At 39.7% G+C, this 144,179-nt stretch overlaps 2 protein-coding genes across 7 annotated transcripts; both read right to left on the reverse strand.

The window, feature by feature from the left end:
* Nucleotides 1–18,151: 18,151 nt before the first annotated feature.
* LOC101801434 (potassium voltage-gated channel subfamily A member 5) lies at nucleotides 18,152–59,843 on the reverse strand. Of its 4 annotated transcripts, none has more exons than XM_072042552.1 (4): nucleotides 56,187–59,843; nucleotides 37,754–37,817; nucleotides 31,654–31,784; nucleotides 28,488–29,226 (listed from the first exon to the last, which is right to left on the reverse strand). In XM_072042552.1, the coding sequence occupies exon 1, from the start codon at nucleotides 59,541–59,543 to the stop codon at nucleotides 57,696–57,698; it is 1,848 nt and encodes a 615-aa protein (XP_071898653.1). In that variant the 5' UTR covers nucleotides 59,544–59,843; the 3' UTR covers nucleotides 28,488–29,226; nucleotides 31,654–31,784; nucleotides 37,754–37,817; nucleotides 56,187–57,695. The 4 variants fall into 4 exon arrangements, with proteins under 4 accessions (XP_071898656.1, XP_071898653.1, XP_012948554.3 ...); XM_013093100.5 differs by having other exon boundaries at nucleotides 37,719–37,817; XM_072042555.1 differs by lacking the exons at nucleotides 28,488–29,226; nucleotides 31,654–31,784; nucleotides 37,754–37,817 and adding exons at nucleotides 18,152–19,336; nucleotides 19,980–20,034.
* Nucleotides 59,844–60,144: 301 nt separating this feature from the next.
* LOC101801566 (very long chain fatty acid elongase 4) lies at nucleotides 60,145–107,278 on the reverse strand. Of its 3 annotated transcripts, XM_038166797.2 has the most exons (11): nucleotides 106,997–107,278; nucleotides 77,357–78,052; nucleotides 76,909–77,014; nucleotides 75,229–75,294; nucleotides 73,387–73,574; nucleotides 72,304–72,384; nucleotides 71,328–71,384; nucleotides 69,766–69,880; nucleotides 68,912–69,039; nucleotides 68,605–68,824; nucleotides 60,145–67,561 (listed from the first exon to the last, which is right to left on the reverse strand). In XM_038166797.2, exons 4-11 carry the CDS (start codon nucleotides 75,284–75,286, stop codon nucleotides 67,497–67,499), a joined length of 912 nt encoding a protein of 303 aa, XP_038022725.1. In that variant the 5' UTR covers nucleotides 75,287–75,294; nucleotides 76,909–77,014; nucleotides 77,357–78,052; nucleotides 106,997–107,278; the 3' UTR covers nucleotides 60,145–67,496. The 3 variants fall into 3 exon arrangements, with proteins under 3 accessions (XP_038022725.1, XP_005012701.1, XP_027305722.1); XM_005012644.6 differs by lacking the exon at nucleotides 106,997–107,278 and having other exon boundaries at nucleotides 77,357–87,212; XM_027449921.3 differs by lacking the exons at nucleotides 68,605–68,824; nucleotides 77,357–78,052; nucleotides 106,997–107,278 and having other exon boundaries at nucleotides 76,909–77,331.
* Between the last annotated feature and the right edge of the window lie 36,901 nt (nucleotides 107,279–144,179).

Raw genomic sequence — 144,179 nt, forward strand, 5'->3', positions numbered from 1 at the left:
GAACTACTTCTCAGCTGTTGTAGGTTAGGGGGAGCTCAGTTTATATATACAGACAACTTATACAGACAGCTTCCAGTGAAGCACAAGGTGTGTGTGGGTTAGAAAAGAACAGTGTCTGAAGAAGGGAGCAGTTCCCCATGAATATCAGTTGTCATTCTTGCTTAGTAATTCTGAATTTCATGGTAGTTCTCATTCTTTCCTTAGAGTTAATCACAGAGACATCAAGGTGGAGAAACTTACCAGGAAACCATATGATTGCTCCTCTGGTGAGCAGCATGGCAAGTAAGTTTCACTTCTTGCCATAATACTAGTGGGGATTTGCTTGTTTCAATGAAAGCATTTCATCTGCCTCTGCAGGTTCTAATGATGGTGTATTTTAATTCCTATAAATAAGCAAAAAAGATTAAAATACTTTACTAGTGTAAAATATCAACTGTGAATCTATTTGCCCTCCCACATGTATGCAAGGCACTTAGCTGAATGTAGGTATCAGCATGTTTGTTCAAATCTGGTGTTCTTGTAGTTCAGACTTCTGTCTCTGACAATATCCAGAACTGAGTGGCCTGAGGGAAAAGGAAAAACTTTGAGGGAGAAAGAAATAGGCTATCATTCATCACTTGTCTTCTGGACACCTCACTATTAGGCTAACACTGATCTCTGCTAAGGAGAGAAATTGAAGCCTTTGATTTAATATACTGGGAGGGAATCTCCTTCATTTAATTTAGTTTGTATGCTGCAGTTTCTCCCTCTTGCTTCCTCCTAATTTCTTTTTCCTTTATCTTTTATGAAGGCAGAAGGTTTCTATTTTTCTATTTTTTTTTTTTTTATTTTTTTTTTTGCGTTCTCCGCTAGAAAGTTCCAAAGGCTGACACTATCCAAGAAAGCATGCATTACTCTGTTCTGAGCTTGTGGCTACATGTTAGGGCTCAAAGGGGGAACAGTTACATCAGTTACATTACATCACATGACAAATTGTAGTGATAGCCGAGCAGCATGATATGACATCTCATTCTTGGCCTCAGTGTTCTGGTTGAAGGCAAGTCTTTAGGTTTTGCTTCCTTATATATGTAGTAAACAAATCATAAAATCACAAAAACTTACCCTGGAGGTGGGACAGTAATTGTTTATTCAATTTTCTGTAAATGGGAAGGATCTGTGAAAATGGTGTGTATCATCTCACTTAGTCTAACAATATGATTCCTAATGAAACTGTAGTATGCCCTTACAACAAGCTGAGGTGGCTTCTAAGATGCTGTGGAAACAGTCTCTTCTAGGAGAGAAGTACACAATGGAAGATGCCAGGCAAAATCTAATTAGTTCTTCCCCTGGCTACAACACCTTCTTGCTGTCATGTTACAGGAATGCAAGTTAGCAGAAAAACATTGGGAATAAGTGACATGAGGGTTACATACATTTGAGAACCAGGTGTGGAGAGACAGTTGCTGGTATCTTCACTTTTTTGATTGCTAGAGCAGGGATATATTTGGGATAATCTTCCCTATGGAACACATTGTGTCTGGTCTTATTATGTTGAAAGGAAGAATTTATTTATCTCTTGCCTTCCTAATTTTTAATCACTTTTGATTACTTGTATATATTTTTAATTTATTTAAGGGTTGTATTATTGCAAAAATTCTCTTAGTTTTAGCTAAAATACATCACTTTATGCCATGTTCTCTTTTCCTGCTCTCTTTGTAATAATTTTTAATATTTTCCAAAAGTACTGAATGGAAAGTTTGTTGGAATTAGACCAGATGACTTAATACATTTTGACATAATTATCTAATATCCATATGATGTATATGCAAAATACAGGAATTTCAAAAAATTTGAATTTTACTGTCCTTTTACTCTGGCAATTTTATACAGGCTACAATTTAAGGGCTTCTCACTTAAACCAAAAATCCTCAAACATGCCTACCCCAACAACTTGAAATGCTTTATTTTACTGTTAGCAAAATTGCTAGGACTAATACTAGGAAAGTAGCAGTTGAAGGAATTAAAGAGCTTGAAGGACAAGTATTAATAGAAAAACATCTATATTAGGATCCTTTTTTCTGTTCTTCTTCATTGTCATAATAAAAAGGAACACATTTTAGTGATTAAAATATTAAAAAAAAAAATGTCCTTCTCAAACAAACTTATAAATGTTGATCAGTGCAGGGGAGATAAACCTACTATGTGGACAACAGAACTATGCCAGACTTGCATAATTTTATATACCAAGAGTCAATGTGCAATCTGAGCATTGAAGCTCTCATTTAACTTTATTTTAATATTTTTTTCCTTTGTATTTTATTCAGTGGTTCCTTCCCATACTTAGTTTCTGTAAATTTCTGTGACTAATCCATTTCTGAGCCGGTTCTTTTTGTAGATAAACCTAATTCCCTGGTTGAACAAGACTTTGAATCAATGGGGAACAATGCCATCTGAAAGCAGGCTGGAGAAAGTGATTCAAGTAACTAATTTACAATGGCAGAGAGGGATAGAATCACAGAACTGAAGGGGCAGGAAAAGACCTCGAAAGATCATTGGATCTAACCCCCCTGCCAAATCAGGTTCCTTAGAGCAGGCTGCACAGGCAGGCATCCAGAAAAGCCTTGAACATCACCAGAGAAGGAGACTCCACAACCTCCCTGGGCAACCTGTTCCAGTGCTCCTTCACCCTCACTGTGAAATTCTTTCGCATGTTGGTGTGGTACTCCCTGTGCTCTATCTTGTGGCCATTACCCCTTGTCCTGTCCCCACAAACCACTGAAAAGAGGTTGGCCAAATCCCTCTGTCCCCCACACCTCAGGTATTTATACACATTGATTAGATCCCCTCTCAGTCTTCTTTCCTCTGGGCTGAACAGACCCAGATCCCTCAGCCTTTCCTTGTAAGGAAGATGCTCCAGGTCCCGTATCATCTTTGTGGCCCTCTGGGCTCTCCGTTGGACTCTTTCCAGGAGATCCCTGTCTTTTTGTACCGGGGGAGCCCAGAACTGGACGCAGGACTCCAGGTGAGGCCTGACCAGGGTAGAGTAGAGGGGGAGGATCACCTCCCTTGACCTGCTGGCCACACTCCTTTTAATGCACGCCAGGATCCCATTGGCCCTCTTGGCCACAAGGGCACACTGCTGGCTCATGGTCAGCCTGTCATCCACCAGGACCCCAGGTCCTTCTCCTCAGCATTCCTCAACAGCAGGTCATCGCCTAGCCTGTACTGATACCTGTGGGTTTTCCTTCCCAGGTGCAGGACTCTACACTTGCTGTAATAAGCCTCATTTGGTTTCTTCCTACCCATCTCTCCAGCCTGTCCAGGTCTCGATGAATGGCAGCACAGCCTTCTGGCGCGTTAGCCACTCCTCCCAGCTTTGTTTCATCAGCGTACTTGCTGAGAGCAGCGTGTACTTGCTAATCATCTGCCCTTGATGATTCCCTCATCAAGGTTATTGATGAAGATGTTGAACAAGACTGGACTCAGCACCAACCCCTGGGGAACACTGCTAGTCACAGGTCTCCAGCCAGACTCTATGCCGCTGATCACCACCCTCTGAGCTTGGCCAGTCAGCCAGTTCTTAACCCACCTGACTGTCCACTTCTCTATCCCACACTTTCTCAGCTTTGCTATCAGGATGTCATGGGAGACAGTATCAAAAGCTTTGCTAAAGTCAGGGTAGATGACATCCACTGCTCTCCCCTCATCTACCCAGCTGGTGATGCCATCATAGAAGACATCATAGAAGGCATAGAGGTTGGTGGAGTACGACTTCCCCTTGGTGTGTCCATGCTGACTACTCCTAATAACCTTCTTATCTTCCAATTGCTTGGAGACGGCATCCAGAACAAGCTGTTCTAACACCTTTCCAGGGACAGAGGTGAGACTGACTGCCCCGTAGTTTCCCAGATCCTCCTTCTTGCCTTCCTTGAAGACCGGAGTGACATTGGCTATCCTCCAGTCTTCAGGCACCTCTCCTGTCCTCCAGGACCTTTCAAAGATGATAGAGAGCGGTTCGGCGATCACCTCTGCCAACTCCATTAGCACACATGGATGCATCCCATCAGGATCCATGTATTTGTGTGCGTTGAGCCCTCTCAGATGCTCTTGTCAACAAGGGGGGAGATCTCCACTTCCACTTCCCAGATTCTTTCTCCTCCCTCCAGGGTTGAGGAGTCCATTGCGGCCTAGCTAGTGGTCAACAGCCGTTAGATGTGTTGTTCCCATGGGTGGGGAGGATTGCTCTGCCCTTCCTGAGCGCGCCCTGCCCACGCAAACTGCTGCACTCTGCCCTGTTTGTCCACCCTGGTCACCGCTCTCCCTCGGGGCTGCCTTTGAATGCCAGGGTAGAGGGGGTGCTGCTGGCTCCGCCTGTGCCTCATCAGCCTCCCTCGAGAGGGCTGCCGGGCCCTGGCAGCAACCTCTGCTGCCTCAAGGGGCCTCAATGCTGGAAAAAAAGCCCTGCCAGTCCCGATCCCCCGCTCCACGGCAGAACATGTCTGCCCCAGAGCCAATTTCCTCAGCAAATGATCTCTTCCTGAGACAGTAATCTCTTCCTCCAAGACAGGGCAGTCTAGTATTACATAGAAACTTCCTTCAAAGAATTATAACCTGAAATCTGCTGAAAGCTTCAACTTCCTCCATTCAGATCTGTGCTCTGAAAGCCTTCTCCCACCACTAACCACTTGATGTTCAAATGTAACTTTGTATAATGCCACCATAGAGATTAAAAACATTCTGATTCAGAAGGGGTAGTTATAATCACTGGCATAGCTAAAGACCCAAAAACTCTTTTGCAAATGACAGCATCATGCCTTGACTGATGACATTCTGTGTAAACCTTGTTAAGTCTCATGCAGAAAAAAAATAATAATAAACTTTCAAGTGCTCTGCCAGGAACGCATCTGAGAAAACTAGCAGCCATTAAGATCAAATCCTCTGAGGCATTGGTTGACACTGCTTTGGGCAGTACCTGCTAAGCAAGCCTGCAACTCCATAGGCTTATGTTGCTGTTTTACCTTCTCACTTCTTGTGGTTTATTAGACTAAATACTAATCCAGTGTAAACTGAATTGACTCATGCATTTGACTGCAGCATTGTAACAAGATTTTCAAGAAAATGTAAGTTTGTTCTATTATGTTTTGTTTGTTCTGATTTGCAACAAATAAAACCTTAGATTTCATGCTATGCCCTTTGAGATGCTAGTTTTCTTTGGAATCTAAATTTAAACTAAAATCAGTCTCTAGTTCTACCAAGGACAAATATTTTTAAACTGCTGCCAGCCATGCCTTTTAGCCTGCTGTCTCCCTTTTATAATTATTGATGTTGGCATTATATCAGGAATAATTTTCTTGGTATATCAATAGATTTGTGTTTAATTCTACGTTTTACTTTCTGAATAAAAAACTGGTTTTATTCATGGCGTCAATTTCAGTGGACATTTTCAAACAGTACAATTAATTATACATGCATTTTAACAGCATTTTCTTTACTTTATCTCATTAAGAAAATCATACAGTCTTTCTCCACTAACCAGTTTCCAGAAAGGAGGAGATTAGTTACAACAGACTGCATCATGCTGAAAGATTGAATATGCCTGAGAATTGCTAGTCAGCCCCATAGCTTTTTAAAGTGAGGTCAAACCTGGATTAGAACCAGACACCTGGCTGTTCCTGGCTGATGCATGTTCTAAAAAGAAACTCTGTGATCTCAGCCTAGTTCCTAGTAGAAGCATTCCTCATCACATTCAACAAGCATAAGGAGAAAACAATCCTTTTCTTTCCACAGACCTATTCTGGTCATGGTCCCAGATTATGATTAGCTCACTTTGATATGTTAACCTCTGAGAATTTGGGGCAACAGCTGCATGAGCTATTAATTAAAAATATACACATCAGTATTATATTGAAATAAATGTGTAATCCCTACATCCACATTGTAGCTGTTCTCACCTATCTTTTACCTAGGTTGGGATAATGTTACATGCATGTAGTAAAACTCTTAGCACAGTCTTATCAGTGGGCTCAGGAGGATCTCACTGTACAGTAAAGTTCTGTCTGTGTAGGAAACTATACCATTCTCTGCCTCAAACACTGCCTCATATCCCTGTTGTATTTTCTGGTACAGATATGTTCCACACCCTTAGACAGAAGGTTACATCAAGATACTATGAATTACTGAATGCTTAAGAATATTGCTTTCCGAGTCTTCTTTTAATCTGAACATTTACTTTAAGGTGGGAATGGGTTGAGGTAAATGTCTCTGTTTTTGTCTCATGTGTTCATTCAGTTGTTCTACCATAGGCACTTTCAGGACATGAATTATTCACCAGATAAGATAAGAAGACTGAAGCTCAATAAAAACATGTTAAGTTTCCAGGTCCTATTCAGATGCTAAGATTAGCTTTCATCTTTCAGATAATACATATTCAAATTCATTAGCTAACCTATTATTTGACAGAGGAACTACAGGTCACATTAATGTTAATTTACTAAATCACTTTACTGAAACTCCACACCAGTCTTTGGCTTTCACCTCTCCAAAACATTAGCAGGCTATATCACATATCATTGGTCAGAATCAGAGACAAGTGACCACAGAGCAGCATGAAAGCTGATTTTAAGAAATGCAAGTCTCAATCAACTTAATTTCAAAGGCCCCTGAAACTTAGTTTTGCCATCACAGCACTAATCCACACTTGTCAGTTAGTGCAAGATGTATGCATCTGTATACTATACATTTCTTGAAGGTTGTGATGGCAGTGTTTCATCATATAACATACTGAAGAAACATAATCAGCTTTTGATGTTTCATCACAACACTACTTACTAACTCCTGACACTTCTCTGTATTAAAATCAGGAGAATTGTAACATGTAAAGAAGTTGTCTTCTTACCTTGTAAACTATAACCCTAACTTTCATGAAGTTCACATGGTCATATTCAAGACATAGGGAAACAGGAACAAACTTCTGTGACCATCAAAGCTTAAGCCCCCCAATTATTCCTGCTCATGTAGTGAAAAATCAGGAGGGGAGAAAAAAAAAAAAAAAAGTTTCTACTAAAATATAGCAGAAGGTTTGTTTTTGTTTTCCAGAAAGAAATGTTCATATTTCTGTCTAGTCAGTAGATGTTCAGGTGATGCCAGATTCCAAGTATTTGTAATTTTCTGTTTCTACGTTTGATGAGGAAAAGTCATCTCTTTCACCCTCTTCAGACTTTTCTATACATCTTTGTCAAGCTCCAGACACAGGAATTGTCTTTACCAAAGAAGGAACTATTCATTCAAGAGAGTTCCACATGCATATGGGCTTCCTTCCTTCTTATTTTACTGGGCTATGGACAGTTACTGCTTGTGGAAGAAAGCTGGGACCATTTCTTCACTGTAAATATGGCATGTTTAGCAGCAAATAATGTATACGCTGCTCTTGTTAAATAGCCCACGCTGTAAGCTGTGTTACTGCAATCATGTTGCTGCTTACAGATAAATTGCTGTCTTATTTAACTTTGCATACCTACATCAGCATAAGAACTACATTAACCTCACTGCTACTGAGATATCACAACAAGACATACAGTCTGTGGACCTCCAATCCCCAAATAAATTTAAACCCCTTAAAAGACATAGCTGGTAATGAGAAAACTCTCAACATGAAGAGCCTTTCAGAAACAAAAAGGTCATAACTAACCTGCACCACATCTGAAATATCTCTGTGTATAGTTTTGGCCTCCAAGCCGGCACTTGATCTTCCATTCATGGAACAATTACGTGAAACTTTACCTTCACTACCTTATGCTGCCTTAGCCTGACAAATTCTGACAACAAGGACATTACTAAGAAAGGCCCCCGTGTCCTCTCAGACTCATTGCCATGAATTCACTATTTTCTACCTACAATGACAACCAATTCTGAAAAGAGAAGAAAAAGTAAGTAGAGGTAAAATTCTTCCTTTGGTTCTTCCCTAACAGGTATCGACTCCCTTCTATTCACAAGGCAAATATGGAACTTTAAAAACCCTAACTTCTGGACAGTTTTCCATTTCTTAATACAAACTTGAATATACCTTGTGATTTTTAGTGGGTGTTAAAGGGGATCTTAACACCACAGTGTAAATTTTACATTGAGTGAGAACCTAATCACTAAGAAATAAAGATATATTAAAAAAAAAACAAAATCCACACTTGATAAACAAAGCAAAAACTAAAACAAAACTTTAAACTCATGCAAAACCTCTGGAAACACATGAAATTTTCACTCAAAAAAGTCTCCCTGTAAGGCCACTGGAAGTGTGATACTCTGCTTGCATACAATTACATCAAATATTATAAAAACATATTAATATATGTTATATGTATGTTATATATATATATACATTATATATGGTTTATGTTTAGCCCAGAGTTGACTGGTTTCACCAGATATAGTTTGTCAAAATAATTCACAAAGTTTTTCATCTCAAGTGCACAAAGGGAACAGAATAAGAATAAATCCCAGATAAGACTCTGCCTTCCTCATTCTGAAGTGAAGAACACATGGCACTGATGTATACTAAAACTTGCACGTAGTCTGGCAGAAGAAAAAGCATTGCTCTGACACAACATAACCCTTTGGAAACTGGGAACAGAACAAAAGGGGATGGATACAAAAAGGTTGTATAATAAAGAACAGTTAAAACAAGCTGTTAATTTTTATTTTATTTATTTATTTATTTATTTATTTGGAAAAGTGACAGGCAATCTGCCTGCAAGCTACTGATATATACAAAGACAAATAATTTTTACAGACTGTTTAAAATGATTTTTGATGAGTCTTCTCCCCCAGGGGAAGCACTTCACCCCATTTTGCTTTATTCCTCTAGCACATGGGACAGCATGCAAGATGAGGGAATGGTTCAGGTAATGCTCACATGATTTCAGTCTCATCTTTTTTTCTGTCTATAACAGGCAACCTCTCTTCATTCACATGATTAGCAAAATTCTGATAAAATGGTGACTACAGTTTTGTTTTGTTTTCATCCTGGAATACCAGGGTGACCTTGGGTATTGGGGCACTTCTTTTTGCACAGACAAATACAGACATCACTGGAAAAAGACTATTTGAAGCAAATGTACCTCTAGTGCTTGCCATTAACACTGTGCATTATGACTACATGACTGTAGGTGATAAACATTTTCCTTTTCTGAGGATTGGCATTCTTTGGCCTATTAATTAATACAATACAATCTAAAGAGCAAGTGTGTTCTTGAGTCTTGATGTTCCCAAGTCTCATACTACTGTTACATCCAACTAGAGGAAATAGTGGGTTTTGTTTTCTGCCTTAAATTGTTTCATTCATATGTCTGGCTTTCTCTACATACAGGACGGTCTTTTAAACATAAGCAAGGAAAAGCTTGAGCTATTCCTGTCATCACTTAACTTTTGCAGCTGAGGATTTAAAGGGGCCCAATGCCTGAAATTTATGTTCCAGCCCACCAAGATTTGCCATATCCAAGATCCAATAAAATTTATGGAGTGCCATATAAGGCATCCACTACTTTAGTCCAGAAACCATTTCTGCCATTCTCCCCTACAGCTAGGACAAACAGATACACCAAAGAGAAAGATCAAACTGCAAAGGTTTGGACAGAAACATCCTTATTACCTTTCTCAGAGAATCAGAGACAACAGGGCTGAAAGGTGCTGCAAGATACCATATAGACCATTCCTCAGCCCTGAAGTATTAACTATGCTCTCTTGATAGACCTTAGTCTATCCTCTTCTTAAAGAACTCTGCCAGCTGAGACCTCACTGTCCCCACATAATCTATTTCACGCTCTTCTTAATCTTACTATTTAATAAAATAAAATAAAATAAAATAAAATAAAATAAAATAAAATAAAATAAAATAAAATAAAATAAAATGGAATGGGAAGAGAAGGGAAGGGAAGGGAAGGGAAGGGAAGGGAAGGGAAGGGAAGGGAAGGGAAGGGAAGGGAAGGGAAGGGAAGGGAAGGGAAGGGAAGGGAAGGGAAGGGAAGGGAAGGGAAGGGAAGGGAAGGGAAGGGAAGGGAAGGGAAGGGAAGGGAAGGGAAGGGAAAAGGATTAGTAACCTGATTTCTAAATTGATTTTCTCTTTATAAAATTGCAGAGATGTTTAGGTGGGAAGGGACCTCTGGAATTCTATAGTCTAACCTTCTGCTCAGAACACGGCTAACTTGAAAGATAGATAAGATTGCTTAGGGCTTTGTCCAGTTGAACTTTAGCAGTTTCATCATGAGTATTCTTTTTCTCATATCTAGATGGAATTTGCTTGGCTATAACTTATATCTGTTGTCCCTTCTGTTGCTGGCCATCTCTGAGAAAGAAGAGTGAGAGCACAGGAAGTTTAGAGCACAGGAAGTTCTGCACTGACATGCGGAAGAACTTCTTCACGGTGAGGGTGACGGAGCATTGGAACTGGCTGCCTAGGGAGGTTGTGGAGTCTCCTTCTCTGGAGATATTCAAGGCCTGTCTGGACCCCTACCTGGGCAGCCTGCTCTGAGGAACCTGCTTTGGCAGGGGGGTTGGACCCGATGATCTTTCGAGGTCCCTTCCAACCCCTACAGTTCTGTGATTCAATGATTCTGTGAAATTCTCTTATCTGCAACCACCCAATATATAACTGGTGATAAAAATAATATCCTTCTTAGGTTTTTCTTCCTCTGGCTGAAAACAATCAGCTCCCTCATCCTGTCTTCATACATCATGAATGCTGGTGTTCCTTCATTGGTCTTCCTTCTACTCCCAGATGTTTACCAGCTTTCATCCCACTTATCAATATACCTCAAAACAATGTTATCCTCCTCTTTGCCTGACATCAAAACTCCCCTAATAATTCTCACCCCAAATGAAGCAAACATAGCTCTTTCAGTCATATCCAGAAAACATGTTTACTGAGCCTCCTTGTTGCTCACATGGGGACTTTCTCCAATGTATGCTCATGTTCCTCGACCTGGAAACAGAGTGTTCCAGACAAGATCATGTTTATCCTGAGTACAAAAGAAGGATTATTTCAAGGATATTTAATTCAACGTATTTATACATCCCAGAATAACTTCATTTTCTCCCCATTGTATTATGATTTTGCAATTTTGTGGTCAATTTGAACCCCAGTATAGCACTTTGGTCCTTTTCTACACAACTACTTTTTTTACCAGTCATCTTCCAGCTTGCATGTAGATTAAAATTGGCAACTATATGAGTTCAGGATGCATTTTCTTGCTGAATTGCATTCTGATTTTTCATCTTTTCTTCCAGACCTGTAAAGGTCACCTTGAATTACAATATGTCTCCCCAACTGCTTGCACCTCCTGTGCTGTCTCTGATTCTCTTGATTAAACTGACTCGTGACATCCATCCTAGCTTACTCAGCTGCACATCTCAGGGATGGAGTAGTCTTCTCATGAAAGAAGAGCCTGTATACAAATCTACAACCCTTCTTTTATACAAAATTCACTATGCAGTAGTGCAACAAAGAAATACTTTCAGTCACTACAGAACTGGGAACAGAATTTGAAACAAATGGCAGCATTTCCACTGGCATACTCACACTGACTTTGAGCATGACTTTTGTTGGTACTGCAATGTCACATAGACCAAAACATGCACTAGACCTGGTGATCTTCAGCAACGTTATAACTGACGTTATGTAAACAGTGTATTTTACAGATGCCATACTGGTTGGTGTGTTGGCACTTCAACTATTTATGTACACCTCTCACCATGATGCTTAATAACTTCTATTTAGTTCAGACATGAGTAGGACAGATCTGCATATCAGAAGGGACATCTGTATGAAATTTACCTTCATCCCTAAGACCGACAGGCTCTTCTTAGGTTCTTCAGAAGAAACAAACAAATAACAAAACAAACTTTTATTTCCAGGTAGAACTTATTTGGTATTGTTTTTCTTAAATAAACTATTTATTTTTAAATTTCTTCTTAAAGGCAAGTTTTCTAGCATTCTAGAGCCGTTAAAACTGCTATATGCATTGGAAAGTCACATAGCTGAAAATACAGACTTTTGACATCCAGTGGACTTTTAGGAAAAAGGAACAATTTGAATTTACATGGGCCAAAAATATCATCTTACTGTGGTCTAGTTCCAGGCTTATCTCTCTAAGGAGAGATCAAAGTATAAAAGTAAAATAAAGAGATACCTTTTCTGTTCCAGCTATTACTACTAGTCATCCATTGTACAAAAACTGTACATTTCACAACTGTTAAAAAATAATGAAACACACACAGAAAAATGTATATATACCAGAAATATGCCACCTTATTTGTGTACTCTTAGTCTGGTCTGATTGTCAGTTATTTTCTCTATACCCAGCTTGGGTATCTGAGAAAATGATGAGAAACTGCTTCAATTACCCGTCCTCCACATATCTTACATCTATATCATTGGGGAATGAAAATGCTCAGAATATACATTCCAGAAAATTTCCTATATTATGTGATAATGGTGCCTCTTACTAATTATTTCTATATCTTGTACCCACACAGATTTTCTTTGGGTGGCATCCACTGATTACTTAGACTCTTTCACAAAATAGGAGATGATGTCCACCATACTCTTCTTTTTGTCTGCCATTCTCATTGTATCCTCACAACTTTATCCCCATGTTTGCCCTAAATAATAAATATATATCCCCATGTTTACCCTAAATCAAGATATTAAGTTCTGTAGTTTCTCACACTATTTTGAGGTTAAGCTTATTAATGTTCAGAGTTTGGTGTTTTTCACCCTCACAAAGGAAATCGAATAAAAGATCTGATGTGTAGCTTTCACCAATAGTTGTTTCTGCGGACATCATTTGTGGGGCCCTGTCATCCCACTGAACTTAAATTAGGACCTTTCAGCAGCTTGTGATTCTACTTGAAAGAGAAAACAAAACAAAACAAAACCCAGAGCCACTGAGAGAATTTTCCCAAGTGAAACTTAACATTCAGAAAGCAAGAAAAGGTTATTTTTTAAAATAAAAGCTTCTATAAAATATAGCACTATAAACTGCTCCTCTGGAATTGAGACAAATTTAGAATAGATTCATCACTGAGAAGCAACTTCTCCTGGTATGCAAGTTATCAGCAACAAGCTTTTGAAGCTGTCTTCTCTAGACTCTATAGAGTAAACAGAATGGCATATATTTCACTGTATACGTGCTCTTGCATGGGAAAATCCAATTTAATCCTCGGAATTTAAACTCTCTGTGTTCTGTTCTTGGTCAGGCAGCTGCTTTTAGAAATAAAACTTGTCTTCTAGCAAGGCAAGGAGTGAACAGCATTGACTGCAAGTGATTAGAAGTAAAGCTTTTACTTCAAATACAGAATGCTTTGAGCTGCTTCAAACATCTGGCTTCTGGTTAATGGTACCCTGTGAGCAAAGGACAGTAGACAAGAGGGAAATGAATGAAACTGGAAATTGAATTATTTATCAGGGATCTAAATAGACCTCTCTTTGGCACACAGACTTCTTAAATTTTATAGGTTTTGAGTTTAAAGAATGTTATACATGATGGAACACAGCTACTGTGCCAGATCAACACAATGAGTTAAGAACTTTACACTTGCAGTATCCTTTTTCCACCTTCTAGTTCTCTGCTGGCTGTCAAACCAATGCACATTTCATGGTGCATAAAGCAAAGCACTAGAGAAAGAAAAGGGAAGCAGCCACTGAGGTCACTGATCCCACAGCTAATATAAGGGCAAATTTTGGTTTTGTCAGGTCAACTTTTCTTCATGTTATGATCAGCTCAGTCTCTTTGGGCTAGAATCTTCTCACATTAATCTGGTGTGCACTGAACTACCTAATGTGAAGACCAGCACTTAAACTTCTCTAAATGTGACAGATTTAAAAAAAAAAAAAAAAAAAAAAAAAAAAAAGAGAGAGAGAGAGAGAGAGAAAGCTTTTCCATTGGCCCTTACTTTGTGAATTTATTTGTGCTTACAGAGATTGACTTCAACTTTGTAATTTCACACTCATTTCATATCTATAAGCCATTAGATAAGTGCTAGGATGAGAGAACAATCTAAGTTTAGTTCCCTGTGAAAAATAAAATAAAATAAAATTTTATTTACTTAAACTTCTAAATGTGCAATGCAATGAGTAAATACAGAGCAATACAAAGAGATGAGACAGGGACACTTGGGGCTGGATGGGGTCCACCCAAGGGTACTGAGAGAACTGGCAGAGGAGCTGGCCAAGCCACTATCCATCATTTATCAGCAGTCCTGGCTATCGGGGGAGGTCCCAGTTGACTGGCGGCTAGCAAACGTGATGCCCATCTACAAGAAGGGCTGGAGGGCAGACCCGGGGAACTACAGACCTGTTAGTTTGACCTCAGTACCAGGGAAGCTCATGGAGCAGATCCTCTTGAGAGTCATCACGCAGCACTTGCAGGGCAAGCAGGCGATCAGGCCCAGTCAGCATGGGTTTATGAAAGGCAGGTCCTGCTTGATGAACCTGATCTCCTTCTATGACAAAGTGACACGCTGGATGGATGAGGGAAAGGCTGTGGATGTGGTCTACCTTGACTTCGGCAAGGCTTTTGACTCCGTCTCCCACAGCATTCTCCTCAAGAAACTGGCTGCTCCTGGCTTGGACTGGCGCACGCTTCGTTGGGTTAGAAACTGGCTGGATAGCCGGGCCCAAAGAGTCGTGGTAAATGGAGTCAAGTCCAGTTGGAGGCCAGTCACTAGTGGCGTCCCCCAGGGCTCAGTGCTGGGGCCGGTTCTCTTTAATATCTTCATTGATGATCTGGACGAGGGCATTGAGTGCACCCTCAGTAAGTTTGCAGATGACACCAAGTTAGGTGCGTGTGTCGATCTGCTCGAGGGTAGGAAGGCTCTGCAGGAGGATCTGGATAGGCTACACCGATGGGCTGAGGTCAACGGCATGAAGTTCAACAAGGCCAAGTGCCGGGTCCTCCACCTGGGGTGCAATAACCCCAAGCAGAGATACAGGCTGGGAGATGAGTGGTTGGAGAGCTGCCAGGCAGAGAAGGACCTGGGAGTGATGGTTGATAGTCGGCTGAATATGAGCCAGCAGTGTGCTCAGGTGGTCAAGAAGGCCAACAGCATCCTGGCTTGCATGAGAAACAGTGTGACTAGCAGGGCTAGGGAGGTGATCGTCCCCCTGTACTCGGCTCTGGTGAGGCCGCACCTCGAGTACTGTGTTCAGTTTTGGGCCCCTCGCTACAAGAAGGACATCGAGGTGCTTGAGCGGGTCCAGAGAAGGGCGACGAAGCTGGTGAGGGGCCTGGAGAACAAGTCCTACGAGGAGCGGCTGAGGGAGCTGAGCTTGTTCAGCCTGGAGAAGGGGAGGCTCAGGGGCGACCTTATTGCTCTCTACAGATACCTTGAAGGAGGCTGTAGCGAGGTGGGGGTTGGTCTATTCTCCCACGTGCCTGGTGACAGGATGAGGGGGAATGGGCTTAAGTTGCTCCAGGGGAGTTTTAGGTTGGATGTTAGGAAGAACTTCTTTACCGAAAGGGTTGTTAGACAGTGGAACAGGCTGCCCAGGAAAGTGGTGGAGTCATCATCCCTGGAAGTCTTTAAAAGACGTTTAGATGTAGAGCTTAGGGATATGGTTTAGTGGGGACTGTTAGCGTTAGGTCAGAGGTTGGACTCGATGATCTTGAGGTCTCTTCCAACCTAGAAATTCTGTGATTATGTGGACCAAAAAAGAATAATATATTTTTCCCTCCATTTTTAAGAAGAAAGGATAAATAACTACAATCAAAAATTAAAAAAAAAAATAAAAAAAATAAATATTTTGGAGGACATTAAGAAGGAATTTATTTGTTAGGGTAGAAAATCTTACCTAATTTCCTAATTTACTAAAGCTTCACATGCTAGGGTTTTGGGAAGGAAGGAGCTTCTGCAGATAGTAGTGTCTGCATAAATATTGTTCAGTACCAGAACACTGTCCTGGTGGCAGACAGTTCTTATCTTAGCCTACATAAGAGAATGAGATGCAATCACATTGTTTTATCTCATGTATGGATGATAAGGGCATTTCTGTTGCTTATTTTGTGATCAAGATTCTTCTGACCTGTAAGAGCTTAATATAAGCTTTGTTATCTATTGCAAATGGATCAATGCCACGTATAGGAAATTGAATTATTTCCCTTAGTTATGTTCTGTAGTATCTGAAATATCAAAAAAGATTTCAAATACTGCATTATCCTGCATTAAGCTTTCTGTGAATATGCAAGGGCTGTAGTATTAGGCTGAAGCATAGCAGATCTGTTAGCTCAGTAGGGCTGGTAATTTTTAATCCTATTCATTAGTCTTAATTTTACCACAAGTCTGAGCTCTTTTATATTTTTCTCTATATATTATTACATAGACAAACACACTTTGAAATATGGGATGTTTATGCACGCTAATTTAGGGTATCTGGGAAGTTGTACCACTGGAAGGGAACGACGTTATTCCCAGAACAGAAATTAGAAATATGAGATTTCTCTCCTCACAGATTATTCTTCGTATTTCCACATCACTCCAGCAGAGAGAAAGATTGGCACATTCAGCGCAGGACCTGTTTTCCTTATGGTTCCCAAGAAATTGCTGGAGGCTCTTTGAGACTACAAGGACAGAGGAAAGACTACAAACAGGCTTACAGGGATCTTGTATATGAATGACAGAGAGCTGACCACACACATCAGACCAGATCATCTTCCATGGTAGAATCAATGCAGATATTTTCTACTCTCAGTTTCTGTCTTGATTATCACTGTAGTTTTCTCAGACTTCAGTTTCCTGGCAAATGAGAGATGTCTCATGCAATTTTAAACATAAGAAGACCTGGGAGAAAAAATCAGAACAACTTTCTGCTGGATAACATGATTTGGACAAACAGAGAAGTTTCATCCAATATAAGAGCAAAATTTTGTTTCATTTTGTTATCTGATTTCTGTAACACTTGATACAAATAATTTTGTTTAAGTGTAAGCATAACTTCATTCACATTCTGTTAAAGACACTGCATCTCATTTCAGTTATGGCAAAAATTGCTAGTTTACAAAACATTTCAGTTTGAGCTTTCACTTATACTTGCTTTTCATCAAGTATTTTTCTTCTGTTATAAATTTTGGACAAAAGCAAAAAATATCAAAATATGAGAAGTGAAAATTTCCCAAGTGACAGAAAATGTGTCTGTATATAAAAGATTTTTATGCTGCAATGCACAGCAGGAGAAAGAAGAAATTCTTCCTGTGACAGTCTGTGCTGTAAATCACAAATGCTGTGGTGTGTCTCTGTTGTGGTTTAACCCAGCATGCAGCTAAGTACCACACAATTGTTTGCTTTGTGTATTTTTGCTCCCCCTGTCCCAAACCCCAGTGGGATGAAGGAGAGAATTGGGACCAAAAAAAAAATAAAAGCTCGTGGGTTGAGATAAAGACAGTTTAATAAGACAGTAAAATGAAAGGAAAATAGTAAAATAATAAAATAAAAATGCAATAATGTTAGCAATTATAATAATAATAATAGAACATGCAAAGCAAGTGATGCACAATGCAATTGCTCACCACCTGCTCACAGATGCCCAGTCAGACCCCGAGCAGTGGCATTCCCCTCAGCCAACTTCCCCCACATTTGTTGTTCAGCATGATGCCATATGGTATGGGATATCCCTTTGATCAGCTGTTCTGACTGTCTGCTCCCAGATTCTTGTGTACCCCCAGATTCCTCAATGGCAGGGCAGCATGCAAAACTGAAAATGCCTTGACCCTGCATAAGTACTGCTCAACAACAACTAAAACATCCATATGTTATCAACATTATTCTCATCCTAAATCTGAAACGCAGCATCATACCATCTACTTGGAGGAAAATTACATGTTTCCCAGCTAAAACAAGGACAGCCTGGCTGAAGCAGCCATGCCTCAACTAAGCTCCTCTGTGCTGGCCACTCCAACTCCCTGTGCCACTGCTTCTCTGCACTGCCCTCTCCCTCTGGGTCTTTCCCCATCAGGCCAGGGTCCCAGCATTGGGCTCACAAGGTCCCCAAGTGCCTCCCCCAACACCTTGCCTGAGGCAGGGTTCCTGCACCCACCCAACCCAGGACCAGAATGAAGCTGGAATCTATATACTATTTCTAGACTCACTTAAAAAGTGAATACTTTGTAATGTGGCCCTTGAGTGAAGCTGTTTATTTGCAATTTCATTCAGGAAGAATCATGAAAAAAATTCTGTGAATAGCATGGCTGCTTGAGACAAAAGTTTTACAGAAACTTCCTGCACATGGTATGGTTTTTGTTTTGAGATATTATCAGCAGAGTCTAGTTCAGAGATACTAATATCACTTGAATTCAGGTACTTTACTGAGGAAAGGAAAAGTCTGATGAAATCAGTCTACCTTGTGAAAGAAAGATAATATTGTCAGCATTAATTGTCAACATAGTCCACTGTGATAAATCTCAGCGTTGTACATGCAGCTCTCTGTTAGATCTTGTTGGCTTTTTTCTCATTTTAATTTTACCCTGAAAGTAAAAATTACAAAAGCCAGGAGGCTACTATTGCAGATGAATGGAATACAAGACAGAGTGCACTAGCTAGATAAAGTATAATTAAATATTTACCAACACCTATGTGAGGCCTTTAAGTAGGCAGATCCTGTGAATGTTACAGCTCAACTTCTGACTACTCATTGACACAAGGTAATGTTTGAAATAAGTAACAGGTAGTTTCACTGAAAATATGCAAGCTAATGAATGGACAGTTCTGGGTTTTTCTTTGTGTTTACATAAAGACCCACAAAGTTCTTTGTAGGTCAGTAGTTCTTTGTAGGACACAGGCTTTGTGCCCAAGAGAGGTGTTGAGGAGACTGGTTTTGAAAACCCAGTTGCTACAAATTTTCCTACCTTCCACTTCTCTTGCATGCATTTTTTCAGTGACCATATTTGCAGTGTAAAGCAGTGAGACCATGAGATTTAGAGCATCTCATGAAAGAGGCGATGACTACGACGGCATGGTTGGAAATTAATTTGAAATAGCTTTATGCTACAGAAAACAGTGAATTTCTACAGTGTTTGGAATAGCAGTCTTAAACCACAGGATTGAATAAAGTACAAACAAACAAAACAAACAAACAAACAAACAGACATCCAGTGTGATTTTCACATCACCCCATTTCTACATAAATCTTGGGAGGTTCAAACTGGTCATTAAGTGTTTCACCGAGATCAAATGTAGCCCTAGAGCATGTAACCCAAACTGTTGATTGAAATTCCACCCATGGCGGTTTTCAAGACATGGGTAGAGGCAGCTGACACAGATGTGATCTAGCATTGACAGGAGTCGTGTTTTGCAGCTGAAATCCAGACCTCCAGAGGACCTTCCCAAACAAAAAGTATGTGATTCTATGAGACTTAGACATCAACTTTAATACAACTATTCTACACCTTTGGTGTCAATTACAGGAAAAAGTAAGGCTGACTCAACAGTCTGCTTGTTGTCTTTTAAGACAGCCACAAGCCCACGCTATTTTTATGCTAGCAAGCTGAGAGAATGGATTTCATTGGCTTTATACCAGTATCTATTGCTCATATAACAAAACAAATGTTGCTTATTTTTAAAATTGACAGTTTGGGTGCTTGACCATTCTCTATGAGAGAAACCTATGATTCAGTGTGGTTCACTGGGCTGAAATTTGGGGATTTCAATTACTTTTTAAAGTTATTTGCTATTACTTTCTACCCCAGTTTACAACCTTCTATAAACCCATTTTCTCCAAGGCTTTCTATCTTCTTTATACTTTATCGTATCTTTTATTAGCTAATTTTAGAGCAACCTTTCTGTTCAGGAATTCAGTGCATCCATTTGCAAAACTGGATCCTTCTACCTTTATTTCTTGCTACTACACAGAGAAAAAAGGAAGTGTTATACAGCCTGAAAATAGCTTAAATTTAGCCAAAGTTTCTTCAAGATAGACCTGCCATGTCTTTGTGTCCAAGGGGATAACAAGAGAATATTCTTACCTCATTCCACCTGATTCACTTCCTTGTCAGCTATCCCAACTTCTTGGCCTTCAGTCTTAAAGGGAAAGAAATCTATTATTATCCCATCCATACTCTTTCATGCCTTTCTGCTTTACATGCTTATTTAGACTATGGTCCAAAAGAAAATGACTTTTTAAAGACTTTCTCTTTTTCCCACCCTGAACTATGCGAAAACGGTAATAAAAATGATTGATTTCTAAACTAGACAACCTCAAGTAAATCCTTTTAGGCCTGAGCTTAATTTTTGGAGGGTGGGTCAAGAGATAATTAGCTAGATTTTATGCTTGGAATCTCTTCATGTCATGAGTAAGGAAGGTTGCAAGGAGGAACTTTTAATCCTACTTGCACCGATGCAAATCTGGAGAATGGCAATTCTCATTGTGGAGTTCTACACCACATACACCACTATAACAGAGTAAGTGTTCATAAAAGTGGAAGACAAGATATTTGTCTTACCAACAATTTATATGGACAGAGTAAAAGAAGTCAGAATTTTAGCTAAGTGTTACATTTACTCACCTATACTAACCTGGATTGCTAGTTGTTAAAACTAGCATTAACTGTTGTCCTTTCTTTCCCTTTCTCTTTTTTTCCCATAAGCTCTTGTTCATATTCCAAATAGAAACCTATTAGATGATTAGCAGTAAGTGACAGAAACTGCCTTTATTTAAATGTAGTGGAGTGCATCTTGGTGCATTAAAATCTTTTAGACTTTAAAAAGCTGAACATTTAAATAATTTTGCTATTAAAATTTTCTTTTCCAACATGCCAAACCTGGTTTAACAAAACCTCATTTAAAGTCAGGAAAAGTATGCTCAGCTATAAACAGTTGGACTCATTATCTTTAGGGTTGTTTTTATTTTAAAGGTTTTCAGCAGAAGCTTTATTTGTGAAGATTTCTAAAGGACACTACCCTGTGAGTGGCGGTTTCACAGAGCACTCTGAAAAAAAAATACATGGAAAAAAAAATGTCCCTTGATGTTTAAAGATTTTTTATTCTTTCCTCTATGCATAATACCAAGTACATGCAGGGAGTAGACTACTTTCATCTCACACTTGTGAAATATGAAGGGGATGGAAAAAATCAAGCAAAGGCTAAGCAACCCAGAAGCTCCCCCGCATGGGGTGCTGAGCCCGGGAATTCTCTACTGCCACAGCCTGGCAGTGCCAGGGAGGCCCAGGTATGCACATTAGAAGAAGACATGGCATTGCAGGGGCTCTAATGAGAGTTTTGTTTCTAGTATACCTTTCTCATAATGCACCATTGCACAAAACCAATTATTTCTGTAATCAGGAAAGGGCTTGCTCTTACACTTTATTTGACTTTCACCCTGAACTTAAAAAGAAAAGGAGGAGTTGAAAAAAAACTCACAGCATATCAGGATAATTAATTATGGTAAACTGTAATTAATAAAATATTGTTCTGGTTTCTTGTATGAGAATTCTTCACTGTCAGATGGAATTTTTTCTCACAGTCTTCTTTGTGACTCTCTGATTAGTCATTTATATGGATATCTCATCTCCAAACTCTTGCAGAGAACTGTAAACCTTGAAGGAGCTTCTATTTGTAACTTGATAGCTATGATATGGGCCTGCCCACCTAAGTCTTGTAAGTCTCCTTCTGTTGCTGATACACACAAATTATAAAATCTCAAAGACCTTTCCAAATTGCTACAATAACTCTCCTCCTGCACAGCTGCCTGAAATTCTATGTTAAAAAATCATTATAACCTCCAGCTCTACATAAAGCTGTATCACAGAAGCATGTGAAGAAAAACAGATTTTAAGTACTCATGCAAAAGTAAATGAAAGATAACTGGTAATTTGGTCAGCTTTCTACTCTGCACCTTAGGAGACTGCTCTCTTCAAAATGTCATTTTGCATTTCTTTTTTCAGTGAGTGATATTGTTTAAGAAAATCTCAATTGCTGGTTACCTTTCTGAGAGGTCTATAACCTCTGTGAAGCTGAAGAATAACTCTAATCCATTTATAAAATAAAACTTAGCTATGTATAAGTAGTGCTGAAGCTACTACTACTCCTTCAGCCCTGAAAAGCTATTTAGCTTATTCTTCATTCCCTGATCCTTCTCTTCTAGAAGTCTCACCAGAGCTTCCGAGTCACTGTTCAAGCTGCAAACCTTCCCCATGGCACAAGAGCAACTCCTCTGCTGTGCTTCCTAAGCAAGAGGGGAGGTTCACACACCATTAACTATGGGCATACACACCTGGTTCAAGAGAGGGAGATGCAGCTGCAGCTAACTTCCATGCTGTCATGTATTCCAGTGATGTGTGGGAATAGGGCAGGCCCCTGGGTTACCAGAAGGAAATGAATTCCTCCATCTCATAGCCCCCTTTTCCTTCCCAAAAAACTACTTCAAGCTTTACCTAATGTGGAAAGAAAAGAAGGGCCCTAGACTCAGCCAGGATTTAACACGGTTCAATGAGATATGTAGTGCCTCTTCCCCTGGACAGCAGAGAAAGGAATAAGGGGTTGCTCTCACCAGAGGGCCCCTTTGCAGCAACACTCATCCTTCTGCTGCCAAAGAGTCCCAGAATTTGCCAGTCACACACAACAAAGCTCCTATATCGTCACATGCCTCACAATCCATTAATACTTTAATTAATTATTAATACATTAATAATACATTAATTAATTATTAATACATTGATACAAATCTCAGTGACTGAAAGACTAGGGTCAGCTATAACTTGAAAGGTATTTTTAAACCTGGAAGCATATGAGTAAGAGCTCCTTTGTTCTGATTTTATGGATGAAATATGTTCAGGGGCTGGATGAGATGAGACTATACACCAACCTGAAAGAGAAATAAGATGTTCACTGCAGAACTGAACCTGTTAACCTCTGCAGTGACCTCATCTAACACCAAATATTCCCCTCCCCCAGTCTTCCTCATGTTAAATAACTGGGGCATCCTTCAGGAGCCAGGTTTGCTGCTTTACCTATGAGGAATGCAGGGAGAGGGGGAGCAGTGAGTGAAAAGAGACTGGCACGAGAAGAGTAGCTCTTGCTGCAAAGAAAGGCTCTCCAGCTGGGGCTGTGTAGGAGGAAGCAGAGATTCTACCAGCAACCAGAAAGGTGGAGGGTTTGTCGTGATTTTTATTTTTTTTGTTTAATGCGAGCTAATTTTATTCTTCTATGACCCCTTTCTCATGTAGAGCTCTCAAAGATAAGAGTTTATTGTACTGCAGAGCATTCTAAAGACAGGTTTCCATATTGGGCAGACAGGGGCTTTGTCAAAAATCTCAAACATTTTAAATCAACAACACCCCATCCAAAAGTACCCCCACCCTGTCATTAACAAAACTTGCTGGTCATTACTGGATTTCTCATCCTAAGAGGACTCCTAATGTCCTATTTTTGACCTACAGGGTTAGAAAGTGTGTGTGTGCAGGCATAAGAGACAGAGAAATGACAGCTGAGATCCTTTCAGAATTGTGGAATTCCAAGATGGTTTAAGTGTGTGGGTGAGGGGCAGAAAGCATGAAAAAAAAAACAAAACAAAACAAAACACATCAAGCTCCTTATGCTTCTTGCCCATCCTCAGTTTATCTATGCTCATTGAACAGAGATGAGAGCAGATCTGCATTAGTATTTTCTGTCTGCATCTGCTGTACCCAGGCAAAAATGCCTCGAGGCCTGCCCCAACTGTCCTTCCCCCACAGTGCTGTTAATGTACTGACAGGCACTGTTTTGTCCTAGTAATTTGTTTACACATTTCCACTACATCTTATTTTCTGCATGTCTGTGCTCTAATTTTATTTACCAGCTTTTCAACCCCAAAGGTAAAAAAAAATAAAAGGAGATACCAAGAACAAAAAAAGAAATGGCAGGAAACTCATGTCTTTGTTCTTCTCACATGGACAGTAACACTCTCTTTCCATAGCTGCCCTTGCCACCACATGACAAATCGCACCTCTGTACTCTTCTGAGTGTTCCCTCAGTCCTGTCTGTTTTTTCCAACTGGGCAGTACAAAGTAAAGGGATTTGTGGAGTGACAGTTAATTCAGATAATTGTGTTTTCCTGCTGTCTGTTTATTGGAGATGCCAGTGCGCTGAGGGCAGAGGATCCCACGTGCACATGTATGCCTTATGTAGTGCACTGCATGCCTGCAGCTGCCCTTCTCTCATCCCATCTGTTGGAGATGGATGTTGATTTCGCTCATCTTGCCTCCTAAAAAATCAGCAGTAATAATGAATGAGCTCAGTGTTCAGTGGAATGTTGGCAGATTTATCTGGGCACATTAAGTGCATGTGCTATGCAAGGTTTCTGTGCTGCAAAAACACAATCAAATCTGTGGATCTGAATCCCATGATTAAACATCCCATGGTAGTTAGGTCTTTGCATCACTGTCACCTCTGTGGATTTCAATCTATCACTTTTCCTCTCACCAAGAGACCTTTCTGTTGTGTTTCCTGTCTACCTTGAATTTTTTTTACTGTAATTGTCAGCTCAAAGACTAGGCTCAGAGCTGAGAGCTTGTTAGGCAATGTCAAAGGACTTTTTAGATTTTTTTTTTTCTTTTTTGTCATGAACAAGGTTAGTTTTTTGAAACCTTCTATAAAGGGTTATTGTGTTGTTGTCAAATGTTAATTCATATTCACATTTTCCCTGACAATTTCTAAGCAAAGTCCCTTTTTCAGGTCAAAGATATTTTCTTTTCATCTTAGTCGAATTTTTATTGTAAATTAAAAGCTGAGTATGAAATGACAGCTTTTTAAACCTTGAAAATATTTGCCATCTTAGCTTTTCATCCCAGCCCAAAGTGTAAATAATTCTGAAAACCTCCTAAGAACAGTACAGAAGAGTAATACCAATTCAGCTACCTATGTGCTGTAATTGTGGAATGCAGCATCACAGGCTTTCAAGTCTGCTACGGAAATATCTATTCACCTAGAAGTATAACTCCTACTAGTGCAGCCCACATGACTATAACTCTTCAAACTGTTCCCACTTTCTTGCTATCCTCTGCTTGAACCCCCTTACTATTTTCTTCCTTATACAAGAACTTCTCTACTAAAGCAAACCAAAATTTACTCTTCCCATGGAAGGTACTTAAGGAGGAATGGTAGAAGCAGAATTCATCCTCTTAGCCTCAGTCAAATGTTAGGGACATCTTGAAATAAAGGTTCCACACTATGGTAACTGATTCTTTTTCAAGTTTTCTGTTTAGTTTGTTATTTGTTAGTTTTACCATAACATGAATTAGATGTAAAGTCCTGTGTTTTGTTGTGGTTTTGTTTTATTTTGTTTTACTGCACATATATAACAATGCTATGCATTTGTCAGAATTCTGCAAAAAAATAGCAGTAAAGAAATTGTAAAAGTCTTATCTTTGGATTGTGAGAACAGGGAGCAGTGGACACTGTAAACAGTGACTGTGTTGGTAGCATTTTTTTCAGAAGAATCAAGTAAGAAAAGGAATGAAGAGAAAGTCTGTTGCCTTTCAAAGTAATCAAAGTAATTCATGAAGAAAACAAGTCCCTCCAGGAAGTCAAAACTCACTTTCCATCCTCTAATAATGATGAAGAGCAGTTAGAAATAAATTAACAAACACGCTTTTTGGCAAATATGTCTTATATGAAATGTGACAAATGAAGGCAGATGTCCTATAACTAGTAATCCTGATTGCGAGTCCCACTTCTTTGTTTAAAAGATTATATCTTGTTACTGACTGGAGACATCTATATATGCATACTATATCTCCCAGATGTAAGAAGAGTCAACTGTCATTCTGGGGTAAAATGGAGAAAATATTAATGCAGTCCTGAGGACAAAGACTTCAGGGTGTTGGTTGATGAGAAGCTCAACAAGAGCCAGCAATGTGTACTCACAGCCCAGAAAGCCAAATGTATCATGGGCTGCATCAAAAGCATGGCCAGCAGGGTGAGGGAGGTGATTCTCTCTCTCTACCCTGCTCTCGTGAGACCCCACCATGCGTGCCGTGTTCAGCTCTTGGATCCCCAACCTGAGAAAGACACAGACCTGTTGAAATGAGTACAGAAGAGGGCAACAAGGATGACCAGAAGACTGGAATGTGTCTCCTATGAAAACAGGCTGAGAGAGTTTGGGTTTTTCTGAGAATACAAGTCTAGAGAATACAAGTCTCCAGGAAGACCTTATAGTGTCCTTCCAGTATGCAAAGAGGGTCTACAGGAAAGCTGGGGAGGGACCCTTTGTCCAGGAGTATAGCGATGGGACAAGGAGTAATGTTTTTAAACAAAAAGGGGTAGATTTATAGTAGATATTGGGAAGAAATTCTTTACTCTGGAGGTCGTGAGTCACTGGAGCAGGTTGTTCAGAAGAGTTGTGGATGCCCCATCCCTGGAAGTGTTCCAGGCCAGGTTTGATGTGGCTTTTGAGCAACTTGATCTAGTGGGAGATGCTCCTTCCCATGGCAGTGGTATTGAAACTAGATTAACTTGAAGGTCCTTTCCAACCCACACCGTTCTATGAGTCTGTGATTCTATAATGCTATGATCATGACCAATGTCATTTCTTACGGTCCTCAGACATCTCACTGGAAGTCTCATTGCCTTTTTCCACTTACAAATATCCCACAAAGTAACAAGATTGAATTGATTCATACTTCATTGTATTTAAATTGTACACTTTTCATTGTGTATGATTTTAAATCTGAAACACAGGCTTGGCATACAGAATTAAATATACAAGAATGAGAAATGTCTTTTCCTCTTTGACTGCTTTGTAAATTACTATATTTGATGGAACAAGGATATGTTCACAACCCACTGAAACTATCAGAAAATTTTGCATCAACTTCCCTAAATTCAGGAGTCCAAAAGGAATATTATGGCAGCAAAATCTACTCTTGTATAACGGCCTCAAGTTCCTCCTGCCAATGCACATCTTCTAACAAATATGCCAAAAAAAGCTGAATCTTCTCAAAGCGGAAAAGACATTGGAGGTTTTCATGTCCTTGCTCTGAATTATTTTAATATCTATGAATGCTCATAGCCCATAGAACTTTGATAAGTTCACTCTGAAATCAGTCTATTTTCAAACACTCAAAACTATCCATAAAAAAGATTAATTCTGCCTCCACATGTGCATATGTGTAGTCTGTTCATGTCAGCTAGGGATACACTTAAGCACATAATCAAGCACCTCACTAGATCTGCTCACTACAAAAAATAAATAAATAAATAAATAAATAAATAAATAAATAAATAAAAGAATAGAATAGAATAGAAAATGTAGTTGAAAAGCAGTTGAACATCCACATGACAAGGGTGGAAGCCCACCACTTAGAGGCCTGAGGTTTGCATCAACCTACAAGCTCCCCAAGCCAAATTACTCTTTTCTTGCTTGCTTGCTTTTTTTTTTCTTCTTCTTCTTTTCTTTTTTCCCTGTTTCTAAAGAGGATACAAAGAACAGCTTCTTTTAAAAGGATGTGGTTCATATAAATCAGTTTCAGATAAATGCAGCTGAGCTTTCAGGTCCTCAATGGGTATAAACCAGAAGAGCTCCAGTAATGTAAAAGAAATTAGGCTAGTTTATGCCAGATTAGAATCTGCCTGGATTAGACTCCAAAATGGCAGAGACAGGTCTCATAGCATTCAGTTCAAAAAGTAGCACAGGAAAGTAGTGTTTTCACACAAACTCCTCAAGCCTTCTCTTTTGAATTTAACTTCAAATGGTGGAGCAAAGCAACTTGCTTCCCTTGGGTCTGCTGTTTTTGTGCTCATCAGGCTCATTCAATGAACAATTTTCACCAGAAAATGTAGTTTTTGTCTATTCTCTGCCTCAGAATTAGGGCCCATGGGCAAGTCAGCAAGATGCAGATTCTCACAGACATTTTAGATGCTGTCCTCAAATTAGTACTTCAGTTAACTTTCAGAAAATGCCACATGGTTGGATTTCACCTAATATACTTGCTCTCACAAAATAAATAAATAAATAAATAAATAAATAAATAAATAAAAGTCTCTGTTATCCCAGGCCAGTGGCAGATCTCTTGAACTACATTCCTTCTTAAATAACACAATGACTGGGAGCTTTGAAAGGTTATGCTAGCAGTCCTTAGAAACGTGCATATTCTGTGACAAAGGACATATTGCAGACATTTATTAATCCCTGAGCTGAAGTGACATAGAAGTTACTTGTAGCCTGATGAAACGTGTAACACCCAACTGACTCACATGGCTAATACCAGTTCTAAACTTAGCCGTAGTCAGAATTGTAATTAAGAGCATATACATTTAGGGAATAGAATAATCTACTATTCAAGTCCAAACAGCCTTGTGAAGCATTACTGCTAAACTGAATTTACCACTGACTGGTAATTTTTTCACCATCCCAAATCCTATGTCAGAAGATGTTCAGGCTGTTACAGATAGATACATATTAGGCTGTAGATAAAAATAATGATATAGATTTAGATATTTATGACTATAAAACATTATTCTTTTAAAAACTTATATCTGTTATACACATGTGATGTGGATCTGCTGAAGGGGGAAATAAATAATTTTATTGAGTTATAGCCAGGAAAAAAGGCATAAAGAATACAGGTAATGCACATTTTTCAAATAGCAATATAAACATAAACAGAAAAACGTTCAAGTTAGAGTCACATGAAAGATTAGGCTAATCTTCAGATGCATTTTAGACTTGTATGTACAGCAGTTTTATGTTAAAAGTTGAAATACAAACTCCAGACATGCAACGTATCTCAAGATTACAAAATAAATAAAGATGAATGCAAATAAGAACCAACACTTGAATCTTCTTCCAGAACAATGAGAAAATTTGATATGTTAGAAACATTGTAAAAGTTACCCAAAGTATAAGAACTTATTTACAAAAGAGAAAGCACAGAGCCCCAGTGGTTTGGGGGATAAAAAAGAGACATTAATTTATTTCCAAACAAAATCTCAGGTAGTTAGGTCTTCTTGTGCCTGGGAGTGAATTCAAAAGTTTTGAATTTTTATTGCACTCTGAACACTCCTTTTGTAGTACTAAACAATTCCTCTATGAAAGAAACCTCCAAGAAGAACAGGCTTTCAACAGTTTGAAAGAAGAAATCCATCTCAATGAGAGTGCATGCTTCATGGGGATATCACAGTTATTTGTCCAGGTGAAAGTTTTTTCAGCTATTTCTGCTAACCAAAGATGATTAGAGAACAAGGAATAAATATGTTTGGTTTCAGTCGCTGCAACAGTATCTTCCCAATAGTCAGTATCTGCAAGAGGAAAGCAACCACACTTAGGTAATGCAAAAAACTATAGAAAGTATCAAGATAAAATCATTAGGCTCTACACTGCATACAGAATAATGGCTTAGATTCAAGTGAAAAATGCACCATTATTTCACTTTTCTTTCAGAGGTGCTATTATTAACTGAGTTTCACTAAGCATCATCAGTGGTTTTCCTGCTGGAAAGGTTTCCTTCATCAATTTTATGCATAATGAAACATCCTAGAGGAAAACAGTATTGCTTCCCCTATTACTGTTCTTGCAAATTAGATTTTTATGGAGGGCTTTATTCTCTTCAGAAAAATAGGTCAGCTCCCCTGCAGTAATATACACGGTACAAGGCCTACCTATCTGCTTGCAATGAATACAGTAAATGTAACAACCCCTTCATGCTGGGCATTTTGACATGCAACTAATTCCAACTGGTAAAATGACTATTTCCAACGGACAGATTTCCCCTGACCTCAGAGTTGAATAGAGGCCTAAATACTTAAACCCTTTTCTAATTCCAATCTCCCACTCTGAAAATATAGGCCAAAAATATCCCCTTCCAAGAGATTAGTCCTGGAACTTTATTGGACTTAAAGTTACATTCAAACAAACAATGTCCTAAGAAAAACGGTGGCTACTGAATAGTAAACAAAATGTATTCCAAAGGCATCACATCATGATTACAATGACTTCAATTTTTCTATAACTTCTAAAATAAATGTATTTTCTTTATGTATTGGAAAATAAAAAGACATGATACATAAGAACAAGTTAAATAAATGGAAATATAAAGAATATATTAAATAGATGGAAATAAAAATATAAAATAACTGTTTGCTTAAAACCAGTATAAAAAGAAACAGAACATATATTCCAAAATAGCTTCCTAGGCAGACTCTGTAAGACAAAACATAGGGAAAAAAAAAGAAAATTAAAAAAAAAAAATTAAAAAAAAATAAATAAAAAGGATTAATCAAAGTAGTTTCAATTACAGGAACTGAAGAATTTCTTTTAAACTGGGTCTGAGAGGGAGTAAGAACTGCTCTGACCACAAACGTATACCTCAGCCATAATACTTTACAAACACATGCCTGACTTAAATCATGTGTCTTTAGATTGGTCATGATTTAACAACACCTTTTTTTCAATATGTGTGCAGATACTTCACTCCTTCAGGCAGCCTGAAAGGACAAGTAGGAGGGAGAACCCTACAAACATTTGTCATCCACATTCTGAGAGCTGCAGCACAGGGACCACACTGTCACCTTGCTGCTTGTCAGAGAAGGTTGCCCTGTCACTTGTTTTCATGTTCCTCAGTTGTGACTTAACATGCAAAAAGCCACATGAAATCCATTTGAAAATTTTTGAACTGAATCCATATGAAGTAAAATAAACACTTCTTCCTATCCCCGAATACAAAAGACATGGCTTCTTCCAAAAGAGATGTCTGTGTGTTAATCTGCAGTGAAAACAGTGTCAGAGATGGTACCCTTTGAAGTTAAAGGAGAGTTTCCTGCTGCCGTTATGATGCCCAGATTCCTGACTGAGTTGAGAAATAACATGGTAATAGGCTTCCTAAGCTTCAAATAGCTCTCTGTAGATCACTCTCTTGCTCCATTGATCGTAGGAGGCATCAAGGTGACTGAGTTAGATGTTTTACTCAAATACTTCAAACAGCTGAACTGAAAACAGTGGTTCCCTATGAGGGCTCCTAATTCTGTTGTGAGTAATTCTCTCAGCATGAAGTTCAGCCAGGACAGGGTGGTAGATTTGAGTAGAAAAATAGGGAATGACATCTCAAACTTAAATACCTGATTTTTCCTCTGCTCTTTCTACTTTATTTTTTTTCTCTCTACTGAATTGTGTTAGCTTGAATCAAAGTTGATTTTTTTTGTCAGCTTTCTTAGTATTTTTGTACTTTTCTTCTTTCTTTCCTGTTCCTGGAGAACAGGAAGAAAACAAACAAACAAACAAACAAAACAAAAAAAAAAAAAAAAGAAAGTTGGAAAAAGAGAGGAATTTTAAAAGAAAAATTATTTGGTTTTGTTTTTATTTTAAAATTAACTGAATTTTCTTTGTAATTTAAAATTAACTGAATTTGACATATTCATATAAAATATAAAAATGATGAATGCTGCAAAAGTGGCATTTTTATACTCTTTGATTACATGTTTTTACTGTATGAACTTCTTGATTAAGAATTGTCAGACTAAAAGGTGCAAGCATTAGAAGTCCCTGTAAACTGGCATCCTGAGCCATAATCTTTCAGGGCAGCATACAGAGGTCAGTTTTGAGCAGTAGAGCATCTACGGTATAATATAGTAGTGTATGTAATACAAGCTAGGATAACACAGAGTAAGAGATTAATATTCTGCATCATATTGTGCTCTGTTATTTTTATCCTGCTGTTTCTTTCAACTCACCGTCTCATGACTCACACCCTCCCCACACTGGAATTTCTGTCTCAGTCCTGTGGCTCATTGGTGCGCTATGGAAGACGATGCCATGGAAAGCCATCTGGAGACCTGCACTACTGCATGAGCTCCAGACCACTCTGAAAAGCACAGAGACAGAATTATTTACTGATTTTTCATGCAACTACTCTGACATGCAGTTTCTCTAGCAATCAGTCTTCAGTATTTGTGAAGGTTGAAGTTCTTCCTGTTCTTATTGCCTTGGTGATGTCCCTAGATATGAAAAGGGTTAAAAAATTCAAATTTCTGGTAGTCTTAAGGAAAACTGACACTGTAAAAAACCTTTACAAAAATTACTAGCCTCCTCCTGTGAGGTGTTGCGGGCCCCTTTTGAGACACGTTAATGAAATGCAGTATCAATAAAATAGCTGTTCATTACACATTTCTTGACTAGCTTTATCACCTTAGGGCATGATCTTAGATGCCACAATAGAAAGACCATCAAGGATTTATGCTTCATGAACCCAAAACACAGTTACCTGATATGGAATAGTGAGAGCCATCCCTCACCGGCAGACATGTGATGAAGACCAGGTCATAAGAGGAATTAGATGCTTAAATCCTTAGTAATTGCATGCTTAGGTACTGTAATACAAAATCCCATGCCAGTCTGCTGCAGTATAAACCTGTATTCATACTTCTTAAGGGACTCATCTTCTCGAGTCTTAGACTCTAGATTCTGTTGAAATCCAGAAATAACTAGACAGGAATCTGAGTATTATCAAATTCCAGAAATGAGAGTGATCATAGGAAACTCAGTTTTCTAGGCTATTTCCATTCCATTCCATTCCATTCCATTCCATTCCATTCCATTCCATTCCGTTCCATTCCGTTCCATTCCGTTCCATTCATTTCTTTATGTCTCTGTTGAGTGTTAGAGACCTCTTTCAAGAATCAGCACTTTCAACTCCATTTTCCTGAGAGCATTTTCTAACCAAACAGAAGCAAAGAACAGAGAGGATTCACTTCTTTTGTGAACTCCCTAGGTTAGAGGGAATACCTCAATAACATGTGAATTAGCAATTGGATACCATGTATTCCTTCAAGAATATTATAAATCTAAGGCTAGATGGTCATCTTTTCTCCTTTTTCATTAGGAGAAGTCAAAGAAACATTGTCAATGGAACATCTGCATCCTGCCAAAAAAATGACATTTGTATCAGGAAAGAGAATCTCAGGGCTGAGAATTCCACTCAGTAGCAATATTTGTCTCACACAGCTACTGGAGCAGTGAGGTCTCCAAGGACTTTAGCAAGTATTTAGTCAAAGCATTCTGCTTTTTTGCTGAGGTGGTAGGTAGGAATGGCTTGGATATGGGGTAAGGTTAGCAGAGGGATCATTTGTGCTACAGTGCATTATTCCAGCTTTCACAAACAAATCTGCCAAAAGGTCTCAACTAGCCCTTTATCTATCCCTTTTAAATCATGTGGCCTCCTGCTTTTCCACTCTGTCAAATCTTGTTTTGCAGGTAACAAAACAGAACAAAATAAAGAAAAATATGTTTTATTCCTATCACTGTTTTGTTCTCCAAATTTGTCTCGGGGCAAACTTCATATACTGTCAACTCAACTCAAGTCCTATATGTGGATTTCTGATGGTGACTCAGAGAAAAGGCAACAAATCTTTTGTTGGTAACCTAAGCCAGCAGAGACATTTTGCTGCTCAGCATCCAGATGCCAGCTCAAGTCACCCATCACATCCTCTGCTCTCTCTTCTTGTCCATTCCCAATGTAGCTGGCTGCCTGGAGGGAAGAGGATGTGCGTGAGAAAGAACTAAGACTGAAGGCTTGCACATCTTCACCACATTCAAATGTCAGGTCTTCCATGAAGACAAAGGACAGAAACTTCCCTCAGTCCACTCACAATCTAGAAATGTGACCCCAGACTGGTAAGTCATGTCATTTCTCTTGGATAACTCTTCCAGCTGGAGGACAATCCATGCAAAAGCCTGCGGAGGATATGATTAGTGACCTGAAATGAAGCCTGGGAAAACTGCAGTAGAAGCTTCCACTAGAGTCAGCACCTCAGGACAACAAATGATGTTGCAGTTTGATAGATGATTACAACAACAACATAAACCACCCGCTACAGGGTATTGGAGCAGTTAGAGAAAAGCTTGTTAAAGCAGCAGTGTCCTGCTGTGAGCAGCTGTGGGCTTTCTGTTCAATAGACAGGCTCCTTGGTACTACTGACTTAAACAAAACTTTTTGCTTGTAAAACTCACATCAACAGTATTTTCAAGTAGTGTTGAGCTGCAGTCTCTTGTCCTGAATCTGTATTTGTTTGGAGCTGTTCTAAGATGACTATATGAAGTAAATGGGGCTTTTGAAATGTCTTAGTTTTCAGGTTTGTCTTATCATCTGAGAGGCAAAAAAATCCAGAAAAACAATTGCTCATAACAGCTGGGAAATCACTTGTAAACAGGAATTCTTCACTCACATCAGGCTGGTACTGTGTTGCTGCACTTCCTTGCACATGTCTCATCCAGGTGATCCAAACACAAGGGAGGGAAGTTGCAGAGGCACAGTCCAGTGTGCTCACTGCTCACCAGTAGTTGACAAGCAAGGTACTTTTTCAGTGATTTTTTTTTTTTTTTTTTTTTGAGGATGTTAGGTCTCAAAAGAGATATGCGGTATGGAAACATGCCTGTTTTACATGTAGTTCAGAGTTCTCTGGGAAAGGTTCTCAGATGGGACACTAGGTCTTTACCAGCTCTTGCAGACAATATCTTGAAATTCCTTCCTCAAGAAAGCTTGTCCCACAACATGTCTCTGTGACAGCCGCTTGTACATGATTGATGAAATTATGTAAGGGCACTGTAGGCTGAAAGACTATGTGTCCTGGACGGTAACTGTACAATTGTACAATTTTTTCTGGGCCAATCTAAACATGATGCTAACTGAAAACATGAAAAGAATGGTCTCACTCCTTGTGACTTCCCAAGGTAACAGCAAACACTCTCAAACATACACAAAAAAAGAAATTAAAACGGAAGATTCCTGTGTCTTGCCACATTCCCATACGCAGCAGCCAGGTAGTCATAGAATCATAGAATCATAGAATATCCTGAGTTGGAAGGGACCCTTAAGGATCATCAAGTCCAACTCTTGACACCGCACAGGTCTACCCAAGTTCAGACCATGTGACTAAGCGCACAGTCCAATCTCTTCTTAAATTCAGTCAGGCTCGGTGCAGTGACCAAATGAAGCTTAAAGTCAAATGAAGCTTAAAGGTTGATCTACACTATTTTTTGATATGTGCTAGGCAGTAGATGTGATTAATTGGAGGAGTTTTGAGGGGAGGAGATGGAAGGGATGAGAATGAAAAAGCAGATTTAGAAGATATCCTCTTGGGATTTTAAACAGCCACTTCAAACCCCAAGTTGTCAGTATTCTAATGAGCAACTTGAACCTGAGTCTCTAATGTTGGTTATAGTCCCAAGTCACTCACACTGATTTGGTATACTATTATCCTTTCATCTCACATGAAAAAAACAAATGGTTGAGTTAATGGAGGAAGGAAACTGGGTAGGGAACACAATACACATTCAACTCTACTATGGGTCATAAAGGATTTCGGTCAACCAGCTGTCAAATAGAGCAACCCACAATTTTTCCTCACTACTACAAACCTTCAGGAGATCTCATTCATCTTTGATGGCTTGGGATGTCAAGACCCACCCTCTTCGTCTTCCCGCTCATTAAATGAAAAGCTGAGTGAGGCTCTGAGTCCATGACAGATGGTGTGTGTCACTACAGGCTTCAAGTTTATATGTTTACATCCTCACCTAACAAAATGTCTTCTGGCACTGTTAATCTACGAAACTATGCAAATACTTTTCTGAACTCATCCCATTTTAATCCTGTATGTAGGAATTTTCAACCTTATCTGCTAGCAGATTTCTCAAACTTATTTTAAATAGGATTTTTAGTACATGCATCCCCTCTAAATGCATCTTGACTGCACATGGAAGCCACCATTGGATATAAACATTAGCAGGCACTGAAAATAACACAGAACGAGATTAGTTCCTTGCTTGGTGCATCTCTGAAAAGCACTTAAAGTAATTGAAGCAAGACTAAAGCTTCCAGGATGAAACTGAATCTTTAAAGTGTAAGAATTTTGCCTTGAATATGAGGTGTAACCAGTTTCAAGACAAGTATTACAGTGCTATATTTTGAACAAGAGTTAACAGGAAAGAAATCTGGAGGGAAAAAAAAAAATGCTACTTGATATTTTGGCACTAGAAGCATGTGAGATATTTCTCCTTCTTACAAAGAGTTTATGTCCTAAGAGGAAAGATTTATAGTTTGCTTTTTCAAGTATCTACAAGTAAGTTTTGGACTTAACAGTATTAACTGATTCATGCAACTTTTATACTTTGTCCATGAATGATTTAGTTGCCAATCTCACTGTATTTTAAGTAAGATCATCACCAGATGGTGAGCAAATAGACTCACTTATTAAGGGATTTTATAAAAAGTGTAACTCAGCAAATATACCTCTGAAACACCATACTGATGTGCAAGAATCTAACAATTTTCCCTAAGAAACTACCTGATGCTACTGTAACAGGATTCAAGTTATTGACAGAGATCATCAATATTCTCTCTTTGAAAGGATTGTCAGAATCCTCTCCTCTGTATGAAAGAGAATGCTGAGTTCAATTCAGATCATTGGGAAGTCAGTGGCAAAGTTCCAAGGATTTGAATAGAACCAGGGCTGGGCCTATTGTTTTTGAGACAGACACTGGTAATTATCTAAACTGCACAATTTAACTGCCACAAAAAGGGTCAGATTAGCTTTTCATTTTCATGCTATGTAATTAAATCAGCCCTGATATGTTCATTAATATGAGAGCGATCATCCTGAGGCATTGCTTTTCCTCTGTCCCTGCTTTTGCCCAGGCTATGATGTGAGGGCATACTTCTCTGTGAACTGGGAATGAAGACCAGGAATATAATAACATCAGAAAAAATAAAGAGTCTGCTGAAACAATACCATCTACCTCAATACGAAGAAGTATTGGGCAGGTTTCTGGTCCTAAAGCTACCAGCTGCAAAGGCAAATTCAGGCTGGCAAGGCAATGTTGTGTCTGACAGAATATAACTTCAACAGGTGTTGCTAGAGCCTGTAGGAGGTGTTGTCTCTCTGAGCCTCACAGAGGCTGTCAAAATTAGCAGGACAGCTTGATAAGGCAGTCTCACTAATGTCTTTGCTAGTTGTTCAAAGAACAAGGCCATTCACAAATTGAAAAGAGCAAAAGATGAAACCATCTTTCAGCACAGTCTCACACACCCACAGCCAAGACACACAGATTTACTTTCACTGCAACACTTGAACATCTCCAGAGAAATAAGATTATTGAGCTCCAAATGGCTAACGGACCCAGTCAGTGCTCAGTGGAGTCCTTTATCATTCATTGTTGCTCCTCATAACTTAGAGCATTCACTAACGTATCTCAGCCTCCTGAAGCCTACAGAAACAAGTAAATCAAAACTTTTAGATCTCAGCAGATCATAACATCCTATTCTGTATTCAGGGGACAATTTTACAGTGAATGCAGCAGTCATTTATTCCTATTGAATGTCCACTGTCACTGTCACTAACACATCTCTTGTCATCATTGGTCCATGTTGATCTTTTCTTGAATATTTACATTTCCTCTGGAGAGGTGGAAGTGAAATAAAGTATCATCCCCTCCTCCCCCCTTCTTCTTCTTTTTTAAATATTTGGGACAAAAAAGAACTTTGAGGGCCTTCAGAAGGAGGAAAAAGCTAGATGAATATACAACTAAATGGCCAGTAAAATTTGTAACAATATAATGTATAAAGAAAAAATATTCATAAGCATTACAGGGATATAAATATCTGTATACATTCTGGAAAAAAAAAAAAAAAAAAAAAAAAAAAAAAGCTAGAATACTTCTGGGAATGTCTATGTGAGCAGTGTAAAGACAAGATAGCCAGAATGTTCAACAGAAGCATTCAAATTTGAATATGCCCAACTCTCACCACAGTGAACATCCAGAAGACCTGGCAGCACCCACTTTGGGTAAGTGCTCCTCTTCAGCTCCTGAGAAGGACTACCAGTGCAGACACAGCCTTTACTACCTGCAAAGTGAAGGTTTTGATCACTATGCAAGCTGCAATCAAGGTTATGAAGATGCCAGGGTGCATGTGGAAAATAAAATGAAGCTGAAAATGTCATGCCGCCTTTACATTAATTAGTGGATCAGCGCCATTTAGGATCCTGTGAACAGATTTAGATGCTGGAGTTCAAAACATGAAAAGGCCCCCAGAAAATATGCTAATGTCCAGGGCCTTGATCAACTGTCATATGTAAAGTTGTAGAAAAGACTGGGTTATTTACTTCATAAAGGATAAGACTTTCAGCAAAATGTATGTTATAGAGAACAAAGTAAATCAGACTAGGACTTTTTGTTCACTGAGAAAAATATGCTAGGGACAATCAATAAAATATATGTCAGGCAGTTTAAAAACAGGAAAAGGAAATACTTTTTTACAAGGCATGCAATTAAGCCATGGAATTAGTGACACAGGAAATTGTACAGGGAAAATACTTAACTGTATTCCAAAGGGGCAGGATATTTAAGGGAATATCCAGATTATCCACAATTATAAGTTATAGACAATAAAAACATGGAATCAATGGCTATTCCAGCTATCTTTTCAAATCCTTAGTGTTAGTGTGGCTATGACGCTATACAATGTCTTTAAACATCATTTTGTTACTTATAACTCCTCAGATAAGTTTTCTTAAGGAAACCCCCAAGTCCCATTTGCCTTAAATTCCTCCTGCCTTCTATAGCTCCGTTTTATCCAGGTTAAATATTATGCACTGACAGTGACACCCAGCCCTATATAGTTCCATGTGATGCCTTTCTGGAGAGCACAGAACCAATTTGAATCATAATTTAAGTTTGGAGATGACAGTGAATAATAATTATCTCATCCTTAACCTTTTGCAGACTGCTGTCTCTGATATTTTTTCACTCTTTCTGAGCAAGGTGCAGACCCATTGCTATTCCATCCAACTGATAGTAGGAAAGTTTACTGAAATCAGCAGCAGTGCTGCTTAAACCCATATTTACTGAAGCCAGTAGCAAATTTTCCATTAAATTCTGTAGTAGAGTATCACGCCTTCAGAGTCCAGATACAATTCAAATCAAATAAAAATAGAGCAGACATTTCTCTGACCCTAATTCCAGGTCACCAGTCTGTTTTGCAGCTAGGAAAGGTAAAGTATTGTTCATAGCTCACAGGATTAAGTTACTCTTCATTCAATAGCCAGGAAATTTGATGAGAGCTATGACATATCTGCATATTGAGCAGCACAGGTCATTCTCAATTCTACCTGTACTTCATGCTGGCTCATACTGATTGCATTCAATACCTACAGATGGCAAAAGGAATTTAGGACCTGGGGGGGAAAAAAATAAATAATAAAAAAATTCAAGACTCAGTGCATTGTAAAATTATGCCATTTGTTTACAGCAAATTATAAACATGGCATGGCTGTTTGTCAATGATTTTCAGTCCTTTCAGACTTATCAAATGACTCTTAAAAATGGGGATTTTATGCTTAGGAAAAAGTCATTTTTAGTCTGTTTAGTCCCTGCGCAGTCATTCTCCTTTAAAATAATAAAGTTTAAATTTGTTTCAGTATTCTGATATGGACTTAGTTATATTGAGTCAGACTTACCTTTAGACTTACACAGAGGTGTATGTACCACTTCCAGTCATCACACCATCACACATCAGATCTAGCTATTATTCAGGTTAAGTTTTCAAAGTGTTCCCATGTAAACGAAGCCTTACAGCTTTTGAAAAAACCTACCTCCGACATGTGGTCTTTCTCTACAGCAGGAAAATTGCAGTAACATCCTAAAGTCTGATGACCCATAGTAATGCCCATATCACAGACACTGCATTTTGCCCAAGCAAATGTAGCTGCCACCAAAATAGGCCAAAATTCTACAATGTAAACTGCATGATGATTCTCAGAACATGTATATATTTTGGCAATGCCCCAGCTACACTTCTGTCCTTTCTTATGATTTATAACCTATAGAAGTAACAAAAGGTAAAGCACAACTATTTGGGGATTTGCCTTTTCTTTCTTTCTTCCTTTCTTTCTTTCTTTCTTTCTTTCTTTCTTTCTTTCTTTCTTTCTTTCTTTCTTTCTTTCTTTCTTTCTTTCTTTCTTTCTTTCTTTCTTTCTTTCTTTCTCTCTCTCTCTCTCTCTCTCTCTCTCTCTCTCTCTCTCTCTCTTTCTCTCTCTCTCTATTTTTTTTTTTTTATTTCTGTAAAAGATGCTTTTGTAAGATATTCCTTGCTTTTAGCCTGTGTGCTTATAGAATTATTTTGAAAAGCTAGTAGGCAGATGGTCCCCAAATGTGAGTTAATAACTTGTAGGTAGCTTTTGGGGAAGCTTTTTGAAATCCCTTCATGCAAAATGATTTTACAAACTGCCTGCATGCCATTCTTTGACTATTCTAGCAGACTTTCACAATGGTCAAGAGAAAATAGCAGATTATATTCTATTTGTATTGCAGCAGGTTGTTATATTTATTTTCCAATGGTGCAAGAATATAAAGGGAAACAAAATAATTCACAAGGCTTTTGCTGAAGATTTTTCTAAAATTTCGAATTCCTTACTGGATACAAAGTCAGGTTCTGTGTGCCTATACCCCTCTTCTGTAGCCTTTCTGCAGTATTTATTATCATTCAAAAAAGGCTGTTTTTTCACAAAATTGAATAGGCTGAGGATTTGACAACCATGAGTCAGACTTCACAGCATCATAATCTTAATTGAAAAAAACAGATTTTAAATGTAGAGCTTTTCCTGTCTACCTTTGCATTGTTACATATACTGCATTTTTGCATAGTAAAAAGTTAAAAATGTTGTTAGTGTCTGATCTGTAGAGAATTTTACCATTTTTTTTAAACAGATATCACAAGAAAGCCATCACTACAATGACGACAAAATGCTGTACTCTTTCTTAGCAATGGCAACAGATCAAACACCTTCTAATTCCCCCACAAATTTTCCATATATGAACTGATGAAGTTTAAGTGCCCTGACTTCAGGATGATCCATAATTTCAACCCAAGATATTAAAAATAAATAAATAAATAAAAAATAGCTACACATACTGTTAATACATGTGTATCCATATTTCCTTTCTAAAATCTCCAATTGCTTCACTTCTTACAGCTCTCACAAGGAGAGGATGAGAGAAACAATACACCAAGGCTGTTAGATACATTTCTTACAGCATTGTTGGAGGTGGTGAATGCAGAATCAGTAATGAACACTGTATGAGAATGTAAATAAAACAGATCACAATGGCCAGGAGCAGAAGTGATAAACAAATTTGTAAATTCAACAGCAAATTGTATATAACAACTATTCTACTAGATGCCACTAAATTGACGGTAATTCTGGCCAGGTATACTTAACGCTTTCATTTGAGTTTATGATTGTAAGACATGTTGGCAGCAAGTGTGACCACATTGTACTTAAAATTAAGATATTAGTATCCCATTCAGGAAATACATTCTCTGTTGTGCACCCTGGCACTATGTGACCTTGGGAAAGTAGTTCAGGGCCCAGTTATGCTTTTCAGGTCCCATTTTAAACACAGCACAGTAATATTTCTTGCTTTTCTTACCATCTATTCTCAAAGCAGGCCATGAAGTCCTATCCCATAAAGAAAATGCCACCGTGGAAGTAATATGTATGGATAGTTGGTTTGTAAGTAGGGAGGAATCAACAAACTCTCTGCATAGTACTTTATTCTTACAAAAGGAAATAGGATGAGCTGTTATTCAGTTCCAGGAAGAAAAGAAGCTGCAGCTAGCACTACTGCTGTGCATGGATGCTATGGGGCATACAAACTAATCTACTTAAACTCAGCCTTTTTAAAGTCTAATACTAAAGAGAGAGCTTTCTTGAAAACTCTTTCCTCCATTCCTCCTAACCCTCCAAGCACTCCACTTCAATGCAGCAGAAAAGAATAAGAGTTTTGGTTTCAAGATTTTGTTTCCTCAACTTGTAAAACACCAGGATGGCATGAGACAGACCATGACAAACCTGGTCCCAAACTCACTGAAATCAAGAGGGGTCTCTTGGTCTCTGCCTGTCTGTCTCTCTCTCTCTCAGTTACAACGGACTTTAGGAGAAGTTAGAAGTCTGAAATTTGTTCTGAATGTACTGCTAGAAGAATGGAAGGACTCTGTCTAAATATGCTCTTATTTGCCATATTACTAAGCACAACTCTGCTTCTTGCTGTAATTCTATAAATGGCATCTAATCAGTATTTGTTACATTTCAGAGAAGTCTGTGAATACGTTTTTTTAATAATGTATTTCATTCACTATGTCCTTCCTGTATTCATAGAGTACAATTTTAGGAAAGCTAATGTAGTAACTTTTCCCTAAGAAAAGCAGTATTCATTTGGCTATCTTTTCTTTGTGCACTCAGCTACCTTTACAAAAGTTTTAAAAATATTTTTTTTAAGGCTAGAGTCCTGCCAAATTTGCTTTAAAACAGCCAAGACATTCAAAAACTACTGATAAAAGACAAAACCAAAAACACAGAGTACCTAAAAAACTCTCCCCTTGGAAACAATCAAATCCTTTTACGGAACGAATCAGAATGAATCCAACTCAGTTCAACATGCTGTCTTCTGTAAGGCTGATATACTCTATTTCTGTGGTACTCCACACAGCAGTTGCAGAGAAATCCTAACATATGTCAAAATAGCTGTACCTAGACTTTCTGCTCAGACCACCAATAAGCCAGAGTGTCCCTGAGTGGGGAGCCATCCATAATATAAGCCAGACCAGGGAGCCCTGCCAAGGACAGAATATGCACTCCACAACACACGGGCTGGTATGTGCAGCACCAGGCACAGCCACATCCACTCAGCCTTGTCAACAAGTGAACATAACATAAGGTAAACAGAAAAGAGATGATGATGAAACGAAGCATTCTGGGCTCTGGAGACTGCTGACTCTGCAAAATGTTCTCATGCTGGGAAAACAATGGTGCATGCTTCAAACAAGCATGCTACCATTCATCAGGGGAGAGGGGAGAGCCAGCTGTACAGAATATGCCAAGCAGGGTGGAAGAAGAGCCACTGATCCTGTTGAGCACTGACCCATGGGGCAATTCAGCAGATTCTGCTTCTCACAGAGGCAAGACACAGCCAGTCAGCAGACAGGGCTAAGCACTGAGCTCAGCTGGAGCTGAGGTCCTGCCACTCACTGAGCACTATTTTGCCTCAGTGAAAAGCACCAGCTCCTGGCCCCAGGCTCCTACTGAGATCCAAACTCAACAGAGCCAGCAACACAGCGGGAGTCGCCTGCAGCCCTGGATATAGACATAGCCAATCTGCTCTCAGCAAGCACTGATATTGTACCCTTAGGGTATATCCTGTGTTGGTTTAACCCATGTACAATCCCCTGTTCTCTTAGGGTGGTCTGCTTCTCCTCGAGTAAAGAGCAGCATTTGACCTGCACGCCGTGAAAGACTATTATTTGTTAATGAGACATTTGCTCTGTTGAGAACAGTTAAAATGAGCATGCTGCAAAGCCTATGAAAATTCACATTCATAGCACTACTAATCAACTGCACTCATCCTCCAAATTCTGCCATCTCAGTGTGAAATGAAAAGACTGGATTCACTGCAAATCAACTCAGCTCTACACTATTTTGTCCCAGTCACATCAGCACCGAACTAGAAGGAATAGCCATGGATCAGGAAGGAAATTTGTCTGAACCACTTTGTTTGTTATCCTTGCATGTTAAATCTTGGAAAATCTTTTGTTGTTGTTGTTTGTGTGTGTGTGTGTGGTTTTTTTGTGTGTGTGTTTGTTTTTTTTTTGTGTGTGTGTGTGTGTGTGTTGTTTGTTTGTTTGTTTTGATTTGATTTGTTTTGTTTTGTTTTGTTTTTGCCAGGATCTTTTGCTGTAGTTGTGCCTTCCTTTGAGAAAGATGCTAAATCAGCTGTTTATCATTTGGTCTGAAAGGTGAATAAGTATCTCCTAACAGAATCAGAATCTTCTGGAATTCCCTTCTGCTCTTTTCTTAAATTGAGAAGGCACTCATTGAACACACCCAAGTAGGTACTTCATGAGTAAGACTTCTTTTCTATAAAGGTACCTGGCTCATGTCTCCTGTTCAGTGGGGACTCTAAAACTTTACAGAATCAGCCATTGGCAGAACTCCCAGGATATTTTTCCATTTGCACATATTTCTAAAAATGTCAGCACCAGTCTAACCATTCTCATTTGGGAAGCCTGACATCAGATGTGCCCAGGAAAAATAAATAAATAATTAAATCTAAAATGAAAACCCCTTCTTAAAAGGAAAACAAATTCGAAGTATGTTACACTGGCTCCTGTCTCTGAGTTTTATGCAAATAACAGGAGGAAATTTAACAGTGTGCATTTACACCCATTATAATTCAATTAGAAAATCAGAAAAGAAGTAGTATAGGTTTTGGGGATAAAAAGTGGATGGCATATGAAATTAAAGACTGATTCTTGAATGCTTGGGTTAATTACCCAACAGCAGAAAATAAATAAATAAATAAATACAAAAATAAAAATCCCAGGCAGAGTTTTAAGAGCCATGCTCTCTTTGCAGTCCTGGAATTAGAACCAGACAGCTAGATAACACTACATCTAGCTGTGGGAGAGCTTCCCCAGGGAAGAAGCATTTTTGCATGAGCATTTTGCTCCAGACATCAGTCTCCCATTATTGTCTCTTCCAAATGTGGGCCCTTCACACACCTTCCCAGCATTACCTGCTAGGAAATACATATAGATGAGCAAGATGTGCTATGTTGCTATTTGCTAGCTAAGTTTGGACAATAATCAGTATTCTATCTCACACTTTCTTCTCCCCACAGCACATGTTCTCAACATGCTAACACTGTAAGAGAGGTCTCTGCTTTGTTTAGTCTGTCAAAACTCAAGGGAAAAGGACATGACTGCAAACCTCAAGTCTATATGAGTAGGACTCCTGGAACAGAACAAAAGTTGGTTTCAGTAGGACTAATTCACAGTTACAGAGTAAACAAAGGGCCGGATGGAATCCTGAAATATTTTAAATATATATCACTCTGCTCATAAACACTGCAATAATGACATCACAACTTCTCTCTCCAAGACTAATTATTAGAAAAGCCCCTTCTCCTTACCAGCTCCAATAATGATTTTGGTCACTTACCTCTGTGAAAATTGTTCATCTGATTTGTGTCAATATGGAACAATGCTAGGACCGCATGATATGATGAAATGCTACTTTCTGTCTTACATACCCTTGTATAACCACAAGTCTAAGAAAAACTGAGTGGTTAATGTATATAGTTCTTGTATTTTGCAAAGGAATGGTCCAGCAATTCGTGTCAATAGGGGATAAGAGAACAAAGGGGTTTCAGAATAACAGCTAACTATTGTGACTATTGCATGGAACACTATGCAAGTCTCTGATATCTGGCCAAGAGATTAAGGAGAAGTGAAAAGCTGAAGGATGACTAAAAGACAAAGCTTGCAGGGGATGCTGTACAAGTCTCTGACATACGGCCAAGATGGACAAAGGAATACAAGAATAAAAGCCTGGGAGGAAGACTACGAGCCTTCAGCACGAGAGACCCCCAGAGGGACCCCCAGAGACTGATACGCATGCACCAGTAGGAGGGTTCAGATTCCAGGAACTAATTATAATTAGTTCCCTGCCTTTTCTAGAAGTAATAATGAATATGTAGGAGCCTAGGAGCATAAAAACCAGACGCCTGATGTAACTTCTGTTTGTCTTGGTGGAGCAGAGACTCCTGGCGCACCCAGCGCTGTTTGCTTACCTCTATTCATTTAATAAACTGTAAAACTTTGATTGTAATCCTATTTGGGACTTAGCCATTTGTTACACCTCTAAGGTGTGTTTGGTTTGAATTATACTTTTGACTTCTTGTTTTGTTGTTGTTGTTTTTTAATACCCATTTAGGTATGTGTTCTGTCTCTAGGTATTGAATAATTCCTAAATATGATTATTCATTAACGAAACAGACTTTGAAGACTGATGCCCTGGGAAGTGTAATGAAACTTTCCAGGTGGTGTATCTAAGCATTCCAGACCTCAAGTTCTCATGGTTGCATAAGACATAAACCCCACAATAAGCCTGCCCACTCATTTGCTGGAGTAAACCCCCCTCCACAGCAGAAATTCTTCAGAATATTTGTTTAAATTGCCATCATTGGACAGGTCTCCAGTACTCAGAAGTCTTGTCCTGCCAATCCTCCTAGAAGGATGACAAACTCTGTCAGAAAACAGAGACTAAGAACAAAACTGAGTCATTAGAAGAAAGACTAGGTTCACTGGAAGATCATAAGTTGTCCTGCCTACAAACACTAAAAAAAATGAAATCCCCTCGATACATTTACCTGCCCTTAACACTTCATTCAGAGTGACTTGCTTCTTACCTATTTGTTGGGATGGCTGAGGTCATTAACATCTTAAATTATTGCAGTTATTGTTGTCATGATCTACAAATTACTACATCAGAAAAGATCTGAAGTTGAAGTTTACTTCTAGACATCACACTTACTTCTCAATCTGACTGAATGTAACTAATGTTCCAGTCCCTGGCAACCACAACAGAGAAAATGCTGCCACACAGATTCTCCTTGAAGCTACAGAATAATTCTAGTGGTGGTTCACTCTACCCCTGTGCTGGGTGCTCCACTGTTTTACAGCACTGGAAGCAGTAACAGTTACATGCACTTGTAATAGTTTTGCTTTCAGTATTACATGCAAAATCCTAATGCTTTGTAAGAAAAGCTTAGCAATGCTTTCAGATCAGTCCTTTCCTGAATGCACATTTTTCTGAGGCTATCTCACATGGACTTAGAGAAGTCACAAACATTTGAAAGCTAACAGTGGTCAGAAAGTATTTACATATTTTGACCTATCACTAATCCCCTCTCAGTTTTCAATAAATTTAGGACCAAATTTAACTTCTTAGCATATATGAAAAGGAATATAAACCTAACCCACAGTGTAAACAGAGTGGACCAGCACAGAAGGATCTTCAGGAACAAGCTAAGTATCTGCAGATCACTTAGGTGAGGCTGACCATTTTGTTGAGAAGGACACTGGCTTCAATGAGATCTCTGTAGGTCTCCTGCTGCCTGAATTTCTTGGTATTTTTTATCTGTATTTGTATTTTTATTTGTGTTTTCCAATACAGTCTGCCATATAACAAGAACAAGTAACGTGCTGGGCCACCAGGGTCTTTATTGTACTACAGTTCCTAAGCAGAATTACAAGGTGCAGTGATTGACACACAATGGATAGCTTACAACAGGATGGTGCATACAGAAAAGTCAGGCACACAAAAAAGAAAGCAACAGTATCCTGTTCTCACTGTCAGATTCACGTGTTCTCCACTTGCACCTAGGAAAGTGGGGGACTTTTGTAGTGACTTTTAGTATATGTGCTTATACACAAGTTCACGTGGAAGCAGAATTAGATGTAAACAGAACTCTGCAGAAATAATTCTGATCAGTGAACAGAGACTGACTATTGTTTAAGGTTAGAAATTACCAACAGGTGGAATATGTAAAGCTTTTTAAGGTACTCCAAGAAATTGTCTGAAGGCAAGATACCATGCAGTATCAAAGTGGGGTGTACTTCTCAGCCCTAAATGTGAAACAGAAGCTATTTAATGGACACACTGCACTTGTCAATTAAACAGTTTGAGGAAATATTCCTGGGCAATTAATCCCAATCACCTATACTGTTAAAAGCTTCTAGTCACACTGGCAAGTCTGTACAAAAAAGCTCTCTCCCAAATACTATCTAGGCACAATCTGGGAATTAGCACAGGCCAGGAACTGAACCCATTAGGCAATCTGCTTCTGGTCACCTTGTTATGGAGGGAAAGAGCACAGGCTGCTATATGCCATTTGGCCTCAGTGACAGAGAATGGTCCTGGGGGCATTTCATTTTCTAATATAGATGCAGTCAGGATGTCTATGAGAATTCATATCTCCTCCTCAGTGGAATATCCAGCTTCCTTACTAAAAAGAACCTACCCCATTTTCCACTAGCAGGAAGCAGTGCAAATTACATTTTAAAAATGTTTCCAAGCCATCCAGAGTGTTTTCCCTCTCATGCTCAAAAATCCTACACTCCTCAGCCTCTGTTCTTTCATCAGTATGCATCACTGAGATCACTCTTACATCTCTTGGAATTCTTCTAGCATCTGTTTAAAATGGTTTCATTTTAGAATATCAGTCTGAAATTCAGATGAAAAACAAAACAACAACAAAAACAACATACCAAACACAACTAGGACGAGCTTGTGGGCATTCTTTTATGCAGTCAAGCAAATTCTGCATCAGACTGCAGTATTAACTATTAGAGAAAGGTAACAAATAAAAATAAGAAAATGCTAGCTTCTTGTAAGTAACTTTTCCCCATTCTGTAATATTAATTATCACCTTGGCCATAGTTTACCTGTTATAAGCATTGCAACCTGTGAGTTACCTGAGTGAGTAACCTGTGTGTACCTGATAGAGCTCTTCTGTGCTTCATCAGTCATGGGGACAGGGCCACTAAAGAATCAAACAGCGCTCTTCTCGGCTCCAGAGGAATCTAGACTGAAATGCCTTGACTACTACACTGAGAGGTTCAAGGCTTCTCTAAACATTCTACAAACTGACATGAGAGCCACTATACTTAGTATGTTCACAAAAGGTCATTCAGAGATACTGTGTGGGAAAAGTGGGCCCTGGGAATCTGACTGAAATTTTGATGTTTACTGGGATTTACTCCCTGAGGCCCCCAACAGGATGCTGGTATCTGCTTAGGATCTACAGTCTGGATCTCCATAAATAGAGGTACCTGCATCCTTTCTTTCAACACACCGAGTAGACTTTTAAAACATGATCCATTGAGATACTGTGTAAGTATTTTGCCCAAAGCTGTAATCCAGAAGCACCTCTGGGAGCCACCATTCCTTTCTGAGGCAAATGAACTGATATCCCAGCTATAGATTCCTTCTCTTCCATATGTTTCTTACTTGGTTCAATGAATCTTACTTCCTGCAAAACACAGTGGGTAAACTTTAACTGGAAGATACTACTTCTCAGAACTGTTTTCACCCTTCAGACCAATCATTTCTTAGCATCAATTTCCTTTCACGGCCAGAATTTCTAAGCATGTTAAAGATTATATTTCCTAATTAGAACATTCTGAGAATTAATTGTGTAATAATAAAATAATATCAATGTGACGTTATTTTTATTATTTCATTATTTTATATTACTGTAGTACTACCACAATAACCTTTCTTGTCTTTACATAAGGCAGCATTGCCTTGAAAATTGTAGTGCTTTCTGAACTAAGGAACTCATAAAATTTGCTCTGAAAATTAACACTTAAGCATTCCCTCAATTACACCCCCTCAGATTTTCAAATAATTTTAAACAACAGAAAAAAAATTCTAAGGCTACACTGCTTAAATAATTCAAATCATGTTCAGCTTCCCACTCCCCCCAGCTGCATGTATTTCTACGTACAACTAAACAGAGAAAAGAGAGAAGAGCTAGAAGAGATTTAACTATGCCGAACTTTCTTGAGAGAATTCAGTATGGAGTATCTAATTTGTGTTAGAATCTAAACTAATCCCTATCAACTCTGGAGGGAGCAAAGAAAACCTTGGAATGTATTTCCAGGGAGCTACCAAGTACTAGGACACCACCAGTGAAGTGCTACCACACAACAAAGGAATTTCAGCCTTACTGACCTCTGCTCCCTGCATATACCTCAGACCTTTAGACAGAGGTGCTATCAATCTAGTATTTTTAAATTGTACTTCTTCCAATATCTTCACACAAACTGCAATCCTGGATCTGTTTTTATTATACAATTGTATTCTCATTAGCAGAGCTGCAAGGCTTCATTGTACATGTACTCTGTGTACTCCTACATGACACAGACCACACAGCCTCTGCTACCTGGACTTGGTTGAGGCCATGAACTGACAGAAGAGACTGCATATTTCAACTTTTATCTCCAAATTGGCTTCCTTTTTAAATTTGAGGAGGATGGAATACTCTTGAGAGGAGTACTGTTATTGATTTCCATCAAAGGTGGCTTCTCTAGCAAGATGCTTTCCTATGTCAACTTCAAACACAACTAACTCTAGCAATGTGTCCATCTCAAACTGAAGGGAGGCAACTATGGAATTACCAGCAGTAATCACATCTACTATGCACAGCAGTAGGACAGCTCTGACAGTTACTGCTTTGCAGTAATGACTGCTATCACTACCAAATGGACGGTGACAAAAGTGAGGGTACGAATGCACAGTGAGGTATTAATCCAAAGGGTAAAAGCCAGGGTAATCTGAGAATGGAATAATCAAAGTTGGAAGAGTGAAGGATCAATAGAAGGCAAAAACATAATCATTTCTACTTGTAGAAGCAACTCTTCATCTCAGATCTTGGTTTTCTCAGTTAATATCTGTGAAAATTGGGCAATCCTCAGCCTCAATCATTACTCATGTGAGAAGGATTGCAATGGGTGACATAAATTATAGAGGAGAAAACAATAACAAACATGAAAGAAAGGCAGTTATCTCTGGCTGTTTAAAGGCTGCTTCCCACAAAATAGGAAATGACAGTATATGTGGCGTATTGTAGTTGAAACACAGAAATGAGATCCAGCATGTCAGAGAAGTGTTACAACCTGCAGTGATTTCTTTGGAAACATCCTCCTGATGACAACCAACTTGTCTGAATTACTAATACAGACAACACTTTACTTCTAAATTCTATCTGGATAATTAATTCTGCAGTAACCATAAAGGCCACCTGTGCTGGAAGGCCCATACAGTAATGCTCTGTTGCCAGCTAGGAAGGTTATTAATTTTACTGTTAGATGAAGCCATTTCCAAGTCATGTCACCTCAATGAAAATTCAAAGTAACGTTATTCCACTGGAAAAGGTAACCTTATTTCCATGTCAAATAAGGAGAAAACTACTGAAAACAAAGGGTGTTGCATCTATCTCTTCCCGAACAAGCAGATCCACCTTTTTTTTTTTTTTTTGGATTCACCCAGGTAAAAATGAAAACAAAATTCAGGTATATATCCTTAGCAGAAAATTTCTAAAGAAAGCCCTGAAGATGGGCATTCAAAGCTATTCCAAAGTTAGACTAGTTACCGATTGTGCCCTAAGAATGGGATTTTAGAATGCAGAATGGACAACTCATTACTGTTTTGGATTCACCACATTGGCAAAAAGATGTGATTACTTTACAGAAGCCACTTGAGTTATAAGTTCAGAGGAGAGTGGCCCATCGGCTACTACAAGCAGAGAATCAAGCATCATGCATTTACAACAGTTGAGAACATGACAAAGTTAAGTAGTGATGACGTTGTGGTGAGAATCTAGAGCTACAATCACTGGGTTCAATCCTCAGGTGTTTTCAACAAAGCTTATAAACATGCTTTCTTTCAGTATTTATGGAGAGAGGTGTGCTTTTCTTACACCAGCTGGTACTACTGAGAAAAGAAGGAAAAAAATGCCTCCAGGTAAACAAACCATCTTCAATGCATTAGTTAACAACAACTCCAGGTCTGCCTATGGTTTTGCCTTTTTCAGCCCTGGTAAAAATACAATATGGATACCTGGGAATCAAGAAATACCAAATAAGGACACTATATTAGATTACACAAGCAAGAAAGCACTGCAATATTTAATGCTAATTGTGTATGCGTGCTGTTATTTTTCTTTAAATAAGCTATTTTTCTTTGCAACTTCTAATTCCAATTAAGTTTTTAGTCATATCATTACAAGCTTTACTTTTTTTTGTATTACAATTGCCATAAATATTCTTATTTCATATAATTAGCCATGATTTTAATTATATAATACCCATATTTTTCACAATGTTTCATCATACAAATACGGGGGATATTCCAGAAAGTGGACCCAAAAGTAGTTACTGGAGAATTTCCATGTTTATTCCTGGTATGAGTTTCCACAGTAACATCAGACAGCATGATCCAAGTTCAGTGAAGAGTATCAGCACACTTAGGTCTCAAATTAAGGCAAAAGCAACAGAAATCCAGTAAGGTAACAAAGAGAAGTGAGGAGCAGTTAATGCATACAACAAGACAGTGAAAGAAAAACTTAGAAAAGTTACAAATACACAAAATGGCCTTGGGAGAATGCCTTGGAAGAATGATTTTAATGGCTATAATATTATAAGGATCTTTTCTATTTCATTTTTAAAAAATAACTAAGTTAGCTTAACAGAGGAGGTTAGTGAAGTTGATGGTCACACAATGACAGCTGCACCAAAAGCAGGAATATTCTGTTAAAGTGTTATCTCACAGTTTTCTTGTTGCTGCTCTATCCTGAACAGGATCAATCTCATTACTAGTGAGATCTTTCCAACACGCTGACCACCATACAACATACTGACCCTACACTGGGCAAGTTGCAAGACCAAACAAAGTCATTAGGTCTATCAAGCTCTCTTTTTATTTTTCCATAAGTACGGTGGCAATCTGTCTGCAGGACATTGTCAAATTTCACTACTGAGCATGATATCTTGCCAAATGACCCAAACAAATCTCAGCTGGGCAGCTACATTACTCACTATGGCTAAGCAGAACTGTTGCACACCACTAAATGGTCTCCCTGTTTTACCTCAGAACTAGCTTCACTGACATGTTGCAGAAGAGAAAAGCTTTTTACTTATGTATTTTCTGTGAGAGAAAGTGCACCGGTATTTCCTTTGTTACCTATTTTGAAGTGGATGGAAGCACAAGGAGAAGCAAAGCTACTTCAGAGAGTGCTCAATGCGCTGTGACTCAACAGCTCTCATCACCACTACCACTACTGCAAGAACAGCCTCAGGAAGTAGTGTTTGCAACAGGAGAAGCCGAGGAACAGTCAGCGGAAGTGCCATTTTCTCTTTATATAGCCCAAATAAAAATGAAAGAGGGATTTGTTCATGCTGCATCGTGGCCCCCTCCAGATGGGTCCCAGTGCACAGATGCTGGCATTCAGTTCTTAACTGTAGAGTCAGCCAGAGACATGCAGGAAAGCACAAAGGGGACCACAGAGTGAATCCCTTTCCTTCCTTCCTTCCTTCCTTCCTTCCTTCCTTCCTTCCTTCCTTCCTTCCTTCCTTCCTTCCTTCCTTCCTTCCTTCCTTCCTTCCTTCCTTCCTTCCTTCCTTCCTTTCTGCCTCCCTCCCTCTCTCCCTCCCTCCCTCCCTCCCTCACTGCTTCTGGTGATCTCATGTTTCAGATGTCCCAGTCCAGTCAAGCCTACTTACATTTGTGCCTCTCCTAGCACCCTCCCCTATGAAAAGCCTGGTCTTCCCTTCCGCAGCCTTTTCTCTTACACTGCTTGCATGTATTAGATCATTGTACTTTTGTTCATAAAGCACTGGGAGATGAATGATGTTATGTAACAGTTGCTGTTTTATCATTTTTAGAATGATGGAAAAGTTAAATGGGAATATAGACTCCCCTTGGAGCCATGCTGAGCAACCTAAACTCATGTTAATGGTGACCCAAAAGAATATTCAGTTCAGCATCCCCAAAATGGAGGGGTAATGCATTTCAGTGCATATTGTCCTGCCCAAGATGAAAAGCCATTAATAGCTATGGCATACAGGCATGTGTGGCGTGAGGAATCTTTTGTGACATAGCTCCTAGACAAAGGTTTATAAAAATATGTTGTTTTCCTTTTATTTATTTATTTTTAATGTTTGCAATGAATTGTTATTCATTAAGGCCTGATATCTTGTGGATTGTGATATTTCAGACAGGTTTATTCAGATTTCTTTCAATTCCAGATCAGCTAACATAAAACCAATTATGGTTTGACAGATTTCCTTCTTGAAATGTGCCTAGAATTGGCATGCACAGCCTATATTTTCTTCCTTCTTTCACGTTTACATGAACTTTCTCAGATTTGGTTCTCTTTTTCCTCTCATTTTCTTTCACATCATCAATTTGCATCAACATGTTACAAGGCTTCTGCACTGTTTGTATCCCAGGCACAGAGAGATACATGGTGCCTACTAAACTCAGTGAAGGAACTTGACAACAAAATTAACCAGAGTAAGTGCAGGTTCTGGCTGCTGGAAAATGCAATCACAATCTTATCCAAGCCAAAGTGCTAATTCTTCATGAAAGCAATCCTGGTACTCAGTTTGCAACTGATCATGTCAAGAGTACTGCTCTGATGAATAGCGGCTGCAGGGACAGACATTCTTTCTGCAGTAAGAATCTGGTGTTCTGATTCAATGTCTTGCAGCACCACTTGTTTTCAGGCTCACAAGCTGTACCAAGTACCTAAATATTTGCACTGAAGTCCAACAGAAACTAGTGGCCCTAAGGGTTCAGCAAGGTACTTATATCATCTTTGAGTAACATTCTCCAAGATCTGTGCAACCAAAATGCTTGCTGATTAATGTTTCACTTAAATATGTACTTAAAGCTGAGCCCATAGTAAATGCTTTTCTGAACTGTACTCTAACCATGTTTCTGGTTGTATAACTCAGTGCCTGGCATCAACCTCTCTCTTTAGAAAGCATATCCTTTACTGTCATATAAGCCAACAGAAATTATACATCTTTGTAAAGGTGTCAAAGCTGAGTTCAGACTGCACTTAACAACTAACTTAAAAAGCTAAGCTACACAAATATTTTCAACTATATTTTGAGAATATATTTTTGTTGTTGTTGTTGGAAAGTTCTGTTTTATTATGGAAAAATGAAGTATGTCCAAACTGAAGGTTGAAGAATGATTTGAGAAGCCAGCATCCAACCTTGTGGAAAAAGCAGGTTTTTTTGCTCTCACAGAGCTTGATCTTGATTAAGACAAATTCTACTCTAAGTTATAGCAGCAATCCAGAGCATACTGGCTCCAGAGGGAAGTTAAAGGTTCCCAGCATCTTGCTAGAACAAGTCCTGTGGTATCTCTACAAACACTAACTGAGGAGGAAGTCATGGCAATGTAAGAGTTTAATGCCACCGAAGGGTGAGGATTTCAGTTCTCCCTGCTTGCTAACTTCTCTGAACCACTGAGGTTCTCCCTCCTTCCTTGCACTGGCTTTGGCGTTCACTTGCTTTCCAGCTCACTAATTTAACAGAAAACTATCTACTTTGGTGCTGTTGTTACTGTGCTGGATTTTCTGCCAGAATAGTGAGCTCAAGAGCTCCTAGAATAGGAGGCATCACTTGCACGTGTACTTGTACAAGGACAGAACCAGTTCATGGTAAGAAAAAAAGGGCACAAAACAGAAGGAAGAAAAGTGATAAGCAAGGAGGGAGGCCAGGCTTTCCCTTTCTATTAGCAATGAGCTTTTAAGACTCAGTACCAATAGGCCTGATCTGCTTTCACCTACATCACTTTTACACCAGTGTTTCTCCACTAATTGCAATAATTTCTGTTACATACCACTTTCAGATTATTAATATACAAAAGCTTTAGCCACAAGCAGGATTGAACTGTTAAACAAGGGACTGTATTTACACAAAGTCCCTGCTCTGACAAGCTGACAGTCTAATCCACCACAGTGTGTGACTAGAAGAGCTAACTATAGAAGAGGAAAGTGGTCAGGAATGTGAGGGTAGTCATCAGGGGAAGACGCCACCAAAACGTCATCCTGCAAAACTCAATGAATTGTTTAGTACTTATTCAGGTGAGTTAGATGGATTTAATCACTGAAAGTCAATCAATATACTTCCCTGAGTTAAAAACCTTCATTCTAAGTACGTCAACGATCTAGATCATGGCGATTGCAACAGGCAATTATATCATTTCTTTGTTCCATTTTAGATTCAACCTCATCAAAGGGCTAATTCTGCATCTCACCTTGATGCAAAAAAGACTTACTAAAGCACAGACCTGACCAAATCTGGAATGCACCTAGACTGGGCACTTTGTTAGTCTAGTGCAGATAGCTTCTTAGAATATTACAATATTATTGTCCATCTAAATAAACAAGCAAAACACCTAAGAAACCAACACCCAAAATTAATGTGAAAGAGCCAGTTCTCTGTTTTCAGATTCAACCTCCTCCCCAGTTCCCTTCCCCCTCCCCATATTTTGGTTTTGGGCTGAGATTTATGTAACAGTTCTTCACACGAAACATGAAAAATTCTACTTGCTTGGCACTCATCATGACTGTTTTACTGAATAGGAAGGAAAATGTCATTCATTTGGCCATTATTGTTGAATGGGCATGGTAAGAGACAAGTAAGCATAATTTGTGTCTGGGCAGAAAATGTTAAAGCACTGTTTAGCAAGGCTGATTTAAATTTACTGCAGTGCATATATCTGAGGTACTTGAATAAACCATAATTCCAACTTAATATTTACTTAAGTGATAGAAAAAAAAAATTATAAAAACGAACCTTGAGTGTTGACAATCAAGACTCCTTTCTGCTAGTCTTCCAGTATCACCGTACTTGGTAAAGGCATGAAACATCCTTCAGCAATACAACAGGAGATTGAGGGGATGAGATGTCCTTTGCAAGAAAAATAGTAACACAGCGCCTTGATTTAAAGAAGCAATTTCATGTCAGTCTTCACTAGTGAGTTGTACAGTGCTGTGTTATCAGGATGAAGATAATTTCTCATTCATCTCTCAATGACATCTTAACTGTAATATCCACAGCACTGAAAAGATTTTGTTTGGAAACAAAGGAAAACAAGGATGTGTTTTGGTGAAAGGTAATGCTTTCCATCTGAATCCGAGGTATATGCCACACAATGGTTATTTCAGCAGTGTGGCAAGACATTATATTCTTTAAGTGCCATCCATTTCCAGTCTACAATAATTAAAAACAGTGAGCTATGTACAAAAATGGTATGGATACATCAAGGTGACTGGTACTTGTGCCAAAGCAATCTGGAGTGTAGAATAAAGGAGTAGTTTTATAGATACTGCACTCATATTCTACCTTCATGTTACATCTATCCACTCCCTACTGTTTTTGATCTGTTGTGCACTTGGATCAAATCTAGTCACAGCAGACAGTACTATTTTTCTTTTGGTCTCAAAAAGATAATGAAAGTGTAAAACTGTAAAACTAAATAATAATAATAATAATAATAATGCTGATTTTTTTTTTTTTTCCTGAGGGGACAGAAAGCACAGGACCTAATATTTAGAAATTCTGAAACAGTAAGGTAATTAATAAAATTATTTATAAAGAAGTATATCTGCAATAATTAATAATTTAAGGCTCAAAAGAAACTAATATATCATTGAAAATAAACATTTTCTGCTATTGGGTTAAGAGCACCAAATTCACTTCACATACTAGACAAACAGATCTGTACTGATCACAAGTGGAAAATTCTGAAAGTGCTGATCTGCTAATGTCCCTAGTGCTTTAATGAAGTCATATTTCACAGGAATAAGAAAACCCTTTTCACCCATAAATACAGATATACAGATATAAAATATATTAGAATAATTTCAGTTTGAAACTACAGTACAAAAAAATCCTCATCCTTCCCCCCACCCCAAAATCCATTCATTCTCCACACACACAACCCCCAAATCTTGAATATTAAACTCGGAGCAACTGAATTGCTTACCAATGACCCATTTAAAACCAAACACTATTTGCTAAAATAAGTTTCTACAAATTAGATTTTGCACTTTCGTAATTTACCAGCTCCTGCATCATGGAGCATAGCTTATTCTTAGTCTATTTTAAAAATAGGTGACCCTTTGTGTCATGGAAAAAGAACATAAAAACATGTATTCCTGAAGGACTGCTCAGGACAGTGATCAATTTATAAAATATAGCCTGATTAAAAAAACTAACTGGTATGAAAATAATAGGAATAGTAGTAAGTTTCCAACAGCAGCAAATCTTTGTGCATCTCTAAGCTCTAATTTTCTCCTTTCCTTACAGATCTGTTTCCCTGTTGGTGTCCAGACAGAGAGCATAGAGGGATTTTCTGAGATCTACATTACTTTTAGCTTTGATATTGGTTTTCTCTAAAGAGCTGGTGCCATTGTTGAACCCCTCACTGTTTTCCAAGTGCACAACAGATTTGTTCAGAGAGTTTTTACTGGATCTTCTCTTTGCATCTCCCCCCATTGTGCTGCCTTGAGCACTACTGTGCTCTTCTTTGAGGATAGCTTGCTCTTCATGATCAGTCTCTCGGTGGTAGAAGTAATTGAAATTGGACACAATGACAGGGACAGGCAGGGCAATGGTGAGCACACCCGCAATGGCACACAAGGAGCCCACAATCTTTCCCCCCACGGTGACAGGTCGCATATCCCCATAGCCAACAGTGGTCATGGTCACCACCGCCCACCAGAAAGCATCGGGTATGCTGGAGAAATGAGACTCAGGGTCATCAGCCTCAGCAAAATAGACAGCACTGGAGAAGAGGATCACCCCAATGAAGAGGAAGAAAATGAGGAGTCCAAGCTCTCTCATACTGGCTTTCAAAGTCTGTCCCAAGATCTGCAGCCCCTTGGAATGCCTGGAGAGCTTGAAGATCCTGAAGACCCTGACCAGGCGGATGACTCTGAGGATGGCCAAGGACATGGCTTGCTGCTGGCCCCCACCCCCATTGCTACTGCTAGCCCCAGGCTGCTGCTGCTCATGGGCCAGCTCTGTGCCCAGGGTGATGAAGTAGGGGATGATGGCTACAATGTCGATGATGTTCATGATGTTGCGGGAGAACTCAGGTTTGCTGGGGCAGGCAAAGAAGCGTACAAGAAGCTCAAAGGTGAACCAGATCACGCAGGTGGTCTCAATGATGAAGAAGGGGTCTGAGAGGCTGCTGGGTGGCTGCATGGGTAGCGGGTCCCCAGTAGTGCCATTCAAACCTCCGCTTTGTGGGGGCAAGGGCACAGGCATCTCCCTCTCATCTCTGAATTCGGGCAGGGTCTCCAGGCAGAATGTGATGATGGAGATGAGGATTACCAGCACGGAGACGATGGCGATGGCCCGGGCTGAGCTGGAGCTCTCGGGGTACTCAAAGATGAGCCAGACCTGGCGCTGGAACTCGTTGCGAGGCAGAGGTTTCTCCTCCTCCTTGATGAAGCCCTCATCTTCCCGGAATCGCTCCATGGCCTCATCGCCCAGCTGGTAGAAGCGGATCTCGTCAGCAAAGACATCGATGGAGACATTGACGGGCCGGCGGAGCTTGCCCCCGGACTGGTAGAAGTAGAGGATTCCGTCGAAGCTGGGCCGGTTGCGGTCAAAGAAGTACTCATTGCGGAGTGGGTCGAAGTACCGCATGCGCTTATCCGGGTCTCCCAGCAGCGTGTCGGGGAACTGGTTGAGGGTGCCGAGCTGGGTCTCGAAGCGCAGCCCGGAGATGTTGATCAGCACCCGCTGATGGTGCAGGGCGCCCCGGCTCGCCGCTGTCGCCGCCTCCTCCTCCTCCTCACCCGCCGCCGCCATGGCCATGCCCCGCCGGTGGCCCCCTTCCTCGGGGGGTCCCATTTCGTGTTGAGGTGCCGGTTGGGGCGCTGGTTGGGGCGGCTGGGGCGGCGGCGCCCGCCCGTTGAGGCTGCCTGCCCTGCCGCTGCGGGGGCCCGGCGGTGCCCCCTCCTTGCCGTCGCTCAGTCGCGGCGCGGCGGCGGCGGAGCCCGCGATGTGGAGCAGGTCGCTCCGTCGCCGAGCCCGCCCGCTGCTGCCGCCGCCGCCGCCGCTGCCGCCGGTCGCGACATCCTCGCCGCCCGCGATAGCCGTGGCGCCGCCGTTCTCCAGAGTCACCAGCGCGATCTCCATGGGCAGCGGCGGCGGGAGGCGGGCATGCTGCGGTCGCCGCCGGCCACCTCCGGGCGGCCCCCGCCTCGCAGCGCCGAGCGGCCCGGGGGAGCCGCCCGGGGACCCGGATATGAAGGGGAGATCACCGCGATCGCCTGACGTCAACGAGGATCCCTTCTCCTCCGCGCATCCCCCTCCATCCTCCTGGTTGCCGCGTCCCGGACCCGCCCCGCCCCGCAGCCCCCGCAGCCCCCCGACCCTGCAGCTGGGTTTACCGTGCGGCCCCCACGCGTGGATGACTTGCCAAAGGGGCTGCGCGCAGCGGGGGCTCCGGCTATCCGACCCCGCTCCACCTATCAGGAAAATCATAACCGAGAGCCCCGGGGATTCCCAGTGTGTGCCCCCCCCCCCCCCCCCCCCGCCCGCTCCCCCAGCGCACTGAGAACAAAGAAAGGGATTGGGGATGTTTTGTTTTGCTTTGCTTTGCTCCCCAGCCTCCCCCTCGCCCTCACCATGCAGCTCCAAAGGGTGTTTCTAAAGCCAGCGGAAAACAATGTTAGTAATTGCAGTCTGGGACCATGCTTTCCCTGTGATGCATCCTTAAAACCAAATCCAAGGCTGATACGTTTCAATAGATGCACATTTTATTAGAGAAAATGAATTGAAGCAGCTTTATATGATATGACGACTTCAATTACAATTCAGTAATACAATCAATGCTAAGATCTTATTTTCTCTATTCAAACCATGAGTTTATCTATTCTATGCAAGGTCTGCTGGAAAATATTCTCAATATGTACACAAATAGTGTAGGATTAAAATGTATACATATAGTCTTCTAGAGTTTCTGGGTTTCTGACAATACCAAGCGTAGGAAATATTAAGTGAAAAAACACTTTGCCTTTCAGGTGGTATCACTGCAGAGACATTTTTATTGAATCCTTGTGGTAGTACTCGTAGACAATCAAACACTTTACTTAGATTCACTGGGATTAATGGGTTTTCACTTAATTTAATCCATTACCTCTGTATATGAAATATGCCCAAAGATATTAGAAAACACACCAAAATAGAAAACCAGGATTAATTTGAATGATTATTGCAAATGATAATTTGTCTACGACATGGTCATGTTCTGTAATGTACCTCTGAGATCTGAGCACAGAATCACCGTCCTATTATGCCATTGTGCAGGTGAAGTAAAAGATCACTTTACTCACATGAGTAATTCCTAGAAGCAAAATTACAGATATGTTTTCTAGAGCAGCCCTTTGAAAATAATGGGCCTTTGATTTATAGGAATATATCAAACTGCTAAAGTGTATTACAATAGCCTTTGGAACTGGAAAACTCTGCAATAAATACAGGCATACCTGTGTACCCTGACAAATAACAGCTGACCTGTTATCATTGCGTATCAGGGATGATAACCAAAGGAAGGTCTTGCATGCTGGAAACTAGTTTGCTTTTCCAGCTATGTCAGCTCCTCTAATACAAGATATTTCCCCTCCAAACCTTGCCTCGGGACTAATCTTTTATTTAAAGAGGAAACATCCCTAGACAGGTTCACATAGATCTCCCAGAGGCAATGCCAATTGGAATTAATAAATTGCACTCCAGGAGCTGCAGTGCCTGGCCATCACAGCAAACACCTTTGGATTCTTCTTAATGAATATGTCTCCATCATGGGGCCAAATCATAGGTATCCACAGATGCACAGGCTGTGCTTTCATCTGCACAATAATATTATCAGTAACACAACAAAAACCAGATGACTTGACAGCACCTGTGTTTGTTCCCTCAACTCTATAGGTTTTTCATTCAGTGTGCTGTTCCTGCATGTGTTCAAACATAAATACCTGCCCTTTCTCCATCTGCAAACCCCCCTTTCAGGGAACTCACCCCACAAGGGTAATATTTAGCCTTTCCGTGCAATCACCTTCAGTTTACATGACCTGTCATTGCATGAGACCAGTGTCTGCAGGTTCCCACAACCAAACCAACCACCTAGAGGGACATATGCATGCTAACCCTTTCTCACGCTTTCAAGCATCCCTCAGAGAAACCCACATCCATTCTCAGTCCTGTTCCTACATTTCACCTCCCACTCCGAGAGATACTTTCAAAAATTTCCCTACTCAGTATCTTCAGTGTTATGGCAGACAGCCTTTTGGGGGATTCAGCCCAGGAGGGATGACTCTGTGGGCAGAAAAAAAGGGCTGCTTCTTGCCGCTTCTCAGACTGATGTATCCATTCTCCCATTCCTTCATCAACAAGAGGGAGCTGCACTTCAACGATGCCTGGGAGAGATTACGCTGAATTATGCTACCCTGTTTAAAGACCAAGTTTCCAGCCCTTTTCAACATTGCGTTGCAGTGTTCACATCCTGAGTTTGCAAGCAGATGGGATTATACTGAAGTGCTAAGAAAAAGACAGACTTGCTCACTTTCATCTTACTGAAAGCCTTACTGAAAACCTGATGAAGAAAATGTACATTATTAATTGATATAGCAGGAAAACACAGCTACTCTGTTTAGCTTAAGTAGAATATATTTACATTCTTCGCAGCTCTAACAATTCTGACAATTTAGGATGCTGTCTGTATATGTGGGTACAAGGGAAGAGGGGAGGAAAGGGTGAAGAGAAAGTGGGAGGATAATGTTAAAGGGGAAGAAACATCTACTTCAATCAGCAAATTTCAAAGGGCAATGCTAAATAAGCATTCCTAATTTTCTCACTGTGATGAAATGACTACAAACACTTTCTTGAAGAACAGCCCAAACAGCAAAAAGCAAAAATATTGAGAGAAAATATGACACAAGACTAGTGGGACATATCAAGTGCTGTGCTACTGATGTTATAACCAGGTATTCTCTGACAAAGAATTTAGTTCTCTCTCTACTGGTGAGTTAACAAAAAAAAACTTTTTTTTTTTTACCCTAAACACATGCACATGTGCAGTCAGTCCCATACATTCCAGCACATCCACAACCAAATTTACCATTCCATGAAGTTCCCACTGCCACTCAGTTATCCTAATCCAGTCATGATGCCTGTTGTCATCCCCTCTAAATTAGGTGATGCTAGTGTTGCTTCGCCTCTCCCATCTAGTGTGTGACTCTTCCAAGATTCCCTGCTTTACCAACTAGTTCCTATGAGAGGCACACACAAGCTTTGCAGAAGAAACTCTGTCCAAAATAGAGATTTTCCATCTTCTCCCTAAAGGTGAGATTCCCAGCGCCCCCTTACCAAGGTCTCCATGGGGATAAAAGAAGGACCTTATCATTTTGCCTTGCACAGCATCCTGCAAGGGACCTGAATTACACATAACTATGCTCTGATCTGTTTAATCATGTGCACCACACATGAGATGTCTGTAATTTCTTTACCTCATCAGTGTGGCCTGCATATGATGTGTATTCATACTAGCTCTGGCCTTTCCCTCCTATGAGGTACTGAGATAGATGCAGCTGGCTGACCCAAGCTGTCATGGGCTGATGAGTAGCACCCATGCTATTACGCAGCAGGAGTAGCTTCTGGGAGCTGTCGTTCAGTAGGATGCTCCCACACTGCAGGATGGTGCCTTCCTGAGAAATGAATGACCTGCCCTATGTGGGGGTTTCATATGTAGAGAGATCAGAAATGGAGGCAGTCTGCAGATGCTGCATTAATCTACCCATACGCAGACACACATGTGCTATGCATGTTCTGGCATACTTGGCTGGAGGCACCTTGGAGATACCCTTCCCTTTCACAAGCACTCCTGGGCCAACTCTATCACTGACAGCAGCTGTGGAGCAGCAGCATCCCAAAAATTAATATACAGTTCTGAGATGTGGATACACATCCACCAGCCTCCACAGGCTTGATCTGCCCACAGCCCCAGCCTTCAGTGGTGGTGGAACCAGGCGTGTGAGCTTCAACACATTTTGTGGGGACAGGGATCCCACAAATACACCTTGTGGGACAACATGGGAACTCCACTTTTTTATCTCCATGTATTGACCAAATAACATTACCATCACGTCATATGGTGAGAAGGCCATCCAAAGCTGAGAAGAAATCAAAGGGTTAAAGGCAAATCTGATCCTCCTCCAATTGGTTAATTCCCCAGCAGCCTGATCCTCTGTTGTGATGATTCAGGCCAGAGAGAGAGTGTATGACAGAGAGACTGCCACAGTCCCCAAGGGAGACCCCAGAGAAAAGACTTATTTCCTGTTCAGGAGGATTAAATACAAGGCCATTGACAAATCACACTAAACATCTGGATGCGAGCACTTCATTTATCAAGGCCTAATCCATGAAGTTATTCATTAATGAATTCAACAAATTCACCCTCTTCTATATATAGTATCAGCTAATTTATTTATTTATTTTTTAAATACTTAGCGTGGAGATGTCTTGTATCTGCATCAACAGATGTTTATTTATTGTACAAAGCAATCTGAGGCATCCTGCTTTTGCTTAATTGATTGTTTAGAGTAATTCTGCTTTTTCTTTCTTTTCTTTTTTTTTAATATATACTGACTTATTTTCTGATAGCATCCAGAAATACTCCAATAGTTAAAACCCAATCATGTTCCAGACTTTTATATTGTTATGCAATTTTAAACATAAATTCTGGAAACATTCCATCACACACTAATGGAAAAAAAATAAATAGCAATTAATTTTTTTGTGTGTGTATTTTGTTTTGATTAAAATTAGAATCCCTCTCATTTATCTTCCAAGAGAAAGTAAGCACTGAGTAAGTGATCAGGTTAATTTGAAAGTAATTTCATCAAAACATCCATAATTTACATTGACTTGAACAGTAGAAAAGATGTTGAACACTACCAGCTATCAGGCTTATTCATTTAAACAGACTACTTACATTATGCTTTAATTTTGTGAGTGCAAACTACTCCAAGGAGGTATAATGACCCACATTTTACAAGGGATACGCCTGCACACAACTGTGCCCTTGGAAGTCATCCATTGAGCTTGAATAGCACTTGAGTCTGCTCACACCAAAACGACACCATGTAGCTGAGTGCATTGTTTTTCACACAGCTGTGCCATCTTGTTTCCAGCGAAGTCTGCAGGCTTTGTCATTGATATTGGTGGGATCAGCATTTGGCCCAAACGTTTGCATAAATCCAGCTGCAACAGGATATCTTCAATTCAGTCTCAAAGTGTTGGACTCTGCCAGACAGTATGAATCATCCAAACTTGCAATTTGTAATTTCCAGCCCTTGTGACTTACAGTGCATTACTGTGATGTAATCTTTTAACTCTAGGGACTTAGCTTAGAGGGGAAATCTCATTCTTTGCCTTTATTCTCTTTTAAATTCCAGAAGTGTGTACCTGTACTCTCAGCTTTTTGCTTTTGTCACAACAGGAAGTGGACAGTACCAACTCGGATATCCCAATTTAAAATAGAAGAATGAAGACAAAGGAATGCAGTCTAAAAGAGGAAAGAATCATGACCTGAAGAGGCAGAAGGTTACACCTATGCAACTTTATCTTCCCTGTTAAAGCAAGTAGTCTCACAAGTGAATTTTGTGTTGATGCTTTTGCAATTGTTGTGCTCTACATAAACATCTATTTAAGTATGCAAAGCAGGATGTTTCTGGGCAAACTTAATCCTTCCTTATCACCTAAATGAAAATAACTTAATTTTCATCCTATGCCCACTGAAGTCACGTTGACAAAATGTTTCTACCAGTTCAGAAGTGCAAGATCAGGCCGCTCAACCAGGGTAAGGAGGAAGGACAGGTATAGATAGATCAGAGGTTACTTGTCTAGGACAAACAGTTACAGTGATGTGTGTTAGGTACTTGGTCACTTATAACAAGATAGCAGGTGGCAAACTCATTCCTTTGCATTTTGTCATTAACTATGCTGCCAGTCACAGTCTAGAATCCATTGCAGTAATCTCTGTCATACACAAATTAATCTCCATGCACTGCTTAAAACAACAATAAAAAGTTATATATATATATATATGTAAGTGCTGGAGAGGCCCCTTGGGAAACCTTGACTGTGAATACAGTGTGCTAGATACACAGAAGATTTATTTTTCCTGCTTCACCAAACAAAGAGAACCAAGGACTCACCCAGAGGTTTATCATTTAAAGCTCTAACAACAGTTGCATTATATTATGGAAAAGCAGCATAATTCATATAACAAGTAGCAGAGAGAAATATTTGGCAGGAAGAACAGCTAACACAGATTGAAATAAGGCCTGATTTGCTTTTCATATTCACCAATGAAAATCAGAATACTCAAATCAATGGAATTACATTTATAATGTATCACTGTGGTAGTATCATAGAATCATTGTGTGTGAAGAAGGAATGGAAGAATACTAATTTATCTTATAAATGTGAATGTAGCAGCTGAGGGAAAAGTTTGGCATATGCACACAAATCAGTGATGAACAAGTAGCGTTTATTTTGGATATCTAGTAAGTTCCAAATTGATGTAAGATGTGCATTTTTTTTTTTTCATATGCACTCATTTAGACAGTAGATTACTCTCCTGGACTTTCCCATAAAATATAGACTGTTTAAATTTAATGTGAATTTGGCTTTTAAGAACTTTGCATTTCAACTGTGAAAAAAAAAAATCACTACTTTTAAATCACTATTTTTAATTAAAAAGGTAGAACGGAATAAATAAATACAACTACATAGTTTAAAATCTGAATTTTAGATTTTCAAGACCAAATTTTTAACATTACTTAACTGTCTATGGATGAACGGAAGTGCCAAACTCTAGTTCTAATTGATTTAGGAGCAAAAAAGGAACCAACAAGTGAATCAACAAATTCACCGGAGCTATGTAGTTTTGCACTAGCCAGTGAATTGACTTCATAAATTTTGTATTAATGCTCATACAGTTTGGTATGAAAGATATTGCTTAAGGTGGTGGAAAACTTTTCATCTTTGATAAGAGGCAAAAGTTTGAAATAATAATAGTAATAACAAATGGGAGAAAAAAGTTATCAATGGAGAGCCTTAATTTATTCTTCCTAACCAAAAATATGGCATCTATAGCAAGCAATACCAAATAGTCCTCATGCATGAAAACTTCTCTATTGATATGAAAGCAACAAAAGGCAAATAAGAATTCCAGCATTCCAGAAAGTGTTACATTATGATTCTTACTACATTAGTTTCCTAGTCAGGATGGAAAGGCTTGTGTGACATATTAGAGACAATAATGCCGTCTTTAGCTTCAGAATAGTGAAAGAACAGAGGCAGCTGTTCAGTTGGGCAAAGTAATATCCAGTTTCCTTCACGGTTACTCTAACATAAAGTGAAACCATAAGGGCCATATAGCTGTAATTCATCCCAGTCCTACTGGAAGTTTCCTCAATAGGAAAGGCTGGGGTGAAGTGTACAGGTGAGTGCATCCCACAGTTACAGTAATTCCTGGCTGCTGCTGTCACATGGACACTGCTTTGAGGCTGGAGGTACCTGAGCCTGCCTGGTCTACAACGGTAAGCTGAGATGGTCTTATGAATGGAAAGAAACTCTACAGAAATGAGTCAAGGACTCATAGTTGAATGATAGACTTTGCAAACCATGCTGACAGATGGAACGGAAAGTGGAGCTCTTCTGGTGCTAATTTCACAAAGACTTCTGTATTGATGACTACGTGGCTTGGCTTTGTACCAGCTTCAAGTAAGTGTGCCCATTAATATCTTAACTCTTGAGTTTATGTTGTTCTTTTTCTCTTCCTAACTCAAAATATTTGAAGGCAACCAAGGGTTTGCACACACGAGCCTCACATACACTCCCCAGATACGTTTTCCTTCATGCAATCATGACAGAAGCAGCAGAGAATTTGCAAATAGGCTCACTCTCCTCTTTGGTTTTCTTTAAGTTAGCTTCTTCTTCTTTCCCCTAGTGTACGTCCAATAGTAGTAGTGTAGGAAGAGAGCAATGAGGCTGAGAATGTAAAGGAAGACTGCAATGTTGAAACCATCAGGGAACGGGCATTCTGTGAAGAGGTTGTAGGAAGAATGAACAGCGATGGCCACAAACTGGCACTGGAAAAGGTGGAAAAAAGAAGCAGACAGATTAGGGATCCTACATATCCCAACTGAATGTTTAATTCATCATAAAGAATATCACAACATACTACATACTCATAGCATTCTCAACCCAGAGTAATACTGGCTTGTTTCTCCTGACATCCCTGAAAAACTTGCTTTTCAAGTCCAGCAGTGTTTTCCCCAATTTAAAAAGGAACACAACGTGTCCACCAAACATTGAGTCTTATGCACTGCTGCAAGGAGCACATTTGAAATCCAGCCTCTCCCTCCTAGGAGAACACCATTGCCTTTGTGTCACTTTTCTGTCGCAAACTGGTAACAGTTATTTTGGAATATGGAAACTAACGGTGGGAGAATCCATGTCTTCCCTATTGGTAATCAGATTATTATACTGTTAATGGTTTTGATTGCTATTTTAACTTAGAGAGAGGTGGTACAGATGTTACTTTTATCCATTTTGACATGAATCCTTTTTCCTTTGTATTCTACCACATCACTTAATACTCTGATGCAATGAGTTCTACCTACTGAATGTATATTAAATGAAAGCTGATTTCCTGCTTTTTGCATCACAAGTATCTTAATTTCTTACAAAATTTTCTTGTTCTGCTTTTGCCATTAAGGATAAATAAGAATTCCGGACCAGCCATCTAACCAACACTATTTTACATTTACCCTAGCTTTTCCTTCTCTTTTTGGCAACTGAATACTTTTTGTTTCCATAACCTCTCTTTATGTGGCATTAGCTCTCCCACATGCTTTAACTACAACCATTGTCCTTGTCTGTAACATGGCTTTTATTCTGTATCTTTGAAAAAAACAAAGGGTTGTACAAATTTGTCACCTCTTCAGAGATGAGGAAGAGAAAATTCAAAGGGCCTATCTACACAGCAAGTGAAACTCACACATTTTTCTTTAACTCCCCTCTGTTTGTCTGCAGTTATATATACTCTTCCCTTCTGAAGAAATTCAGTGAAGGCTGCCCAATCTCCTGCCCTCCTGAAAATCCAAAGCTTTCAAAATTAACTGCCACACACCTCTCAAGATCAAGCTGTTTTTCGGGTTCCGCAGGGTGAAAAGGTTGCCACATAAAGCAGAAGAGGGATAAGTGTTGGAAGCTAATGCAGTCACTGAAGGCCTCTTGGTAGTTTCCTGAGAGTACCATTTAGAGCCGGTAATCATCCAATTCACCTCTATTACTGATACATTAGGAAACCTAAGGACATGGTGGTTTCCATAAACAGCAAGCACAAAGACCTGTGCCAGTGAAGGAACAGAAACAGACAGAAGGTGCCTTCACACCCAAGACATGGAAATGTAGAGATAAACACATGAATTAATTACCAGCTGCATGATGGTTAGGTAACGTTTCCACCACAGGTAACAGTGCATCTGTGGTCCCAGGCTGGCCAGGGCATAATAGCCGTACATGAAGATGTGTACAAAGGAGTTTAGCATCCCAATAAAGAAAGCTGAGGAATAAAGAAGTCAGTATGAACAAGGCATATGAACCATTCAAAACTAACCTTTTGGTGAGCTCACATCCACTGTGATGGTGCTTTCAAAATACTACCCATGTGTGTGAACTTTCAATCGAGATTCTACCTAGGATGTATTTCATATTCTCCCTGTACCTTTCAACATATTTCCATCCTATATCTAGTATTCTGGGACAGAGAAGTGCCTCAAAGACAGAGGTACTTGATCTTCTGACCCAGGCATTTCATACCATTCACGTGTCAAGGCCATGTAGTCAAAATGACTCCCCCCAGAGAGTTTACCCTAGCTTCTTGTGTAGAGCCCACCTATACTGGTAAAAGAAAGCAGTCTGAATACAGACCAGAAAAGAAGTGAGGGAGAACTGGGTACAGTCAGAACAGGAAACAGAGACAGAACCTTAACCACTGCATCAGGCCCAGCTGAATGGAGAGCGCTGGTCTAGATGGAGATATAAATAGGCCTAGTATAGGATAATACCGTTTCTGCGTGGACAGGGAATGACTGGCACATTCTTCTACTGGAAGAGGCAGTTAATATAGCAGTCTAAATAGCCCAAAGAGCTGAGCAGATGTTACCAACTGAAATGCACATGTTTTTCACACCTTTGGAAATAAGTGAGCTTCCTACCTACCAGTCAGCCCATCTGCACTGTTTATGCTATCTCCACAAGAAAATTAAAACACAAGGTGTCCACTTACCTTGTCCTCCAGGCACGTATTTCACCCCTGACCACCAATTGAACAGCATAGTGCCATGATGATACACATGCAGAAAAGTCACCTGTTCTTGTTTCTTGCGCAGAATAATGAAAACCTGAAAGAAGCCAAAGGAAAATCTTGATTTGGTATGTTTTGATAGAAGATTTTATGCTAAAAGTGATAGTGATAACAGCAGTGAATAATGATTCTAAATCTTCCAAAACTCATTTCTTCTGCTCTTGATAGAAACGGGTGAAATTCAAAACATGCATTACATCCCATATTATCTGTAATGAAGAGAAACTGAAGGATACCGTTTCTTCCACTGAGTCCCAACTATTTTTACCTTTGGATTCAGGTCCTAAGGTCCAAAGAGGACTCATCCGAATCTCTGACTGAGCTTCCATATAATTTACAGCTGCTTTGGTCTGATCCTTTTCAGGACAAAGATTAGATTCTTACTGGTACCAGAGAATGACCTACAGTGCTGTGATGAATGTCCAAATCCTCTGGAATTTGCATTAGTAAAGAGAATGATTTTCATATATGAATATGTGTCATGTCACTGTACTTCTGCGCGCACACACACTATCAAAATGTGAATCTGCTTTTCAGGGACCCAGGACTGACAAAAAGCTGTTTTTCTTGCTGATGAAAGCAGAGAGAGGATTGGTGAACTCACTGGCAAGAAGCCTAGGAGGGCTCCATGTGCTGATTCACTTTTCAGACAGTGTGTTATCAATTTTTCTCACAAAGAGCACTAGACTGCGAAGTCTTTGGTCAGGATACAGTTTACTCCTGCTGACCTATCAGAGAGATATGATTCCCTTGTTAGTTCAGTCAACTCTTTATTATATAGGAGAACACCCGACAGACAAGCTATAAAATAGTACTGTCTTCAGGTGAACTTTCAGTTTTACATGGGGCACAAACCTTTAACCCACAGCTCTAGAACAATGTGTCAGATAAGCAGAACGCATACTTGTATGTGTGCAGTTTCTTTCCTGCCCAGCTAACCACTGTTATTCAGCCAAATGGCCAGTGGCATGTTCTGTCTGGCAGCAAATACTCCAGCAGCCTTAATCAACTGGTAGCTAAGATTTTGGGAGACCATCTGTTAATAGCCATTCTTAGAGCTTCTCCCCAGCACTGTGGTCAGGAGGGAATGTCATCCCACAGGGAGAGTGCTGGAGAGTGGAAAGTGTGCAACCACTGGAACAGAGATGGGCAAAACGCACAGGAATGATTCTTTTCTTCTGGAAAGAGGTTTTTGAGGAAAACTATCAGCATGATATCCTGTGGCATTGCTGGGCGCTTGCATACAAAATGCTGTCATAAACCAGCACACTGAAGCTGCACCCTCTCCTTTAACAGTATCAGCCTTACTCACATTAGCAGGCAGAACAGAACGCATGAAAAACAGCATTTACTAAAAAGCACCAACTGAATCAATACAGGATCAACCAAGGACATTAGCTTATGGCACTCTGCCCCATTCTGACAAGGAAGCAATTTGTTTACAGCGCCAGTTCTGCTGCGGAGCCGAGCCAAGCTTTCCTTACCGTATCAAGCAGTTCGATGACTTTGGAGAAGAAGAACCACCAACACACTCTTGCCATCTGCCGGGCATCACAAGGAAACGCTGTTAGACCTCAACGCAAAATGACTGCCCAGTCTTACTGCCTGAGACTTTTAACTATGAAGTGTGTGAACACTGCCAACCTGGGATGGACAGCAAAGGAGAAAAGCTAAGTGTTTTGTTGTTGTTGTTTGTTGTGGTGTTTTTTGTTTGTTTGTTTGTTTTTTTCTTTTTAATGACAGTTGTTTAGTTGTTTTTTTCAGGTTGGGAGCTCAGGAAGGACTGTTGATCTGCAGGAAAAGCATTCCAGGTTTCTTTAGCAGTATAGATGAGTGTTTACTAAATTCCTTGCTCTTTGATAAGGCAAGGGTGTGCTGCCCTGAAAACATTTCCAGCATGATGGCAAATATTTGAAAAACTGGAAAGCTGATATCCATGCTTAGATGTGTTCAAAACCTGTTAGCATTCAGAAGAAAAACAATACCTCTATAGTCAGACAGAAGAAACTCAATCAGCATTTTGGAAAGCTGAAGTTGGTGGGACCGAAATCCCCCTGTGATAGGCAGACAAGGAATTTTTTAGTCAAATCCTCCACCTAAAAGAAATTTTGAGTAAGATTTGTGCCATGGAAATTTTGGTATATGAAAATTGTTTTCCTAGTTGGCAGTGATCACTCAGAATCCTTACATAATCAATGGAAAGAGACATATTTTTCAGATGTAATTTACAATAGCTATACAAGATGTCTACCTTTCAGGTGGTAGGAACACCTTCACTGCAGTGATCAAAGGCAGAACTTAGATGGCTATATTAGCTGAGATGATTAATTTGTTGAGAACTGAAGCAAAGTGTAACTGTTGGCTAAGTTCTTAGGGATGACAACTGCTGTTTACCAGGCAAATAATCTGCATACCAACAGGAGGAACAGGGACTAAGGCAAGTTTTTTATAAAAGTATACCCTCATTCCTAGTTCACTTTGGCTATAATCCACCGGCTGGCACAGGTAGCTGTAGTCATCCAAGACTGAAGTTATCAGAAACTGAAACAAAAGAAAAGCAATGAGATCTATTTTATGTTCAACACCATCTGTTCCAAAAAGATGCAAGTATTAACGCTAAAAGTCATAGGATCTTTATTTAGTATTCACTGATAGAAGATCAACGTAATTTATATAGCTGAACAAATAGTAAAAACCTAAAACAAAATACTTCACATCTGTGTTGGAATATGAAAAAGAAAATTTGTTCTGTGCATATTTGTAACTCTTTATGTAACAATGAGAGTGCTCAAAAAATTTAGCAGGAATAATGAATTCTAGGCTTCAGAATCTCTCTGCAAGAATCTCTCTGTGTTCTCATTTGCAAAGACTTTGTACTATTTTGTTTTGGCTGTTTGCATTTGCCTATTAATTGGAAAACCAAGAACTATATTAATTGTACCAGTGCAACCAAACAACCAAGCACAGACAACCAGTAAGAATTATATCATAAATTGAAAGGTCAAATTTGTTGATACTAAAAAGTTTTTCAAAACAATTCAGCAGTACTATCTTGAAGAGTTTTCAGTGGCATGTTAACTTGTAGAAAGGTTTGGACATTGAGAAGAAGAAAACAATGTCATCAGTACTCTTGACAGCAGGAAGCTATAGTGTGCTTGGCAGTCCTGGAGAAGATTGTACAAGTCTGAAAAAGCAGTTCTCCTAGAGGTGGGTCCCTCACCAGCCAGGCATGAGAAAAAGTGTCACACATCCTCCATACACTGTAGGATATATCAATTTTTAACTTGTTCATTCAGGATTATTTCAACATGAATTTTATTAATGAGAGGAAGATTCAAAAATGGTAGGAAATAAGGTATACTTCGGAAATATTTCATCCCTTTCAACAGGGCAGTATTGCCCCTCTTGTGGCAAAATGTAGACATGTCCAAATCAGCACCCACTCCATTCGTTAGAGTCCACCATCAAAAGCTGTTAAAATGTTTCTGGCTTTCAAACAGTTCCCAGATTCTTATCCAGAAGGGAGCAATCCTGTCTCCTCACCTCATAAAACATGTAACTTGATAGCATCATCATGGATAGATTGTAGGCGACCAGCAGACCTCGCAGCTTCAGCGGTTTCTGGTTACGCATGTAGAAGGGCCCCAGTGCCACAACAAGGAGGTAGAAGGCAAAAAGGAGTGTAACTGGCAGTGGAGAGTGGACCAGAGGCCATGGGTCTGTCCTTGGATCTGAAAAGCAAAACACACAGTCAAATTTGCTCATCTTCCACATTGTGTAGCAGATATATTTAATTATTTCCTTTCATCCTGCTCTCTGTGGCACGCTCAAAGGCAGAAAACCCCGAGGCTCCATGTGACAGACTACTAAACAGCTTTAGCACTACATTAGGATTAGGGCTGTAGCGCCCATAGGACTGCTTTGCTGAGCACCAACCTCCTGTGGCACAGTAGGGAACAGGTCTTTCCTGTCAGGAGCTGGACTCCTCACCCCTGGCTGCAACACTGTCCCACACACTGGAAGAAAAAGTAGCTTGAGACACCTGCATCAGAGATGCACAAAACAAACCAAAGAGTTCCTGAATCTTCAAGAGCATAAAATTTTACAGCTAAATAATAGATTGTTTCCATCACTAATGTTATTTCCTTCATGACACACAATGTTCAGGACATCTGAAATTCTCCACCCCCTTATTTTTATATCTACTTATAGGGTGGACCCTCTTAAAAGCACAGCTTTTTTTCTGCAAAGTCACAAAACTCTTCCCTGTGCTAAAGTTGCTCTTCAGTTCTTCATGAAAAAAAAACTTAACAGATTTTCTGTCACTCTTCCTCCTCCTAATCCTGCCTCATCCCTGACCCACAGAAATGCAGGAGGCAAAAATGCTGTTGTTCTCATCCATGCGTTCCTCTTCTATTTCCGAGTTGGTCACTGCTCTACTAAACTTCCTCATCATCTCCCTTTGCTTCTTGACCTGCCAGTCCTAAAGGCCTCTCATAGGGGATGCTTGCTGAAGTCCTCTTCTGAATTTTATTCATTGGCTCAATCAACATGCCATGAGCTCCAGGGTATTTTTTAAAAATGACATTCCTGTCCACAGCACTTTGCTAATCTCCATTCCTTTTAGACCTCCAAGTTTTTTACTATTCCTGTTTTATGTAATTTAAAGGCTTTGTCAAGAGCTCTTTGATATTCCACTTCTGGATTTAACAGTCTGTCAGAAGTCCTGAATTCCCATTCAAACTCTTCTGAAATTCAAGTTCTGAAACATTTATGACCAACAGTCTATGTCCCATGTCCTTCCCTTACCAGAACCACCACATAAGCCTGCCACGGCAGCTGCATACAAACTTGTGACATTTAACCTTGGAGTTCTCATAGAGTTTTGCCAAACTGAATTTATAGCTACTGAAGACCTGAGGTCTCCTAACTACAAAGTGGAAAACCTCAAACACTGAACTGTGTTTTCTGTCAGTATCTTGATTACTGGTTTGACTTGAACTTGCATCACAAGGAGTTTAAATCTCAGAGTATCAACTCTTTGATTTACAACACATGCATTAAAAATAAATTAAAAAATCTATAATATTCCAGACTTATAATATAGTCCTTAGCACATCTTTCTTGCCATCCTGTCAGAGCCCATTGTAAGTTGAACAGAAAGTTGTTGGGAATTCCCCAATGTAGGAAAATCCCCCATCATCCTTACTCTCATACAACTGGAGTGTCCCTGAGATATATTTGAAGACTTAAAGGAAGTTCAGGATGATGATGAAAGAAAAGTGAAAAAATGTGGGCTCATAGGAGGATCACACTGACAGGTTTGTTCTTTGTGATCATGCTGTTCATGTGGAAATTTCTATTTAAGATAGCATCTCTACCTACCTCCACTTTCAAGGATCCAGTTGTAGAATTCTTGAGTTTTCTGCAAAGTTGAAGCCATCACAAGTTCTGGAAAGAAATCAAAATGAGCATTCTCAGGATCATATCAGCCCCATTTATCCTAGCCTTGTCTGAGTCCTGAAAAAGGAGACACGTTAGACAAAGCTCAGGACTCCAGCCATTAAAAACAAAATAATTTGCTCTCTCTAGGAACTGTAACTTTGGACCAGGATCAGAACCATATTTTAAGAAGGAAGGAGAAGAATCCTCTTGTAATGTTTAGCTATTTGTTTACCTTCTGTATGTCCAGATTTCACTGCCTTGTTGATGTTTCACCAGCAAAAAACACCTTGACTATCTGTATTCAAAATATAAAGAGCTCTGTCTACCATGTGATTATGTTAGGCACAACAGAAAAAGCAGTGGAGGCACAACATGTGCACTAGGACATAGACCAGGTGTCAAAATTGAATTCTTTCAGAGGCTTTCATGGAGATTGCATGCTAACATGCAGTTTAGGACTAATTTATCACTCTTGCAACTCTAGAGATGTTGACTAAGCTATGTTGGTTATTTAGCTTTCTGAGGAACAGTATAAATTGTGTGGGTTTGTTTGTTTGTTTTTGCTTTATCTAGTTATACTATAATATAGTATATTATTATAAAGTATAATACTCATATATAAAATGTTGTTTCTTCTGTTCCCTGTTTTCCTTTAGTAGGGAGATCTTTTCAATGGTATTCAGAAGTGCCAAAGTTCACCTAGAAAACACTTTATTGCAGTGATTTCCAACAGCCTTTGTTATCTGTTGTAGTTTTGTTTCATTAGAAAATATATAAGGACATCTTCTTCCCAGATTCATCTCCTCCTGGTACTGAGAAAAACACATTTTCTGCTTTGACTTCTCATAGATTGCTGAGTCTAAGAATACCCATACCACCTTTGGAACTGTCTCCTCTCCTGTGCCCACTGAGGTTCCTGCTGCAAGAACAGTAGCTTGTACATTACATGGCAGGAAAAACTGTGGCGTAATATAAGACCTCTTATACTAGTATAAATACGTTTTTAAGGGGCTTTATGAGTATAAACATTTTCCTAATACCCAGACCACACAGTTCTGCTCGAACTACAAATGCATAGAGTGCACTATTTACCAGCTGTACCTATGTACAAAAAAAAAAAAAATTAAACTAACATGCCTGACTATATCCCAATTGTACATGGATTTACTCTGGTGAAACACAACAAAACGTACCTTTACCTACGCCTCCCCATCTGCAGACCTCACAGCCTGACATGCATCAGCAAACACAGCACCATTATGCTGATATAAGCATAGCTACACATATTTCTCTTCTGCAGTCAACCACTGCAGTCAAAACACTTTGTTCTGCTTCTCTGACATAGGCTCTGAGAGTGAGCGAATCTTGTATGCATCCTGGCACAGAGGCACACACCCTTGTAATCTGGGCAGAACCTGACAGCAGAGAGATTAGTTAGTGATTATCAACTGGCTCAGAGTCAATCCAGCAGGGATTTCATATGGCTACATGCCCTTGGAAATTCCTTACACATTCCAGATCACTCCACTCCACTTCTTTTGCTTCCCCCAAACCATAGACTTTATGCCTCATGAAAGAAATGAGTGAAAGAAAAAAACTGTGAAGGAAGAACAGACTTACCCCACCAGTTCAGATGGCTTAAGTCTCCCTTTCTTCAGGGTGTCCCCAGCATATCACCAGTTTTCCTGTCACTCTGGGTACATGCAGCAGACAGCAAAACAAGAAGCTGCAAGAGCGTGTGCCGTTAAGCAGACATCATGCCCAGCTTTCCTCTGAACAAACGAAGTGAGTAAGTAGTCTGTCTGGTGGGTCTCCCACAGATGTGGCTGATCTTCATGCCTTTTAAGTACAACACAGCATCCCCCACGAGTACCCACTGTAAAATCACCGCGAGATGCAGACAAGGTGTTGTTGCTGAAGGCAGTTTCGTAACTTTGCAGGAGACGAGGTTACATCACATACTCCTCCCCCTCCCTCTCCCCACATGATTTATCAGATTAGGGAACTGGAAAGAAAAGGAAAATGAATGCTGAACAGGACTGGGACTCCACAGGAGTGAACCACTGACCTTTAGTCTCACACTTGGGAGCCTAGCCAAATCTTCATGTGGGAGCCAGACCAGCATTTCTTCTGCAGATTTCTTCAGGACATGACATGACAGCTTTTCAAACAGTAGAAAATGAAGAATCATGCCTAGACAATACTCTGGAAAACAGTCTGTTGGACAATACCTGAAAAACAGTCTGTTTGGAGCATTGCTTCAGCCCATCACAGGTAGCCATTAGTTTTCATTTTTTGTGCTCAAATTCAGTCAAGACCACAAAAAGAGAAAGCAGAGAATGGTAGGAACACACACCCACTCACTCATTTATTCATTCACTCAAGGAAAGGAGAGCAAATTCAGGGGGAATTGTCCCCTTATATCCAAGCTCTGGGTAGTCACATTTGCTGATTTTAAACAAACATGAAAAATTATTGAGTTTGACAGTGATACCAAGTTTTCCTATCTGTGATCTTCGGCAGTCATACCAAGGAACAATACAGAGAGCCTTAAATGGCACTGGCTTAAATCAGTAATTGTGATTTATGTGATTCATTCCTCTGTGGAAATACCAATGCTGAGACAGCACTCAGGCTCTATCCCACCAATAAGCAGTGCAATGCCATGCTCTGTGGTTCTGCTTGGTCATCTGAGGTGTACCTGCATCTGGGGTGCATACATTCCCTGTTATTTTTCCAGTGGACATGGTTTATTAGCAGAACTCTGAAAAAAAGAGAGTAGCATTATAATGCAGTTCCACTGCATTTTGTCAGTTACCAGATAAGTCATAAGCACTTCTGAAGGGCAAAACACTGAAGATTAGCTTTTGACAATGGGATAATTAGAAATATCATGTGATAGGAGGTTTTGATCCAAACACATCCCTCTGTTAATGCTGTTGGACAACTAATATGCTTCATGACATGGAAATTATAAGGGAGATTAATCACCTTTAGAAAAGGTGATTTAGGATGTGGGCTTTGAGGTTGGAGGTATCAGAAGGGTAACCCAGATTAGGAGAAAGTTGGACTAACCTTTAGTATCATGGTTTGTTTATTTTTTTATTTTTATCCAAGTTGTCATTGCTTCAGGTTCAAGGACACAACAGTCTACATGCCGTTTTTTTGTTGTTGTTGTTGTTGTTGTTTGTTTGTGGTTTTTTGTTTGTTTGTTTGCTTGCTTTTTTGTTTTTCATAATTTTCCATAAATATCCTTTCTCAGAGTTTTTAATTTCACTTTTGCCAATAAAATTCATTTCTAAAGTTTTGGTGCCCAAATTCTTAAAAGGTTTGGGTGATTTATCTGTGTGAGTCAGTAAATTAGACAAGCCTTTTCCATCTGTTATTATGTATAGATGAGAATATTTTATTACTGTTTTCTAGTAATTTTAAGTAATGTTTGCTGAGAAGATATTTATATGGTAGTATAAAACTCAGGAATACAGACACAAAATTTTCACAGAATCACAGAATCACAGAATCACACAGGTTTCCATCAAACCTTTCTACACTGGAAAACAAACAAACAAATAAACAAACAAAAACATAATCTAAATGAATTTTCACAAGTGCACTTCATTTGAGGCAAAGTATGATATTACTGATGTAAGCTGAAATGAGTTCTTCCAAAAACTACCATGAAGTGTATTTCATTTTTTCAAACTTGTCCTGTTCCTGAAGTATTCCCAATGGTACTATTGCAGATGTTCATTAGCATGACTGGCAGATGGACAGATTGCATCAATAACATGGTACTTTGTGCACTTCTATGATGGGTGGCCTTTGATGGATTTCAGTACAACTGTCAGAGCAAGTCTATGGGGAACATAGCCTCGTGGCTTTCAGTTTCATGAAACAGAAAAAAAATATAACTCTTTCACTGCAGAAGTATTAAGGGAGCTCTGAATGCCAAAGTGAATTGAGTTTTTCATTCAGTGACTGGTCAAGAAGAAAAGGTGTTGTAGGAATATGTATTGCTGGCATAGTAAAAGCAATTCAGTTATGTATAATATACGACAGTCAGTTCAGGCAAGTCAATCTGAGATTTAAAAGATTGCATATTCTACCTATTTTAAAACCTACAAATTTCTTTCACACTACATTGGTGTTTTCCACAAATTAGTTATCAATATTAATACCATCAGTAAAATAGTTCTGAGAGGTTCTACCCAATACAGTGTTTGTTGTTTAGTCTTCTGATTGTTCTGAACAAAACTGTTAAAAGAACACACTAACAAAAAACCTGTTTCAATACTTGAGAAAGATAAAGAGAAGTGGATCAGTTTGATCTGGATATCCAGGCTACATCCTTCTGATGCTCTTTACACCACAGTGGAGGCTTATCAGATCTGACAAGCTTTTGTGCTTTGCTTTACCCACCTACACCTCATAAGAAACAGATATGCTTTTGTACTCATCTAGATTTCAAAACATAATGGGTTCTAACTTCACCTCTTTTAGCCATGCTCCTTCTAGTTCTGGGCATTTAGCTAACTCTCTTGTAAAATAAGACCAAAATTACTTAACTACCTAAAAAGTTTCTTTCAATATAGATAAAATTGCTTGAAAAAGTGAGAACTGTTTCTTGATATTAACCAAGTTATTACACCAAATTTAAGACCTTTTTTTTTTCTTTTTTTTTTTTTTTTTTTAACTTTTTCCAGTTTTTAGGCCATCATTATATTATTTCAGTCATCCACAGAGTCAAAACCAAGTTGTATAAAGTGGAAAAGTCTCAAAGTCTTAGACCTGATATCCAATTTATTTTCATTTTCCCAGTGTTACAAAGGTATAAGCCATGTTCAAGGAACTTTAATAATCAACAACAATTAAAAAAAAAAAAAAAAAAAAGGCTGAGGTAAGTTTACTAAACAAGCAAATTGACTTTCTTTATCAGCTCTAAATTGCAGGGAGGCATGGGGTGATAGTGAAAACAGTGAAAGACAAGATCTTTTCTGCAGTGGAACACAACTTCAAGTGATATCACCAGCCTGCTGAAGTCAACAAAACAACAAATAATAGCAGAAGGAGTTTCAAGCTGGTTTAAAGAATATCTGACCAGCTAAGGCACCAAAACCTTAACTATCAGTACACATTTAAAGATCTGAGGAGGTCAGATGCCTCCTGAAACTTGCATATCCCTTGGAAGACTTGAATGCCAACAAATTCACTTCATATGCAATTTAGCTGATGTATGTATGTATGAAATGTATGTATGAAACTTATGCTTCCGGATGCCTGACCAGAGGTGAAGTCCGAAGGATGACTTACAGCACTAGGTTTGCAACATACATATAAGGTGGTACTTTCCTGACCAGCTTCATCTGACATGAAGGGTACAGGAGAAGGAGAGACTTCAATAAGGTATAAATGCAAACGGTGCATATGTACCAGCACAGAAAGAAAGTCCCCCCTAAATCAAGTCTCTAATTCAGCTCATGTCTACATCTACACTCTTGCTAAAGAAGATCTAGAGCTACCTGTGGGATAATATGCCTCATATGGTGTGTGTAAATAATCAAAAATCAAAATTATGAGAAGTTCAAGAAAGACAGGATCATACTGTTAATGCTACCAGCAGATGAAGTACTACCTTATTACTTGGCAAGACTGTCATCCAAACAAAGCTCTGAACTTCTGAAATAGCATCTTCATGAGCAGATTTGTCAAGGGATATTCATGTAATCCCACCCTACCTTCCACTTTTTAATATCACATCAGCATTCAATTGCTAGTGACAGAAATAAGTAACAGCTGTTTTTATGAGTACTCTTGCAAGAATGTGTAACATAATAATAGATGTTTTTATGGTAATAGAATTTCCTACAGAATACTAATTGAATGACTCAGTTTGTTATGTTTATATGCAATTACCAGCTCGTGTATATTTCTGGAGAAATACAGCTAAATGTATTTCTGTATTATGAAGTTCATTTTGAAGAATATTTTAGAGGTGATTTAAGGTGATATCAATCATCATTGCAAGACTCTGAAAACCATTGAATCATACAATCATAGAATTGTTTTGGTTGGAAGGGACCTTAACAACCAGTTCCAACCCCCCTTCCAGGAGTAGGGATATGTGCCACTAGACCAGGTTGCTCAAAGTCACATCCAGCCTTGCCTTGAACATTTCTAGGGATGGGGAAGATGTAAAACACTTCATTTTAAAAGAGTTTATTTTCATGACAATTGTTGCCTGCTATACTTTTCACTATGTGAAAACCTTGAGTGGTTCCAAATGTACCAAACTTTTCAGTATATTTGGCTATAGTCCACAAAGCTATTGTGCATAAAAAAAATCGAAACTCTTGCCTCTTTTGAACAAACAGAAGCCCATAAGTACATTGAAACTCTTGAAGGAAGAAGCTCCTTCTGGCACAGGAATTCTGTTCCTGTATTGCCTCACTTCTACGCCATGCAGCTAATTGCACAGACCTTGGAAGGTTTACAGGAAGATAACAGGAAATAAAGGTTTTGGCATAAGTGCTGAGAAGCCTGTCTCTGTGCTTAGGACTGGAAAATTACAGCATAGTCTTAAAAAAACATATTTTTTTTTGGAGCACAGATTTTTCAGTGTCATTCTTCTGCATATAATATATGAAGTATATGCCGTGGACTCAGAAAAGCTCATCAGCCTCTCTTTGCCTCAGTTCCTAAACTGTAAACCAGAGGGAAAACTTGCCTATCTCACAGGAGTGTGGTGAAGGTGACCTACAGTTAGAGGCAATGAGTCTATACCAGCCATGTTCTGCCAGTTTGGGTGCAAGAACTGTGTTCTATTTCTGACTCTAAAGCTATTATATTTGTGACATTGGGCAATAAAATTACAGATAAAGATAACTAAACTTAGGTGTCAACATATATGTGTCTACTTCAGTATTAGATCCTATTATACCTAAAGAAGCTCTAAGAACCAATTTGGCTGCCCACACAAAGGCACCTTTTAGCATTCAGGATACCCCAAGGTATCTCATTTGACCTCCTGCTCACCAGAAGGCAAAGGATTCCTTCAGCTTTTGTGCCGTATCTGTAAGTTCCACATGGATATCAGAGGTTCCCTAAGGCATCTCCAGTGGCATTAGATACCTATGCATAGGTTTCTGATTAAGTCCTCTTTATTTCTATTCCCACCTTTTGTCAGTATGTTATTGCCTACTTACTTGACCAGTTCTTTAAAGAAAGAGTTTCTCATTACATGTTTTTATTACAAAGCATCAACTTTGGTGGTAGGAGCCTGAAATATCCTTGTCTTCAAGAGTGCATTTCTGAATGATGTAGAGGCCTAGAGAACTCAGAAACCTTTGAGTTTCATCTCTAAATTTACTGAATGGTCATCATGACTTGAATTTGTATTGTGTGAAACCTGGGCCATTACTAGTAAGGGGAAGTGACCTAATGCTGATTCTAATTATTCAAAAACCCTCCTAGAAACAAGCCAAATAATATCTTAATCAATTGGGTATAAGGGTATTTTACACACAAAACTGCAGTCTTTAGGGATGGTGAGAGAAAACAAGTTTTTCATGCTGAAATCTTGGCCTGAAGTGAGGAGCCAAAAGAAAGAAAGGGTGGAACAGATGAGCTTTCATCTAGATATTAGGATGGGGGTTACCTCACCTAGCTTTATATGCTCAGTTCTGAACTGGTGACTCCAGTATCCATGAATAGTTGCACAAAAAAATAGGATCCTCATGGAACCAGCTTGCCTACAGTAACTCAGAAGCCAGTTATAGAAAGGACTTGCCATCTAGACTTGCTTCTCTCTCTCCATTTACTATAGAAAGGGTCACTGATTATGAGCTCAGAATCAGTGCAAAAAAGGTGGAAGGAGGAATCCCAGCCCAAGGGATGTCAGGAATATTACTCTAGTCCTAGAGCTCTACAAAGCACACAGAATGAACTAGCTTGTTCAAAACCTCTGATACAGACAGCACTTGGTACCTGTATACAAAACCAGACCTCAATGTTTACAATATGCATGAGCCACACAGGCAGAATATACATTGAATTGCTGCTGCCACTAGTGCAGTATCCTCATAATAAGACTACAGTGCAATACCTGTCTGGTCTGCAATGATTGCCACTGTCTCTTGTTTGTCCACCCAAAGTCAAGGGAATACAAAAACATTACAAACTTCTCCTTTTAAGACTCAAGTGCTTCATGTTTTTTTAAGTTTTCCTCTTGCATTTCAGTCCCAAGCATAACCATCAATAGCACTGAACTGAGAATGAATTCTGACCTGCTGTTCTTATCGAAGGGAAAATATTTGCCAGTGAGCATCCATTGTGACTGGAGAAGAAGTGTCATTTTCTCTACCTGTACCCTACCTACCTATTCTTCCACTATCCACACCAAGGTCCACAGTACAGGAAAGAGGATGATCTTGTAATCAGAATGCTGGAATGAAGAAGCAAAGCATGTGTATTCTGAGTTCAAATTCAAATGCTCTGAAATAACACAACAAAATCTGTCAACCTTATGGGGATTGTGACAGTTTAAAGACACAATTCTCTCTTCTTGTTCACCTGGAAGACATTAATCTCACTTTCCCTCTGCAAAGATGTCTACTTCAGATTAGTTTTACCTAAATCTCTCTGTGATGCCACCATGCTTTCATACCCTTCTGCCTCAATCCTACACCTGGAGAAACCTCCCTGTCAAAGTATGTATGGCTACTGTTTCACTCCTTTTCACCTTAAAGTCTTTCATTCTAATAATGCCTGCAAATCACTGATGTGGTACTCAAAAGGTAACTGACAAACCAGGATGTCTCTGTAACTCTAACCACTTTTCTCCACTTTATTCCCATTTTGCCTACTCCTACCTTTATTCTGCCTATGCCTGCAAAGCATTTAATCCTATATAACATGCAGATTGCAAGCTCTTCAGGTTCCAATTCCCTCTACAGTGACTACAAAAGTACTTATAATAGCAATACAAATTGAGGATGCAAAATCTTCTTTCCTCCTCCAGTGATGTGGTATGTCAGCACCCAATGATCTGGAAACCAAATAGAGCACATATTTATAGGAACCAGAAATTGAACGATTCAACTTTCCATCTTCTAATAGTGGATCGTGTAGCCAATAGGTAATACATCATGTTCCAATCTGTGTCCTTCAGGTGCAATTACAGTTTGGAAAAGAGCAAACACCTTCCTGAAATTGCTTTGCATTTACAATAACAAAAAAGATTTGGCTTTGTTATGACCCTTCCATAATCTGAATCTATTCATGGCCTATGAAAATAGAAAGCTTTGCCTTGAATTACTATAGATCATAAGAAAAGGTACAGTGACATGAAGTCCTTATTGGGGCAAAATACCTTTCTTCAGACTAACAGTGAGTACTTGCTTACTGCAGGGGGACTTTGTCTGGGATTTGTATACTGCTATCACAGTAATGAAGGTAGCATAGGTAAGCAATAGGAAAATGCTTTTCCATTTCCTGTATAGGCCTCCATTTACAGAAGGAAAAACAAACAAACAAACAAAAAACAAAACAAAACAAAACAAAAACAAAAAACAACTTCAGACTTCAGTTATGGCAGTCTCCTTCAGTTAGCTGTAAATCAGTCCATAACTAGCAAGACCATACGCAGTCAAACAGCTGCAGAACTGCGTCATAGATGTGAGTGACGTGAACCCTTTTTAACTCCTTGGGGTGTTATGAAGTTTAATTACTGTTTACATATGCTTGGAGATCTTCAGATAAAAGGTAATGTGTTCATATGAAGCATTGTTAATATCACTGTTGCTGCTGGCCAGTAGAGTCCTCATAAAGGTGGATAAATAAATAAATTAGCCAGAGTAACATGCAGGAATTTTCTCTCCTCCTACTGCAGTGTGCAGCAATAGGAAATCTATGGTTTTCCATTCCCCTGCAACAGCATGATGTACTAGAGAAAGTTGTCCTAGACTATAATCAGAAGTCCTAATGTCTTTACAGGCTATAGGCCAAATACTAAGTGATCATGTGGATTAGCAATCCTGCTTTAGTAGCTCAGTATAGTTCAGACCGCAGCATACATTCCTTCCCACTTTAACTATTGAAAGAAGCTTGCAACGGATCCATTCAGTATTGCACTTGCTCCTGGGCTTGCAGTTTTGTCTTTGTTGCCCTCCAGTGTTTTGGAACACAATTTTACTAATATCAGTATAGAAAATAAACATTCTTAGTAATAGCATATACTCCTAATTGGAAGTCAACACACTACCATCTAGAGAAGAAAACAATTTGCCACAGGAGATACAATGTAATGCAAAGCAGACACTGACATTGGAAAGAAGGACTCTTTATGAGTATGCAGATCACATACTTCAATCTCATTTGTTTGCTAACATAATGGATAGTGTACAGCTTGTTCCCTTCATATCCAACATACCAAGGAAGCCTTTCAAATGACTTTTTGTTATGAAGAGATTTAGATAATTAAATGGGATATAGTATTAGACAATTAAAATATGATTACAAGACTATGACTAGGAATGTCAAAACTAATGATATAAGGAAAGAGGGCACAGTCAAGGGAAAATCTTATTTATTTATTTGTTTGTTTTTCAATAAATGTTCACATGGTTCGCAGGCTTACGTGAGGTGGGGGTACCTCTAAAGAGATGAGGATATCTTGACAAAGTAGAACAGAAACAGAGGCAGAGGAGTTTTATGAGTTGCTTGAAGTAGTCTAGAAGTAGGAGTGCCCTAGGTCTCTTTATTTCTAGTTCCTTCACTGTGGTTTGTCTGTGCACTCAAATGAGAATAATATGCTGAACCTCAGGTTGCTGGTTCCATCTTTCTTCCAAATGGGTAACACAGAAACACAGATCTAATGGTTTCCTTCTGCTCCCTGCAAAAAGTATGCATTTAGGACTTCAGTAAGTAAAAACATGTTGCCAGCCTAAGTAGTCTGGTTTGTGCAGTGAACTTCTGACCAGTAGTGTAATAGCCATCCACATAATTTATCATTAGGTTCCTACCACCCCATTAGCAAATAGATTCTCTTGGGCATTTTGCAGCCTCCTCTCCTGAGCTCTGTTCCTCAGGAGTAACTACTTAGAAAAACAACAGCCACTACAGTCAAAGGTGGTGAGTTAAGGGCTTAATTTGACATCTGAGCACTTGCAGTCATATTCTGAGAAGCTCTTGTTTCCCTTGCTGTGAACCCTGCTAGCTCACTAACATTTTGAGATTCCTCTACTTAAAGACACTGATTAACATGCACTGGTCTTGCTAGTGGTCAATGTTTAATACATGCAGGTATTCCTGCCCCTGTTATCCCAAGCAGACATAATTTTCCCCACATCCCCAGTCTTTGGGTTTCATTATCACTTTCCAGTAAGTATTATCCAAAGTTCAGGAATCATCACCGTCGCATCCTCCAGATCTTCACTCCTGTTCTCCACTTGAAAGTCTTAACTCTTAAACATGCTACAGAATAAATAAGGTAATGAAAATAGTACAAAGTCCAGCCTCAGGAAGTGTAAGTTCACATACTGTTTATCTCAGAAATTAAGCTATTTTAAAGCATATTTTTTATTATTATTACTGAAAAATTGTTGTTCTCAAACAAGAAAACCCCTCTCTGGAAGTAGATTAGCCACTGTATAGTCAATAAAATATCAAAATAAATTTGTGCTGGGCAAAAAAAATGTTAAATGCTACCTAATAAGCCTGGCAGGAGGGCATGCTTCTTTACAGAAACTGAAAAGAGGATGACACTGGACAATTAACAACTAAGATGCTGTCAGGGGGATGATATCCATCAGAAAATGTCTAGTCTTTGAGATGTACTGGTAGGGCCCTGTGTATGCACACGCCAAGCAGAAAAAGCAGTGGCCTCACTATATATGTTGTGGCATGGTTGTAACCTGCCAGGAACACTGAAAAGGCTTGAATTGTACTTCTTCTGGCCACTGAAAATAGCCTTTGACTTTGAGCAGGAGCAGGGTTATACACCATGTACTTGCCTCTTTTTTGACCTAGCTTATTTTTTCATTGTGGTTTTCAGGCTAACAGAAATTGTCACTAATATTTCTGGTCTCTGCAGAATTTTCATTTCTTTCAAGAGAGCAAACTAGCAAGCCAAATCTATAAACACAAAGCATTATGCATTTTATTGAGACTGGAATAAGAACCATCAGGAACAGTTACACAGATAAGTATATATATATATATAATTTCTACCACTAGAGGCCTGTAATGTTCTGCATATTTGGCAAAAAGCATATGATCTGTCAGTGGCACAAGAGTACCTTAAGTAAAAATCTGCATAATATTTTTAAAGAAGATTCTGCACATTTTATTTTAACGTCCTAAAACAACTCTGCCAAAGACATAACAAATTTCTCATAACATAATAAGAAACTATTTGGTAGTTTAATAAGACCATAAGAGAGAACACTCAATAACTAAATCAGGTAATATCTATGCACATGTACAACTTTCCTCAGCTCTCTTTAGAACTCATGGACTGATCCCTCATGTAATGTTACTCAGATTGAGATCTACTGGGCAGACACACAGCCAGCTAGTTTCCAGTTAGGAATAAGCACAAGTTTAGGAATAAATCTTTACACACTGTATTCTTGTGCATTTGATTTGAAGATACAGCCTGACATCTTACCTGTTATTGGTACTGTGAAATATGTACCTTTCCTATACATGAAGGCTATACTAATGCTGTTGGAGCAGAGTTTTTGTTTTTGTTGGAGATTGCTTATGTTTTACTGTTTGATAACTCTGTTTTGTTCTAGGGATTATTTTTTTTTTTTCCTTGGGTATAAATAAACAAGCTGAGTCCTCAAACCAGTGTTGTTTTTTTTTAGTGCTGACATCCTCCAGGTTGCCACTGCAGGTCTAACAGCAACTCCTGTGCTCTGAGTCCCTTACAAGCTGGCCATAGGTACATGGGTAGAGCCAGTAACATTTCATGATATTGATTTCAGAGCCCATGCTCATTTCTTACAAGTCATGGCATATGTTTCATTGGAAGCATTTGCAAAGGAAGGTGAGAAATGGCAGGAGAAATTGCTTCCTGAGATAACATTTATCTCAATTAAATTTACCTATCTGGAAGTTAGATGTCTTCAGCAAATCCACAGCCAGTGGAGACATACCAGCATCATTAGAAGATGTGTCCCTGTACCACTAACTGTTAAATCAATCACAGAGTGGCATGAATCACCTGGTATCAGTACCTAGCTTTTTATACTAAGAAAAGAAAGCTTAGAGAATGAACACAGAGTTTATGCCTAGGTATTAGATAGTTCAGTTCAAGCAGTGTCCCTTACATGTCTTCTAGTCTCTTTATTGACAACAGTACTGAGAGTATGTGGTTTTGAGTCTCTCAGCTTAGGGCTCTGCAGTAATATCTCTGTGTGGAGCATAATGCAAAACAAGCAAAGTCTAGTGTAAAGAAATGGAGAAGCTTTGATTTGTTAGTGCTTCCTTCCCCACTTACATGAGTGTACCGTGACCATGTAAAAGATAGGGTAGTCAGACTTACCCACAGCCCCTAGGCCATTCTTCTAAGAGCTGACCAAATTCACAGTGAAAAGGCTATGTTTTAGATAGCCTTTGAGATCTGTGTAGCAGGTGCTGCACTTCCCTGCTCTGCTCTTCCTACTTGTGTAGCACTGCTATCCTCTTTGAACTGAGAATCAAAGGTCACCACAGAGTCTGAGAGGAGAAAATCAAGTGAGGAAGCAAAAGGAGGGAGAGCTTTGGAGATGGAAGTACCTCCCCTGCTATCCAAGCCAAAGCCTGAAGGTGACTCACATCCTCCTCTGCACTAGTTCTTGCACTGCTCCTATACTGGGGAGCTTCATGAGCTGTTCTTCCTTTTTTTTTTTTTCCCTTTCCCTCCTCGCCTCTGAAATGATCCAAAAATTCCTCCTCCTCCCCATGAATGACCTTCCTAAAATTCTTTCCCCAGAAAGTGAGCTGTTCTGCTTGGTCACTGGCATATCCAAGTCCTGTTATTATGCATTGCTCCAGGCACCAAACAAGCCTTTAGGCATTTACTGCAAAACAGCATAGCAAATCTGACAAACTTGGTAGAATACACATTCAAAGTCAGGTTCTCAGCAGATATAAACTGATGTATCTCTAGACCAAAGATGACCCTCAATACTCACTTGAGACAATCTGTACAAAATGCCCCAGTAAAGTCTTTGAAAGCTTTCTGGTTTTAAACTGGTGTAGCTTTACTGATTTTAAACTGTGCTGCTTCTAATTCAAAACAGCACAGGAATGTTCGATAACAGCCTTATTGTGTGCCTCAGTGCATGAGCAAAACCCATCTTCCCACACACAGAAAGGAGATATCTTATAAAATAAAGTGTCAGCTTTAGTTAGCATAGTAACATGCTGAATTTTCATATTGAAATACAGCATATTGAAGAGCTGATAAACAAATCCTCAGAGCTGAAGCTTCAAATAGGACAAGACAGCAAAGCAGAATTATGCTGCCTTTTCCCAGCTATAGATTTGGTGCAGTAACTCTGGGGAACAGAGACCATCTAAATCTCCATGTTCCTGGCACCACTGAGTATTTATTTTTTCTGACAGTGCAGAAGAGCCAGAGGACTGGGTGACCCTGGGAAGTTGATCAGCTTCCAACTCCAGTAAATTCTTGCCATAGGAAGCTAGTATTCCCTTTTTAGGGTTCCTAAAGAATATATGCACCCCTAGAATAATCAGGCTTGCTTTCTCCCTGTCTCAAGACCTCATCAGTAAGCTGATGTAAATGTTGCAAAAAATATGTGGGAAGTACAGAACTACTCATTCTCTCACGCTAAAACAAGTCCTTCAGCCTGGCAGAGGCCACCCTTTAAATAAACCTTTAGCTTTGCACAAAAGAGACTAGATCACTCAGCTGCTGTTAGCAGGTGTAGTTACTCTGATGTCAGTGGATATCAGCTGAGGCTCATGTCAGACCTTTGTCTTGTGCCCATATGCTTCACAGGACAGTGGTGCCAAACTGTTGTATTTTAAACAATCACTCAACTCCTGGAATTAATAAAAAACAAAACTAAGCCTTCTAGAAATGGAGACAGAACACCTCAGTGCAACTCCATTGAAAATTGTTCCCCTGCCCTGCACTGCACAGTGAAAACATGAGGAGTCATCAAAGCAAAAGTGGGTAGTAACAGCCAAGTGACCAGGTCTGGGGATGAAACCTGCAAAACCAAATCTTGTTTTCACCAACTCTGCAATGAGCTTTCCTTGGCACTTCTGGAAATCCCTTGTCTTCCCACAGAATAAGGACATTCGCACCAATGCCCTTTAGAAAAGCAAACTCAACACTCCACTGAAAGATTTACGAGTGCCAACTTCTCTATTTCTGTCCTCCCTCTTTAGAAGCAAAGGTGTTCATGCTGTCTAGCTGAAGACTACTAGCTTAAAAATTTCTAGTGTGGAGACATCCCTTCATTCCTGATTGACTGTATAGCAAAATGAGTCTTTAATGTCAGTTCTCTGAATGACTTAAAAAAGATCCAAACACAAATAAAATATTTCAGGCTTTGCAAAATGAAATGATTTCAGTAAAGCCATGAAGACATTTCAGACTCACCAAACCCTGGCCAAAATATTCTGCTTAATCCATGATGATTGGTCAGAAGTTGCAGCAGAGGTTATGCCAACTAGATATAAGGATAAGAAAATCACCATGAGAGTGGTGCCACACTGGAACAACTCAGCCATACTTATGGTGGAATCACCATCCTTGGAGATTTTCAGACCTTGACTTCAGTGAAAAAACATGTCACCAAGCAAAACAGAAAGTCTGTAGATGAAGATGCAGACTGGGTTGGGCAGGAACTACCCATGTTCTGGAGCATAATCTTAGCCACTGCCTATATCATGGAATAGTAGAATATCCTGAGTTGGAAGGGACCCATAAGGATCATCTTGTCAAACTCCTGGCTCCACACAGGACCACACAAAAATCAGACCATATGTCTGTGTTGTCCCAATACTTCTTGACCTCCAGCAGGCTTGATGTCATGACCAAGACCCTCAGGAGCCTGTTCCAGAGCCCAACCATCCCCTCACTCAAGAACGTTGAGTTTCAAGAACATCTAATTTGAACATGCTCTAATGCAGCTTCATGCCATTCCCTTGGGTCCTATCATTGGTCCCCAGAGAGCAGAGCTCAGCGCCTGCCCCTCCATTCCCTTTATGAGGAAGCTGCAAATCACCATGAGGTCTCCCCTCAGTCTCCTCTTCTCCAGGGTGAACAAAGTGACCTCAAGCTACTTCTCATATGTCTTGCCATCTAGGGACTTCACCATCTTTGTAGACTTCCTTTGGAAATTCTCTAATAGCTTTATGTCCTTCTTGTATTGTGGCCACCCAGATTTTGCACAGTACTTGAGGTGAGGCCACAACAGTACAGAGAAGAGCAAGACAATCACTTCCCTTGATCAGCTAGCAATGCTGTGTCTGATAGACCCCATGGTACATTTAGCCCTTTTGGTGTCAAGGCATGCTGTTGACTCATATTCAACTTGCTGTTGACCAGAGGCCTTAGATCCCTTTCTGCAAGTCTGCTGTCCAGCTTCCCACCCCCATCTGTAAGTAGAGCCGGGGTTGCCCCATTCCAGATGCAGAACCTGGCACTTGCACTTGTTAAACTTCATGCTGTTGGTTGACGGGCTGTATAATTTGTCAAGGTCTCTCTGCAAGGCGTCTCTACCCTAAGTGGAGTCAACAGTTCCTCCTAATTCAGTGTCATCTGCAAAGTTACTTAGTGTAACTTCAAGTCCAGCATCCAAGTCATTTATGAAAACATTGAAGAGAACTGGCCCTAAAATGGAGCTATGCAGAACCCTGCTAGTGACTATGCTACAAGCTAAGAAATCACCAAATGATTATAACCCTAGTTTAGCAAAATGTTGGTGAAATAAAATAGACAACATAGGTACTGCTTTATATTCAGAAGTAGGCCCTGCCTTCTATATTAAAAGAACCCATCTCATCAAAAGTTATGCAAATCATCAAGTCTTTCAGCAGTCAAGTACCATTATTGGTGCTGATAAAATATCTGTCCAATGCATGTTTTGCTATGACACTGATAATTATAGTACAAAGTATGATCACTCACCTGCCTGACAAGAGAAATATGACTTCCTAAGATTGGTGGGAAAAACAGACAGACATATGCAAATACACTCACTCTTACTATGCACATACACAGACAGACACAGGTAGTTTTATTTAATAAAAGGAGTCCATACAGTAAAATATATATAAACTTGACCAAAAAAAAAAAAAAAAAGATAGGTTTCACTTTTCTCCTCTCATTTCAGTTTCTTGATTTATGGATATAAGGAACAATTCTCTTGAGAGTTGTTGATAGAGTTTCTGCTTCAACCAACTTTCCATTCAGCACACACACTTGGAGGTGGTATAGCTATTGAGGAGGACACAAATGGAGGAAAAGCAAGTTCCTGCAGGGCTTTCAAAACCAACAGTTAGATGTAGAACTTGTGAGCATCCACAGGCTCGCTTATTTAGCTTGAGCCAGGTTCAAAACAGGCAAGTGCTGGGTAAGTAGCCTCTGTAGCGCTGATAATGCACCTCACTCTCAAACTTCACTTCCTTAATTTCTTGGCACTTGTCTGCTCTGGCATCCACTTTACTTGACATCTGCTACTCACAGCCTCAATGGACAGCTGTGCCCTTTGGGACTTTTGTTCCATTTTCCCCCTGCTATCCAGACTAAGATGGGAAACAATGACAGCAAAAATCACACAAGGAAGGAAAGCATGCTGCATTTATGTGTATTGCTGAGACAAGGAACTGGGGAAAGGAATAACAAAGGCTTGTTTAGCCCTTTTGGAACTTTTCTCCTGAAATACAGACCTGAGTATCTAATCAACAGCTGCTGTTGTGTCATCCTTTATGTTGAGATTTACTATTGTCATGAACTATTAAATTCAGGTAAAGATGCTGTAAAAGTAAAGGTAGAAAGAAGGCCAGTATTTTATTTCCTGTTTCTAGATTTCATTGGAATATTTGGGAATGTGGGGTAGAAATAACTACTTTCTTCCTTGCAGACCTTTTGCCATCTGTGATACTCAGGTACTCAGTTGGCCTAGAAGATTTCTCTGTTTAAAACTGAACTTGCCTAAATCTACTAGTGAGCTAGACAAAACGATCCAGAAAGTAAAGACTGGTTGCTACTGTGAAAGCTGCTAGTATTTTGGCCTTTGATCATGATTGTGCTGCTCAGTTTCTTAGGGGAAATGACTGTAAAACACATCCAGACTTCTGGGGTTTCAGACTGTCAAGTGACTGGAAAGAGACTTGCTGCACTTGTATCCTAAAATTAAGTCACACTGAAAATAAATAAATAAATAATCAGAAGAGTGGACATCGAGTTTTTCTAGCACTTCCATTCACTTGCAAAGGATATTCATATGCTTGTATTAAGAAGGAATCCTGTGTGCTGTTGCCACATCAAATGCACAGGAAACATTCCTTTTGTGATTCCATACGGACCCTTCTGTTGCAACTCTCTATGCATGGAAGGTAATAGGATTTCAGCTGTGAAAAAATGAGAGTCCTCATATGTTCCTATGCTAGTATATCTTGTAGGATTCTCATGAAAACTTGGAGAAGCTTATTTGTTATTTGTTAATTTAATTCAAGGGGATTTTAGTGCAAAAATAGTACTTTGAACATGACAGGCTAGTGCATACACTGATGATTGCTCTCAGACTCGGGGCAAGTGGAGTAGTGGAGTGTTCATTGTGGCTGATGTTTAGAACCATGTTCTGGAACTTTGAACCAAAGACAGACCACTATTGTAACCTTCCTTCAAATTGTGTCTATGAAAAATAAATAAATAAATAAATAAAAACAACAGCAACACACACACACAAAAAAAAAAAAAAAAAAACTTGCTCTTTTTGTGTCTTCTGCACACTGCCATAATATGCACAGCAAAAGATTTGTCAACATTTATAACTCCAGGGTCAGCATTGCTAACCAAATTCATTGAGGCTGTGCTGATTTGCACCATCAGAAAATATGACCCCAAAACTATGCATTTTAGCTTAGTTTGCTTCATGTTTGCAAACTGCAGAACACTGAGAGACAAACTGTGTCCCACTCAGTGGTCACAGAATATGATGGCGCAGACCAAGTTGTTCAATTCTCTATGTAGAGGAGACCATGATCAGGAGCTGTGTACAAAGAGAGAATGTAAATGGAGTGAGTCTATTCCCCATACCCTCTGCCAATGACAAACAGCAAGTGGATGAGGCTCCAGAGATACCAACAGTACTTACTCCACCTACACATCTCTCTGTGGTGTCATGCTAATCCCATCACTACTGCATCTTTTTATCAAGGAAACTCACTCTGCCTTCTAATGGAGCACATTAGGATGCTGATGTGATATTTGTGGTGCAAAAGTCAAAAGCCAGTTCTGTGGTAAAAAGCAGTGGTTCTCTTTCCCGTAGATCTCACTGGGACCCAACCTAGTAACTCAGTCTGTATGACAATTTGCCCCTAAAGACTAATAACATATTACCCTGTTTTAGAGATCATTACCTTCTGCCTACTCTGTTTCTATAACGTCTTTCTGACTGAGCATCCATTAAACTACTCTGTATAAAGCACTGTTAATTCCGGACATGGTGTCTTGTACTTCAGATGAACTCTGGTTCACCCTTGTACTGCTATCTGTTTTCAAATGAGCTGCAGTCCTCCAAATGATCTATACTGACTTGGTAGTCTTACTCTGGTCTCTCTTCATGTGATCATATCATTCTTAGAAACATTAGTTGACTTTGCAATGAAACAGGTCCTTTTTGCATGTTCAAGGGTGCTTTCTAGAATGCTGTGTTACTCTTATCCTGCAACTTAAATCCCCTGCACTCAATGTGATTCTTGTATGCAGAGTGCTGCAACACCCAGAGGATTCTGAGTGGTCAAAATACAGAGAAACAAGTTTAATTGCCAATAAACCACTTTCTCATTCCTCTTGCTGGCTGTTGTTCATGAGAAGGACAGAAATTATAAACCACAGTTACAAGCAAAATATATTCTATGTTCTCATGATTCCCATCAAAACAGCATGGAAGAACTTTGTGGGTTTGGGGGAAATTTCCTGAGTAAAACTTTAGAAACACAACAAAGGGCTATCTCTATGTAGAAGCTGAGGCACAGGACACATTGCAGTTTCCAAGAGCAGATAAAAGTGTGACATACCACAGTTACGTCATATGCAAGAGATTCCCCCACTCCCTCCCTCCAGTCCCTAGAATGAGCTCTGCTGAGAATAGCCAACTTGAGCTTCTGCCTCAGTCCTGCAGGAACAAAACAGGGCAAGCTGTCAGATGCTGAATCAATGGTGGTCATAAACCCAGAATGGCCATCAGCTGCTACTTGGGCAGGAATCTACCTTCAGGGACAGAAAGTCTCAGCATCAGGGAAAACAGCTCAAGCTTTCAGAACTCTCTATGTATGTTTAACACTTTGTATCTGCAAGGGCGTAGGTTCAAGAATGATTCGTGTCACACCTTATATTCTGATTTATCTTAATAGACATTGGAAGGCTTATCTCAGAGTAACTTAGATAGCTGAAGCACAGGAAATACAATGCTATTTCCCCTCCTTGTTACAGGAGGCCCACATGGAGGAAAATCTAAATACATCTATGCTTATACTTGGCTGTGTTTTTGTCCCCGGAGATACTGTTCTATGTGATTGTTTAAGATACTGCAATAACAGGTGCTCCTATCAGAGGTTACTCTCCCTGCAGCAGGAGAAAACAGGACCAAACATATGCTGGCTCTTTGTCTGCCATTGTCTATATATGGTGTATTAGTTCAAAACACCAGTCACTTTACTCAAGGCAGCCAAAACAATGATGGTGTGCAAAGGTGAGGTCTCTGTAAATTGTATACCTTTGTCTGTGGCCAGAAAAGTAACCTCTGCCCAAAACAGCTGGGTACTCCTTTTCTATGGCTATCCAACATTTGAAAATAAGTGGAAATCATTGAACTAGATAGGAACACTGACAATATGCTCTTGGAGATACTAAATTTAGTAATATATATTTAATGTTAGGTCATTAAGATGATGTTGAGCTGGCTTCACCCTCATAAATCATATTTCTCATTACTTTACCTAAGTGGATTGTTCCAATTGTGTTTCAATAATATTTCATAGCCTACGCAAAGCTGTCCCTCTATAGAACAAGTTATCTTCTGTACATTTGATTTCATACTGTCTCCTTTAAGTCCAGCTTTGCCTAATATTTCTATGTCTCATCTGATAGCTCCCAGATTGTTTCTGAGATGATAAATGTGAGGGGAAAATTTGTATTCTTTCTAACAACAAAGACGTTCATGGTTCTTCTGCTTGTAGAGTGCTTGACCATCCTTCCTGGAACCCTATAGAATCGATCATCCTCATTATTTTAAGATTAATTCCAGCATTAAAACCTAATTTTCAGGAAAACTCAAAGTGGTTTGAGAAAATGGAAAAAAAAAATATATAGAAGATGAACCAGGAGGCTTGATCCACTGGTAATGGTATGGCAGAGGCCCCATACTCTTTCAAGACAAATACATGGATGATAATCAATAAGTACTGAGGAGACTAAAGAAGTAAAATCTATTTTAAATAGTGGCTATGCCCAACAGAAATATTCATTTTTTCAGCCCCAGTGCTCCTTCAAGTAGCACAAGTGTATCCCCAGTGGCACTTCAACCTTCCTGGGTTCTTCTCATCTCCATGCTGAGAAAGGGACAGATCACGTGAGAAGCATCAACATGATGAAACTGGAGTGAAAATACTAATTGAGTGCCACTTGGTAAGTGCTAGTTTCAAACAAAAAAGCTAGTTTGCTGGTAAAGCTGATAACCTGTGCCAACACATTGAAGTTGGGCTGTTCCAAGCGATCTAGACAGAAGTGTCTTTTGGAATTAGCTGGACTCAGTACTAAACAAGCCTCTGAGGCTGCTTATGAAGGCAGAACAACTTCAGATCACAAAGGAAAAACTTGGCTTCCAAGTTGAATGGATGTTCAAGTCTGCAAAAGGAAAGTGGAGAACCAGCCACTTCTTTTAGAGACACAGCCTCAAGCTACTAGCTTCCATGACTGTATGACATGACATGATAGCTAACGAGTGCAACAGACCTCCAGGTTCTTGACTGTTAAATAATGAAGCTGACCCTCACTGTTTGGTGCAGTATCCTAAGGCAAGAAGGCTCACACAGTAACCACTTTCATTTCTTTTTCTTCACTGCTGTTTCCAGTCTTCCTTTTGCCTAGAAACCAAGGTTTGTTAATGGTCTCAGCAGCACATTACACAAGCTGTCTATCCTTTGTTTCCTAGAGGAACTCCTTTTAGTCTGGTGATGCTCATATTCTTTGTGAGTGTCCATCCTCTGCCCTAAGAATAAGGTCTATGCATGTTTCAAGAATTGTTTAGGTAGTACAAATTATTCTGGCAGATTACAGCATGAGGCAGGGAATCACTGATAACAGAGTGAAATGCATGTGAGAGGTGTTGGATGGAAAAAGACTAGGACCAGAAGAGCAGGCCCAGGAAACAGAAAGCTGCAGAGAGCCCTGAGAACAGAGTCAGAGGCAATCTGTGTACAAAGCAGAGCTGTGCTTAACAATAACCACAAGAGCAAACGCCTAGGGCACAGAAGAGGTGCTCAAAAGCAAGGAAGTTCTGTCTTTTGTGCTGTCTTTCTTCATTGCATCTGCTCTTCACATAATCATACCCACCTTTCAGAAGTTACTGGCAACACACTCCCCCAGAAACACCTCTTTCACATCTGTTTCCATCAGCACTCCTCTGGGACTCAGCAAGACTTGCTCAAGGGAGACAGATAACCACTGGAACTGTTTGTCCTTGGTATTCTTGGGATGCAGCTTACCACATGTGAAAGCATGACAAACTCTTGCATTCATAGTGACACCTGGCTCACCTGGGACTAAACACACCTTCAGTGTCTGCTGGTGTGATGCCCACCTATAGCTCAGGATCAGACAGAAGCGTGGGGGTGGTTACATGCTTGGAGGCACTTCCAGTGACACACACATACGCACACAAAAGAAAACTCAGAGAGGAACATCTGCCACCCACTGGGAGCTGCTTGCTGCAGCACAGTTGCTGTGAATGCCTCCTCTCTGCTAACATGGAACAGGTTCAAAGTGGGGGGGGTTGTTACAGGTCAAGAATACAGAAGCAGAAACAAGGCAAAGCTAATCTACGGGGTATTAGAAGAAAGAGATGTGTAATAAAAGGTCAGCTAGTTCAAGAAAATGCCCTTTGATGTTTCAGATCTGCCTGACATCTGAGAAGCCAGCTGCTTTATGGGGCTGGCAAAAGGAGCAACTGTTTTTCTCAGGCTCTTTTCTCCATGGCTGCTGCATGCAAAGCAAGGCATTCAGCCAGCCCGACCTGCTTTGAAAGATCTGCTTGTCAGGACAAGGGCATTCCAAGTCCTACAGCATCAGTGCAGTCGGTGCTGGGGAGACACAGACATATTTTAACAGAAAGAGCCAGAATTCATTCTCATTCCTGTTCCCCTTCCATTCAAGATCATAAATGCAAAAGAGCCATGTTGCTGAGCTACTACTGTTCTGCCTCCCCAGCTCTTTTTTTTTTTTTTTTTTTTTCACCCAGCAGCAGCACTGCTGAGGGTGTTAAATCACAGAATGGTTTGGGTTGGAAAAGACCTTAAAGTTAATTTAATGCCACCCCCCCCTGCCATGGGCAGGGACACCTTCCACTAAGACCAGGTTGCTCAAAGCCTCACCCAGCCTGGTCTTGAACATTTCCAAGGATGGGGCATCTACAACTTCTCTAGGCAACCTATTCCAGTGCCTCACCACCCTCATAGTAAAAAATTTCTTCTGAATACCTAATACAAATATACCCTCTTTTAGTTTAAAGATGCTACCCTTTGTTCTTTCACTATACTCCCTGATAAAGAGTCCCTCTCCTACTTTCTTGTAGTACCTTTAGGTACTGGAGGCCTCATTTTTATCATACCTAAGAAACAAAGGATGCCAGCCAGCCTAAGGAGCCATGTCACTTAGATGGGAGAGAACTCAAAACCTTTGCAATCCTACTTTTTGTGGCACAGCCTTAGTGTTGCTAACCAACTCAAGGGACTGGCTTCAAGGATTCAGTGCTACATATAAGCCAGAAGACTGACATCTCACCACCTGACCTGGCTTTATTCAGTGATCATGGCTTAATATGCTTTGGGCATGACTGTACTTACACGTGGGAAAGGCACAAGAATCTCATATCTAAGCCAATCCTTCATTATAAAGGCACTCACTGGCTTCTCAGCTGGTGGAAGGGAAGGGAGGGAGGCAGATGAAACCCTGTCATTTCAGCTGCACGTACCTGGAACCACGTAATTCTGCAGAGGAGATGGTATTGGACACTGCCAAGAAAAGGACTTTGCTGTACTAAGGTTCCTCTGAATTAGATCTGTTTAGGGGTACAAAAAGTGAGTTGCTGTTACAAAATCTCTCCTATCCACAGAGCTCTAGGTAACATTTTCCTCATGACTCCCAATCTTCTTAGTCCCCCTTTTTTGACAGAGGGTGGAAGAAAACTGTGATTGACTTTAAAACACAAACAGATGCACACTGCTGCCAGCTGCATCAATCCCAAGGCTTTTGCAAGGGAAATCTTTTCTGAGGGACTACATTTAGAAGAGAAGAGGAATCCATTGCTTTGTTCCACTTTGTAAACTGCTCCAGTCCTGCACTGAGAGCTGCATCATGGCTCATCTCAGGTCACATCATCCGCAACACCAGCATCTGCAAAGTCATCTAGATTTGGCTGCAGTCTGCAGTGCTGAACTGAAGCACAGCTCCCCAGCTCCACAGTCACTGTGCATTAGTGCTGGCAGGGCAGCAGGGAGCGCAGCAGACAGGGAATCAAGGCAGACTCACTGTGACCTTACAAAGTCAGCAAGGCTGTGGTGGAAGGGAGCCAACCTCTTGCCTTTCTGTCTTCTGTGAGTAAGCCTCCAATAGCTGGGCACAGAGAGTGGCACCTGTCACAGCCTCCATTTTTAATTCCCCAGTTGCTCTGCTCCCTTTTCCCCCCATCTCTGATGGAGGACAGGAGAGGTTACTGGATCACCTGGTCATTTTCAGCTGTCATCATGATCCTGAGCACCCTGATTTAATTCTAGGAAGTGGATTTGGCCCAGCTTCAGAAGCCAGGGAGTCAAGATTGACAGCAAATCATTCCTCTACCCCCAGACTCATATCACGTGCCCCTGTAACTCAGGCAAACATCTCTAGATGACTTGGATTTCTAGCCTATTCCTTTAGAGGTGACTGCCCCTTGGTCTTAATAGAAAACTTCATCACAAATGGCCCTCCAGGTAGGAATTTCTAAGCAGAGGACTATAAAATAATGATCACACTTTTCACAAAAATGAACTACAGTGGCATTATACATAAACAAAATGAAACAAGCAGAATAAAAATAAAAATAAAAAAAAATAAAAAATAAAAAATAAAAAAAAGTAATCATACCTGGATTCACCCAGGATGTCAGTATTGCACTGGTAATTAAGCCAAGTCTCCACAGTTTATAGAACAGTAATAAAAATTGATTTGTTCTTTGATTCCCTACCTCTTCTAACCCAAATTAGCCTGAAAGGGATGTGTAGATGGGTGTGTGAAGCCATTTCATATACCTATAGCCCCCATATCTTGTGTCTGCTCTTAGGCTTATATAAGGAAAAGAGACAGATGAAAATCTCTGAAATGGCAGCTGCAATGTAGCAGATTACTTTTTCCTCTTCTCACACCGACACAAGAACCCTATCTGCTTAACCAGGGAGCAACATTTTTACTGATAGATGCTGCTTTTACAGATTACAGTCAAAAGTCAGAGCTGATATTGTCTAAGGAGGTAAAAGTCTCCACATCAGCAAGTTGCACAGTCCTCACCACTGGCAAAATAACGAGGAGCTTGGGATGTACCTGGTAGTGTTTGTCAAAAGAGAGAAAGCTACCCCTACTGTGAGTATAGGCATCACTCCTACTACAGGAAGTGGAACACTAGGGCAGGCCTTCTAGGGACACGAGGATTAGCTGGGACAGATAAATATGACAGTAATAGAAAATGAAATGCAAGCCATTCATTGCAAATTTAATTCTCCTCTTAGTGATGCATGTCCTTTTCATTTGCGAGGCTGATGCTGTCACCAAGGTCACAAATGTGCTGTCAGCTGCAGCAAACTGGTGGAAAACTGAGCATTTCTGAATATATCCTGGATTTCTGATGGCTTCTGCAAGTGCCTGCCAGGCACTTCCTTGTCTTGTCACAAGCCCCACTTGTACAGCTAAAGAAATTTTATTCATTTAGGGTAGAGAATATATCCCTCTTCCTCCCTAGCCAAGAGAAACTCTCCCTGCACAGTGCCAACACAGAGGGTTTAGAAGGGGTGAAGAACATTTCTCCCCTGGTTCTCTGGTCTTAAAAGCACACCAGTGGCTGAGGTCTGTGTTTCTTGCCAATAATCCAGCTCTCACACCAAATCACAGAGCTGGTCCAGCCAGTACCGTACCCAGTCTCCAACACTGGTTTGTGCCAAAAGCTCTACAAGAAGCTGTGGAGCAAAGAGGTGCTAGAAAAGAATGCCAGTAAAATAGCACTTGTTTCATTCTGAGACTGTACCACTCTGAAATGTAAGAATATTGCTGCAGTCGTTATCTGCCAGCACCACAACAGTGCAAAAATCTTACTCTCTGTAGGCACACTTTGGAATGGGTGGGTTTCACCATCTGTCTGCTCTACACTGCAGAGAGCACAACTCATCCTGCACATGCTCTGACATGCAACAGCAGATAGTAATGGCTCCAGCCCCAGCTCAGAGTGGGCAGATGCAAGAAAATGGGATTTATCAGTTCATCACTGTGTTGCTTTAGAGCTGCACTGGTATAGATCCACTGAATTCCACAGCACTGAGCTAGAATAATACCTTACTGGATCTGTTGTTCCTTCCCTTCCCCCTGCACTCACTCTTCACTCAAGCTATGACTTTCACATAATGGCCTATAGACAGGGAGATTTACAGAGCAAAACACTGCTAGAGATGGCAGCTTGGCAAAAGCTTCTTCTTTCTCAGTGAAGCCACTTGTGAAATGGATTGGGGAACTAGCGCATCAACCACCTGCAATAACGCTTAGCACCTAGACAGTGATGGTCATCCAACAAGCGAAAGTATGGGGCTTCTCTTCCCTCTGTGTGTTGCTTTCCAGCTCTTTTAGCTGAGGGCAGGAAATGTTACCTGTACATACTGAAAGGACCAAGGAGGGCAACTAACAGGAATCATATTTTCTGACTCTCAGACTATTCCATGTCTTACAGACATGATTAACTATTTATTAAACCAACACACATCTGAGCTAAAGGAGATGAGGCTGGCCATCAGGTCTTCTTGTCTCCATCAAACTTGTCCCAATGTAATGTAAGTGGATGATGTCAAAGACATCAGAGTCAAACACTGCCAATTTTTCTCTTAGCAACCCCGACAGTTGCCAAGAGACAGCAACTTGCTGTTACTAGGGTGACACCGGGTACAAAAGCCACATGTCGCAAACACCCACCTGCAAAGGAATGCAAGAAACTCACCTTGACTCCCTCATCTCATCCTACAGGTGAGGAAGTAGGTAAGGAACAACTCCTCTAACGTGACAGAAATGATGCCAGGATAAAATAAGCTCAGTGTCCCTGACACCTCCAGCCTAAGAAGAATCCTGGTCCCCTGGACAGATCACCAGTAAGCTTTGTACTGCACATCCAGGCAGCAGCAAGAGGATGTTGCAAGAATGGAGGACCTGGTTGACATGAATGCTAAGGAAAGGTTACAGGTTTCATAAGGAGGAAACAACAAATACAGGGTGTCAGAGGTGTACTGGGACATCCAGAAACACCATCACTGAAAATCAACACACACAAGAGGGAATAGAAGACACGTGCTTGGGCTGATTGAATGACAGTGCTGTGTATTCTGCGAGAAGTAACAGCAGGGACAGGATACAATATTTTTGATTCTTCGTTGTTTGCTTGAAATATTTCAGTTCCTGAACTTTGACACATAAACCTGCAGGACCATGTAAATACCAACTCGTTTTGAGGCATCGACCATTCAGGCTATGGATTAAAAGAACAAACACCCTGCACAACCAGAGATAGACAGCCTGTATACTATAGTGGATTATTTGCCTTGTTCAGCAGTTTGAGGTTTCCCACTGTGCCACCATTATCACAGAAAAACAACAGGATAGCATCCCTCTTAGGAAAACGGAAAGGAGGTTGCCTACACTTCCTCCAGTCTGTTCATGACCCTCAACACTGCAAACCCACAGCCTCACACAGAATAGTTACATGACTCCATTTTTGACTTCGCAAATGTGTTAATTTTGTCTTCTCCTGCCTCAGAAGAAACCAAGTGTCAGTCCAGAATGGACCTTTTGGAGAATGATCTATATCTATCTGCTAGTGGAGCTGTGAATCTTGACATCAACACAGATTTTTGTCCCCTCTTACCAGAAGCCAAGTTCCCTTTCCTGGCTATAGAGAAAGAAAAAAAGGTCTCAGATGTTCCCTCCCTGGCCTAAAATTGGCTGACTGTAGCTCACACTCCAAGGACAAAGTAGGTGAAATATAAAATGGGTGGGAGTATAGAACCACCAAAATGTCCACTCTTCCTTATCACCAGTCTGCGTGGAAGTAAGTCAGGATGAACACTGCATTCTAGCAGAATGTGTGGTGCAAAGTCCTTCCATCCTAGTAACAGAACAGAGGGGCATACTTTGCTCTTAGCTCCATGCAAAGTAGCACATATCCTTATATCCTACCCAGCAGGTGAGGTCAAATGCTACAGAAGACTTCAGACCTGACACTTTAGCACACATCACAGCCATGAGGATTATTTCAGTCAAAGCAGATACTAAGCTCTGATCATCTCGTTCCAAATTATAGATTACTGCTACATGAGCCATGAAGGGGGCAGAAGAACATGAAAAACAGCTGACAACAAATCAAGCCAAAACATTTCTCTCAAAATGGAGAATGATACAAAAACTGTGTGTTTTGTTTGTTTGTTTATCAGTTCAAATACTGGTTAGGAACATTTCACTCAAAACTCTTAACAGAAAATGCAAGCAAAATATTTTTGATGGAATCTACACACACACCAAAATAATAATAAAAAAAAAATGACCTCTTGAAGTCACATAGATTTCAATTTCATCTGTTCATCTCATCACAAAGCACTGTGAGATGTATTCAGATAAAGTTTTCACTTCCTGAAAGCTATTCAGTTTTGAAAATATCAAGAGGTGGAAATACTTCCATTGGTCATTTCCTCCATGTGATAACCACCAGTTTCATAATAAGCCCTAATTTTCTATGCACTTGGATGCAAAAGAAAACACTAGATCATTTGGCCTAAACTATCAGAGAGCATGAATCTATACTATCCAGTCCATTATATTAAAATTATTAGAGTATTTCAAAGACATCCATCACTAAGACCATTTATTATTTACTCAACTCTGGAAAGCTATGAGCCTCTAACTGCAGTTGAGGTCATCAGTGGCATTCTTCTTCCATCCTATCTGATTGAAGAGAAATAAAAATCCTGGCTAGTCTTTCTGAATGCGGGAACCATGCCATTTCACCTCACTTGATGTTTCCAACAAACCTATTTATGAAGCCACACAGCCTACCTCTGCCTTGGGACAGTTGGCTAGGAAGATGATGAGTAGTCTGGAATTACAGTAAGTTTTGATATGGGGCATGGTTTGTGTTAGGAAATGTGAGTTCCTTCACATGACTAAAATAAGCAGACCTGCATGTCATGGTCACTGTAAAGCATAGTATTACAGATGATCACCAGAGAAATCAAAGTATTAGATATTCGAAAGAGACTTAGAACAAAGATATAACTAAATTCAATTAGAATGATTTTGCTTCTTTTCAGTTTAGCCCCAACTTGAACAAAATCAATGTCTAGCTTGAATATTCAAATACCAAACAAGGCACAGTGGAACTGGCATTTATATGGTGAATGGAGCTCTGATATTTAAGGCAGACTCACTAAGGAAAAAATTATCTTAGTGAGAAAAAATCTTGAACAGATTCCTTGTGATTCACTGTGTTCTTCACTCCATCTGTTTCCCTTAATATCTAATGTAGCTACACATTAACCTCACATTTTAAGAATGAATTATGAAAGCTATAGCCAGCTTTATACTCTCCAGAGAAAAAGCTCCATAATGCTAAGCTAAAAGAAGTTAACACTTCTAAGTGGTATCTTTCAGTGTAAACCTGTCAAACTCTCCCAGCAGTACAAGCCTGGAACGCTAACCTGCTTAAATATGCAATAAGTTGTGTCTACTGTTTGCTTCTTCTCTATTTCCATTTCTTTGTTTTTACTTTATTTTTCCCCAATGCTTATTTTCTACAAGTGTGCTAAACCTAAGGCCTGAGCCTTTCATCAGCCCTGCAGTCAGAAAACTCCAGCAGGCTGCGCTGTCAGGAGCTATTGCTTCTCCTTGCTGCACACTATTTGCAAGCCCAGCCTGAAGCTATCTCAGCTGCTGGCAGCTGGGAGGTGCTGCGAAAGCAGTGGGTATTATTTCTGGGCTGGAGTCAACGAGCGCAAGCAAGGCCTAACACAAAATGCTGATGAAAGAGAAGAATCACAGAGGTGCTTTGCAGCACAGTACAGCTCCAGGAGACGTTGCATCAGGGGCAGAAGCTTGCAGGAGGCAACTTTAACAGCATTCTCTGATAACATCAGAGGAAACTACTTCCAGCACAACCCTGACAATCCAGGACACCTGGTCTTCTCAAACTTGCCTCTTTATTTAACGCAAGCCCAGAACCCCACAGCACACCCAGCTTGTGTAGGAGGAAGTTCTGTGACCTTTGGGGAATTTTCTGCTCCAAGAAATCTCATAATTAGCTGTCCAAACCAAGATTAGGACTCGATCTTAGTTTTCAGAAGAAATATCCTCTCCATGAAACTGCGTAGTTCTTGGCTACCCAAAGCAATGGAGCACCATAGAAAGTCACACAGTACCCTTCATTTTTAAAGAAAATGGATTGGTATTGAGTGAAAACAGCCAATTTGTGTTCTCCTTTACATACCTTGTAATTATGGTTGGAATAAGCTGAAATTAGACAGCTGTATATTGCTAAACAAACCATAATTAATGTTGTTTGAGATACAATACAAATAGACTCACCAAACAAGTTCACTTTATTATTAATATTGTTTGTGACACAGCTAGTCGTGGTGAGATTCAACTGTCTTAGCTTCAGGCATTTGATGTGGCTGCCTAGGCTTTCAGAGTCAATGAAAAGTACCAGATGCTTGTACAATACATCCCATTTCCATCATAATACAGACACCTCCACTAGACCAGATAACTCATGCTTTTTGTTTCTGGATATCATGGGAGTTGAGATAGCATGCTCAGAAATAAATGTCTGTATTTTTGCTGTAGATACCTACAGGTAAGTGAGGTAAGTCTCGCTGTGTCTGCCTCTGAGATTTACAGGAATGTTCTGATCAGTTTTTATCCCTGAAGTTATAACTAAATGCTTAAATTACCATAAGCTGATATCCTTACCTTCTTGGAGACTTCGGAATTACAGGTTCCATCCAGGGCATTTCATATCTTCCCTTTCTAATCCCCACTTTAGGAAAAGTTACTAATTGTGAGAACAAACTCTTTCATAATACTTTATGTAGGAGAAAATATTTTTGAGTACTCGGTTTAGATTAACGTCACTATCAGGATGCTGTTGCTTTCCACTAACTCTTGTCTCACAACACTGTTATAATGGTTTTAACAATATCTTCCCCTAGACTTGAGCCAACAAAGCACCCAGGCCTTGAACAAAGCCTAGTATCTGTCTGCCATCTTGTCACAGCTACTGCTGATGAATATTGATTATTAGCTAATTAGCCAATTGACACCCTCCCAGTTTTATTGATGTTTTGTTTTTTTTTTAAGGAGTTTATCATGAGATCTGTCAGACTATTCAAGAATACTTCATTAACATAGCACTAATACTTGAACACTTTTGATGAATAATAACATACAAGACAAATCTCTTACCACGCATTCTTCCTACTTCCCTCCTGGGGTGACAAAGCCCAGCAGATGATGCTTCACAAATCTGTTTCCTTTCTTCACCCCAGAGATTATATCTGATTGTATCTAATTTTAATAAAGCAAACTTCACTAGAAATAAGGCTAAAAATTAGAAAACATACTACTTTTTTTTTTTTTTTTCTTGGTACACTGAGAGACAATCCAAACCAGCTTTTCAGTAGTCTTGGAAGGTGTCAATCAGAAGAGTTAACATCCTTGTAGAGCTACTGTGCAAGTACACCTTCTTTGTTTCCAACATGTAATTGGCTCAATTTTAAATAGATTTTCTTGATCAGGATGAGACCAGCTGGCCTATAAATTGACCTTCTTCCCTCCTTGAAGTAATTAAGCTATTATAATGTCATAGACATTTGATTTGAGTTTTATCTTATTAGTTTTGAGATACTCAAAATTCAACTAGACTACACCCTGATCTAGCTTTGAAGATAGCCCTGCTTGAAACAGAGAGTTGGTCAAGATGACCTCCAGATGACTTTTCTAAACTATTTTTTTTCTACAAGTATTTAATAAAAGGCTTCTGGGAAAACCTGGCCAAGAGTCATTCCATAACTTCATGCCTAAGACAAGTGAAAAGCCCTGCGACTATAATAGAGTAACTCTGTAGAGCAGTAACAAGTAGCTTTTAAAAGATAGTGGTGGACAAAAGCTGAAGATGTTCCATTAGTGCATCCTTGCAGTGAAGGTTAACTACATAATAACCAAGAAAGTAGAAAACAGGTCAAAGAAACTGACTCTTCCATCTGTTCAGCCTTATCAGGACTATTCTGTCTAGTTTTGGGTTTCCCAGTTGTCACACGTGGAAAAAAAATAGCTGAAATTGTGAATGCTAAAATGCTAAGAGGTAGCAGACAATTTGTTTTATTGGGGGGAGGGGAGGAGGGGATTTTTTAAAATTGAACTTTTGAGCTCAAGCACAATCCTGTTACTTTCTAGCTGAAATCAGTAAGGAATGTTCATAAATTTAGATAGAACATGGACTAAAAATAGTGGCCCATCCTGAATCCTCCAGTTAATACAGAAACATGAGATAAAACAACAAATTAGAACAACAAACTATTTAGATTGGGAAAACCAGGAGCATGACTTCCAGAATGAAGAGGTGTCACCAAAAATATTTCCCCAGAAGACGAAGGGCTCTCATAAAGAACAAGATGATCTTGTTTGGAGGAAAGATCCTGTAAGAGGGGGGGAAATCCTAGGGATCAGAGCTGAGTTGAGATTAATGCTGGGGGATTCTTAGGGTACCTGAGAGGGGCTTCACAGAAAGAACTGAGCTTTCCAGAGCAGCAACAACTTCTTTGTCAGAAAGGAAAAATGAGCTGTAGGGACTGTAGTCCTAGGCTGGGGAGAACAAGTGACTGATTGGTTTTGTGGAAGAATCAAGAAGATTAATGCTCTAGTATCTTTGGATATTAAACCCCCAGCTGAGGGAGTTTGGTTTGCAGTATAGAAGGATTGGGGAGGGGGATGAGATCTGACAGCTGTCTGTCACTGACTTCTGGCAGATTATAGGGAAGAGGAGGACAGTCTCTCCTCAAAGGCACACAGCAGATGAGAAACAGTAGTCATAGATGGCAAAAAGTGAAATTTGACTTGGATATGAAGAAAAAAAAAATCTTCTCTGAGAATGTTTCAGCACTGAAACAGGTAATCTAGAAAGCTGTGGAGCTTCATGCTTGGAAATATTCAAAGTTCAGCTGGACAAGGCCCTGAGCACTCCAATCTAGCTCTGAGTTGGATCTATGATTCTCACTCTACTTTGACAGGTTATTGGACCAAGTGGATTCTATAATCCAAATCCTTTTGAAAGCCAGTTTTGCCATAAACCAAAGTAAGGTCAAGGGGCATGCACAGGAGATACAGTTTTTAGGAGTAAAATAGCAAGATGGACATTGTCAGATCCCAATGGATGTGATCAGCAAAATAATAGCTATGTCTCCACCAGCTAGCAAAAAAGAAACATAAGTTTTCTTAGGCATTGGGGGTTTGGGGATAATGCACATTCCAAATTATAGTCTGATTTTAAGCCCTCTCTCATATAAGATAATTTAAGTGGTTTGGAGCTGTAACTATCTGACAGACAATCTTTTGCTTTAGCTTTGGGAAACAACTCCATCTAGATAACGGTAAAATTCAGTTCATACATCAACTTTTATATTGAGTCTACTTACTCAGAGCACAGCAGAGCACAAACTTTTGGTGAAACCCAAACAAACATTCTTCCTGATATTTTCCTTTGATTTTCTTCTTCAGTCCAAAAAAGAAGAAAAAGAGCAATGCACTTTGTGCTTTGAGTTAGAAGGGCTGAAATAATTTTCAGAACTCTTATGGTATAAATGAAGAACCACCCTGCATTCTAGCTCTTTTTCTCTCAGCTGAAGTGAAATATGATTACAAGATTCCCTACATGATTGGACAAAGGTACTCAGCATATCACTGAAAAGGTGATGCTGAGATATGCGGTACCATGCATATGGAAGTCAACGGTATACAATCATGTTGGCACAGCTACTGGTTATCACAGAACTTCTCTTTATTGTGTACCCACAGGCATAATCATTTTAACCACTGGCTCATACATATCATAGCAGAAAAAGAAAAAAAAAAAAAAAGACCATTAAAAACAAACAAACACTGCCAATGCACTTAGTCACATGGTCTGAACTTGGGTAGACCTATGCGGTGTCAAGAGTTGGACTTGATGATCCTTAAGGGTCCCTTCCAACTCAGGATATTGTATGATTCTATGATTCTATGAATATTTTAACACTAATAGAGATGTGCCTACTCATGCCAAGGGTGAATCTTTCCCAAGGTTTTCTTCAATGGCGAGTCATTTCAATCTATCAATAACTGTTAGATATGGGCAAATAGGAGGGGGTTCTTCACAGAGAGAGTGGTTGCACACTGGAACAGGCTCCCCAGGGAAGTGGTCACTGCACCGAGCCTGACAGAATTTAAGAAGAGATTGGACTGTGCACTTAGTCACATGGTCTGAACTTTTGGGTAGACCTGTGCGGTGTCAAGAGTTGGACTTGATGATCCTTAAGGGTCCCTTCCAACTCAGGATATTCTATGATTCTATGATTCTATGAAATATGGATCAAGTTTTTCTCCCAAATGATTTTAATATGGTAGCAGTTATTCAGTCTAAAGGAAGTACTATGTGTCTATTCGGCTTAAAGACTTTAAATGCCTTACTTACAAAGCAATAGACCCAAAAAGTGATCTCTTTGAAATAAATACAGTGCTGATTCAATTCTCTATCCTGGACTTAAATACCTTCCCCCTTCCCTACCCCCACCCCCTTCAGGAAGCCAAAGGTAGTGTAACAAAAAACAAACAAACAAGACAAAAAAACAAAAACAAAACAACAACAACAACAAAACATATACAAGCATAAAGGACACAAACAAGATTTAAAATATAAATATATTCCTCAATAACAAAAGTGAAACATTTCAAAAGCAGAGTTATTCTTTGCCAAACTCAAACTCCTCTTGCCTCAAGTTGTGCCAGGGAAGGTTTAGGTTGGATATTAGTAAAAAAAATCATGTTTTGTGTTGTTTAGAAACTATTTTTCTAACAGAAGGATCTAAAGAGCATAAAGTGCTTAAAGCTTGACTCTGTGGAGAAGGACTTTTGGGTTATACTAAACAAACAAACAAACAAACAAAACAACAACAGCAATGGCAAACCTTCCCTGGAAGGGACTGAAGAATGAAGACTAACTCATTCTGTGAAAGAAGCTTAAAAGAAGGACTTAAAATCCTCCCCTGTTAAATAGATATTTTCAGAAGCCAAAATCATGGATTTTCCTGTCTTCAGTGTGTTTATCCAGCATACAGCATGATCAGGTGCATGATATTTATTTCTCTTTATTTCCTCCCATCTAGCTGGTCAAGCCTTTCAAAGGAGTGATTAGTTCAGCCAAAGAAAGAATGGCATTCCAATACGTCTGAAGAGAAGCAATGGAAAAATCTAGCCTTTGATGACAAGAGCAGCAGGGTAGTGGTCACACACTGATAAAAAGTGATGAAAGGTCTTTCAAGTCTATTCAAAATGGCCATTGCTATGAGAGTGAAGAGATTTGCTGCTAGATGTGAAACAGGTAGAGGACACAAATACTGTTTGTTCCATATCAGTTTCCGATTCTGGTCACTTATGTAAGCTAATACTCTCCCAACTTCTTTTGGGCTCATTACAGTTCTTATATTACAGCTTGAGCTTGACAGCACAGTTCTGCCTCTCATTCAATATGGAAAACATGATGCTTTCTGCCCCTAATATAAGCATGTGATTGTAAAGAATAAACTTTAATCTTAGAATTACTTTCACTTTGCATCAGTGATACTATCAACTCCACGAAGATAAATTCTCTTTTTTATTTATCTGGAGAAATATAACCATCCTTCACACGTATGTACTGACCAGTAACTTCGTCCATTCTGATGAACATAGTCAGCCTCCATTTGTGCTGATGAAAAATTATCTTAACACCACTGTTCTTAAACAGGGTTTGTGCTATATCACCCCCGCCATGCAATGCAATGTTGGAAGTTTAATATTGAAGAAAAAAAAAAAAATCCTTGCTCAATATCTATTATGAATACATTATTTTCTGTACACAAATGAAATAAGTCATAACTGTATGAAACAAGTGAGTTCCTGGTAGTGGTTAACTTTCTTCTGAAAATCTGTTCCTACTGCAGTTGGCTAGACTTTAGCTATTACTTGCAAGATAACAGCATCAGAATCATCCCCCAAAAGCAATGCTCCAGAACTGGTGCAGTTTCAGTTGTGATGAGTTTTTGTGATAGCTAAGGAAACATCATGCTGAAATACAGTCCATGTTCTGCAATACTGTGAATACTGTATGATGTACACATCTACCCAGTGGTAATTAAGTGAAAATGCTAAGAACATAAGCTCTGTCTCTCTATTCAGTATTTACAAAGCAGTGTCGGTGTACTAGGTCCAGTTTTCATCCTTCAGCAGAAGACAAGTACAACTGTGTAAAGGTATTAAGGAAGGTGAGAGGCTTTGCTTCATTACTGTTATCCAACCAACGAGCCTTTCAATGCAAAGGGGATAACAAGTAAAGGAGGAACAGACAAATAAGAACATGCAGAAGCACAAACCTAGTAGACAAAGGATAACAGAGACAGTGGCCAATTTGGATACTAATCATTGAATGACCAGGAAGCTCCAGGCACAGCTTTGGAGGTGGCCAGTCTGGGCTTTGTAACTGATGAGAAGGAAGAAACAGGAGGATTTGGGATATTTGAAGGGCACCTGTGGGACTGCACAAAATTTGTTAAGGAACATTTAAGGGAGGGAGTTTATAGAGAAACAAAGGAGGTGAAGTGGATAGAAAAGAGTATAAAAGGGCCCAGTTTCATGTAAACCACTGTTTTCTAGTACATTTGTTTGACCAACCCTGCACTTGATCACTACGGTATGTTCTGTCCCCTAATTAAAGACCTTCTTAACTTTCTTTCTGTGCAATCTCACACTTTCATCCCACAAATCATCCCACGCGTGTTGATGTTGAAAGGATAAGGCACAAAGAAGTGGGGGGACTGGCATAAGGGGACACAGGTCTAGCAACTGGAATCAGATGAGGGTGCTGGCACCCCAGGCTGTAGTGCCAATAGCTGGGGCGAGTAAGATGGTGGCACTAGGATGGGTGAGTGGCTCAGTACTGGTGGTTGGAAAAGGATTATGGATCACAGACCACGTGCTTCAGGAGCACTGAACTAGAAACTTACAGACACCTTTTCCCACGTAAATCTTTCTATGATTTATTTTATGCTATGGAATTCAATGAAGCTATACAGGTATAAGCCACAGTGGTAACAGTTTCTCATCTTCCAAGGGTCAGTGGGAGTCTAGCCTTTGACCAAAACAACTATCTCGTCATGACGAACTCTAAAAATGCTATTACAGGTAAGCACAGTTTGCCTTTACAAACAGTTTCAAGTATCACTGTTTAGCTCCAGAGTCATTGTTTCAATTCTCATATCCCAGTCAAGCTCTCTGCATATATAGGGTTCACTCCCAAATTCAAGCAGGAACAGAATAAGTGGTTTGGTTAACGAACATGATAAAGAGCACTGTGGTGCATACCCTTGAAGTCATACAGCTACTGGTTGAAATTAATGCAACTACCTCATCCTGGTATGGTCATAATAACATCTCCAAAAATGCCGAGCAGAATTAGGATCTCTGGGGTTATTTTCCATTCATGTCCTCCCTCACTACACCAACAGCTCAAAATTCCAGTCAGCCAGAAGATTTTTCATTTTTGTGCCATCTGTAAATCATTTCCAGCTAAAAAGTATCTAGGCATAATAGTCATAAATCAACTTATTTTTAACATTATCTTCAATATTGCAACAAAATAAAACTTTGAAGGTTACTTCACTTTTCATGAGGTTTCTACATTTAGTATTCTGAAAAAGTAAATAGGGTGAAATATTTTCTAAACTGACTTTTTTTTTTTTTTTGCCAGACAAAAGAAACTCAAATGTTCCGTTTTGTGCTAGTGAATTTCCCTCAAAAAATGATTTTTCCGAATACCTCAGATGACATGTTGACACCACTGAACAAATGTTATACAGAAATAAATCATGACCTTATTTGTAAGGACCATACTTGAGGAAAACACAGAAGACCTCTTGAGTTAAACCAGAACAGTACTTAGTGATGTTTTCTATAGAACTTTTATCCTCTTGGATGGACTGTAGAAAAAAAAAAAAAAAAAAGAAAAAAGAAAAAAAAATATATATATGTGTGTGTGTGTATATATATATCACTTTTTAAGAAAGATGGATTATTATATCAATGACATCAATGGGAAAGGTACCAAAAACTTCTATCAACACACTAGAGCAGTTGTTTAGCTGCAGATTGGGAAACCCTGTATGTTGGGCTCTCCTGAATAACTAATGCAGTTCTGAAACCCTTCAGGACTCAGCAGCAGAACTTCAGGACAGGTAGCAGTACATACTATTTTATTTTATGCATTGCTGTCTTTGAAGAACAGTCATACTCAGCATAAGCAAGAAAGGTAGGATATATCCTTAATGACAGCTCTTTCTCTTCAGATGCCCATCTGACCCCTTTCAATTCTATTCTTTTTTAAGTCATGTTTTATCCCACACGGGACACAACCTATTTCCTACCCAGCATGATTCTGCTGGTGAAGAAACTTCCTTCAGCTCAACCCTTAAAAAAACAAACAAACAAACAAACAAACAAAAAAACACCTATGCTTATGTGTCCAGCTCAGTCAGCTCAGTCTTGCTGGTTGGTCACATCGAAGACAAAATACTCATCTTATAGGAAACAGATATGCTGGCTGATTGCTTATTTAATCCACGTATTCAGTCTATATGTTCTCATCATCATGTAACGCTACCCCCTGGTTTTGTTTAGTATTTTTTATGAAACAAAATAAAGCCAACCCTTCTATCTAAATGTTTGTTTCCGTGATTTTTTGCATTGAGATCCTGCAAAGATAACAAGAACCCTTCACAGGCAATCAAATACTGTCAGCATCAATCAGCAACCACAGTACAAAACAAAACCTCTTCCAATATGCTAATGCAATAACAGTGATCAAATTCCACTCAGTGCAGACAAACGAAGACTTGCTTGTACTCCCTAATGATTTTTACGTGACAGCTGCTTAAATCTACAGGAACTGTGTTGCACTATTTCTAAATAAAGGGATCAAAGAATTGTGGGTATTCAACTAATCCAGGAAAAATAGTTCTCTCTTCCCAGGGACAAATGCACAGCCACATGATCTACAAAACAGATAAATCTAATTAAATTTCAAGGGTGCTTGAATCTTAACAGTAGAGACCCAAATGCAGTAGCAAGCAGGCTCAGTGCTGTTCTGTGATGGAATATCCATGTTTTGCTGCATCTAAGACTAGATCAAGATGTCAGTATTTCAGACAAATTTCAGATATGTCTATTCTTGTAGAAAACAACAACGAGCCATTTGCTAGTAAGATCATACTTCAAAATGTGTGTAACAAATTCTCCTTTTAAATAGTGTACAGCAAAAGTCAGCCCACTATGACATCTAGGTTTACACTGATCTGTAAATAAAGTACAGGGCATTCCCTTCATGATGCTCTCTTCTCTGTCCTTCAGAAGTCCAGTACTTCCTGAACACTGTGAAGGGAGAACATTGGACTTTATGATGAAACAATATGTATTTTGGCCTCAGTTACAAATGTTTATATACAAAGTTTATGTATTATGAAGGTATATTTCCTGCAGAGAAATGCGTGGTTGTGATGAAAACAGGTTTACACTACCAGAAATTCTGGCCCATTCTGTTTACCTTGCTCACTTGCTGAATGTGTTGACAAAATGGAGATCTACCACTGATAGTCTAAAACCTCCATTATGATGCAGATGAATAACTCACAATCACACTGCTGAAAGAACAGAAATCTGTGGGAAGCCTCATCTGGAACCTTCACTCGTGCACCTTCTTCATACTGGGTCCAGAGATGTATTTAAATGCAGGTCCATTCGCTTTGCCTGAGCTATGCCATAGGTACACAATGCCCAGACTGCAATCTTCCCAAAATTGGTCTTGCTTTGCTGACTTCCAGGCTTGACCTTGGACCAGTCTTACCACTTGAGTTCTCTGGCGGTCATTGGATTGAACATTGACCTTGATTAACATCAATGGATCTTCTTGGCTCTGAGTAATATGTGCACATCTTGTCAGCGATATCACAGCTTCTTCTACATTGCTGTCAACCTGAGCTCAAGTTGCCTTCCCTTGCAACACAGCCCATTATTGCTGCTCCCTGAGACATCCACAGAAATTGGTGTTCATTTTCTTGTTTATGCAATTCAATTTACAAAAGCATATTAGCCCTGAAATCCATAGTCCTCAATTCTATCCCGAAAGTCAGAAAGACTATTAATGTGGGAATTAAGTTCTTGCAATAGAGCTGAAGAACTATGATCCTAGGCTATGTCACTGGGCCTCAGGTTAGGCTGAAAACAAGTGGTAGCTGGCTATTTGGTTCTCCTGAAGTTTCTGAGAAATTAGATTTATTTTTTTTTTTTTCTTAAAGGAAAAGGCATGGGCCTAGGTCTTTGTTGTGGCTTAACACAAAAATATATAAGTGAGAATTTCTCATCAGTTTTAACATGCTTCAGGTGCCAAAGTCATAAGAACCTTGTAATTTTTTCCCACTTGCTTTGAAAATAATTGATTGCACAAGACATTATCAACAATGAAGAAAAAATGTTCATAAAAAGGAAAGTTTCTCCAGCAAAGCTTCCATGATTTGAAAGCATCTGAAGCAAAATTATTCCCAGGGTTTGTTGTGAATCAAGACTCATGTATAGTTCATCTTTCCCTAGAATTACTTCCACGTTCCTCCAATGTTTTCTCTTCTACTCATCCTCCGTCTCCAGTAAACTGTACCCTTTTTAATTCATGGACATAACTGAATGTAATTCATTCCACGAACCAAAGTGTCTCTATTACAGGTCCCTTGTTTTTTTGTTGTTGTGTTCTTCCCCCACCTTCCCTGCACACACCACTATATAAGTATTAAAGGTTCCTAATTGTACCTGGATGAAAGTTGGATGCTGTGCCTTACCTCCCACAACCCACACACCACTAGCTCTCATCCTCCATCTCCAGGACTCTTTAGTGACTGAAAGAGCCTTCTATATCCTGGAGCATTCCCCTAACACTTATGGCAACACTAACCATAAATTTCACCCTGTTCTCTTCTAGCATTGTCATAACAATTCCTGTCTCATCTCCGCTTTTTACAAAAGCAGAAATGTCTCTCTCTTCTTAGTCTCTTTGCTTTTACAGTAATATTCCATTTTCCCAAACATCTCTTATGCTTTCTGGAGTTCTCCCACCTGCCCTCAGATGTTTTTACTGATGGCCAAAGAATCCTATTGGAATCTCTCCTATATTTGTACCAATGCCCCCATGAAAAGTCACTAGCCTTTTCCCAGATTACTCCTTCATATTTTAAATATTTTTCTCAGCATGTTCTACAATTCCACAGTGAAATGAATAACAATTTCTCCGTCACACCATCAATATTCTCCTGGCATGCACTAGTCTGGGGAGTGTAAGAATTACTCTACCATAATTCATACATTTCTTGCATTAAGAAAAAAAGAGATATCAGAAAACTAAATTCCCTAAAACTATCTCCATGGATTCAGCTCTATGCTTTATATTTCAGAAGTAAATTCTCTAAAGTTCAGTTTCATCTTCCACAAAGATTACTGTTGTGCAATATCGATAACCCTAATGGATTTCCTTAGTATTGCTTCCAGTTCTTACCTTTTCTTCCACTGTACTTGGTTCTTTATAATAGTTATTCCTTAAAGTAAAAAGACTTTTTCCACAGCGCCTAAAAAATAATGTCTAGATTTCCAAAGGCCTTTTGATAGAATGGTAATAAAAAAGTAAGGACAAAGTTACTCTGTAGAGCTACTCATAGTATTTTTGCTCTTGTTCTCTTCACCCCACCCCCAGTATTTATACCCTAGCTCACTATTTCTTAATGTTGGTACCTAGGAGGCAGAATTCAGTAATGATGAAATTTGAAACAAAGATAGATGATGCAGACATTGTCATGCATCTTCTATATGCTTGCTATGTTCCCAACCTACCTTTCTTCTTCCCAACACAACTCATTTAGTTTGAAATGCTTCCATGCTAGATTCCCAGCAGAATGAATCTTGATTGTTTTCGAACACCATATTCTCTTCTCATTTTAAAAATAGGGGATTCTGTCATACAAGACCTTAGTACCTATCAGACCATCTCCATGGTAAATATATACATGTACTATCATAGTTTATAGTAAAACTTCATTTACTCACTCCACTGTCTCTTCTAGCCTCACTTTACTAACATTCCCATTACATACTATTAGAGCATTTTCCTTGGGGTCTCTACAAAACTCCTTCCCCTACAGTCCTTGAAATACACCCTTTATATTTAAGGAGTCATCTCCCAGTCACACCAGCATTCAGCAGTGTTCCTTCAGCCAATCTTCTCTAGAGACAATGCAACCTTCCTTACAGGGACTGTGTTCCTCTCAAACTTTCTTGTCAGCACCATGACAGAAAAAGCGGAAGGTGGGGACAGGCTGTATAAGAACTAAAAGGAGCACATTAGCCTGAAAAAGATATTGTTCCCATTTCCAAAGCTAACAGTGTCTCCTTAAAAATAATTACTTTGGTCTTAGTCTCAAATGAGTGGCAGAATGCCACATCCATCAAAGAGGTATTAAAAGCTCTTCAAGGTCTCTAGACTAAACAAGTTCCTCTTAGTTCTTTCTCCATGAGATGAAGTCAGTGCTGTTGGACTGGGTGACTAGAAGCAAAGGTAGGAAAACAATGTCCTTTGATTTTGTCCCAGCATTCTGCATTGCATCGGACATCTGCTTATGTCTTACAGGTATCAGGCAGACAGACTAGTCTGACTTTAGCTCACATACCTTCCTCCCAAAATTGCAAGCAGTACAAAGAATTGAAAACATACAAATCCAGGATTTTAAATAAGTGAACATGGAAACAGTTGCCATTTAGCTAACATTTTCAATCTTGCTGTTTCTGCTTGTATTACTGTCAGCTAGATTGTGTGCTGTCAGGATTAAAACCAGTTTCCTAAGTTTCTGTTGAGTTGTTGCTTAGGCAATGCAGACTCCCACTGGCGTTTATTTAAGCACATCTGTAACTGGCCAAAACACTGGGCAGTGAAGAATCAAACCTTTTCCATCAACATTCAAGAGCCAGCTCCAATACTGCTGTTTTCTGTCTAGTTTCTTTGAGGAAGTTTATATAAATTTGTTGTTCAGCACATACACGTTTCTTTTGTTGCAATGAGTCACTGTAAATCTAAATGTGAATCCCCAAATTCACCCCAACACGTAATTAAATTGAGAGCATTCATACTGTCTGTCAGTATGTGTCAGTGCATGTCACATTTTCTTCAATCATAACAAGGGAGGCAGGGGGACACTTGTTCACGTGTTTTCACTTCAAAGGGAGGCTTTGCTCAAACAAGTACCATACAGTCTGGTGAAATCCCAGATGGAAGAAGGCCAATGCAATTGGACACAACCACCCTTAGTAACTCAATGTTTTCTCTAGATTAACTATTGCTGATTTGATATACCAGGAAACGCAGTTGATGCTCACCACTGATTAGACAGTGCTGCAGATCACAAGAGACTAAGTCATGCTTAAAAAGTAGCAACATCAAATAATACTTGGAGTAGTTGAATTTGCACCATAGCTTTCTTGTAATAGTGTGCAAGCCAACTAGCTATCATACAAACCCCACCATGATAAAAAAGATCCCACCGAAACAAGAGTGTGGGTAGTAATAAACCACAAAGCCTTGGAATGTCAAAGGAGCACTGATTTTTCTACAAGCACACTAAAAAGACTGGGGAAGAAGTGGAGCCTGGTCTTATGTACTGTATATGCTCTGGGAGACAAGGACTGACAGTACTTATATCTATTTGCTAGAAACTCACTTTATGTAATCAGGCACCCTAGAAAGTATTGTTTTGTCATACACTGGAGTGTCTACCTGGTTGTCAAACCACACGCAGCACTCATGATACCTGTAGCCCTGCTTGGATTAATTTTTCATCAGTGTAAAAAGCTTCCAATTAACCTCACTGGTAGCAACAGTTTCTATGGGCTATGTTTAGTTAAACACATCTTTTAACGATATTCCAATCCTTCACTCCAAGATCAGTGCAAGCAATTACTCTAATCTCTTCATTCATCTACAGTAATACCTTTTCATGCATTGAACTTACTAGAATAATTTGGTGATTACCAGACTTCATGCTCCAATTGGAGCAAAACTGGACCTATGATGGTTAGGAAACAAAATTGGTCATACATAGGCACAATATCAACCTCTTCCACCAGTGCTCAAACATACAAACTGTCATTTACATATGTAAGCTAGCCTACATGTCTAGAGTTAGTTATTTACAGTAAATACTCTTATGACTAATTTTAAGTACTGTATTCCACCTCAAGATGGTGTATTTTTGATAGGGCTTATAGCTCAGCCTTGCTACTCTTTTTGGTGGACTCATCTCCATGGAATTTTCTGGAAGCTTGGAGAATTACATTGTCTTTTCCTTCTCTTTTATTATCCCCATTTCAGTTCACGGGGCCTTCTTCCACATTTTCTTTTCATCCTTTCTCTTACTGAACTTGTGCTTGACTAGACTCCAGTGTTTACCATTAAAGCATTCTCTTGAATCTGCAAAATGTGAGACTTAATGCTAACAGGATTTGTGACAAGGGAATTAAGGAACAGAGGAAGCTCTACTATGTTACCTTCAACACTCACTTTTATCTCAGGCCCATCTGTGGCCCCATAACTGTAGTAACTGAGCACTTCAGTATTTCCCAGTGTCTGAATCTATCTAAGATTCCATGCAGGAATGCATTAATATCTGTTCAAGTTAGCACTATGAACCATAAAGTCTGATCCAAAAAGGACTCTGGTGTTTACTAAAAATGAAAACAACAACAACAACAAAATACAGATGCCTGAAAACCAAAGGTTGTTTATGAAATATGCATAGAACATGATGGGCTCAAATTCTATAAATATCACAGATATTTTGCCCTGTAGCTTCACAGAAAGACACTTGGACATGTTTAGAAGCCTTGCAGTGTTCATAAGGCTGAAAATGATCAAACCCATATCTCTAACAGGTTCTAGAAACTAGAGGTAAGATTTACCCTGGTCATCTATAGGAATTTATGTGATTACTAAAGCATCCCAGATAGTCATCTAAATTTCTGTTGCAATGCCTGGAGTCAAACAAGAAATTCCACAACATAACCTACTTATTTTAAGGTCAACATTTAAGGTTGTCAATGAATCACACTCAGAAATTCCTTTTCCTTTCAACTGAATATAAAGGGAACCTAGAGTGAGGCAAGTGCAGTGCTCTTAAATACCTAGAAAAGAAACCTTATTCTTCCTCCTATTCCTAGTGTTTTTCTTCCCACAGATGTGCTAATGCAAATGTGCATTTTATCCATAGTAAAACCACCACAACAGTTGCATGGATGCAAAACAATCCATAGTAAAGACAAAACACATGACACTTATATTTAATTCCCATACCTGAAGATAATGTGCAGCTGTTTCCCGTTTACCACAGAACAGTATTCTTCCAACACAAAACCAAAAGCAAAATGTTAAATTAAAAGGCGAAAGGAAGGAAAAGAAAAAAGATCCCAAGGCAACCTTCCGTTTTGAAACTTTTTTTCTTTCACTGAATTATTGCGTTCCTTCATTAATATCAACTAGTCTTTGAACCAATATTCCTTTAAAAATATATATCACTTGTCATTGGATTAGATTAACAGTGATGCTAGGTTGCTAGATACAAATTCTATAACATACCATTCAAACTGTATTCCTGCCTTTTATTTATGGAAAATAAAAATTGGTTTAAAACTGTGCCCTTGCAGCAATGAAGACTAACAACCTGGACTGCACTAGAAAGCTTAGCCAGCATGTTCAGAGAAGTGATTATTCCCTTCCTCTTTAAGAATTGAGATCACATTTGACATACTGTGTTCAGTTACACACAAAGCTCCTGTAAAAATAAATAAATAAATAAATTTTAAAAATGCTAAAAATCCAGGACTATCAAATGATCAAGGGTTTGGAAGATGATATGAAAAGATACGAAAAGGAAGAAGATAATGGAAAGAGCCTCGGAGAACCAGGTTTTACTTAGGCTGGAGAGGAAATGACTAAATGGGTGGGGAAATTTATTACAGTTTTCCACTTTTCTGACTTCTTGGAAATGTACAGGGAAGAGGCAAGGAACATAAGTTGAATCAAGGAAAATCCTGACTGGAAAAGGAAGATGTAGAATAAAATCCTTCCCAGTGAGATTGGTGCAGTGTTGAAACAGATGCACAAATATGCTGTTCAATCTCACTCCTTGGAGGCTCCTAAAACTCAACAGGATGAAATACTGAGCAAGCTGGTGTAGCTTTGTAGTTGGTCTAGCTTTGTACAAGACTATTAGAGATCTCCAGGGGTCCCTTCCAACCAGCATTTCTCTGAAGTTTTACAAAACTGATGATTCGTAAGATGAGAATATAAAAGTAGAGCCCTGTATGTCTGATGACAATATGAGAATATACCACCTACTTCCACATCCTGCTAGCAACATAACAGTAGAAGAGATACATGTTAAGTAATCTGAATAGATCTAATAGACTGTCACTTATGTGGGATCTGGCCCCACTGACATTTGTAATAATGAACAGATAGCATTCACAGGACATACAAAGCTGGAAGCGCTTGCAAGCATACAAAACAAGCATGAAAAAGCAGACAAAACTTAAGTAGGACAACAAAGTGATACAAACGTGCTTTCAGAAAGTAATTTACAAGTATGAAATGAGGATGATTTATGCTTTTTTGTCATTTGTTCTCCCAGCAGCAAAATCAACATGTCTCAGCAACCCCAGCAAATTCAGATCCTCAAGTACTGCTTATTAGCTACATATTATATACAAGAACTTCCTACCCACTTTTCAGCTCTGACTGTTCATATAGCTCTGACTTATTTTTAGCAGTCTTCAAGAAACCAGAATGCAGTGAATGTCACCAAATGTCTCAGATTATTTTAACAAGCATACAAGTGGATTCTGACATATTTAATGCTTTAAACAAGTAGATATGCAGTGGGAAGAAGAGAACTGGATAGCAGCACTACTGCAGAATGTCACTGAAAGCCAAAAGTAAAATACATGAAGCAATCTGTTTGATGATACTACCAAAAATCCTAAGCCAGATTGTATAGGAAGCTATCGTAGTCTCTATCAGAGTTCTGAAAGCAGAAAACACTGGAAGGATATTTAACTTATACCCATTGCTATCTATGTTTCAGATCATTAGACAGGCAGATTAACAAGTGATGCTGAAAAACAATAGCCATCTCAAGTCATTTAGCATGCTCACAGGGCAGACACAGAATAGAGAATTAGAAACACAGGCTAAAACTAAAATTGATAAATACATGTATAATTAAAAAAAAAAAAAAAAAGTGACAATTGTCAATGGAAATGTGTCCTAATGCTAAGATCTGTAAAATAACCTTTCAGAGGGGAAAGCATCACCAGATCAGCCGTTTAAAATAAAAATAAAGATCTAAGGAACACCCTAAAAGGAATTATCCCATGTTGGCTGGTAGATGGACTCCAGAGTGTTGTGAATATTACAATTCATTATGTCTCCCATAAGTATTGTTTATATCAGCTGCTAAAAAACAGCAGGTAGGAAACCAGAAGACAGGACATTCATGTCTCAGTCCTAGCTGGGTTAGTCAGAAATCCCTTGTGTATTTCCAATTGCAGTAAATCAAAAAGCAAGACCTTCAAAAAAGGAGGAAATGTAGATCCTCTGAAGCTGTTCTAATACTTTCCCTGAGTGCAACTGAGTGCAAGATGGTCTGAATTATCCTACAAACTTCAACAAGTTTCAAAAGCAAGAAGCAGGAAAAAGAAATATAAGCTGACAGCCATCTCTCACCAGTGTATTGGCTGGGGCTGACATGAGGAGGAATGTCACTGCATTCTTCCAATCCTTCTTTGCAGGTATACCTGCAGAAACCCCAAGCCCTTCAGCCAAGGCTTCCACACTGGCACACTGAGGCCCAGGTTCTCCCTTACGTGGGGACAGATCACACAGCATTTCCCACTTGTTAAAAATGTATAGCACATGACAACTGAAGAGTCAAATTCTGAAATAAAAAGTTACAAGGAGTTCCTCTTCACAAACTCTGTGGTTTTCGCATGAAGGCAGGATAATGGTGCTCATCTGATAAAAAGTAGTCTAGAAACTAGCCTTCTGTTAAAATGAATAAAACAGACACAGTCTTCCTTCTCTTTTACTTCAAGGGGCAAGAAGGAATATCCAGGAAAGTACAGTCCAGCCAACCTCACCTTGATTTGTGGGAAAGTAATGGATTACTCATCCTGTAAATCATTTCCAGGCACAAAAAGGACTGGAAGGTAAGCAGGAATAGTCAGGATGGACTTATGGGGGGGGGGGGGAGGAGGGTCATACTTGACTAACCTAGACAACCTTCTGTGATGAAATGACTTGTTTGTTAGATGAGGGGAGAGCAGTAGATGTTTTCTACTTATACTTCAGTAAGATTTTTAACACCATCTCCCATGAGATCATCACAGAGAAGCTAACAAAGTACAGGCTGGATGAGCAGTCAGTGAGGTGGACTGAAAAATGGCTGAATGGCCAGCCCTATTGGGTGGTTGTTAGTGGTATAATGTTCAGTTGGAGACCAGTAACTGACAGTTTACCCCAAGAATAAATACTGGGCCCAGTCCTTTTTCACATCTTTGTTAATGATCTGAATGATGTGGCAATATACCTTCAGCAAGTCTGCAAGTGAAATAAACTGGAGGGAGTGGCTTGGATACCAGACAGTTGTGGTGCCATTCAGAAGGACCTGGACGGACTGGAGTAACGGCTAAACCATTGGTCAGGACTTGCATAAAAGTTCAATAACCTCTGAATGACTAATACTACTACTAGAATTCAACAGGTTCCCACTTATGCATGGAAAGGGTGTACAGCTATCAACAGAAAGGAAAGCAGCAGATTATCAACTTAAACAGATACCTAGAGCTGCCACCACACAAGATGCAGTAAAGCCATAAGTGGAACAAAAACCACTTGTGTGCACCACAGGAAACCTTTCCCAGGAAAGCCCCGATTAAGTACTGGAGATCAGCCAAATGATAAAATGAAACATCTCTATGAAGATTTCAGTCACTGATTCACTTTGGCTGGATGCAAAGTTTTCTGAAAAGATATTTATTTTCCATTGTACATTTAAAGTAAACAAGAACGCAAAAATTTAGGACTTTTCCATTCTTCCTCCCGCCCCCCACCCTTAAACTTTCCTGCAATTCTTAAGCCTCTCTCAACAGCTTGCAAATAGAGCAAGTCTCCTTCTACACCTTCTTTTACCACCATATATGCACCAATTCTCTTCTTCCAGCAGAATTGCACACAAGTGTGAACCATGCATACATGCTGGTTCAGCGCTAAAAAACAAGAAAAAAAGGGCATCTTAAGACTGCCTGGCCTCAGCATGCAAGAAGGGGCTGATTTCTACATACTGTGTCTATTATATCAATTAATTTATTGTGGGAATTTTGTTTGTTTGCTTGCCTTTGATCAGAAGAGAATAAAAGCATTTTCCTGTGGAAGAAAAACCACTAGGTGAAGTCTCCAGAAATCACCCATTTTCAGCAAATGTGTCTTAATTTATAATTCATCTCAATTCTTAATACAAAGAATTTGTAATAAGCAAGTGTATGTCAGTGAAAACTAAAATGACCACAATGAATCACTTAATACATCTTTGTGTGAAGTGAGCAAAAATCATTCCTTTGACAGTAACCACAGCCCCATTAAAGCAACAAAAGATGCTGAAGGTGAGCCTATACCACATAATAGAATATTTTGCAGCAGTATGTAAAGCAAGCTCCAGCCCCACACCAGGCCATTCATGCTCTGCCCCATGCTTCGAGGCAGAGGTTACACTAATATAAGCAGAAAAATAGCTCAGGGACTGCCTGGGTGAATAACTGCTGCCTCAGTGGTAAGCAGTGGTAAGCCCTTTCCTATCGTAGAGATGACAGACTTCCTACACACAGAAAGACTTGTGCTGAGGTTCTTTGCTCTGCCATACCCACAGTGGCCTCAGTGGGTATCTTTAAGATGAGGTCTCAGTCACTTTTACCCCATGTGACACTGTACTGCCACTTGAAAGATTGGTCATAGAATCATAGAATATCCTGAGTTGGAAGGGACCCATGAGGGTCATCAAGTCCAATTCCTGGCACCGCACAAGTCTACCCAAAAGTTTAGACCATGTGGCTAAGTGCACAGTCCAATCACTTCTTAAATTCAGACAGGCTTGTTGCAGTGACTACTTCATTGGGGAGCCTGTTCCAATGTGTGACCACCCTCTTGGTGAAGAACCTCTTTGTGATGTCAAGCCTAAACTTCCCCTGCCTCAACTTAACACCATTCCCATGGGTCCTATCACTGGTGATTAAGGAGAATAGGTCACCTGCCTCTCCACTCCCCGTCACAAGAAGTTGTAGACTGCAATGAGGTCCCCCCTCAGCCTTCTCTTCTCCAGGCTGAACAGGCCCAGTGACCTCAGCCTCTCCTCATATATCTTCGTCTCTAGGCCCGTCACCATCTTCGTCGCCCTCCTCTGGACACTCTCCAACAGTTTAATGTCCTTTTTGTACTGTGGTGCCCAGAACTGCACACAGTACTTGAGATGAGGCCGCACCATCGCAGAGTAGAGCGGGACAATCACCTCCCTCAACCAAATAGCAATGCCATGCTTGATGCACCCCAGGATACGGTTGGCCCTCCTGGCTGCCAGGGCACACTGCTGGCTCATATTCAACTTGCTGTCAACCACAACCCCCAGATCCCTCTCTGCAGGGCTGCTCTCCAGCATCCCATCACCCAGTCTGTACGTATAGCCAGGGTTGCCCCGACCCAGGTGCAGGACCCAGCACTTGCTTTTGTTAAACTTCATGCGGTTGGTGATTGTCCAGCTCTCCAACCTATCCAGATCTCTCTGCAAGGCCTTTCCACCCTCATCTGAGTCCACAACTCCTCCATGTTTGGTGTCGACGGCAAATTTGCTCAGAACACCTTCTAGTCCTACATCCAAATTGTTTATAAAAGCATTGAAGAGGACTGGCCCTAAAATGGAGTCTTGAGGGACCCCAGTAGAGACCATCCGCCAGCCAGATGTGGCTCCATTTACCATAACCCTTTGAGCCCTGCCCATCAGCCAATTGCTCACCCATTGTATGATGTTTTTTTTAAGTTGTATGCTGGACATTTTGTCCAGTAGGATCCTATAGGAAACCGTGTCAAAAGCCTTGCTGAAGTCCAAAAAGATCACATCAGCTGGTTTCCCTTGGTCAACTAGATGGGTGATCTTATCGTAAAAGGAAATCAAATTTGTTAGGCAGGACCTACCCCTCATGAACCCATGTTGGCTGGGACTAATGACCGCATTGCCCCCAGGTGCGCTTCAATAACTTCAAGAATCATCTTCTCCATAATTTTACCAGGCACTGACATGAGACTGACAGGCCTGTAATTGCTAGGGTCTTCTTTCTGACACTTCTTGAGAATTGGCACATTTGCCAGCTTCAAGACTACTGGGACCTCTCCAAATTCCCAAGAGCGTTGAAAAATAATTGAGAGAGGTCCCATGATGACGACAGCCAGCTCTTTAAGCACCCTGGGATAAAATCCACCCAGACCCATGGACTTGTATGGATCCAGGTGGAGCAGCAAATCCCACACACATTCAGGGTCGGTTGGGAGTTTGTCATTCCCACTGTCATGGTCTTCCAGCTCAGGGCACCCTGGGTCCCGAAGCCCATCATCAGTGTTGAAGACAGAGGCAAAGAAGGCATTAAACGTCTCTGCTTTGCCTGTGTCATTGTCTGTGAGGAGACCTTCCCCATCAAGTAGCAGACCTATGTTTTCTTTGGTTCTCCTTTTTCTGTTCACAAAAACCTAACTCTAAAAAAAACTTTTTTATTGTCTCCCACAGACATGGCCAGTTTCAACTCAAGTTGAACTCTTTGTCCACACGAATTTTCTCCCTACAAACACAAACAGCATCCCTGTATTCCTTCCACATCACCTGACCCTCCTTCCAGCAGCTGTACACTTTCTTTTTTTCGGCTAAGCTCCAGTAGAAGATCCCCAGTCTGCCAGGTCGGCCTTCTGCACCACCTGCCTGACTTCCGATATTTTGGAATTGCCTGATCTTTTATTTTTAGGAGGCAGTGCTTAAAGAGTGACCAGCACTGATGGATGCCAATGCCTTCAAAAGCACTTTCCCAGGGGACCTTGCTGACTAGTTCCCTGAGCAGCCTGAAGTCTGCTTTCCCCATATCCAGGGCTGAAGTTTTGGTGGCAGTTTTCCTTCTGTCACCATCAATTCTAAACTCAACCACTTCATGGTCACTATGACTGAGATGGCTGCCAACTGCCACATCTCCCACTCTCTCTGTTCTCCAGCAACAGATCTAGGAGGCCACCTTTCCTAGTTGGCTCCCTTAGCACCTGCACCAAGAAATTATCATCTAGGTCTCCCCTTCTTGCCTTGTCCATAGTTTGGGGTTTCCCATTCTTCCCCCACCCCCCATTTTGCATGAGAACCACTTGTCTTCTGGCTACACAATGATCAGATCAGGAGGCTGATCCAGCTGAAAGCTAGTACCACTGTAAAGAAAGTTTTCAGCTGGCTCAGGGAGTAGATATGATTCACAGCATAGCTTCAAGAAAAAACAAGTATATAAGTGTTTGTTGAGAAGATTGGCTGAGTGCAGGCAGTAGAAATGCCTCTTTTGGTAACAGATTGTAATTCAGTCAGGATAAGCTGACTGTGAAGCCACAGTCGAACGCTGCTTAACTTCACAACTTAAACAGTCAACAACATACACTTATCAGGTTGCAAGGAGCTCTGGACTAAGGACCACGTTTTCCACATACCTTTTTGCTTCTAGAGACAAAACCATCCCAACTGAAGTGATGTTCTTGAGCCATCTCAGCAATAAACATTGAATAACCACCATGCTAGACCCATGCTGGTCATGACATATCAAAACATGCTCTTTCTCCTGTGCAGAAAATAGGCACGCCTCAAGAGCATGTTTCACTCCTAAGCATACCCAGTCCTCAATAACCAAGATCTCAGTGTGTTTTTTTCATCTCAACCCTATTAGAACCTTCTGCCATCTGCTATCTTTGTGATAGACGCTTGTGTAACTGACAGATCAGGCTAAATATAAGATATCAACACCCCCATATGCTCCAATGATTCCAAGTTTAGCAACCCTATTGTATGCAATGCCTAAATATAGTAAGATAAAACCAAAACATCTTTCATGTTGAAGTATTCATCAGATTGATGACACCCCAGCACGAGGCCTCTAAAGCTTAATAGGGGAGGGAGGGGACAACATCTCCTGAAGGTGTTATTAAGATATTAAAAGTACTGTTTTCAACTCTGTAGTGATCCCTCCCCACAAAATGAGTATACTCCGCACTGACAAGCAACACAGGTGAGGTTAACAGTGCTTACCATCAGCAATACAAATACAGAATGCTACTGAAGCTCACTGTTGGACAGCATACCATAGACAAGACCAGCTCAGATAGGAAAGGAACTGTTATATTTTCTAGGCCTGTAGGCCAGGAGCAGATGTTCCTTATTTTGCTCAACAGAGCAGAGCTGTCCTCTTTTCCAGTGCTCCAGGGACCAGCACAGGTAACACAATCTCTTCTGTTTTCTTCCCCTGAAGCCACAAGGCTCTTATATCCTAACTGACATGAAAGCAGGGAAAAGAAACCCTTTGTGGACTGAAGAATATGCAACAGCCTTAAAAACAATATTTTCAAAAGGCATTCATCAGAACAGAGGCAAATACTTGCAACATCATCATAGGAAGTCATGAACAATTTTTATTCCAATATGTTTTTTCCCCCAATAAAACATGAAGGTATTTGATCTGTTTCAGTAGCTCTACTAATGTATCTGTAAAACAAATTCAGTTAAAAGAGTACTCAGTTATTATTGGCATGAGTATTTTTTAAGTGACACAAGCCCTTTCATTCCACATCAATTTGTTTTATGTAAAAACAATCTTCTACAAAAATTGGCATGAATCTAGAATTCACACTTGCATGACCATTGCCTGAACTTCCTCAGGAGTGAGACTGTATTTAACCTTATAAACAAGTCAGAAAGAACTTCTCAGTGACTTAGTTCTTTGGAAACTTTACATGCAATGCCTACAATGGTGATTTTAAATACCCAGTTAAGACTTAGGACTTAATACTGGTTCCACATGGTGATCATGCACATAAATGAGATAAATGAGTTTGTGTTCTCATGGTGATGTTCTAAACAAAGCACAGTATGTCTGTTAAGTACTTCTGAGGACATTCTCAAATGATTTGGGGGAAAAATCTTTTGGCTCAAGGAATGGGTACAGCATCATCTCCTTTCTGTATTCTTGTAATAACAAGAAGTATTTGAGCATGCTTCCACTGTATACTCAGAGATGTGACTACTGTCTGGAATTTGTTTCCCAGAATGACCTCTGGAGAGCAGAAGTCAGCTCCTCTTTCCCAAAGGAATCTAAGTGGGAAAACAAAAATGTAAGCTCTATCAACACTGTGCATTGAAGAGTACAATTCAGAGACACGTAGAGACTAAAATAAAAAGGGATGGCAAAGAAGGAAAGCACAGGCAATGAGTTTATGAGAGACCCATGCTGAGCTATTTCAGATAAAGGTGCTTTCCTGAATCAGGGTCCCTGTGCTTAGCCCTTTCTGCACTATGGCATGATCATTACCCCACTAGCAGTGAGAAGCATTTAAGCCCTCTCTATTTTGAGGACAAAGTGGGACTGGGATGCCAGGCTTTTGGCAGTTTTAAGGTTTCAGCACAGAACTGGCAGCTATGAATGGGCTACCCTGGCACTGTGGTTTCTCTCTGGTGTGAATAGAAAGATATTTAACCTCCTTAGCTTGTGCCATCTCTAGATACCCTGGTGCATTTGACTAGGTTTTCAAGAACCATACTGTCTTCCCAAACACAAATGTCTCCTTACAATTTCAGTTCCACTTGCTTGTTCTTCTTTCTCAGCTCAGCTGTACTAAGAACTCCAACCAGAACAGAAGTGACCATTGCTCCCCATACAATTGCAAACAGCACTGATAAAATACCACAACCAATTCATCCAGCTCAGGAAAACAAACTGCAATCAGTGGAATAACAACTTACACAGAAGAGAACAGAAGCTTCTCCCCAGTACCTGAATATGAGAGAGAATATTTACATATCCCTTCTACATCTCACATATATGTCTTCTCCTTCAGTGCTGCTATAATCTCCAGGCTGAAGTAGTTTGCACAAAGTAGGCAGAGCATCGCTGCACCAGAAGAGATTGGATGACACGCTGAGGTTGTGAGCATTATTCCTCCTGCAAGTCATCTGCAGATGCTGCTGCATTACTGTCCTGCAAAGGATAGGCAAGTTGATCTCTGAGCTACAAGCTGCAGCTCCACTAATCTCAGAAGAATCTGTGGTTTTTGCTTTTCCCTTATCTTTTTTTTACTCTTGTATCATCTGTTCTCAACACAAAAGTGTTAGTTGGAAGTGACTTCTAGAAGTCATATAGACCAACCACCTGTTATCAATGGTAGATCAGGTCAGATGAAATTTTACCTAGCCAAATCTTGGAATAACGATGGAGTTTCCAACCCCTCTCTGGCCAACTAATTTAAGTGCTAGACTAACCCAATGGTGACTCCCCCCATGCCCCACCCCACCCCATTGTCCAATCTGAACCTCAGTAATATTACTGGAAAACTTACGGGGGGGGGGGGGGGTTAATTCATCTCAAAATCATTCCTCTCTCAGATAGCTCCCATCCTTATCCATCAAACTCCCACAATACTGTACCACCATGACCTTATATTTTCAAGGCTTATGTAGGTCATACATATGTAAAGTTCCAGTTAAATCTGACATAATTTGGAAATAAGTTTAACATCACCAGAAAGAGACATTCAGGAATGGTAATTTCATGTGTTTGTGACCGTGCAGTCTTGTATTTTTAAGAAATAGTTAGTAGTCAAGTGCAAAATTTTCAGTAAGACAGTGGAGAATGAGATGTTTCTCAAGGTGTTCCCAGGAGATTACTGTTTTCCAGGGCCCCCAAAAGTCAGAAAGGACCATTTTTCTGTCTCATACTAACAAAAACTTGTGATTATGTTCAGGCCAATCAGCATCACAGAATGCCCACCGAGACTGCCAGACATCTTCCAGAACCTACAGTATTATTTTAAGAGTATTAGAGAGACGCTGTGCAAAAGGTCAGGAGATCTGAGTACCACGAGCATACCAGTCCTTCCAAAAAGTGAAAGAAACACGCTTAGCAAGCCCTGCCTCCACATTCTCAACAGAAGAAAATAATCAAAGGAAACCTGTGAACTGTGAAGATACAACTGCCCTTGGTCACACTGTGTAGCTCCCCTTGAAACCAGCAGGACCCGTAATTACATACCCAGAGGAGAGCATACTTCTGAGATGATGAAGGTGTACTTACAGAATAGCTTTATGTAAGAGGAAAAAAGAAAACTAACTGCAAAATCCATGTTTGAAAGACTTGATTACATATTCTGACAGAAGAACAAAATGAAAATACATATAATTTTGATATAATCAAAGGGTTGAAAACAAAGTATAATTGCATAAATGAACAGTAACAGTGGGCTGGCCCACATCACAGAGCACTAACACAACACTGAAGGTGATAAGAATTTCTTATTTACACCAGTGTAAATACCTGGATTTCAAAGGAGAGAAGGGGCTGCAGCTAGACAGCAACAGAAATCAGAATGGTAGACAACAACTATGAAATGTAGTTTGGAAATACCTCAAGGTAATCAGGAAATCTGTTGGTTCACTAACCAATACATTAATGCTAAAGCAGATCCATTATTTTCAAAACAATCTGGCATGATAAGGGGTTGAAAATTAGTCCTGGGCAAGTAGGGGGAGAGCGGGTTTGAATGGTTTTGAGAATGGGTTTGAATCTGAGAATGGCAGGTTGATGCTGTTTCTACATCAGTACGTTGTAAAATTCAGTTCTCTGCTGCCCTGTACAGCTGTGGCGAAGCAGCACACTCATCCAGACTGATTGTAAAAAATATTACACCACCAGCTGGAAACAATGTATAGAGTGAATATTAAATAACAATGTAAAGTATAGGGGAATTGCAAACAGGCTAATAGTTTCAATGGAAGAAGGGTAAAACCATTAGAAGAAACTGACATCTGGGATAAGAGATATTCTCATAGACTGTGAACAAGGTCTGATATGGCCAAGCTGCCAGTAACCTTTGCAGGGCTTGTCTACATCTAGAAATACATGAGTAAACAGAGATATCCATTTAACCAAGGAGATCCGGGAATAGTTTCACAGCCACATCAGAAATGTAGTGCCCGGAAGTCAATGAACTAATTTAAGATACAGCTTCTCTGTAGACATAAGGTCCATGTCTACATAGCGCTGTAAATAGCAACATGGCATGGATTCTCCAGCTGTCACTGTGCAGACATGCTGCACAGATAACGAGAGATAGTACCTCAAATTACTGCACTGATTTCTGGGCTCATCTCTACTGAAAACGTAGCAGCAACCTGGAACAAAATGTTACAAAAAGCCTTTGGGAGCTCTAGGAGTTTCAGAGAAATTATTTGTCCCCATCAATTTGCCCTAAATTTATTTCCCCTTTTGATTCCAGAGATCTAACCACTCTCACTCATATGGGAGGTTACATAAAGCCCAGTAAAAAAGTCAGGGGAAGTGACATATGCCAAGCACAAGAGCCAAAGAGTAGGGCGGGAAATTATCTGTCATGCACTACAGGGAAAAGTCAGAGAAAGAAGATATTTGGGATAAGAATATTTAGGATGGGACACTTTCTAATATTTAAAACTCTTCAAAGGATGTGTGAATTGCAAGGGAGGTTGTTGGTTTTTTGGTTGTGATGTTTTTGGCTGTCCAGCACAACTGGGAGCTCAAAGGTTCCAAGGACTCAAAGGACTAGATTTGGTTCTTTTAGAGGTACAAATCAAGAGTTACTCTTAAGGAAGACAAAAAATACTCTCTAGAATGGATCGGCAGCAATTTGTGGAGGAGTGAATTTCTTCATCCCTAATCACTATGCTGATGGTGTTCTCATTGCTAGAAATTTATAGCTATAAGCAATGTAAACCTTGGAAAACATCAAACTAATAATCATTTAGATCAACTGAAATATATCCATCAGAGCTTTTCTCAGGAGAAATATGGGACAAAGTTGAGTAATTTTGCCTGTAAAACATTGAGGTTTACATACTCATACTAGAGTTTGTAATGCCTTTAGGATTTCTAAGTTTAAATAGGAATGCGTATTGCATCTTCCTACATTACATAATAAAACCACAAGGCATCCTTCAACTGCCACTAGTTTTACTGTGAAGGGGCTACCTGACCTGTCTTGGTTGAATATCCAAGGGTGCTCACTACAAGAAATCCGCTAAATGTTCTTTTTTAAAAAATATATATATTTTATTTCCAGATCCTTTTCACATTAAAAAAAAAAAAAAAAAAAAAAAAAAAAAGCTTTTGTTAAACAAATTAGAAATCTGAATTCCTTATATATATATATGTTGTTGTGTTTTTTGTTGTTGTTGTTGTTTTGTATTTTTTCCCAGCCAGTTTTCTCCAAACTCTTGTTTCTTTGCTGAAAATTTCTGGAGAAAAAAAAAAGCTTCCACTTTAACCAGCTCTAGTTTTCAAATGTTTCAGAAAATTTTCCAGTCAATTTTCTCAAGTTGCAATTTTTGTGTTGTTGGAAATCAGTAAACTGAGGAAAGCTAAAAGCTCTTCTCTCTTCTAATTCAGCTTCTGGTGCACAAGACCATCAATATTTCAGGAATAGAAGCTTTTAAGCTCTTCCTGTAGGCCAAAGATCCATCACTCTTCCTTCCTTTCACCCAGTAGGCTGGGAAATCAGCTTTGCTGAGGGACAATTCTATTTTGTGGAGGTGCATACCTGTTTGATCTTATACTGGCACAATGGAGATTTCTAGTCCCTGTGAGGATGAAATTCCCAGCCTATAATTCTGCGTTCTCCTTGGCAGACAATGATTGACTAAAAGTAGGACATCACTGATTTATAACAGTGTTTTCTAGTGCAGAGTTTGTTCTGTGCCCGGATTTTAGCAGTGGCAGCATCTGCTTCACACTGCAACCAGCTCACAGTGATATAGACACTATCTTCTCAGGCTATAACGAATATAAATTCTCAATGCTTGTCTAAATTGCATAAAGCAGTAATCAGCAATTATCAAAAACAGTAAACACAAATAATTAACATGTTTCCAGGGCTTCCAAGAACGGTCGTCCCTGGGATGTATGCCTCACACTGCCATTATGGGTATAAACGTTGTCTGCAACACCCGTTTGATACCACGAGGAAAAGAGTAGCTTTACCTCCAAGTCTTAAGCCCAGCTCAAGCAAGTTGAATGGAACAGTCCAGATAAAGACACCTGTATGATTTGCTATTTTCAATGGGGGTTGTTAAAAGTGACACACTTTGTTGTTGTTCCAAAATCAGCCTTGTAAACACAGGGAAACACAAACAGTGGAAACACTGGATTAACCCTGACTGTGCAACAGCTTAACTACATTTGGTATCTGATATCATTACATTTACTTTAGTATCTGATGTCATTTTATGCACCACAGTGGATCAGCCAGTGTCCTTCAACCCATCACTACCAATTTTGTCCAAATACAGTCCAATGTCATTATATTTAATTCCCCCACAAATTACATTACACTGACATCTCTTGACACATTTGTTACCAGTCACGTGCTCCTATTATCTTGTTGGCTTTGAGCTCTCTCATCAGCCTCCATTTCTTGTAATGCATTGCTGTTGGGAGTTTCTATTAAGCTTTAACATAGAAGGTACATTTTTGCTAATTTGTCATATTTCCTGCAATGGGAAAAAAACTTTCTACATACTTCTTATTTTCCAAGTGGAATTGTCAGATAGGCATACAATTGGAGGAATACTAAATAAGCATGTTCATATATTCTAGTGAACTTAAACTTAAATTCTAATGAATAATTAATGCATGTAAGTGTGCATTCTGAGGAGGTGGGAATGCCGGCTGAATAACCTACACACCTGCCTCCTCACTCCTCTCTCCAACTTATTTCTGTTGCTGAAATCACCAGACCAATTTGCATCTTCTGTAAACTGGCATAACTTAGTGTCAATCAATGGACCTACAGCAATTCCCACTGCCTGAGAGCCTTAAGCGTATGATGTACTCAGAGAACCTAGCAGATCTGATTAGACCACAAGTCTGCCAAAAGTCCAGTTCTAAGAAACTCTACTCCCAGAATCGGTATCTTTGCTCTTACTTTCTTAACAGCATTGCTTTTATCTTTACGTATTTAAATCTGCAAAGGACAATGAAACCAGTTACCTCTAATATGAGATCAGAATCAGATCATAAAGATCTGCTTCATGTTAATAACGATTACTTAAATTATGAGAAATATGAAAGGCTTTGCCTCCAAATTTCACATTTTTGTTCTTACTTTGACCTTCAAATATAGAAATATCAAAAAATGCATATATATATATATATATATATATATATATGAATACCAAGATTATTTCTGGTTATTATAGCTATCTATGTAGCTTTTGGAAGGGATACCGGACTTTAACTTTTGGATTTTAAAGCAATCTCTGTGTACCAGAAATCAGGATGAGGCTGAGGATACATATAAGGTCACTTATAAGGTTACTATAAGGTCACTATGAGGATACATATAAGGTCACTTAAATTGTCCTTCATGTATGTTATCTGGGGTTTCTGCACCTTCCTCTGTAGCAGTCACTGCTGAGTAATAACAGGAAAGGCAACTGGACTACCAGCCACACACACTCTCTGATCAACTGATCTGGAATGCATGTGCAGAGATGTACCTCTGTCTGAATTCACACATCCTTGTGATCACACTATCCCACTTGTGATCACACATCCCACAAAGATGATCAAAGAAATGGAGCATCTGTTATAGAAAGAGAGAATGAGAGAACTGGTTCTGTTCAATCTGGAGAAAGGAAAGCTGAGGAGGGATCTACCAAAATGTATAAATATCTGATATGTAAAGACAGAGACAGACACTTCTCAGTGGTACCCAGTGACCTGACTGCATACAGTCCTGGGCAACCCATTTTAGGAGACCCTACTTGAAGCACAGGACTCAGACTAGGCATTCTTCAGAGGTCTCTTCCAACCTCAGTATTTCTCTGATTCTGTATTACTGCTGAGCAGATACAGCAATTTTAAATATCTGGCCCAACACAAATCAAAACAGCATTATTCCTCACTCCTGGTTTTCCTGAGAGCCACACTTTCTCGTTGTTAAAAGATTGCCAAGAGAATGATAAATATCACTTTGCGGCACTTTATGAGTCACCATTTTAACTCCCAGTGTATCACAAAGCTTCAGGAACAGCTGTGCATGTTGGAAGCCCAATGTGAGGAAGCAGAATCAAGAAAACCACCTTTGCTTTCGCTATATTGTACTTTCTTTCCCTGCTTCCTGCCATTCTACTGACCTAAATCACCACAGAGCAACAATTCCCTCCCCACTGACCTGGAGTTTGCCATGACCTGAACCAGCTGCAACTCATCTAAATCACTGAGAAATTGTGAGATTAGGATGGGGCAAGGACATGTGCTTTCAGATGGGAAAAATATATTCTGCCCTCTGAGAAAGTCTGAGTACCATGGGCTATGAAACTATTTGCAGATGAAATCATTGCTGAAACTGGGAGAACAAGAGAAGGGGAGGGGAAGTAATGGGAAGGGAGGGTAAGGAACAGGATTCCCTATACAACCACTCTTTATGCCAAGGCATTTCTTCACCTTCCTAAGGGGACAAAACCCTGCTGATTCCATGGGCCACACTAAGCTGTCCATGTGGCAAAGAGTTGCAAGACAAGTGCCACGTTCCTCAAAGAACGGAGAAGAAGGGGAGCACTGGGAGTGTTTTCTATTTGTCTTGCCTCTCTGCTGCAAAATGAGGGTAGGCAAGGTATTCAGCTGTGCAGGCAGCCCTTGCTAGCTTGCTTATTCTGCCATGGGAAATAGATATAGATTACACAGCAGTCCCATGACATGAACCCTGACCAGACTGCTTGCCAGCTGTACGTGATCATAGATAAATAGTTGCACAGCTTTGTATCAGCAGTTAGGGAAGCCTACTCACTTACCCCTCATGGAGCTTCTGCTGCACAGGGCAGGCTGGAGTTCAGGAGCCCAAATGGACCACAGGAAAATCCTGTGTGCCCTAGAGACCAGGGCATCACGGATTTTCTGTATCTCCATGGGCAAGGACTCTGCAGAGTCAAGTAGTGACAGAGGCAGAAACCTGTTAATACCAAAGTTTTCTTAGAGCAAACTGTCACTCTGGTCATGCGTGTTGGACTGTGTGTTTATAGACATGTTTGTTTCTGCATTGCTAGATATTTTAAAGACTTTTTTTTTTTAAGGAAAACAAAAGCAATTACTTGGTAGGTTGTAATTTAATCACGTTATCTATAGATGATAGTTCCAATGTGCAATATTTATGAGCAGAGAGACATTACCAAATCAATTTCCTAGCAGACCCATAAAAGGACTACTGTTTTACCGCTTCTACTGACCTTTACTTCACGTTACTCAAAAGAAACCCTGAAAGAACAAGTAAAGCAAAGAGTAAAGTAGTCTTCCTAGTCATCTATACATCCCATAAAAAAAAATAACCCTGGAGAAATTCAGACAAATGAGAAATAACAAGACTATTGTTTCTGTTTCTCTTTCCCTGTTATTCACAATCTTAGCTTCCACAGAAACATTATTCATACAGGTTGTAAACAAAATGAGGCAAAGAGCTTTTCCCCCACTTATCCATAAAACACCTGTCTCACTCCAGATGTTACTGAATTGAAATAGTCAGAGAGAGCTTTATTTTAAACTCTAATCACAAAGATTATGGAAAAAAAATCCTTGTTTTAACTCATGCTTTTAGCATAGTCACACCCCGGAATCCAGGCCTCTGTTTTACTTGGTACTTCACAACAACAGTCCCTGTCTTGAGTGGAAAACAAATATTCAACCTTTATCTGAACTAACCAATGAACATAATTTGAACATCAACATCTACTGCTTTCCTGCATATCATTATTAATATAATTCCTACTCAGTAGCATATTAAAAGGTGCTGAACTCAACAGGAATTTAGGGCACTTGGAAAGATCAGCCCTGAAATGCATGGGTATTCACAAATGCCCTCAATTGCTCTCTGCTGCTATAAGCTGCTTTTGTACTACAATTTCATGGCTGTTGCCTGCTCTCTTTCTTCACGTTGGTAATCTCATGGGGCGACTGGCTTCCCTGGAACTCAACCCGTTTAAACCAACTGAGCAACTGAGTGTTCCTATGTCTGCCGCCCTGCTACAGAGACAGGGACTTCATTCATTCCCTTGGCACACATCATGGAAAATGAGGAAACACTGTCTCAGCCAATTCCTCATGACAGGCTCAGTCAATTACTGCCTTACCCTTTACAGCTTCAGAAGACTTGGACTGTGAACCAAGTTGCCTGAACTGCCTGTGCTATTCTGTGGAGCAGGGTTTCTGTTTGTTTTAAATTAAGATTCTACCTTGATCACAATATTATCTGGTCAGGCTTTGTGTCTTAACACAGATGGCCAAAACATGGATCTTCTTCCGCTTTAAAACCAACCCCAAATCCCCTTAGCTATAACTAATAGCTTCCTGTGATACATAGAGGAGCAGAATCCACCCTACTAGCCGTGACACTCTGAAAAGATCCAGCTGTTTTAATTCTTTTATCATCAGCACTGTGCATGAGTGTTTCACCATGGAACATAAAATATCTTGAAGCTGGGCTTAAGTTTTAGTACAGTTGCGTCTGCACTAGGGAAGACTCAGTAGAATTGTTACACGGGCAAAGTCTCCAAAATGCACGTAGTTTCCGTTTGCTGAAAACAAATACTCATATGGATTTTTAATAATGTTCTGCACAATGTTTGATATGCATCGGATTTAAAGTATTATAGCAAAGAATTACTGTGAGAAAAAAAAAAAATAAAATAAAAAAAAAAAAAATAAAATGTTACTTTTCCTCCCAATATCTCTAGATAATATTATATCTGTGAAAGGATTTAGAAATGAGTAAGTAGAGCAAAAAGGCTTTCATGTAAAAGCAAATAAGGCCTAAGGCAAATTAACTTCCAGTACAGTAAATCACATCTTTTGATACTGCTACAGTAGCTCTATTAGAAGAGTGTTAAAAATACTCCGGAGACAAGTAGGAATTAACAAGTTAGCTTGCTCTGTAAATGTCTCCATGAAAGTTGACATTTCTCCTCTATCTTAGATAATATAAAATTATTTCTCCACCAACCACTTATTATTTTTTTTTGTTTGTTTTTATAAACTGATCAAAATTAATTTCAAATCTATGCACATTGAAAGAGAAAAATGCAACTCTTCAGTATAACAGCACCATGGTTATGAGGCCTATGGGCAAAATCAAAGGTGTTCATGTATATATTTCATTGCCTCTCCCTTTTCATTACATTATCTTTCTCCATTCTGTGTGATCATAGAACACTGTCCAGAACCACAAAACACCAGTATATGAAAATATCCTTTGATGTCACTTTAACACACCCCTCTTTTAAAGGGCAGTGTTTCTTTTTTTTTCCTATTTATTATACTGCAGCAGAAACTGGTAGGCAGGATTTGCAGGATTCTTCCCTGATGGCCATGTAACAGCTCTTGCCGATGTTAAACATTATCACATATGAATACGAAAGAAAAAAGGTAGTTTGGAAAAAAATAAGTTCAGCTAATTTGTGCTAGGTATTTTTAATTTTATATACTTTTAAAAGCCTGTACAAGATGCAGGCAATGAAGTCTCAGTTCCCGCTTTCTTCACATTTGTTTTTTGTACACAAATCATAGGAGAAATTAATGGGTATTATCAAAAAGATACACAAAAATCAAAATATCAACTTCCCTCTAAGCTGCTGCCTGTCTCCCATAACCGTATATTCCAACCTATGCTGTGGGATCTCATGGACATATTTATCCATTCTGAAGTTGCATTGAATTGTTCTTGTTAGTGGATTTCAACAGCCTTTTAAGTGTCATAAGTGGATGAGATCACAGACATTTTAAGACTAGGAAAAATACATCACAGCACTGTCAGACAGAATGCATGCATTGAATATGCATTAGCAATAGTAGCTGTATACTATTCAGTGATAGCCAGATTCCATTTACTACTTTTAATTAATAATTGAAGAGATTGATTACCACAGAATTTTAGATTGCTCTTTAGTATGCCCTGATATATACATTGATACCCTATATTAACATAGGATACATCATCCTGAACAGACATGAAACCCTTTACCAATTTAATAAACTGACACATAGCTACCTTCCCATTTTTGAAATGCAGCTGCTTCTAAGATGAAACACAGCTGCTTTTTAACAGCACACTGGAATGCTACCAAATGACTGGAACAGCAAATGAAATATTTAGAAGGCAAACAGACACAGTGCCAAAGTAAACCAGAGCAGAACTCCAATTCTACCCAGACACTGGGAAAGCATCACAGAGTCTTTAATGACACCAGGATTTTATAAAGTTTCTTATCCCAAGTGCTGACAGGATGCCCCTTACTGCCTTGCTGGAGATCAATTCCACATTACCTCAGGAGAACTGAATCAATGACTTCAAAGTCTCAACACCAGATGTATAAACTTGCTGAAGCATTTATCAAAACAAATTTAATCTGAGTTAGGGCATTCAGTGCTATTTCTGACAGACTAGCCACTGCACACAGAACATGGCAGTGATCTACCAGTTTTATATATCAAATTCATGGGGTTAAAAAAAAAACAAAAAAAAAACAAAAAAAAAAACTAGAGGAAAAGATGTGCAAGAAGTTATAGACAAAATAGCAGAGGCCAATTGTGCTATGAAGTCTACTAGAAGACACAAGCCCATCACAATTTATTGAGAGAATTTGTTCAGACAAGCAAGTTTATATCTTATTGTTTTCATCACAGGGGGAAAAAAAATTCATTTGATATTTCGAACCTTAGAGTCAATTAATCCTATTGTTGAACTATTGCCTTACTGAAGTAATGATTCAGGGTGACTTCTCAGTCTTAACCAGTTCCAGTAGTATTGCTACACTCCAGTGACCAACTGTCAGATCAGAACTGCACAGCCACTAGTCTGCAGACACAATCCCTAAAACACATACCATAACTGTACATACCCAGTGGCTGTTCCTGCAGTATTCATATCTTAACAACTTCAGGAATTAAATATTATCACAAAGGTTTACCTCCAAACCTCATTAGCCGTAAATCTTTTGGAATACCGCCATTTTTATCATCTAAATAATCATAATGAATGCACCCCAAGTAATAGAAATCCTTTTTATTTTTTTATTCTTCCTGAAATGAAAAATGACAAGATCATTCAACTAAAGCAAATTAATTAAAATAACAATAAAAACAGTTTCACAAATTCATTCTTCTTGAGAGAAAACCATTCCAGTACATTTTGGGAAACATTAATTTTCCCTTTTATCCTTTGAAATTCCACAGCACATAGTTTGCTACTATAAAAAACATATTAGTTGAAGCTGCAGATACCAGGTCGGTGGGAAATAGACACTTCTGAGTATTTCAGGAACATTTTAATGTGATTTATTTGTCTGAGAAGCCACAGCAACAGAGTCTATCAAAACAGATTCATAACGATGTTTGGCTAGCTTGATAAGGAAACAAAGGAAAATCACCTCCCTTGTAAATTGGAATTAGCTTTTCTGATGGCTGAAAATGAATATAACATACTGAAAACAAAAAAGAAGGATCAAAGTCACCAGAAAATACATCTAAACACCTACCGTTGCCCATGTATTTCCATTGGAGGCACCGTTAGCAGACTCAGCTCCCACAGTCAATACAGAACATGTAGGGAACTAAATACCATGAGTCTGGATGATCCTTCATTCAGAAATTAGTACTTTATTTTATGAGGAAATTTGTATTCAGAATGGCCAAACAACAAGAAGATAATATTCCATAAGTTATTTTTTTTATTTTTTAGTTTTTAAACAGAAAGAACAGTTTGTGTCTATATTCTGTTCTCAATATTCATAGAAAAATATTTGGAGAGTCCTCCCATGTTAGGATTTTGGATGGCTGGTTTTATTCTGTCTTGCTCACCATTGAATTATTAAATAAAATTTATCCTTATATCAAGCTGTGGGATAGACTTAGGCCCTAGGTATTCTTTGTCAAGCAGAGACAATTCCATCAGAAGTAATGGAGAATGTAAAAAGATAACTTGATATCATAAATGTGGATGTATAACTGCGGGCTTGCCATTTCTTTCCCTAGTGAACCTGTCTTTACATATGGAGTTGGATAAAACAAGCATTTTTTTTATGGGATGGAAATGACAGTGAAAATTCCTCACATATGCCTTATCATAGCAGGTACATTTGGACTGCCAAGCCCTTAGGCATTATCCCTCTTATCATTTGTAGAATTCAAAGATCTTCAAATCTTTTGAAGTAACTGCAGACTGAATCAATAGTATCAGCTTAGGTAATGGTGGGATGCTAAACCACAATTCACATTGCGTGTATGTCTGTCAGACTTCCTACGCAAACCAAATATGGATGAACATTCCATTCCTCACCCTCTGCTGTTAACCAGGTAGGATGGAAATGGTGACCCATGAACCACATATCTCCTCATA

The sequence above is a fragment of the Anas platyrhynchos genome, chromosome 1, assembly GCF_047663525.1.
Source record: "Anas platyrhynchos isolate ZD024472 breed Pekin duck chromosome 1, IASCAAS_PekinDuck_T2T, whole genome shotgun sequence".
Lineage (NCBI taxonomy): Eukaryota > Metazoa > Chordata > Aves > Anseriformes > Anatidae > Anas > Anas platyrhynchos.

Bases quoted from the DNA above. Each gene is read 5' to 3' on its own strand.
- LOC101801566 (XM_038166797.2), bottom strand. From the start codon at position 75,286: ATGGCTTCAACTTTGCAGAAAACTCAAGAATTCTACAACTGGATCCTT. The intron at 72,385-73,386 runs GTGAGGAGACAG...CTTTTGTTTCAG, and splicing joins CAAGTTACATGTTTTATGAG to TTTCTGATAACTTCAGTCTT. The intron at 69,881-71,327 runs GTAAGGAAAGCT...GGCTTCTTTCAG, and splicing joins TCATCGAACTGCTTGATACG to GTTTTCATTATTCTGCGCAA.
- LOC101801434 (XM_072042555.1), bottom strand. From the start codon at position 59,543: ATGGAGATCGCGCTGGTGACTCTGGAGAACGGCGGCGCCACGGCTATC.